The sequence below is a fragment of the Patella vulgata genome, chromosome 6, assembly GCF_932274485.2.
Source record: "Patella vulgata chromosome 6, xgPatVulg1.2, whole genome shotgun sequence".
Lineage (NCBI taxonomy): Eukaryota > Metazoa > Mollusca > Gastropoda > Patellidae > Patella > Patella vulgata.
This window is the reverse complement of record NC_065884.2, coordinates 43,962,430-44,094,852: the sequence shown is the minus strand read 5'-3', so window position 1 is coordinate 44,094,852 and position 132,423 is coordinate 43,962,430. Positions and strand designations below refer to the sequence as shown.

General features: G+C 36.5%; 4 protein-coding genes and 3 long non-coding RNA genes across 7 annotated transcripts; 5 read left to right on the top strand and 2 right to left on the bottom strand.

Annotated features, from left to right (window-relative positions):
- The first annotated feature begins 20,111 nt into the window (after positions 1-20,111).
- On the top strand, positions 20,112-44,221 carry LOC126824750 (uncharacterized). The gene is made up of 9 exons (XM_050554106.2): positions 20,112-20,305; positions 23,072-23,217; positions 27,890-28,050; positions 32,579-32,752; positions 36,123-36,284; positions 38,426-38,615; positions 41,939-42,030; positions 42,150-42,260; positions 42,737-44,221. Exons 2-9 carry the CDS (start codon positions 23,085-23,087, stop codon positions 42,941-42,943), a joined length of 1,230 nt encoding a protein of 409 aa, XP_050410063.1. The 5' UTR covers positions 20,112-20,305; positions 23,072-23,084; the 3' UTR covers positions 42,944-44,221.
- A 2,021-nt stretch (positions 44,222-46,242) lies between these two features.
- LOC126824753 (ADP-ribosylation factor 6) lies at positions 46,243-55,880 on the bottom strand. The gene is made up of 5 exons (XM_050554110.2): positions 55,527-55,880; positions 53,727-53,826; positions 53,182-53,285; positions 49,958-50,156; positions 46,243-49,377 (listed from the first exon to the last, which is right to left on the bottom strand). Exons 2-5 carry the CDS (start codon positions 53,806-53,808, stop codon positions 49,235-49,237), a joined length of 528 nt encoding a protein of 175 aa, XP_050410067.1. The 5' UTR covers positions 53,809-53,826; positions 55,527-55,880; the 3' UTR covers positions 46,243-49,234.
- A 5,575-nt stretch (positions 55,881-61,455) lies between these two features.
- LOC126824749 (differentially expressed in FDCP 8 homolog A) lies at positions 61,456-86,138 on the top strand. Its single transcript, XM_056101644.1, has 12 exons — positions 61,456-61,494; positions 63,191-63,669; positions 64,339-64,448; positions 68,361-68,510; positions 73,944-74,088; positions 75,592-75,656; positions 77,343-77,442; positions 80,395-80,522; positions 81,756-81,869; positions 83,813-84,034; positions 84,817-84,926; positions 85,263-86,138. Exons 2-12 carry the CDS (start codon positions 63,207-63,209, stop codon positions 85,327-85,329), a joined length of 1,674 nt encoding a protein of 557 aa, XP_055957619.1. The 5' UTR covers positions 61,456-61,494; positions 63,191-63,206; the 3' UTR covers positions 85,330-86,138.
- Positions 86,139-90,627: 4,489 nt separating this feature from the next.
- Positions 90,628-95,598, bottom strand: LOC126818553 (uncharacterized). The gene is made up of 3 exons (XR_007679277.2): positions 95,444-95,598; positions 95,016-95,072; positions 90,628-90,772 (listed from the first exon to the last, which is right to left on the bottom strand). It is a non-coding gene; the product is annotated as an uncharacterized LOC126818553 (long non-coding RNA).
- Positions 90,764-94,145, top strand: LOC126818548 (uncharacterized). Its single transcript, XR_007679271.2, has 3 exons — positions 90,764-90,940; positions 91,485-91,606; positions 92,246-94,145. It is a non-coding gene; the product is annotated as an uncharacterized LOC126818548 (long non-coding RNA).
- Positions 95,599-111,028: 15,430 nt separating the features above from the next.
- LOC126824348 (chymotrypsin-like serine proteinase) lies at positions 111,029-115,895 on the top strand. Its single transcript, XM_056101742.1, has 6 exons — positions 111,029-111,033; positions 112,764-112,931; positions 113,526-113,616; positions 113,923-114,094; positions 114,367-114,515; positions 115,757-115,895. The coding sequence occupies exons 1-6, from the start codon at positions 111,029-111,031 to the stop codon at positions 115,892-115,894; spliced, it is 723 nt and encodes a 240-aa protein (XP_055957717.1). The 3' UTR covers position 115,895.
- Positions 115,896-123,241: 7,346 nt separating this feature from the next.
- On the top strand, positions 123,242-125,173 carry LOC130013232 (uncharacterized). Its single transcript, XR_008788604.1, has 3 exons — positions 123,242-123,407; positions 123,682-123,830; positions 125,043-125,173. It is a non-coding gene; the product is annotated as an uncharacterized LOC130013232 (long non-coding RNA).
- Positions 125,174-132,423: the final 7,250 nt, after the last annotated feature.

The window sequence follows — 132,423 nt, the reverse complement described above, 5'->3', positions numbered from 1 at the left end:
CCTCATAGCACACTGTATGGCGTATGCCCGTCTTCATTAGCCCAGCATAGGAGCAGAACAGTAGGACGTTAAACCCCATTTCATTTCATTTCCCTCACACCGCCGGAAGTAGATATAGCTTCGTTGTTAGCGCAAACGGTTTGGGACATGCGCAAGTAACCAGAAGCAAACACACACCGGGGGTCAATTCAAACTATCACACCGGAAATCACCTACGAAAGTTATTGTTTTGGACTATCGTTGAAAAATATCGAGGTGGGTCAACCCCCTTCAATGTTTATCGGGTTCTTGTGACATGTCAAACTCATTGTTGTTGTAAAGATTAGGATCATCGGAAACAAAATTTATGACATGGAAGCAATGAGATGAGAATTACCAGTCTGATCCCACATCCCGTTTGTATGGGCTGATCCGGAATACACTTTTTTTTTTTTTAAAGCAACGAGTTGGATTATTATTTTAGCTTTCACCTTTTGATTTTTGACATGAAGTATTAAATTTATGGATTTCAAATAACTTTAATGGTGCCTTTATTTGTGATGACCCGCTTACCTGCTTTATATATTTGGCATTTACTGTCTTTTATACCTTTTCAGCAAGATAACTAATTAATAAATACACGGTCTTCGATGCGCGGTTTCGTATTATTCCTACAAAGTTGAGAGTTAAGGAATGAGTATGTGTGATCAGAACAAATTAGTGCTTAATAAGGCATATTCAACCTTGGGTGATTCTATTTCGGGTTTATTTGTCTTCAAATCTGGTATATTTATGGGATTTTATGGGTAGTTGTTGTCCTCCGCCATACTGAAGCAATTTAAATAATAAATAAGTACCATCCCAATATTATCAAACTAAAATTATAATGATCGTCAAAAATAGCAGCATGCCAGCACATTCTGCAACGAATCTGTGCTGATTTGGAGAAATGAAATGGGGTTTAGCATCCCACTTTTATGCGCAGACTGAGCTAATGAAGACGGAGGAGAAAGCAATGAATTTGAAATAAGAAAAATAACTTTTATGAGAAGAGTATTTTTTACACATTAAACATCTTTTTATGAGCTTAGATAAGTTTTTAGTTTGTTCTATAACTTGATCGTTATCGACCTGATGGTGGTCCCATTAAGATTTGATGACATTTAGCTTAGTTAATAAACTGGAGATCCTGCGTTGGCCGAGAATATTCCTCGAGATTTTCCAGCGTGTTTTCCCCTTAGCGGTGCCACATTGGCGTGCACGTAACAGGACCATTCATTCCGGGTCAAATATCCTTCATAGCACACTATATGACGTATGTCTCGTCTTCATTAACCCCTGTGCTGATAGTGGTATTTCGGGACCACACGACCATATTTGCGGGGAACTGGTTCACAATTGTCTAGCGAGAATGTTATACATTGTCAGCTACTTAAACGTTATGTATAATGCTGCAAATAGAACGGTAGTGAGGCAGTGGCAACATTCTCCATTTGACAAGAATCTAAAATTATTTTGTGGCCCCCCTTCCCTCTCCTTAAAACATTTTGCTGGTTACAAATGCCTGATCTGTTCTGCGCTCGGTGCAAGCTTTGTATTTGGAATCTTTCTTACTGATGATATTGTGTTGATCATTCTAGTAGCCTAAACTAGATCTGAAAACAAATCTATCAACCCCGTCAAAAGACGATTCTACGTGGAAATTTCAACCAGATTGGCGTGAACTTGCCGTAAAGTGGGTATAGTAACCAATGGCTTCACGCATTAAAAAGTTTTTTCGTCCATCTTATGTGAACTTTAAGTTATTTGCAGCTTTTTATGCTTTCAAAAATACCTTACAAATCATACCTTCACTGTTAATACCTCAATTTTTTTTTATATTTTTTTACTTTGATTGATTATTATTCAGTCTTTATACGAAGCTCTAGTTTGATCGTATTTTAATAAGGTCTGGGGCCTTAGATTACCCCTTGTTGCTAAAGTTTTTCATGCGACGTGTCTGCACAAGGGTTAACTCTGTCGGTGCAGAACATTAAGGCGTTAAACCTTATTTTAAGGCATTTTATTCCAATCAGTTTTACCTATTAATACAAACATAGTCTTTTCTCTTCTCTGTTCTTTAAAATTGTATGTGCGTTTTATTTGTATTTTACATTAGTCTGGGTACCACACCACAGTCCCACGACTTACCTATAAAGCTTAAAGTTGCATAGTTATTCAAACAATAATTGGGGATTGAAATCTGTCATACAGAACCAGGCAAACGCATTGATTGCTATAAACAATATATCACACCCGACCTCAAATTGAACATATTCGGGCCCCAAGTTCAGAAAGCATTCTCAGACTTTAAGTTAAGACTTTACCTAACATTCAATCACTGTTTATGAGAAATATCAAAGATCCAGAAACACAAAACTTTGCACACGGTTTCTTATTGATGTATTTGATACATTAAAATAACAAAAGTTTTATAAAGGGCTATATTTTAGTTAAAATAAGGCGAACAATTTTGAGTAAATTCTTAACTTAAGTCTGAGAATGCTTTGTGAACTCGGGGCGGGTAAGCTCTTTATAGGGGCGCCGAAACTCCGGAGCTATGGACGCAAATGCCCCCCCCCCCGCCCCTGCCCCCAAAAGCAGGAGGTAATTGCTGACTGTCCTTTAAAGTGTTTTTCGTACACCAGCAGTGAGATTGACTGTCCTGTTGAGCCTCGTGGGTTTTCTCAAGAAAATTATTGAAATAAAACTAAACCATATGTTAGTCCCGAAATGGCCTACTTTGTGTTAATCGAGTGGACGTTAAACCCCATTTCTCTCTCTCCCTCTCTTTCTTTCTCGCTTCAACTCTTCGCCGATTTTAATAATTGATATGTGTTCGAGCATTGATTGCTTAGGTAAGGGGGGGGGGATATCCCATCTCGTGCTCGTATCCGGTTATAGTGAGTGGAGCCCAAAGGTGTTCATACATACAGGGCCCTTATTCACGAAAACTTAAACTAAGATACAATCGAAATTTTAAGAAATACTGCAATTCGATTGGCTGACCAGTAAAATTAATTTGCATATATCCAATGAAGTTGCAGTATTTCTTTAAAATTTCGGTTGTAACTTAGTTTAAGTTTTCGTGAATAAGGGCCCAGGTCGAGCCGCATGAGTTTTGTTCTCTGAGCTAGCTGTCCATGATGTGTGGAGTTGGTCTCCGTGCTTTAAACCGAAAGTAGAAGTGACTCAGTTTCGTTTGCCCAAAAACTATTATTGAAATTTCTATCGGATTTTGTGGATTCTTACGAAGCAAGATACCATCCTCTCGTCGACTGGCGGAAGAGAGGGCTAAAATGAAGTCTAAGGCAGCTTTAGCCCCGGGTCAGAAGACACTGACAGCTATTTTGTCGGGGAACAACGAAGCTGAAACTGAAAGTGTCCCTTAAACTTCAAGTCTTCTAAGCGAGCCGAGTGATGTTGTAGGAGCCTGCTACTAGAAGACGTCAGATTTCATGCTTCTGCATCCGATTTTCAAAACGATTCTACATAGCCCCTGGCTATTTAATGCGTCCTATATATTTCTATGGATACCGTAGTCAACGAATATTACCAAGATGTATCTTGGTTTGTATACTTATGATGGCAAAACCCCCAAAATATGATCTCCATGTTTTATTAACATCATCATACGCGGAATTTGCTTTAAAGTTTAAAAAACTGTCTCAATTAAAATTTTACCCCCCCCCCCTCCAATAATTATTTCCACTTTAAAATAAAAAGGCGTGCCAATCTCAAATGGATAAGTATTATACACACTATAATTTCAAACTAAATATTTGTATAGATCGTTCAGTGGATAAGTGTCTGGTTTATTCAAACATGTTCATTCTACCCCAATTGTATTTTTTATTACAGTATCTACATGTATATTAAAGAGGTTTTGGTCAGTGGTTTAAAAAGATAGTTTTCAATTTGACTACAGATACATTTATAATCAGGCATGTTAAAAACAGATTATCGCTTTAACGTTTTATCTGTTAATTTTAGTGAATTTCAAGAGATTTAATACAAGCTGGTGAAAAATAGCTGAGTCCAAAGTCAATGCTCAAAATTTCAGTAATTTTAAATAGCTTTTATCTTCCTGGTGATATTTAATCATTTTTGTACAGTATTTCGATCTAAATACTCAAATGTATGTGGGCTCGAGTCTATTATGTGCATTATGCTTCGTTCTATTTTTAAGTATATGTGTCAACATATTAATTACAATTAAACGGAAATGACCTCTGTAATTTTGCTCAAAATTTGTCATATCCCCGTCGGATTAAATATGTGTTAAAGGAAAGATTTTCAAAAACAAATTTTAACGCATTAACAAGTACGAGCGTTTTTGAATCATGAATTAACTATCACCCGAATGTTAATACTCCTACCCAATATGGATAAAATTTTAAAATATAATTTATACATTATATATATAAATTATATTTTAAAATATAGATCTGATTTTAATCAGATTACGTATAGCGAAGCCAAAATGAGGTCACAAGAGCTTGTACTCCTACACAATATGGATAAAATTTTAAAATATAATTTATATATATATATTTAAAAAATTTACCCCCCCCCTCCAATAATTATATATATATGTATTATATGTATAAATTATATTTTAAAATTTTATCCATATTGGGTAGGAGTGGTCGTATATTGTCGTCGCCACCACCCGTTTGTCGGCCCGGCATCCACAATTGCTTGTGGACGCTCTAGAGGCTAAAGTTAATATCCAATTGACTGTAAATTTATACACAGTGTTTAAGGTCATGAGACCAAGAAGCCTATTGATTTTCAGCGATTTCCGATAATTACTGTCAGAGTTATGTCCCTTGATCACTTCAAAAAACGATATCCGATAATTACTGCCAGAGTTATGACCCTTGATCACTTAATATCCGATGGACTTTAAATTTATACACAGTGTTTAAGGTCATGAGTTATAGCCCTTGATCACTTTTTATAGCCCATATTTTCATGTGGACGTATATTGTCGTCGCCCCTGTCCGTCCGTCCGTCCACAATTGTTTGTGAACAGTCTACAGGTCACAATTTTTATCTGATTTTAATGAAACTTGAAATATAGGTTTATCACCCTACGATCTCGATTCCTTTCGATATTGGCATGTATCGGACTGTACCTTATGGCCCCCGATTGTACGAAAAATCACGTTTTTAGCTTGTGAACACTGTAGTCGTAGAGGTCACAATTCTTATCCGATTTGCTTCAACCTTGAATGTATGCTTATAACCCAAAGATCTCGGTTCCTTTCGATATTCATGCATATCGGAACGTAACTTCCAGAATTATGGCCCCTGATTGAACGAAAAATTGCGTTTTTAGCTTGTGGACCCTATAGAGGTCATAATTTTTATCCGATTTAAAAAACCGTATTATTATATCACCGTTACATATCAGGACGGTTTAGCTGCTGTGGGTGTATGTTTCGTTGCCTGGCAACCTATATTTTATACTTTTGATCACCACTACTGCGTGAAGATCTGATCGGTTGTAGTGGAAGGTCGAATCAACGGTCATACGGGCGGCTTTTGACCCTATGACGTCAGACATTTGATTAACCAATCAACGTTGATGGTTCTAGTGCGTTTACCCACAGTTCTGTGTACCTCACGCCAAAAACTCACGGTAGCATCATCGCTTGACAAAGGATACCACTCCGAAATGTACATCGCGATATAATCGAGGAACGACCCGTCTATATTATATATAAGTTCTTTTTTCTTTTCGTATATTCTTATGTAATTTTATTTTTATATTTGTAAGAAGATTTTAATTGGAAGATTGGAATTAAAACAATATACTATACTGTATAATCAATAAACCCCAAAGTTCAAACGATCTACCTTTGTTTCATACTTGTTTTATATTTTTAGTTACATTTCATCACGTTATCAGTCATATTGTGAAATCAGTACACGCTTGAGCACAAGCTTGATTCGAAAGTTATTTAATAGTTATTCCATTCATTTGCTCACATATCTCGAACATCTAACTTCTTCGCCTTGCTCACATACATTTTGTCTCACATTCTCTGTTTCATACAACACATACCACAGTTTCCTACTTGTTTTATATTTTTAGTTGCATTACGTCACGTTATCAGTAAAATTGTGAAATCAGTACACGCTCGAGCACAAGCTTGATTCGAAAGTTGTTTAATAGTTATTCAATTCATTTGCTCACATATCTCGAAGATCTAACTTTGCTCATACACTTTTTGTCTCACATTCTCTCTGTTTCATACAACACATACCACGGTGAACAAACACATTGGCTAAATACTGCAAAACAGTCTATATAAATATATATTTTATCCCCCCCCCCTCTTTTTTCCGACCTCTACTGTTTCTCATCTTAACAGTGTCCTTATCTTGTCCCATTTGCACACCGTCCACACAAACAGCCCCCCCCCCCTTACCCCCACCACCACTCTTGGAACATGGATAGGTCCCGCACCAGACGTCCTCTCCTTCCGACGCCCACTCCAATGGAATGGCCACAGCTCCGGAACAGATTCCAACCACCACCTGGTTTTCACCAACCACCACCACCACCTGGATTTCACCAACCACCACCTGGGTTCCGCTACCAGCGCCAACCAAGTTGACAACCAAACCAGCGCCAACCACCTCCAGCTAGATCAACCAGTTCGCCCCGGATTGTGTCTGGCTCACCTACTTCCTCGGGATCTATATCGCCACTGAACGCGCTTGTCAACTGTCTGTCCCCTAGATCGCCCATCATTCCTAACCCTAGAATCACCACCAAATCTTCCACCAGATGTAGACGTTCACTCAACCTATCCCTAAAGAGACCCCACAGCTACAAATGTAAAGACGAGAAGGATTTATGGTACCTACCGGCAGTCAAGCCAAAGACCCTGGTTATTCGATCCTCAAACCTGGCTAGGATTGTATCCTTCCTCGGGGACTGGGAGATCCATAGCTATTCTGGAGCCAAGATCAGCCACATCAAACAGATCCTCCAGAACTACATGGGACCTGCACCAGAAGAATTGGTGATACATGTCGGGCTCAACAACAGGGAGGAAAGTGGACCAAGGATACACGAGCAGATGCTAGATCTACTCAAAGTGACCAGAGCAGCTTTCCCAACAATAAAGCTCTTCACCACACAGACCCCCACTTCTTCTTTCACCAAACGCCACCACAATACCAAACTTCAAGGGCAAAATTCAACTGAAAGGTAACGACGCCATCCACTGGAGCCCGGACACGGCCAAAGAGATCATCAACTGCTGGATGAGGAATTTAAACTAGGATTAGGGAAAAGGAATGAGAAGCTGTCTTTGAGCGACAGACTTCTCAGCCCCCTAGAAATGAACATTCTTGACAGAGGCCTTAAATTCATCCCAACCCCCACAATAACATCCATAGAACCCATCACCCAGGCAACCAATCGCTTCCAAAGGACCCTTTCGCTAACTTATTTTTTTTAGGAACAAACCCGGCAGAGGTAAAAAAAACTATTCACAGAAAAATCCACATGGAAACCACCTAAAAAGTCATCACCAACCATCTTAAAAACTTTCGACGAAATGAACACAGAAATATCATCCCTTCAACCACAATCACAGAAACAAAATGTCAATCGAGCAACAAAAACAGCATTAAACACCCTCAAAAAAAGACAAAAAAATAATAATCAAGAAAAGCGACAAAGGCTCGTGTTGTGTCATAATGAATCGCGCAGACTATATCTCTGAGGCAGAAAAACAATTAAATAATCATAAACATTACACTAAATTAGACCAACCCATCTTTAAGGACACTGCAACTTTAATAAACAACATCTTACATGAATTGCAAGACGAGGAATACATAACAGCAAAACAATATGATTATCTATCCGCTAAATCTGACTGTCGGCAACGACATCTCTATACGCTACCAAAAATACATAAAAATCCAGAAACGGAATGGTTTATACCTAATAAATTACCCAAGGGGCGCCCAATAATATCAGACTGTGGCAGCGGATCATACAACGTATCACAATACATAGACCATTTCTTATTGCCCCTAACATGCCAACACCAATCCTACCTTAAAGACACTAACGATTTCATTCATAAAATCAAACAGTTAGGAGTACCTGAGCACACCATTTTAATATTCCTTGACGTACAGAGCATGTATACGAACATCGATAATACCACAGGAGTTGAAGCAGCTATGAAAGCATTTCTTAGGAACCCGCAAGCATCCAGACCGGACGAAGAAATCCTCAAATTACTCGACATTTGTCTGAGGAGGAATGACTTCGCTTTCAACGACTAAGTATACCTCCAGTCTTCCGGAACTGCGATGGGAAAACGATTTGCCCCGAGTTATGCAAATCTCTTCATGACGGTCAGTGGGAAAGGGAAGTTCTGCCGCTCTGTCCATTAAAACCAGATTTCTATGGGCTAGGACCCAAAATGCACTTCGGGAAAGAATTAACGGTCACCGGTCAGACATAGTCTCAATTCACTTCAACCAACCAAATCATGACATTTCTGATCTCATTGTCACACCAATTGTTCTGATGTGTAATAATATCAATTATTATATATTCATATTTGCCGCGTATGTTAATGCGCATGCTTGATTAGTAATAAAGAAGTTAAATGGCCGCCATTGTTGAGTCATACCACGACATGGTGTCAGAAGTAAAAGTCAAAATAGTCAGAGCATTAGATTGGTGAACGAATAAAATGGCCAAATTTAATCCACCAGAAGCTTTCAGGTTTGATCGCCCGTCAGAATGGCTCGAGTGGAGGGAGCGATTTTCTCGATATCGCCTTGCAACGAAACTTCACGACGAAGATGGAAATGTGCAGGTTAGCGCAATGATTTATGCTATGGGTCCCGAGGCGGAGCACGTGGTTAAAAGTTTTACATTTAGAAATGACGATGAAAAGAAAGATTACGATGTTGTACTGCAGAAATTTAATGATCATTTTATTCCAAAGAGAAATGTAATATTTGAAAGGTCAAAATTTCACCAATGTGTCCAAAATGCGGAAGAAACGGTTGAAGCGTTTGTTCGTAAACTTTATGATTTGGCTGAGCATTGTGATTTTGGTGCCACTAAAGACGAATGCATACGTGACAGAATTGTAATAGGCGTATTAGATAAGACTGTTTCACAGAAACTGCAAATGACCCACAATTTAACGCTAGAATCTGCTATCAGTTTAGCAAGGCACAGTGAACTAATTAAAAGTCAAAATAATTCCAAAAGTGAAGAGAGTACCGGTAGTAGTGGTAGTATGAATAATTTTCGTACCATGAAACGAGAAATAGATGCAATAGCACGAAGGTCCGAGACTCACGGAGCATATCATCGACGTTCAGATGACAATTTTAGAGGTAGAGGAAGATTCAGAGGGGGACATCATTATCATAGTAACAATAATTCAAGGCAATTTCAGAATCCAAGACAGCGATATTATTATCATAATTATAATCCAAACAGGTATAGAGAATACCGGGAAAATAGAAGAAATTGTACACGTTGTAGTCGTAAACACTGGTTAGATGAATATTGTCCAGCTAGTTATTCCAAGTGTAGGAAATGTCATCAAGTAGGCCATTTTGCAGTGTGCTGTAAGACAAAATCTATAAGGGAGATAACCCGGACAGTGAAAGACAAACCAAACTGTAGTACCCTCCCTTTAATCAGTAATGTAGATTCCCATGAAGCAACCCGCAGTTGTTCCCCTTTAGTGATTCCTGATAAAAATCAAACCGAGTTTTTTCTTGGTTCATTGACATCCACAGATTGTTTGCAAGATTCAGAGCCGGCGTGGAATATTTCATTGAGAGTTGAAAACACCTTACTTCAGTTTAAAATTGATTCTGGAGCCGATGCGACTGTAATATCTGAATTAACATTTAATAAGTTGCGTTCACGTCCTATTTTATACAAGTCTGATGTTAAGTTTGGAAGTCCAGGTGGAAGGTTAGATTGCCTAGGATATTTTATAACAAACCTTGTTCACAACCACAAAACTGTTAACATTATGATTTACGTTGTTAGAGGTAATTTTGTTCAGAATCTGCTTAGCCGCACAGCAGCAGTTTGGATGGGACTTATACGTAGAAACGATAGCAGTTGTAAGGTTGACAGTGTTGAAATTGATACTGAACTTTTTGCAGATATAGGTCTCTTAAAAGGGGATCCAGTAAAAATAATACTGAAAGATGATGTCGTTCCATATTCTGTACATGCAGCTAGACGAATACCAATTCCGTTATTACCTAAAGTTGAATTAGAATTAAAAAGAATGATTGATCAAGATATCATCGAAAAGGTCACAGAGCCTTCCGACTGGTGTGCCCCAGTGGTTCCGGTATTAAAACAAAATGGTCGTGTTCGATTATGTGTCGATTTACGTCAATTGAATAAAGGCGTTAAACGCGAAAGATATGTTTTACCCGCATTAGAAGATATTTTACATAAAATGTCAGGAAGTCAATACTTTTCACGTCTAGATGCATCCAGCGGATTTTATCAGATACCACTTGATACAGAGAGCTCCAAATTAACCACATTTATTACACCTAATGGACGATACAGATTTAAACGGCTACCATTTGGAATTACCAGTGCACCAGAAATATTTATGAGAAAAATGTCTGAACTATTGACAGGTTTGGACGGAGTAGCAGTGTACATGGACGATATATTTATATTTGGAGTAACGCTTGAAGAACATGATCGCAATCTTTCAGCCGTCATAGAACGTATTAAAGAGTCAGGACTTAAACTAAACAAAAATAAATGTACCCTACGTCAAACCTCAATTGATTTGTTAGGTCATGTTGTCACCTCAGGTGGCATTAGCCCACATCCAGATAAAGTACAAGCTATCCAGGAATTACGAGTACCTAAAACAGTTACAGAATTGAAACGTGTCTTGGGCATGATTAATTATTTAGGTCGATATTTACCGAACTTGTCTGATGTATTACAACCTCTTAACAAACTTTTAAAGAAAGATATTGTTTGGACTTGGGGTTCATCTCAAGAAAACTCTTTTAAAACAGTCAAAGAATTGATAAGTAGCGCTCCTGTATTGTCATTATTTGATGTTAGTAAACCTACAATGATAAGTGCAGATGCTAGTCAGTATGGAATTGGAGGTGTCTTAATGCAGCAGCATAATTCTGATTGGAAGCCAGTTGCCTACTGTTCTCGTACTTTGACAGATGCTGAGAAACGATATGCCCAAACTGAGAAAGAGTGCCTAGCTTCGGTATGGTCGAGCGAGAAATTTTCCAGATATATTTGCGGACTTGATTCGTATAAATTATTAACTGATCATAAGCCTTTGGTGCCTCTTACTAACCGTAAAGACATTGATCAGGTTCCTATTAGATGTCAACGTTTATTGATGAGATTAATGCGTTTTAATCCAACAGCTGAGTTCGTTCCAGGGAAAACATTGTTGGTGGCGGATACTTTAAGTCGTAGTCCCTTAAATAATGCAGAAGACAGCAGTAAAGAACAGGAAATTCGCATGTTTGTTGATTTGATAACTTATTCGTGGCCGACATCAGATAAATTACTTATTAAGATTCGCAGAATGACCGAGGAAGATCCTACGTTAAAGAGTGTTCTTTATTACGTTCAACAGGGATGGCCTGAATACATTAGAGACGTTCAAGAAAACGTTAAACCCTATTTTACTGTTCGAGAACGACTGAGCAGTGTTAATCGCGTACTCACTTATGGTAACAGAGTTATTATTCCGTCACAACTAAGAGATGATATTTTAAACCGCATCCATGAAGGACATTTAGGTGTCACAAAATGCCGAGAACGCGCACGTTTGTCCGTGTGGTGGCCGAAGATTTCGACAGAAATTCGTAATAAAGTGTCTTCATGTTTATATTGCTTAAAACAACGACCTACACAAAACAAAGAACCTTTGATTCCAAGTACATTACCTGATCGACCTTGGCAAAGAATAGCTTCAGATCTTTGTACATTTAAGAATAAACAATATTTAATAATAATTGATTATTTTTCGAGATACCTAGAAATCATCTATATGCCGACAACTACAAGTCGTTGCTTAATATCCAAGTTTCAAGATGTGATCGCAAGATTTGGTATCCCAGAACAGTTAATTTCGGACAATGGTCCACAATATGTGTCGCATGAGTTCAACAGCTTTTGTAATCGTTATGGTATAGAACACATTACGACCAGTCCACATTATCCACAGGCAAATGGGGAAGCCGAGAGAGCGGTCCAAACAGCTAAGACCATTCTTAACCAGCCCGATCCACACATCGCTCTCCTGAATTATCGAGCAACCCCAATAGAAGCTACTAAATGCAGTCCAGCTCAACTACTAATGGGACGTCAATTACGTACAACGTTACCTACTTTACCAACAAATTTAGAACCTCAATGGCCTGATTTAGAAAGGGTGAGAGGGAAAGATGAATTGTATAAAAACAAGTCAGAATCTAACTTTAATCGGTTTCATGGAGTTAAAGAGTCTTTATTAAACTTGACAATGATAAAAAATGGCTAATCCCAGGAATAATTGTACATAAAGCTACAGAACCCAGATCATACATTGTAAAGACAAAGCGTGGAATTTATCGTCGCAATAGGCGTCACCTTCGTCTTATTGGAGATCATCACGATGACTTTAATATACCCATGGATGATGACGACGATGATTGTTTAGACATGGATATGCCAGTTGAGAATATAATGCGTCCAAATCTGCCAGTTGATAACAACTATATCCCCGAACTACCACAACCACTTAGAACTCGATATGGTCGTATTATACGGAAACCTTTCAGATACAGATAAACTGTACACTTATTAAAACAGTTAAATTATGCTTAAAAGTATTGAGCTGTATTTTCATTTTATTTAAGACTTTAGTTTGAAACATACTATGATTGTATGTATTGACTTACTTTATTTTAAAAGGGGGGAAATGTTCTGATGTGTAATAATATCAATTATTATATATTCATATTTGCCGCGTATGTTAATGCGCATGCTTGATTAGTAATAAAGAAGTTAAATGGCCGCCATTGTTGAGTCATACCACGACACCAATAGAACAGGCTAAGAGCGATTTTGAAACTACAGAAGAAATTAAAACGTTTAGGCTAACAAGAGAAAAATTCTGGATTGACAAATTGAAAACAACAGCCCCCCTAGGTTTGAATATTCATACGGCTAGCGCAATAGCCCCTTTTGTAATTCCATTTAGCGTAACAGCAGGAAGTGCATCCAAAATCATCAGAAAAAACTATACTGATCTCCAAGAAAATCACTCGAAAATTTTCACACAGAAACTGATAATTGCATATTCTAAAAATAAAAATCTGAACGACATCCTAGTGCACAGTAAATTAGATTAAATAAGACCAGTCTCCATCCTCACCCAAAACAAACCATAATATCAAATCCTATCCCTAACCGTTAGTAAATAAAATCAACTAGATATGAGAATCCATAGCCCTAACCCGGTGATGTGGAACAAACACGATTTTTTAGAAAATCCAATCCGTAGTAGGAAACACACTAATGTGGCTCTCTTCCGAGAGCCTCAAATTTATTTTCTTTTTTCTTCAGAAACATTAATACCAGAATACCAGAAGCACTATCCAAGGAAGACCATAGCGCCACCAACACCAGTAACAGTGAAATCGCCTTTGTATATAAATCTAATGTATTGTATGTATTTTTAATAAAACAAGCCAACAGTGAGGCTGATGACCCCCGCCGAAATAGGAAAATAATTAGAGAGTTATTGTGTTCCAAAGTCTCAGCAAATCAAATTGCTTATCGCTCTGCTTAATCTGAGCAGAAAATGCTCATTATCGATCTTAGTCAAGGTATTACTGTAATGAAACTATACACCAAGTTTCATCACTCTCACTTAATTAGAACTAAAGTTATAGTGTCCCAAAGCATCAACCAATCAAATTGTTTATCTCTGCTTACCCTAAGCGGAACGGACAGACAAACAGACAGACGGACGAACCCATTTTAATAGTTCCCTGCTTTCTTCGAAAGGCGGGGGACAATAAGCATGAACATTTACTCAATTCGAAGATCAACCAATCAAATTGTTTATCTCTGCTTACCATAAGCGGAACGGACAGACAGACAAACAGACAGACGGACGAACCCATTTTAATAGTTCCCTGCTTTCTTCGAAAGGCGGGGGACAATCAAAGTAGGAGAGTTATTGTTTTCCAAAGTCTCGACCAATCAAATTGCGTATCGCTCTGCTTACCCTGAGCAGAAAATGCTCATTATCAAACTTAGTCAAGGTATTACTGTAATGAAACTATACACCAAGTTTCATCAATCTCACTTAATTAGAACTAAAGTTATCGTGTCCCAAAGCATCAACCAATCAAATTGCTTATCTCTGCTTACCCTAAGCTGAAAATGCTCATCTTCGAACTCCATCAAGGCATTGACCTAATCAACACATACACCAAGTTTGAACATTCTAGCTCAATTAGGAAGAGAGTTATCGTGCCCCAAAGTATCAACCAATCAAATTGCTTATCTCTGCTTACCCTAAGCGGAAAATGCTCATCTTCGAACTCAATCAAGGCATTGACCTAATAAACACATACACCAAGTTTGAACATTCTAGCTCAATTAAAAGTTATCGTGTCCCAAAGCATCAACCAATCAAATTGCTTATCTCTGCTTACCCTAAGCGGAAAATGCTCATCTTCGAACTCCATCAAGGCATTGACCTAATCAACACATACACCAAGTTTGAACATTCTAGCCCAATTAGGAAGAGAGTTATCGTGTCCCAAAGCATCAACCAATCAAATTGTTTATCTCTGCTTACCCTAAGCGGAAAATGCTCATCTTCGAACTCCATCAAGGCATTGACCTAATAAACACATACACCAAGTTTGAACATTCTAGCTCAATTAGGAAGAGAGTTATTGTGTCCCAAAAAGTGTGACGGACAGACAGACGGACAGACAGACGGACAGACAGAATGGGACGTCAATTACGTACAACGTTACCTACTTTACCAACAAATTTAGAACCTCAATGGCCTGATTTAGAAAGGGTGAGAGGGAAAGATGAATTGTATAAAAACAAGTCAGAATCTAACTTTAATCGGTTTCATGGAGTTAAAGAGTTATCCGAATTAAAACCTGATGATAAAGTCTTTATTAAACTTGACAATGATAAAAAATGGCTAATCCCAGGAATAATTGTACATAAAGCTACAGAACCCAGATCATACATTGTAAAGACAAAGCGTGGAATTTATCGTCGCAATAGGCGTCACCTTCGTCTTATTGGAGATCATCACGATGACTTTAATATACCCATGGATGATGACGACGATGATTGTTTAGACATGGATATGCCAGTTGAGAATATAATGCGTCCAAATCTGCCAGTTGATAACAACTATATCCCCGAACTACCACAACCACTTAGAACTCGATATGGTCGTATTATACGGAAACCTTTCAGATACAGATAAACTGTACACTTATTAAAACAGTTAAATTATGCTTAAAAGTATTGAGCTGTATTTTCATTTTATTTAAGACTTTAGTTTGAAACATACTATGATTGTATGTATTGACTTACTTAATTTTAAAAGGGGGGAAATGTTCTGATGTGTAATAATATCAATTATTATATATTCATATTTGCCGCGTATGTTAATGCGCATGCTTGATTAGTAATAAAGAAGTTAAATGGCCGCCATTGTTGAGTCATACCACGACACCAATAGAACAGGCTAAGAGCGATTTTGAAACTACAGAAGAAATTAAAACGTTTAGGCTAACAAGAGAAAAATTCTGGATTGACAAATTGAAAACAACAGCCCCCCTAGGTTTGAATATTCATACGGCTAGCGCAATAGCCCCTTTTGTAATTCCATTTAGCGTAACAGCAGGAAGTGCATCCAAAATCATCAGAAAAAACTATACTGATCTCCAAGAAAATCACTCGAAAATTTTCACACAGAAACTTATAATTGCATATTCTAAAAATAAAAATCTGAACGACATCCTAGTGCACAGTAAATTAGATTAAATAAGACCAGTCTCCATCCTCACCCAAAACAAACCATAATATCAAATCCTATCCCTAACCGTTAGTAAATAAAATCAACTAGATATGAGAATCCATAGCCCTAACCCGGTGATGTGGAACAAACACGATTTTTTAGAAAATCCAATCCGTAGTAGGAAACACACTAATGTGGCTCTCTTCCGAGAGCCTCAAATTTATTTTCTTTTTTCTTCAGAAACATTAATACCAGAATACCAGAAGCACTATCCAAGGAAGACCATAGCGCCACCAACACCAGTAACAGTGAAATCGCCTTTGTATATAAATCTAATGTATTGTATGTATTTTTAATAAAACAAGCCAACAGTGAGGCTGATGTCCCCCGCCGAAATAGGAAAATAATTAGAGAGTTATTGTATTCCAAAGTCTCAGCAAATCAAATTGCTTATCGCTCTGCTTAATCTGAGCAGAAAATGCTCATTATCGATCTTAGTCAAGGTATTACTGTAATGAAACTATACACCAAGTTTCATCACTCTCACTTAATTAGAACTAAAGTTATAGTGTCCCAAAGCATCAACCAATCAAATTGTTTATCTCTGCTTACCCTAAGCGGAACGGACAGACAAACAGACAGACGGACGAACCCATTTTAATAGTTCCCTGCTTTCTTCGAAAGGCGGGGGACAATAAGCATGAACATTTACTCAATTCGAAGATCAACCAATCAAATTGTTTATCTCTGCTTACCATAAGCGGAACGGACAGACAGACAAACAGACAGACGGACGAACCCATTTTAATAGTTCCCTGCTTTCTTCGAAAGGCGGGGGACAATCAAAGTAGGAGAGTTATTGTTTTCCAAAGTCTCGACCAATCAAATTGCGTATCGCTCTGCTTACCCTGAGCAGAAAATGCTCATTATCAAACTTAGTCAAGGTATTACTGTAATGAAACTATACACCAAGTTTCATCAATCTCACTTAATTAGAACTAAAGTTATCGTGTCCCAAAGCATCAACCAATCAAATTGCTTATCTCTGCTTACCCTAAGCGGAAAATGCTCATCTTCGAACTCCATCAAGGCATTGACCTAATAAACACATACACCAAGTTTGAACATTCTAGCTCAATTAGGAAGAGAGTTATTGTGTCCCAAAAAGTGTGACGGACAGACAGACGGACAGACAGAAGGACAGACAGACAGACAGACAGACAGACGGACGAACCCATTTTAATAGTCCCCTGCTTTCTTCGAAAGGCGGGGGACATACACCAAGTTTGAACATTCTAGCTCAATTAGGAAGAGAGTTATTGTGTCCCAAAAAGTGTGACGGACAGACAGACGGACAGACAGAAGGACAGACAGACAGACAGACAGACAGACGGACGAACCCATTTTAATAGTCCCCTGCTTTCTTCGAAAGGCGGGGGACAACTAGGAAATATCACGAACTAATTTGTCATCATCCTAGGTCAGTGCTTATGTGGAGACTTAACCTCTCCCCCAAATTCTTAAACCTAACCGACAATCTCGCCAACAATCACGTGCCCTAACCCTATTTATATCTCAGCAACCTTGACGATAATTGGGCTGGCCTTAACAAATAGATTTAGTAAAGACAATTAAAACAAAATCTTGAACTATAAAAAACGAAACGATCTAGGATCTGTGTTTTAATCAGATTGCACTATACGGTGACAGCTACCCCCTCATCAACGGACCTGATAAATACTATTTTAGGGTTTTACATATAGCTTGATAAAACTATTTTTTTACGACTTAAAGATACCTCCCCGCGTCAAACTCGACACAAACTAGGTCATTTCGGGACTAACATATGGTTCAATTTTATTTCGGAAATTCGGTAATCATTCGGCCATCTCACCCCGCAGATCATGGTATATTTGGACTAAAAACATATTCAAACTAATTTATCTTTCAAACGTTTGCTTCAAAACTTTTTAAATTGGAAAAAAATACTACCTCATGCCGTCGAAATATATTTTAAGCAGAATTGTTTGTCATGTAACTTGGGTGAGGGGGAGCCCATTTACAGATTGTATTTGTCATTACTTTAGTTGTCCATTCACCATACATATATCCAACGTAAATTCTTGGATTATCCTCGTTTTCCGTCGAGTTTGTTGTGCCTTTAAACCCCTGATCACTGTTCCCACAATGGTTAGCTCCCTGAGTCAAGCTGGCACACAATAAATGAAAATGAAATGAAATGGGGTTTAACGTCCTACTGTCCTGCTCCTAACCTGGGCTAATAAAGACGGGCATACGCCATACAGTGTGCTATGAGGGAAATTTTGCCCGGGCAGCGGCGCTACGGCCTACTCTTATATCGAATTCCAACTGCCAAGGGATCTTTTACGTGCACGCCAATGTGTACACGGGACCTCGGTTTATCGTCCCATCCGAACGACTAGACAGCTGTCCTTGTCAGGCCCTCCGTCCTGCATCACTGACAAGGGGAAACCACGCCGGAAAATCTGGATGAACTTTCTCGGCCAATGCAGGGATCGAACACCCGACCTCCAGGCTAGCGAGCCAGTGTCTTACCCACTTAGCCACGTGATCCCCCTGACACGCAATAAACCGTCGGGTTGCCAGTATTTTTAAAGTAAGACTGGACATCTCTACTTTCCATATATACCAAATTTGCCGTACCTTTATTGGAAATAACTACCCTATAAATAAGTTAGGTCTATTTGATAAGGCCGGCCAACTTTCAGGTTTGGTCAAAGGTCACGAGATGTAAACAGGGCTAGCGCTAATCCCAACTCCAACCCTAACCCTGGACCTATCTCTCTTACCTTGACTCTAACCTACAATCTGGACTACAATCACGTCTCCTAAATTTCCATCTCAGCGACCTTGACGAAAATTGAGCATGCTTTAAAGGGACAATAACACTCTTGCTGGCTTGACAGCTCCAGAAAATAAATAATAGCCTTATTCTAAGTATTAGATGTTTAAGTGTCCTACCTGTTGTGTAAATTATCCATTACATCCTATTTTACCTGTCCAGAGGGTTCGAAAATATTTTAAAATCCAAGTCACATTTGAAACGGTTTACGTTAGGCTTTTCAAATCATCTAGTTGAATTTATCCAATTATTTAAATTAGGTGTGTTAAGATGAAATTTGTATGATTCCCCTTTTTCTGATACTAAGAAATTTACCTACCCTTGATTTGTTGATGTTGCTTTCTTTAATGTTAAATATTAAATTTGGCTACATTTTAGCATCGATTATTAAAGATACATTCCCACGAAAGTATTTATATAGGGCTAAAGGCTCAATACCACTCTTGTTGTAACTGAATAATATGTCCCAATCTTTATTCTGGTCAACAAATTGTACTATTTTACAATATTCCAATTAATTGATGATAATTGAAATCGGTTGATAATTGTGGTCTGTAGCCGTGCCACATGAAATGTGTGGTAACCTGATATCTCGGAAACCGCTAACCGGAAGTCGTCGAAATTTTGCCTACTCTGAGATATTATTAATTTTATTATAATCTGCAAGTTCCATTGAAATCGGTTTGTAATTGCGGTGTGTAGCCGTGCCACATGAAATGTTTGGTAACCTGATATCTCTGAAACTGCTGACCGGAAGTGGTCGAAATTTTGGCTACTCTGAGATATTATTAATGTTATCATATTCTGTAAGTTTCATGGATATCGGTTCATAATTGCGGTCTGTAGCCGTGCCACATGAAATGTGTGGTAACCCCCATATCTCGGAAACCGCCAACCGGAAGTGGCCGAAAGTTTTGCTACTAAGAGATGTTATCAATGTTATCATAATCTGTAAGTTTCATTAAAATCTGGTAACAATTGCGGTCTGTAGTCGTAAGGCTATTTTGAAATTCTTGCTTATAACCACATGTGGCAAATAGCCACTGCCGAAACGGTTCACCGGTGTAAGTTTCATGGTGGGCCGTTTGGAAGCCAAGACCTGATTTGATATTTCTGCGTACCTTGAAGACTATGGTATATACTCAACTTGACAACAACATTCACGGACATTCACAACCACAGGATTAGCCTACACAACCGTAAAGTGGGATTGCAGAACTAAGAACTATGATTTATTATTGCATTCTCATTTTTATGCAGGGTCCAATTCATTAGAGTAAATCGGAGTTAACTGGCCCGTAAAACCAATTCAAAGTCAGAGGTAAACCGCATTAAAGATTTAATTAAAGCAAATGTTTTTCTATTCACAATCACACTCAGACTCACGGTCAATTAATTATTAAAAATGCGAACAGATAGAATTGCCATTAACCTAGACCTTTCTATGCTTAAAGATACGGTCGGTGCATGCCCCATCCATACGCATAAATAAAGAAAATCTCCAAATTGATAATTAATTATTCCAACTTTGGCATTATGCCTAGGCTACTCATTAGCCTCATTAGGCATTTTCATCGACAAGCGTTAATCATTAGCCTACTAAATAATAATAAAATATTCAGTCATGTTGTAGGCCTATTTAATAAATACTACTACTACTATGAATACCATACTTCATAGTATGTTATTATATTCATTTTATTAATTTAATGAAAGAGAACATGCATTGGGTGGTGCCATTATTTTCCGGGTGGGAGGCCACTGTCTTATGTGAACTAAATCATAGAAATAATTTTAATCTTAACATCAATCAGAAGGGGGGGGGGGGGTGTTTTGTGTGCATGGCTGAATGGTTAGCTGTATCATAACTTACATAAGGTGTGTCATCATTGAGTCAACTGGCTTAGTTTCGATTCGCCGGGTAATGTAAATGTGTGACAATGAGTATGGTCGTCTGTTGCCTATCCAAGTGGGTTTTCTCCGGGTCCTCTGGTTTCCTCCCACTGCTAAAGACCCCTACACGCATGTGAATTATTTAAATAAAATTGCACCATATGTTTGATCCGAAATGACCTAGTTTGTGTCCAGTGGTGGTTAAACCCCATTTCTCTCTCTCCCTCCAAATATTATATATATCACCAAATCACACAGTTTGTACTGGGAAGGTATTTTTAAGTCCTACAAAAATAGTTCTATCAGTTCTCTCTCTCTCTCTCTCTCTCTCTCAATCAGAAAGAGGGATTGACACATGGAGTTGAGATATGGCTAATATAAATATGAAATTTTTCAAGTCTGTCCAATCTAATTAAAACACAGATCCTATTTCGTTTTGTTTTTTATAGGTCAAAATTTTGTTTTATCTGTTTTACTACACTAAGATCTGGAACAGTTGTTATATTACCAGCGTTTTGGTTGATGTGAGGGATAAACCAATGAAACTGTCTGTTACGGTGTCTTCTTGGCGTGCCATGCACAGAACTGTGGGTAAACCACTAGAAATGCCAAGGCTGATTGATTAATCAATGTCTGACGTCATAGACTCAAAAGCCAATTGTACGACCCCTGACACGACCTGCGAGACTACAGCTTGTCAGATCTTCATGTAGTGTAGGCCATCGAAAGTATAAAAAACGAAACGAAATATATATCTGTATTTTAATCAGATTGAAGTCTGTCAGTGCCGCCACTGTTCAGATAGCCTACGCTATCATTGTCATTATGCTGTTGTCTAGTAGTACTAGTATTCTAGTTACCAACCGTACATATTTTTCACTTCAGTAGGCTACCGTTACTACCTCAGTTTTTTTACTGGATTCTTGTCTTACTTTGGAATTATTCAGGATAAATCAGCCAGCCTACTAAGTACTAATCTGACATATACGGTATCTTATTGCCAACTAAATGCCAGGATTAATGTCAAGACTAAGACTATTTGATTAGTTACCAGTATTTTTTTGCCAAGCGTTGAATTGTTAGACCCCTTATCCAGAAGTAAAAGAACTTCAGAATAGTCAGTGGCGAATCTATATAGTGCATATGACAAGCACTGGAATTGCACCCAACTCTTAAACATTTCACACCCATTTTTATACGTCCACATTTTCATGTGGATGTATATTGTCGTTGCCCCTGTCCGTCCGGACGTCTATCCATTTACATTTTGTTTGTGGCCACTCGTCACAATTATCTGATTTAAATATATAAGCTTATTTATTATTGTACATTTTCCCCAGAACTATTCCTAAGATCTTTAGATCTTGCAAAGTTTTTATACGCCCACATTTTCATGTGGACGTATATTGTCGTCGCCCCTGTCTGTCCGTCCACAATTTGTTGTGGACACTCTACAGGTCACAATTCTTATCCGATTTTGACGAAACTTGAAATATAGGTTTATCTCTAAAAGATCTTGGTTGATTTCGATATTGGCATGTATCGGATCGAAACTTCATGGATTATGGCCCCTGATTGTATGAAAAATCACGTTTTTAGCTTGTGGACCCTATAGAGGTCACAATTTTAATCCTATTTTGATGAAACCTGAAATGTAAGTTTATAACCCAAAGATCTCGGTTCCTTTCGATATTCGCGCATATCGGACCGTAACTTCCAGAATTATGGTCCTTGATTGTACGAAAAATCATGTTTTTAGCTTGTGGACCCTATAGAGGTCATAATTTTTATCCGATTTAAAAAAATGTTTTAGTATATCACCGTTCGAATTTCATGAAAATCAGCCCAAAACTGAAAGATGAAATGGCCACCCCTCGTTCTCAAATAGCGTAAAAATATGGTATGTCAAGGTTGTGGACCCTCTAGACGTCACAATTCTTATCCGATTTTGTTGAAACTTGAAATATAAGTTTATAACCCAAAGATCTCGGTTCCTCTCGATATTTGCGCATATCGGACCGTAACTTCTTGAATTATGGCCCCTGATTGTACGCAAAATCGCGTACCGGTAGCTGCTTTGGGGGCATATTTCCATGCTTTGTATGACTATCTTCTGCTTATATAAATCAAAACAATAACAACAGGATAATTATTAAATTAGTAAAACGTCAATGGATTATTTTATCCTTTTCAGATAATAAAAGAAGATGGGGTGTGCCAGTAGTAGTGTAGCAACTGATAGTGCCAATGTTAAAGTCTTCCACAGACAAAAAGTTAGCATTAGAGTAGGAAATGCTGTGAAACTGCTGAAATCAGAGCCTATTCTCATATTTGTATTCGGTAAGATGACAAGAATGCAGTAATTTAAACACTTCCTGTGTCTGGGAACTCATTGTAATTTAAACCGTATGTAGCAGAAAGCCAAAACCAAGTTGAACCCAGCGAAGTTAGTGGTCGATACTTTTCTTCAGAAATAGCAAATATTTTTGGATTGTTAATCTCTAGCAAGCTACAATATTATGAAAGTTTAGTCTATAAATTATAAATTATAAAAGGTAACAGTATATCCGTCCAAAGATGGTTCAGTTCCATTCAGTAACAAAATATGCTTTAATTATTGAATTTACAATTTGATGTTCCTCACAGTCACAGCCACACTTTTAGATTTAAATGTTACTGAATTCACATAAACTTAAGTTATACTAAATTTTATGCGCCCACATTGAAACTTTTGTTAACTCCGAATTATCACCCATGAACAATTTGAAAAGCTTGTTGACTCTTTATAGGCTAAAGTTATCATCCAAATGATTTGAAATTGGTATACAGTGTTTCTGAAACCAATTCAGATAACTCAAACAGATACAAAACATTTTAGCATTGGGAAAAACTAAAAGCCAATCAAATTTGTTAATTATTGTAGTAGATAAAGTGCAGGCCACGAAATTTCACGCAAACGATACTAATCGGTTATGTGCGGTCGCGCCAGCTCAAAAACATGCGACTGATTTCCTGGTTATGTAAATTGAAATATCGGTTACGTTAAAAAATTTATTCACATTTGATAAATTTTTATATAGGATGACTTTGTGACACAGGTCTAAATTACTAGTATTATTATAGCTTTAGTTTTAAATTAAGAGTCAGTACAAACTTCAATTCATTCATTCATTCATTCTTGGCATTTCATTTCTACATCTTACCGTACTCTGACAGATCAGGTACTTTGACTTCATGTGTATTTTGACATGTATTGACCCCCCCCCCCCATTCCAAATTCTTTAAATGATTAGTTATGCCATAAATATTTGAAAGCATACCTTTGGATTTTCAAATACAAAAAGAGTAAAAGAGTTTGACTATTTAACATGTCAGCTATATTTCCAAAGCATTTACTACACATGTTCCTTTCACTATAGGCATAGTCATGCTGTACAGTGGTACCAATGACCCGTATGTATGTCGTCAACTTTGACCCTCACCGGCATATGGCATCGCTGGAGTGATAATATGTAAAAGATTTTACTGTCCTGTCTATTTTGATATTATTTCATCACATCAAACTATTCTGTTTCCTTTTGAGACTTTGTTTATAGAGTGCAGCTAGGTTAATAAATATTACTTGTCAATATTACTATGAGTGAGGCTGTATCTACTTTCTGATCAATTACAACAGGTTAATTATTACTTGTTAATAAGAAGTCAATCAGCTAGCTTACTAAGTTACTTAAAATATAGGGATTTAGTGAAGTGGAACAAATTTTTCAAATGTTAATGTTGACACCGTGGGATTAAAGTCTTAAACACTTCTTAACCTCAAAATATCATATTTTAATAATAATAAAAGAATATAAATTAGTCAAGTTATTTCATTTAAAAAATGTATTCATTGCAAGTGGAGATGAATGGTAGCACCATATAAATCTGGATAAAACATGAAAATAGTGCAACCATTCTATGTAACCAATTGGATACGCAAGGGGCATCTGGCATAACCAAAGAAAATGGTTACGCAGAGCATAAACCCGCAACTATTTTTCTTGTTACGCCGAAATTTAAAATTTCATGGCCTGAAAGTGTTGTTACTCTTGATCAGTTTTTAGCATCTTGTTGATTAACATGTCCTACAATACTATTATGGTACATGTACATAGAACGGTATTTATGTTCCCATAACACATAATTCTGTTGCCAGAGAAAATAACCATTTGTCACAAATGGGCTAAACAATTTGCAAAATGAATGAGCTTACATTTTCCCGGAACTATTCCTAAGATCTTTAGATCTTGCAAAGTTTTTATACGCCCACATTTTCATGTGGACGTATATTGTCGTCGCCCCTGTCCGTCCGTCCACAATTTGTTGTGGACACTCTACAGGTCACAATTCTTATCCGATTTTGACGAAACTTGAAATATAGGTTTATCTCTAAAAGATCTTGGTTGCTTTCGATATTGGCATGTATCGGATCGAAACTTCATGGATTATGGCCCCTGATTGTATGAAAAATAACGTTTTTAGCTTGTGGACCCTATAGAGGTCACAATTTTAATCCTATTTTGATGAAACCTGAAATGTAAGTTTATAACCCAAAGATCTCGGTTCCTTTCGATATTCGCGCATATCGGACCGTAACTTCCAGAATTATGGTCCTTGATTGTACGAAAAATCATGTTTTTAGCTTGTGGACCCTATAGAGTTCATAATTTTTATCCGATTTAAAAAAACGTTTTAGTATATCACTGTTCGAATTTCATGAAAATCAGCCCAAAACTGAAAGATGAAATGGCCACCCCTCGTTCTCAAATAGCGTAAAAATATGGTATGTCAAGGTTGTGGACCCTCTAGACGTCACAATTCTTATCCGATTTTGTTGAAACTTGAAATATAAGTTTATAACCCAAAGATCTCGATTCCTCTCGATATTTGCGCATATCGGACCGTAACTTCCTGAATTATGGCCCCTGATTGTACGCAAAATCGCGTTTTTAGCTTGTGGACCCTATAGTAGTCATATTTTTTATGCGATTTAAAAAAACATTTGAATATATCACTGTTGCAACCTAAGGATGGTTGAGTTCGAATTTCGTAAAAATAGGACCAAAACTGACAGACAAAATGGTCGCCCCTCGTACTCAAATAGCGTAAAAATATGATATAAAATTATCAAGGTTGTGGACTTTCTAGAGGTCACAATTTTCTTCTGATTTTGATGAAACTTGAAATGTAAGTTTATAATATAACCCAAAGATCTCTGTTCCTCTCGATATTCGCGCATATCGGACCGTAACTTCCTTAATTATGGCCCCTGATTGTACGAAAAATCGCTTTTTGTTTAGCTTGTTCTCTATCCATCTCTTGCAAAATGTGGGCGTATCCTGCCTGGCAGCCGCTGGTTTTTTTTTTTTTAGTAGTAACGCTGTTGATATTGGATTTGGCGGCACAGAAATTTACCATTTGGTTCATTCTGTTCAAGATACATTAGCTAAATCTGCCTATTGCAAGTCTTTCTTTGGGTTTCAGATGTTATAGAAATTATTAATTAGACCTTTATTTACACGACAAGCTCAAAATCAACTCTGTAGACTCTCAGATGGCTTGGATACAACTTGGATTTAAACAGTTGTCCATTTAATAATTAATTCAATAAATGGATGACCAAGCTAACGTTTACCGTTAGTCACTGACGTCACTACCGGACCCTGCTGATGAAAGGCCTGCCAATTGAGGGTTCTGTAGCCATTGAGAATGTTACTTGATTATAGAGAATATGTGGGTTGAGTTATCGTCTGTTATTTCTATTCCAAACTTCCAACAGTGACAACTCCGTTCAGAATAAAGTAATTGGACTGAAATTTTCAATATTTTCTTTTTTTATCATCTAAGAATGCATATGGCCAACTCATTACACTCATAACTAGTGTATCTTTAAAGGTCACATAAGATGGACGACATTACTTTTCTGTACATATAGCCAATAGATGAATGGTTACTATATCCACTTTATGGCAAGTTTACACCAATCTGATTAAAATTAATTCGGCTATCTTTACCCAAAGTCGCAAAAAGAGATCTCCTGTAAAAACGACTTTGCCAATTATCGAAAACACTCTTAATCCCCTCAGACGCCAGTGATGTCACAGTGACCAAATGCATACTCGGAATGTTTATTCCTTAATTACATCGTTTAACTTCTTTATAATAAAGGTATTTTACAATTACATTGACAGTTTAATCACTCACCAAACGGCATCAGGAACTTCACGTATTGATATTCATGTCCATGAATCCCATGCAATTTTTCGTGCCAAAATTTAACCTCAGTTACTACGCCCGTAGTAATGCATGGAACCGTACATGGTAATAAGATCCCCGGCGTTGATTGGCTGAGAAATGAGGGCAATCTATTATGTCTTTGGAAAATTGAATATTCGCTGTGAATTCCAAATGGAGTTACGATAAAAGTTGTTCTTTGTGTATAGAAATGGTTATTATATTTTAATCAGATTGGTTGGAACTTGCCGTAAAATTTAAACTGGATATAGTAACCATTCGCTATAAGTATATGCAATTAAAATTTTTCACCTTATGTGGTCTTTAAAGATTTGACAAAAAAACTAGCCAAAAGTATAAATCTGTAATCTGCTTTTAACCTATATACAATATTTCATGAGCGAGGGTTTAATGTCTTACTTTTCTGCACCTACCAGGTGAGGCTAATGAAGACAGCCATACCCCATACAGTGTGCTATGAGGAAATTTTGCCCGGGCAGCAATTTAATTCAAACACATGCATGGGACCGGCATCACTGACAAGGGGGAACCACGGCGGAAAATCCTGAGAAACTTTCACTGCCAACTCAAGGATCAAACCCTGGGTCTCCATGTTACCGCGCCATCACCTTACATACTGGCTACCTTTGTGAGTGAATAAGACTTATTGATACTAAGAGACCTAGCATACCTGATGATGTTTTCAAACATGTCATATATAAAATGAATTTATTTTTAGGTGGTCCTGGATCAAAGAAAGGTAGACTTACTAATGATTTAGCCCAAACATTTGGGCTAAAGCTGATAAATGTTAGTGAAATAATCATTGAAGAATTGTCTAAAAAGATTGAAGATCCAGAAATCTTAAGTCTTCGAGCTAAAGTTCAAGCACAAATAAAGGTTTGTATAAATTTTCAGCATATTTGATGAAACTTGAAATGTATGTCTATAGTCCAAAGATCACCGTTCCACCATAATGAAGGTTGAGTTTGAATTTTGTAAAAATCTGACTGAAACTGCAGGACAGAATGGCCGCTCCCTGTATGCAAATAGTGTAAAAGTATGTAATTCCAAGGTTCTGGACCTCGAGAAGTAGAAGTCACAATTTTTATCCGATTTTGATAAAATTTGAAATGTATGTTTATAATCCAAAGATCTTGGTACCTTTCGATATCGGACTGTAACTTCCTGAATTATGGCTCCTGATTGTATGAAAAATCATGTTTTAGCTTGTTGACCCTCTAGGTCACGATTTTTATCCGATTTTAAAAAACATTTAAATGACGGATGAGTTCGAATTTTGAATTGAAACTGATTGACAAAATGGCCGCTCCTTGTATGCAAATATTGGAAAAGTATGTAATATCAAGGTTGTGGATCCTCTAGAAGTCACAATTTTTATCAGATTTTGATGAAATTTAAAATATATGTTTCACTATTTGCCCATATCAGACTGAACTTCCTGGATTATGGCCCCTGATTGTATGAAAAATCAAGTTTTTTTGTTTTTTATAGCTTGTTCTCTATCCATCTCGTGCAAAATGTGGGCGTATCTTGCCTGGCAACGACTGGTTATTTTCTAATTTGATGAATTTGTTTTGTAACCCCTTTTTTATATGCCCATATTTTCATGTTTTTAGCTTGTGGACACTCTAGAGATCACAGTTTTTTTTCCAATTTTGATGAAACTTAAGATATATGTTTATATCCCAAAGATCTCGCTCTGTTCCTTTCAATATTTGTGCATATCAGACTGTAATTGCATGGATAATAGCCTCTGATTGTACGAAAAATCATGTTTTAGGTCACAATTTTTATCCGATTTTAAAAACTGTTTATATATCATCGATAACATGTAATAACAAGGTTGTAGACCCTCTAGAGGTCACAGTTTTGATCTGGTTTTTATGAAACTTGAATTTATGTTTATATCACAATGATCTCGGTTCCTTTCGATAATCGCGCATATCGGAACATAACTTCCTGGATCATGGCCCCTGATTATACATCAATGAAGGTTTACAACCCAAAGTTCTAGGTTCTTTTCGATTTTCGCGAATATTAGACTGTTAACTTACTAGATTATGGCCCCTGGTTGTACAAAAAAATCATGTTTTTTAGCATGTGGATCTGCTAGAAGTCACAATTTTTATCCGATTTTAAAAAACGTTTAAATATATCACTCAAACATAATGAAGGCTGAGTTTGAACTTCGTAAAAATCAGACCAAAACTGCCGGACAAAATTTCCACTCCTTATACACAAATTGTGTAAAAGTATGTAATAGGAAGGTTGTTGACCCCCAAGGTCACAATTTTTGTCCGATTTTGATGAAATTTAAAATATATCCCAAAGATCTCAGTCCCTTTTTGGTATTCTCACATTTCAGACCATAACTTTCTGTATTATGACCCCTGATTGTATGGAAAATGGCTTGTACTTTTCCATCTCTTGCAAAATGTGGGTGTAAAAAACTATCTTGCCTGGCAACAGCTGGCTATCCAATTTTGATGAAACTTGAAATATAGGTTTATATCCCAAAGATCTCAGTTCCTCAGACCATAACTTTCTGAATTATGGCTCCACGATTGTACAGAAAATAGCTTGTACTCTATCCATTTCTTGCAAAATGTGGGCGTATCTTGCCTGGCAACCGCTGGTTATCCAATTTTGACAAAACTTGAAATATAGGTTATATCCCAAAGATATTGGCATGTATCGAACTATAAATCACATATTGAGCTTGTGGACACAATTTTTATCCTGTTTTGATGAAACTTGAAATGTATATTTATAATTATAACCCAAAGATCTTGATTTTTTTTGGTTTTCGGTGATTATGGCCCCTAGTCCGGTGGCTGAAGGGGGGGAATCGCCACCCGAGCTGTGAATTTATGAGACCAAGTTTTTCTAGATCAGTTTTTTGCGTAGATCCCTAATCTGGGTGGTGATCAGGCGTTTGAGGGGGCGTTTTCGAGATATAGGGGGTCAAATGTCTACAATGGGGGGGGGGGGGGAGATGTCATTATGTTGACGTAATATATTAGTAAAACATAAATTTCTAAGACTGCCCATCTATAAATAAGTGTTTATGGTGCCCCTGGACAACTGTTTTGATTTGTGGGGAGGTGGGGTGGGGATAGAAGGTGTGTGTGTGTGTTGGGGCGGGTCATTATGTCATAATATATTAATAAAACATAAATTTCTAGGACTGCCCATCTTTAAATAAGTGTTTATGATGCCCCTGGACAACTGTTTTGAATAGTGGGGAGGTGGGGTGGGGGTAGCAGGTGTGCGTGTATGGATGGGGGGGGGGTACAATTGGTGGGAAGTGAGTTCACGTTGATGATTTTCTTAGAGCTTGGTAAAAACATTACTTTTTAATTCCACTGCACATCTCTAAATATGTGTATACGATTACCATTGTATGGGGGAGGGTAAATGTATTTTGGGGGACAGAAACCACTTGGTTCAAAATTGACCTGAAAAGTGTTTTCTCGAGTTTTCGTTCAGTGCCAATATGGTCATTCAAAATATTAAATTATAATGGTACTTTTCGAGAGATCTGGAAATGTACATGAAAAACACATGTTTAGATATTAGTTTATTCTTATAATATGTGCGGGATAGATATCTTCTTGATGGCTGGTCAACAGCCTGCGTATATCCTTTGGATATGCTTCAGATACCCATTCACATTGTAAATCATCATTCCAGCCTTGTATCGCAGAGTCATCTTGTTCGATCATTAATTTTGCAACCTGTCTCCATATTGCTGCAACATAATTATTGCGTTTAATGTGCAGCAAAAGACTACTCGGGCAAGATGGTAATAAAAAAAGAAAGTTTTGTTATATTTCATCACAATTAAAATTTCTCCAGAAGATACTTCTTCCAGTGTCATCTACTGATGTAAGTCGGTTTTCGCCGTACAAGGTACATGTACACACAATTTTTTCTAAACCAGCAATTACGTCATCAAAAGCATCATTTGTCTATCCCAGCTCTTTAAAAAATGTTAGAAAGTTGGGATTATCTTGAAAAAGAAAAACAGATAGTCATTACCACTGAAAGCATGTAGGCCGAGATATTCTCGACACTTTCAATACTAATCTTGATTGGATCAAAAAATATCAAGATTAGTATTGAAAGTGTCGAGAATATCCTAGAACTGACAACCACCCACGAGGACACCAAAATATCTTACCTATTCCTCTTCGCATTGCAAATTAATGGAGGCGCTGAAACAAATTGTATTTTGCGTTCTTGCTCGGGCGAAATAGACATCCCAATCATTCTCTTCGCAAATGATGATTCAAATGTACAAATTTTGATCGATAATGAGACGGGCAAAGGTAGAAAATATCGCGAAAGACGACTTACATCACTAGATGACGCTAGAAAAAAGATTTTCTGGGTGAAAAATAACAGATCTTTCTTCATTATCACCTTGCCATATACGTGGTCTTTTGCTGCATGACTGGAATGAAGATTTACAATGTGAATTGGTTTCTGAAGCATATCCAAAGGATATGCGAGCTGTTGGCCAGCAACCAAGAAATTATTTATCTCGCTCATATGAACTTTTGATTTTGAATCTTCTGATGAAGACAAAGAATAAACTAACAACTAAACATATCTCTGAGTTAATGTGTTTTTGATTTACATTTCTAGATCTCTTGAAAAGTACCATTATAATTTGATATTTTGAATGAAAACGCTAACGAGATACCACTTTGGTCTCAATTATGAACGAAATGATTTCTGTTCACAAAAATACATGTTGCCACCCGCCACCACCCGCACCGCCCCCCCACCCACACGGCGGGCACCCACCCTGACGTCCACCCCCATACAATAGGAATCTTATAAAACATATTTAGGGATGTTTTATCAAGCTCTTAGAAAATCATCATTTAAATCAACGTGAACTCATTTCCCCGCCAATTTTATACCCACCCCACCTTTCCACATGTGCACACCTGCTACCCCCACCCCACCTCCCCATAAATCAAAACAGTTGTCCAGGGACATCATAAACACTTATTTATAGATGGGCAGTTCTAGAAATTTATGTTTTTTTATATATATTATGTCAACATAATGACATTCCCCCCCCACCCCCCATTGTAGACATTTGACCCCCTATATCTCGAAAACGCCCCCTTAAACACCTGATCACCACCCAGATTTGGAATCTACGCAAAAAACTGGTCTAGAAAAACTTGGTCTCATAAATTCACAGCTCGGGTGGCGATTCCCCCCCTTCAGCCACCGGACTACCCAGATTGTACGAAGAATCATGTTTTTATCCAGTTAAACTGCAGTGAATATTTAATTCATTGCTTTTGACCATCATACGTCACATTTGTCTCTCATGCAATATCAACACATATTTATTTATATATTTATTTACTCTTACTTGTAGGAAGATCCTCTGGCAGTGAAATTAATCTGGGTGACAAGAGAAATTTCAAAACATATCGATGAAAATCCAAAAGGTGGCTATATAATAGATCTTATGCCTAATCTCAAATCTCTAGTAAATAGTGCTGGATTTGTTAAAGAATGTTCGAATGAAATGAAACTGTTTGAACAAAAGGTGAGTAGGACTACTGTAGGAGCATGCTTGTAGTCTATAAGTTTCAGTTCACATGCAGACTTAAACTTACATTCAGTTGTGAGGGTATAAATACCGTATTTTTCAGTGTATTAGACACACTTTTTTATCAAATATTATTATTTATAGAACTGGTAGTGGTAAGGTTGCAACGATACAGAAAGAAAATAGCGTGATATATCTCACGATATTGGTAAAATAAATTATCACGATATCATGGATTATCGTCTTGAGTAAATTATCGCGATAATTAGAATTATTGTGCTTCAAAAATTCATTATCGTGATAATTACTGATATAAAATTGACATAACTTGAGGTGTATAAATGGATTAATGTATCTAGTGTATCCATTTGGTATTTAGCAATGTATGTGAGATGCACTGATGAAGTGAGACGTATATACATGTATATATGCTGGGGTAAGATTATTCCTGTAGATATCGTCACCTCAGATCATTCTATTCTGATCAGCTGGAATGCTCGGAATACCCAATAAACATTCATTAACTCAATATCTTGTCGGATGTCCTTTTTAAACTAAAATATCCCCATATGAGTGACAGAAGAAATGCTCTTTTTCGTGTCAGCAGCAGTGTGTTTTCACAGTCTGCCGAACTGTCATCAGAAATATTCTGATTGACATTAACAGATTTAAGCTTGGAAGCCAATTTCTTCAAAGAATAAAAGAAATATTTTCCAGACGATTTTTCAATTTAAAATATCAATGTAATTTTCAACGGACTTGGTAATCAACAATAAACCACCTCTTCGTTACTATGGCGACGTATATTGTCAAATGTAGTTTAACTATATCATTCCGAGGTGGGGTATCCTTACCGTTATAATATCAGTCATAATTATAAATATTGTGGATGCTTTCTTTGAGGGTGTAAGGGACCAGACTATATCAAAGCGTAGCCAACATGTGTATGATAACAATTAATATTATTCAGTGAAACGTACTTGATGTATGAGACTAATATGGGTCAGTTGGTCCTTTGCGTTAAAAACGGCTGTCTCAAAGTCTGTTGTGGAATTTGGAAAATGGAATAGATCTAGTATCGACACCTGTTACAATTTGATTTTTTCATTTCTTCTTCATTTTTGGAGTATTTTGAACGGATTTGTGATCAATTGTGATCAAAAATGAAAATATCGCGATATTTTTTAGAATTATTGCAATATATCGTGATAAAGCAATATTTGAGATTGATTTCAAACGATAATTTTATCGCCTGAACTAATTATAGCGATATATCGCTATCCCTGGGGTATCACGGGAACCCTAAGAAGGGGTGTGCCTAATACATAGTATTAAGCAAATCTTTTCCCTGTGTCAACATCGAAATTAATGTCGACAATTTTCATTCGATAAAGATTGAGGTCATTTCAGCTACAGCTATATTATTATGCATACCGATAGCCATAAACAACAATGCTAACACCATGGGCAGATAGCGGTTCAGTGTTAATTGCGTTTAAAATATCTGCAATATTTCTGTATTCCACTGTAATTGATGACGTATATTTCTATTGGCCATTACCGGCAATCCAAACAGTGTCTCGTTCAATGGTCTTGTCAGTCAAAGGTGGGGCTTACAACAAAAAAGCATTTTCATTGACTTGTAGAAAGGTAACGTCCACTGACCACACGCTTAGTATAGCGTAGGCCATTTGCAATCTCCCAAACAGAGTTGTCTTCCCTTGCAGTCCACACTCGCAGGATAGCAAGACGTGTATGGAGAATGGGTCATTGTTATTGTCTTTTACAGTGGTAATGGGCGGGATTACAGTTAAACGTCTGTCATTAACATTCTCAACCAATTCTTTCTGAATTTGTAGATCACATGTGGCACTCCATCTATATATATAATTCGCTCCTTTACTTGGTTTCATGTCACTAAGTTTCCCCTTCATAGCCCTCCAATGTCTTATGTTCACCTCACCCATACTAAATTCACGACTCGTGGCCCTATTACTGTGCGCTTCAGTGTAACTAATCACCCTCAACTTTTCCTAAGCAGCATAATCTTATAGCTTTTCTGAATAAATAATTTTTAAGAATTGGGGTGTTTTCGTTGAGCAAAACTGTGTTATGATTTTATCATATAACTGTTTTAAGTTACCGAAAGTTAATTACCTACCAGTGAGTTAGTCACCGTATACTTTATAAAGTTGTTCGTAGTTAACAAAATCATTGTTTCTTTGATTGGTATTAAAAATGCCTCTGTATTATGTTACTGATAGATCTAAATGGCTACAATCTAGGTATTGTCATGACGTGTAGTGGGCAGGGCAATGGACGCTATTGTTTGATTGTCATTTGTTTGCATAGCTTGAAGTCTGTCTGTCCGTCACACTTTTTGGGACACATTATCTCTCTTTCTAGAATGTTCAAACTTGGTATAGGTGTTTATTAGGTCAATGCCTTGATGGAGGTCCAAGATGAGCATTTTGTGCTTAGGGTAAGCAGAGATAAGCAATTTGATTGGTTGATGCTTTGGGACACGATAACTTTAGTTCTAATTAAGTGAGAGTGATGAAACTTGGTGTATAGTTTAATTACATCAATACCTGATCAGGGTAAGCAGAGCGATAAGCAGTTTGATTGGTCGAGACTTTGGAACACAATAACTCTCCTAATTGAGGTAGAATTTTCAAGCTTGGTGTAGGCGTTCATTAGGTGAATGCCTGGATGGAGTTCGATGATGAACATGTCTGCTTACGGTAAGCAGAGATAAGTAATCTGAATGGTTGATGCTTTGGGGCACGGTAACTTTGGTTTACATGAAGTGAGAGTGATGGAACTCTGAATATAGATTCATTATATCATTACCTTGATTAAGTACGATGGTGAGAATTTTCTGCTTAGGCTATGGAGCGATAAGCAATTTGATTGGTCGAGACTTTGTCACATAATAACTCTGCTTTTAATTGAGGTAGAGTGTTTAAACTTGATGTTCATTAGGTGAATATCTTGACTGAGTTCAATGATTAACATTTCGAGCTGAAGCTAAGCAGAGCTAACCAAGTTCATTGGTCGATGCTTTGGGACAAGATAATCTTGATTCTATCTAATAGAGAGTGATGAAACTTAATGTATAGTTTGATTGCTTGATACTTTTGAAAAAAATAAATGTGCGATTAATTAATATGTGTTATCTATTTATTTTGGGATTTCGGCTGTTGACATCAGTCTCACTGTTGGCTTGTTTTTTATAATTTTCTGGGGCGGGGGGGTTTGGGGGGGGGGGGGTCACTTTACAAGAACTGGTCCAGTTGACATGGAATGACTCTGCTGTGTTTGTTCAATTTCTTTTAACTTTTAAGACATATTTCAATAATTTCAGTATCCAATATCTTTTGGTATTAATTTTGCTGTACCACTGGATAAGGTGGTAAAGAAGAAAGAACCAGAATGTGCTAAACCAGTGAAACCAGCTAAAGACAGTAAAAAGGAAAAAGATGGTGCAAATGTAAAGAGTGATGAAGCAGATTCATTCCGGACAAAGGTAAGTACACAGCGGTCACAGCTGTATTGATTAGTTGATTTAACGAAAATCACTGGGGGAGCTTACACCTAGATTTAAATGTGATCATATAGGCTTCAAAAAAAGTAGGGGATATTGAAATGCAAATACCTATGCAGGTTGTCATATGATAAATAGTCATGGACACTTGACATGCTTTGAGAGTATGTTCACAGCTGAAGAACTTATCGCCCCAACAGAACCACTGAGCTGCACATGCGACACGCAATATCGTCATACATGTGGGAGGGGTTCATTGTCAAATTTGACACTTCAAGGAAGGGTTGATGAAAACTGTCGCTTGCTGGTTTATCCTATCCTTGTTTGCTTTCCTATCAGTTCTTGCATAAGATTTACTGTTTAGCCTATCTTTGCTTTAGTGTGTTACATATAATTTGATCGTGAGGAGTGGGTCAGATTGCCCCAAATCGTGATTGGACGGTTGATTAGGAGTATGGTACGACAAATTGCTGAATGTCTGAGGATTGGTGGAGCAATTACTCATTATTAAGACAAAAAACAAAAACGTCCATTTTCATTCACTTTTGACAGTTTATCTCTTTCGAGTGAAATGGGGCCGTCAGATAAGCCGCCCATATAAACTGTTTATGTTCATGTTTAGGCAATTGGCCTGTTATTAACATACACTGGTTACCTCTAATAAAAACAGCAGTGCATTTCCGCAGTTTTGTATTGTTTCTGAATATCCCCTACTTTTTTTTGAAGAGGATATATTGTCTGCTATTGATCTATTTTTATTTTTTATTCATGAAACAATATTTTATTCAGGATATCTGAATGGGATTAGGGAACAGGCTTAGCCTATGTAAAACCCCCCTCCCTAGATAATATACATACAATATTAAAACAAAGGAAGTTAAAATGGCAAACACATACATAAATATATGTAAATACATATGATGAGACAGATGGCAATGTACAATATATATTATATGGCTCTTGATCACATAGAAAGATCTTGTGGAGGTTAAAGAAATTATCCAATTGACTTTGAATTCTTACACAATGTTTGTACTGATAAGATAAAGATGCCTATTAATTTTCAATGATTTCCGATAATTATTGTTTGAGCTATTGTGCTTTATCTTTCCTTCTTTTTAACCATATAGCCACAAGTTACAATGGATAATCGCTCTTTTCTCTGTGTATACTTTCGTGTTTCATTTCCTGGATTGTGAACAGCAATACTTCAAATAAAGCATAAAAAATTCAGATCGTGAAGTATTTGTTATTTTAGAATATAGAACTATATATCAATTGGGGGGTTGGATGGCTGAATGGTTAGCGTGCGCACGCTGTATCATAAAGTCTGTCATTGAGTCGACTGGCGTGGTTTCGAATCCCCGGTTGTACGTGGCAAGGAGTAGGGTCGCCTGTCCAACCTCGTGGGTTTTCTCCGGGTCCTCCGGTTTCCTCCCACTGCTAAAGACCCCTACGCGCGAGCGAATTATGTAAATAAAATTAAACCATATGTTAGTCCCGAAATGACCTAGTCTGTGTCGCGTGGACGTTAAACCCCATTTCTCTCTCTCTCTCATATATCAATTATATTAAGTTATTTATCAAATTGTTGAAATGTTTTACTCTTAAAACTTAAAGATACATTATGTACGATTTCCATAAAGAGCTAGCCATTCTTGCTACATAATAGTTTGAAAATAGATAATGTAAAATGAATAATTTGAAAATTTCATTCAAATTACTCTATTGCGAGTGAAGATATTAGCCTTTGAAGGTTTGACAAGACCTGTGCATTAATTGGCTGAACCGTTCAAATCTACTTAATATCGGAATTATGCGATGGCATCAAGAGTTGATTATGGTGTTGTCATGTTAATAAATACCTAATTATAATTTTATATAACATTTCAAGCCTAAAAAAAAACTTGCAGTAGGCAGATTTAGCTCTTGAATAATGTATGCTTAAAAGTAGAGCTGGCACCTTTCAACAATTTGATGAAACCTCTTGTATCCAACTCTGAGAGAAATACTGATGTTTTTTGCTAACACTCATTTCATACCTAATTTATAGGATAACTGTGGTGGTGGGTGTATATGTGGGGCTACAAGTATCTGTTAATGTTTTCTTTTTTATTTCACAGAGGAGAGCTGCTTTATTTGACAAGAATGTGAGACCATTTCTAGATTACTTTCAGAGGTCTGAACGTCTACTCACAGTTGATACCTCATCAGGTGTGGTTGATTTGATATGGGGAAAAGTTTGTGAAGTTTTTTCTGATCTTCAATTACAAAATTTGCAAAATATCGAAACTGTGATAATATTCTGCTACAGTAAGTCTTTCTATTAACAACATAAATGTCATATTTTAAATGGGCCTACAAAAAATGATTCAGGCAATTCCGTGAGAAATGGACAAAACAAAGAAATTTTTTAGTTGATTTTGGTTTTTAAATTTGCTATTTTCAGTAGAGGATGTATTCAATGCTGACAAATTTAAAAATCCACATTGAAATGTGACTGTGTTATTATCACCCTGGTCTGTCAAACAGTCCTTTGCAATATCTTGTGAACCATCTACAAGGCTATGTTACAGTCATTGTTTTCCACATTTGGCTGGTGAGCTGCTAAAGCTTTCCTTAATTTGCACATGTAAAAAATTTGCTCTGCTACTATAAAAGCTCTCCCAGTTTTGACAGGGTGAGGGTGGCGAACTGGTGGGACACTGAGATCTGAATGTCCCCTTTTCCATGAGAGCTCTGTCATCTAAAAAAGACAGTGCCTCAGGGCCGAATGTGGTTAAGTTCTCCATGCTAAAAAAAACCTGCCAGAAACTGCTTCCAAAGTAGTACTTGACCTTTTTAAACTGGCTTGGCTGAAAAGGTGGGAAAAGATCCTAAATAGGCAGAGTCTTACCGTCCGAAAAGTCTCACTTCTATGGTATGTAAAACTTTCAAAACCCTGGTGAACGATACTACCTAGAGAGTAACCAGCTGCTAGACGAGAACCAGTGCGGTTTCCGCCGAGGTTGCTCTACTTAAGATCATATTGCCAGACTTCATCATGTCTTTGTTGATAAGTCAAAAGCTTTCAACCTTGTCTGGACAGAAGGACTTGTTTTTGGTGGGTGTACATGGTAACATGTATAACTGGATCAAGAGTTTTGTTTTAGACAGACAAATAAGGGTTACAATTGGTAAATACCTCAGTAAAGAGACCGGATTGGTTAACGGAACTCCCCAGGGTTCAGTTATAAATCCCGCTCTGTTCAGTATCATGGTGAACGACAGAAAAGAATATCTTGGCAAAGATATTTCTCTTGCTACGTTTGCGGATGATAGTACCCTATGGTCAAAGGGTAACCGTTATTTGCAGGTTCAGAAACGTACGCAAGGAGCCTTGAACAGATTCACCATGTGGGCCAATGATTGTGACTTCCTGATTTCGGCTCCCAAAACTAGGCATGTTAGTGGGCAAAGACACTGAGGTTACCCAGATGTCTCTGCAGCTCAGTGGTCAGAAAATAGAATTCAAAGACGAAACCAAGTTCCTTGATAGGAAAGTGATACATGAAGACCACATATTTAGTACGTAGTAACACGCACTCAACACATTCTGAACCTAATGAGGAAGACTATGGGGCATGAATGGGAAGCGAACAGGGTTATCCCCATGATGTACTAGATTATGGTTGCATGGCTCTCGTAAATTAGACACCATGCAATACAAAGCAATTTGTATTGCTACAAGATTTATCAGAGTCGAAATGGTCAGAGACCTCGATCTCAATAAGCTCATCATTAGTAGTATAGAAGATATGATAAGGGCCTCATAGATTGCCAAACATGTGCTCTGTGTACACATCGAAAATGTACGAGATCAAAGAATCTGTAGTTTGGATATCCAGCCACTCTACTGTCTTCTAATACCTGGAGCTTTCTCCTTTGGATGAATTTCCCCCTGGACACTTCCCTGCAAAAGAAATTGTGTCTTTACCTAAAGCTGGATCAAGCCTATTTTTGTGACTTCTTTTGGCAAGTTTCTTAGGAAACACTTGTCTATGATATCACCCTAGGCTAGGCTTGTGTGGATGCAAAGGCCCAGGAACAAAAGAACGTGACGTGGTGAGGGATTTTGTGAATAAAGAGAGTTATCCATCTTTTGACTACTATCTTAATTATTTGGCTTTTTACTACATTTCATGGAAACCGTTATTTATATAATATGTTTTGAGATTTCAAGTAGCACATAGCTTGGATTGTTTCCCTTATTGTTACTGTTTGTTTGTTTTCAATTTGGGGGAAGCCCCACCCCCCGGATTCATTCAATTACATTTGTTGTTTATTGTTTAAAGTGTTTGTATATATTCTATGTATAATGTGTGTCTTGTCCATGGGTTTGTCTACTGTAATTGTTTATGTGTGATGCAGTCCTCTACCCTTAATGATTAAGAGGCAAGTAATTCCTTTAATTCATAAGCATGGTCTTCATTAGGCCTATGTAGTATATGCACAATTACCATATTGCGTATAATTTTTGAGATCCAGAAAAAATATTTTCTTAGAAACTACAGAATACAGTAAAATATTTATCCTTCTTATCATCACTGATTATATATATTAAAATGCAGAACAAAGTTTAGCTTCAAGATCAATATTATCTGTCCTTATTGACTGTAATTAATTCTGCATGGCCATGAAGAGTGGTTGATTAATTTGAAATAAAATGTTCTATGGGAGAAGTTTTGCACGGACAGCGGTGCTGCGGCCTACTCTTATATTGAATTCTAACTGCCAAGGGATCTTTCACGTGCACGCCATCCAAACCAGTCCCTCTGTCCAGTACCACTGTTAAGGGGGTACCCACACCTTAAAGTTTCTCGGCCAAAGCAGGGAATCTTTAACCACTCACAAGGTTGTACAGGTGACCCTACTCCTTGTCAGGTACAAGCTGGGAGTCAAAACCTCACCACTTGACTTTATGACAGACCGTATGATCTAAGGTGCATGTGATAGACCTAGCTACTAACCCTGTTGATCATGCCATGATGTCATTGTCATGGGGGAGAGGGGAGATTTGCCTTCTATTAATTGACTCAATTCTTCCCTTCAAAGTTTTGTTGAAGAGCAGCAAGCCACAGTCTTCTTTGTTCAGTTGTCCTGTTGAGTTTCCCTGGTGTATAATTACTATAAAAGTATAATGGTTCAAATTCAACAATTTCTATTCATTAGTTCTGGTATCTACGTATAGAGTTATTGCCCTTGATTGTCATATAATAATTTTATTAAGTACGGAAAATTATGATTATGCTTTTTATTTACTTATAAAGACCTGACAAACCTTTTGAACTGCTCGGACGAGTGATGCTTGCACAGTATGAACATTTTGCTATTTTTATGTTTACCTAAAGGACCACAATGCATCAACTTTTATGGACTGCTCAGCGGATCTTAGCTTATGTTTTGTTCCCTAGTAACATGTCTTAGAAGTAGAAGTTGTGGAATTTGTTGGCAATACTTTTAGACAACTTTGCTGTTGGTGAGCATATTAGGGGGCTTGCTAAGTGCCTGTCTATGTTTGTACATTTGTCGAGTTAGTTAATAATTAATTTAAATATTTACATGAATTTAGTCTCTGTATTTTGATGGTTTTACAGAAGAACAAGATTTAAATATGATTAATATTGGCAGCTATAGCATGGAAAAAATAGTATTGAAAGATCATCTACAGGATTCGCAAGACCCAGTTGTAAGTTGATACTATATATCTTTTCTTGGTACTGAAATAAATAAATGCACCAAAACCTGTGAAATTTACCTTCAACAAAAGTTGGATTTTCTTTGATTAACTTTTTTTAATTTTTATAGGAAAAGGTGTTAAAAACATTATGTAAAGTTATTGACAATAGTAATCCTACAATGAAGGCCTATGTTGTTGATGTTGCTGATACTTGTTTAGTAGATAAAATTAGTATTGATGTAAGTCATGTTTCCTTTATTTATGAAAGGATTTTTATAGTAATTTAATGTATGAAAATAACAGAGAACACCCTAAGCACTCACATTATGTCTGGTTGCATATCATTGTATAGTTTATAGTGGATCATCCAAACCAAGATTACTGTATGTCATACATTTTGTAGCTCTCCATGGGCTCTTTCAGAAATCCTACATTTGGCATTGGTTCTGTCAAAGTATCGCGGCAAGCAACGGAATACATCTCTGACAAAAATTAAAACACCCATGACTTCACTGAGAATAAAGTAATTTGAATAAACTATTTTTGAACTATTATAAAAAGAATGACCAGCTCTTTATCTATAAATTATATAATGCATCTTTAACAAATATTTTTATGAAACTGAAAAAGTTTTTTTTGTATAATTTTGGTTAGTAGGTTTTAGTTTAGACATTATGATTAACAAAAGTTTGATCATGCTTTTTTTCTTCAACAGTTTGCAAAGAAAACAATTGTGTTTGTTGATAATGAGAGTGCTAAATTGGAGAAATATGTAAATGCTACACAAAAGACTTCACCGTGTGCTCTGTCATTTAAAGCGGTGTCATCTACAGAGAATGAAGTGTGTTTATTTCCAACTGATGTCAAAACAGATTTAGCAAAGAAAATTGCTTTGTTTATGGCAGAGTGTAGAGAACTGTAAATAAAATGATTATGGAATATTATAGCCATATTTAATGCATAATTCAACTCTTCATTACTGGTAAAAAAAAAAAAAGCTAGGATGTTTGTGTTGCTTTTTTTGCAAAACAAGGTGTAACTTTCAGATTTTGTGTAGAAGTGAACAGCTTTCTTTAAAAATGAATGCTAATTTTACAATATTTAATTATTTTTGTTGTTGAAATTCTTCAAAATTATCTACATTATGATAGGTATGTTGTACAAATTTTGTTGTTCTATACTTCCACAATGTGATCGTACATTGCCATCACCATTGTCCATTTGTAATTTCTTGGAAAAACTCAGCAAACTACATTTATCATCCAATCTTTTCAAACTGTATACAGTATGTTGTTTCCATCCGTGACATGTAGTATACCAGTAGTGAAATTTTAGAGACCACTGATCAGGCCTTAGTTATCGCCCTTGATCACTTTGTAGAATTTTGAAATTTATCTATTGATTGTCACTAATACTGGACAGATTTGTAGAAGGAATTTCATCTTGGTGGGATTGTTCATTTTGGTTTAAAGAGCAACACTATCATTATCAACTATCTTACATTTTTTGAAGAAGGTTGCAATGATTAAAGAATTTTAATGTGTAGTTGTATCAGTGTACTCTTTTACAGGTGGTTGATTGAGGCTTTTTGTCATCTTATTAAAAATACCAGTACAGGGCTGAATATTTAATTGGTTTTTGACAAATTTTTAGGAATACAATTGGTGTAAATAGTTTTCATAAAAACTTTTCCAGAGTTCCTGTGCTTGAATTAGAGGATTTCTGATAAATGTATATTACTAGTCTACACTCATTATACATGATTGATTTCTTGTCCAGTTTTCATAAAATATTCAGGAATACCTAATCAGTAACTCAGAGTTACTGATCAATTTTCATGAAAGTTTGACCACAATCATTATAAAGTACAGACTCCTAACAGCACTTTGTGGACTATAATATTTGCTGTATATTTCATGCAATTTTTCTTAATGTATAATGATGTATGATAGACTGTGTAAATACTGTTTCTAAATGTTAATTTATTTTATAACATAAAAATACCAAAGAGATTAAAGGAGGGATGTTCTTGTTGTAATCATTACTTGTTGTTATTATTATATACTTGTTGTTTACTTTGCTCAAGTTTACTTGTTAATAATTTTATATTGTTAAATAGATTATTGTTTGTATTTTCATATTTTAATTGAAGGCAATAAGTAATAATTTCAGTATTATAGTAATAAATATTAAGCAGCAATGTTTTGTTTTGTTTCATAAAGTGTAATAATCACCCAAGAAAAAAACCCACCCATATACATCAATGCAGTTGATGCTGAATAATAAGACCCCGTTTCATTTCGCTGCTTAAGACCCCAAAAGGATGCTTCTACTGATAGCACTGTAAACAATATTATTAGTAATTGGGACTCGCCATGATACGAAAGATAAAAAATTTTCAACTCTGTGTTGGTTGCGAGAAATCAGCTTTGTACCACAATATTATTCAACATACCCATAGAAACACTATAATCTCATGTTGTGGGGTGTGAAAACCCTGCACTTTGGGTTATAGGTGTAATATCTAATTCCCTCTAAAATAGATGTACCAGTCCATTTACTTTTAATATAATGTTGTAGCCCAATTCCAACATACATGTCTACAGGCACCAACTTTTGGGGCCTAATGCAGCACACAATTTGTTTGGCATTGGGTATTTTAGAGTGTAACTGGTCATAGTTAACTTTCACATGGTACCTCCACTGTTTGATCTAGCCCCAAATTTTGGGACCTCTCCTGGGTATCTAGCGGGGCCTTACGCAGGGGAATATTTGTCAGGCTGTGCCTATTCTATATCAGATGTCCCTTTTATTTCATCTGGTACCGATATCCAACAAATTTTGAGCTCTAAGGACTACACACCTATCAGTCCATAATTCACAAAATGAAAATCAGTTTGGATCAAAGGCTACCTCATTGATTTGCTAATGGGAATAGTCTGGAGGCTCAGTGCGGGGGGTGTCCATCAAATGGGCACAAAACCAGACCCAACTTTTCTAGAGTAAAATTTTGCGTAGAATACGATGCCGAGTGGTAATCAGTCTGCCGTTGGGGCGTTTTCGAGATATTCAGGGTCAAAGGTCAAATGGGTTCATTTGCACTGAAAGTGAATGCGCGGTCATTCTTGTATCATGAAAATAAGCTGAAAATGATCGAAAGTAATCACACTTTCAAAAAAAATTTAAACTTGCTAAATTCACCTTTGTTTTTTGTGACCCCAGAGGTCAAAAGGTCACATTTTCCATTTTAGCACTAGGAAGATTGAAAGTAATAAATGTCGGCGTAAAATATAAAAACTAAAGCGAAACCTGTTCTAATTAATAACAGGAACATTTAAAATTTATCTTTAGGTGGTTTTAGCACCAAACTTTTACTTTGAAACGTCGAAATGATCTTGCATAACAGAACCAAAACGCTTCGGAGCCTGTTTCAAAAATATGTAAAACTGTTAAATCAAAATCTCTCTGAATTAGTTTTACAACGAATGCTATACATAATGATACTAGTTGTCTGAAAAAAACAATTAAATAGTTCTTTGGCTGGACTCCAGTCTGCAGGCCGCGTGACAAAGCCTGCCAAAATTTTCCCCGCTAAAATTTACCAATACGACATATATATCCTGTGAACTAGAATGTACAATGCATTCGTCGGTTTTATCTGCGTCCATGTTCCGGCGAGATGCGTGTTTTCCCATCACAGATTAACGTCGGTTTTCCTAGACTGGGATTCTCGGAAATCCACGCGGCCTGCAGGCTGGAGTCCAACACTGAAACTATTTTACGTTGACATTTTATTGCTTTAAATCTTCCTAGTGCAAAAACGGTAAATTTCACCTTTAGACCTCCAGGGTCACTACGACTAAAGGTGAATTTAGCAAGTTTACATATTTATTGAAAGTGTGATTACTTTCGATCATTTTCAGCTTCTTTTCATAATACAAGAATGACTGCGCATTCACTTTCAGTGCAAATGAACTCATTTGACCTTTGGCCCCGAATATCTTGAAAACACCCCAACGGCGGACTGATTACCACTCAGCATCGTATTCTACGCAAAATTTTACTCTAGAAAAGTTGGGTCTGGTTTTGTGCCCATTTGATGGAACCCCCCCCCCCCCCCCACGCTGAGCCTCCGGTCTAGAAGCCGGACCTGATTTTCAACAAGTCTATCGTTAAAGGCTTGGTTCTTGTATTAGGATGTTAAGCAAATTAACTCGAATATGTATAATAATATATTTACTAGTTGTAATATAATACATTTTACACAGAAATGTGCTTATTGATCTAAAAGACAAAATGTATTTAATAGCAATTTGCAAAATAAATGACAAATTAAGGGTCCTTGGGCTTATTTCGTACTTTTGAGTATGACGATTGACTCTACTTGTCTTTTATTCTTGCATGATGTGCTTTTCATTATTCAACAAGTATGGCCATACTATGTACCAGGAACCAAAACATAATGCAGTGATTAACAATTAAAACTATGCAGGTCATTGAACAGATCCAACGTATAAGATGGTCATCTTGACATTGATAATGGTAGAGAAAGTTAAGCTTTAGGTATTTTTTTATTTGTGATGCCATCGCCACCATTTGGAATTGTGACGCCTGATCAAAAATCTGATGCACAGTTGTACCAAGAACAATCCTGCCAAGTAACATTACGATCAGATTCGAATTGACAATGTCATCGGTGCCATCTTAAACATGTGACGACATATAGGAAATCTAACTTAATGCATATTAGTTCAAGGAACATTCATACTAAGTTTTCTGTCTTTCCAACATGAATTGAGGTCTTTTTCAATTAAAACTCATGATGTCATCCCAGTCATATGGGAATTGTGACATACGAAAAAAAAAAAAAAAAAAAATTAAAGCATAATTGTCAAAAGAAGTAGTTTCATGTTGATCGCAAGCGAATTGCCAGAGCCTCAGGCTTTTTTTGAACAGTGTTACCTTAAAAACAAAAAGATTACCAAGTGTATGGAACCTGTTACCGTGTTACGGGTTCAAAAATCAATATGACTATCTACAGTAGTTAGAATTATATTTTTGTACAAGATATTGACTTAATCGGTACAATGACATACAATACTTTAATAAAAATTTGCTCTGCCATGTTAATGTTAAATAATTTTCAGTATAATATACAATACACACATATAAACTATTATTTACCTCATTAAACAATATAAAATCTTAACAGAATATTAAACATACTTGTATAAAAAGGACATATATATATATATATATATAAATATATATAAAGACAAGACATTATGTACACAAACAATTCACATTTTCGGCTGCATTTGATGGAAAATTCTAATAATTGTGTTCTACATAATCATATGAAATATTCTAACTGGGTAGTACTTTTTCTTAGAGACTGACCTAATCCAACAAACCAAGTAGTAGTAAAACTAACACATCTACTTTGCAGTTATTGATATTTAATAAAATCTCTGTATTAATAAATCCAAATAGCCATGGGTTAAAACTGCTCACAAAGTTCTGTATGGATAGGGGTGGTAGCATTACTTTGGGCATGGTTTTGTCTCTAATTAGGTCAAGTCCAGGTTGGCATAAACTGATAATGTGAGATTCGGTTTTATAATTAGCTATTGCATCAAACTGGATCCTCCCATTCCCAGTTCATTAATACATTTTAAGAATATTTAATTGAACAAATTTTGTACATTTTTCTTTAATAAATACAACTTGTCAATGTACATGTAATTACATGCTAGACTGTCTACAGTCCTTTAATATCAATGATTCGTTTTATTTTAATTTCTCACATATATATGATTTTGTTTTCAAGGACATTTTAAGGACAAATTCTAAAGTGCACTGGAAGTGTCACGCCTTGGAAATGTAACTTTTTTTTTAATATTTGAGAACAATAATAGATAATGTTCCCAATTTTTTTATTGAATCCCACCTTAAATTACCTCTGACAAATTTATCCAGACTTTAAATCGATATTTTTGAGAATAATGTCCACTAGGCAAAAGAATTACAAGCACAATGAAAACAGCTTAGAATCGTACTGGAGGATTTGTGTTAAATAGGTCCAATTTGTCAACAAATGGACTGTGTGTATTTTCTGTAGGGGGATCGAAAGGTGATATTTGGCATATTTTACGAAATTCACTTTGTTTGCTTCTTCACAATCAGAATTTTCTGGCACATCTTTTCATCCAGTTGTAGTATATTTAAACCAATAAAAAGGGGTGTTATTGTTTCGAAATTCTGTAATGTTAAAAGTGAAAATGTATTTCCTTGCACAAATTAACCTGGATACTTATCAAAGCATTACCGAAAATAGCCAATTTTGTTTTATGGTGAATTCTGTATCTATCGACCTTATTACTTAAGCGCATAAGCAAATAAGTGTTATTTAGATAGTGTTTATGAAGGTCAGATAAATCTTGTTTACATAGTGTTTTAGAAGGTCTGATAAATATTATTTAGATAGTGTTTTAGAAGGTTTGATAAATGTTATTTAGATAGTGTTTTTAAAGTTCTGATAAGTATTTAAATAGTGTTTTAGAAAAAAAGAAAGATATAAGTTAATCTAGCGACATCAATGTCAGTGGATACAAATCAATTAAATTTCACATTATTATTTAAAATAATGTCTACTTCGACAGGCCAACCTACAATTTGCATTAATCAAACATTTTGAACAGAATATTTTTCTTTATCTATTTTCTAAAATACGTAACTTTAGATGAAAAATTTGCTAAAAATGGCCTTTTGGGTAAAATTGTGTTTTAAAACCTAATATCTATTTCAACTGGTATTTGTCGCAGAACTGATAGTTTAGTTACCATTCTTCCCTTTCTATGTGATATACTAAATAGAATATTAATCATTGAAAATTTTAATTAATCAAGACAAACACTATGAATTAATGAAGATATACAGATATGCTATCTTTATACAAATGTATATTTCTATTTGCACTAAGTTCATCCATCATAAACTTCATATACTCAAATTTGAACAAAATGGATAAACTCAACAAAATGGATAAATTTAACAAAGAGAAAAAAGGTTTACAATCTCTTATAAAACTAAGTGATATTCCTATTTGAATTAAAAATAAAAAAGGTCTGTATGAATATTATTTTTTTTTTCCAGTCTTTCCACAAAGTGCACCATGCAATCCCTTAAAAAACAAATGCTATCAAGACACAGGTCAAGATTTATGGTTCGATGTTAACCAGGCAAGACCCTCATGAAGTCCATCTCCAGTGGTAGCACAAGCTGGTTGAACATACCAATTTCTATCCCTTATCCTTGTTAATCCTAACTTCTCTGTTACTTCATGTGGCTTCATGGCTACAATATAGAAATTCATATTATATAAGCACTAAATCTCGGTTATTACTTAGTCGTAATTTACTCAATACACCCCTGCAAACCATTTGATTTCTACTACAGACACATTGTACTGTACAAATGTAAAATGGTTGTACAGATGTAAAATTTCACAGAATTTAATAACAGTAAATAAGTGGTAATAATAAGCTGACAACTACTTGGCTTAAGGTTATAGCTCTGGATTAGATCATTTATAATATCTCTTAAATAACCTGGACCTAAAATGCAGTACAATCATCTTAAAGTCTGTGGCTATTGTTTATATCTGGTCAAATAATCATTTCTTAAACAGCGTTGGACTTGGAGCCCCTTTTTAGATCATATTTTCATAGAGTAAAGTACATTCGTAATATTTATATTGGTGATTATATTTATTTAAAAAATCATGTTTTACTAGATAACTCAATCTAACTACTAACCGCTATTCAACTATGTCAATGCAAAGCAGGAATAATGTGACTGACATAGGGGACCAAATGTTTTTACATAATTATAGTTATAGAAATAAGAGAGTGTACAAAAACATAGTATACATTACCATCAGGCAAATCTTGTTTATTTGCAAAAACTAGTATTATGGCATCTCTCATTTCTCTATCATTGATAATACGATGTAGTTCTTGCCTTGCCTCATCAATACGATCTCGATCAGCTGTATCACATACAAATATTAATCCTTGGGTTCCAGTAAAATAATGTCGCCATAATGGCCTAATTTTATCCTGTCCTCCCACATCCTATAGTAAAAATGAATTGAGATTTATAGTAATTATACATGTACATGTATTAAAATGTTCTTCTCCCCGAACCTTTAATTTTGTCCCTAGTAATCAACCAGTTGGACTTGCCTCATCATTGGTTTATCATCTAGTGTTATATAATATATTATCCCTTTATTACACCTTTCACATAATTAGTTATTCTTGTCTATTTTTATACATGTGTAGTACATCATGTATATTGATTTATTTTTGTCTACTTTTATACATGTGTAGTATATTGATTTACTGGTAAACAATATTATATTCACAGGATATTGAAACAAGCACATGGCTTATATAAATTGGCTTCCACAAAACAAGATGACTAGTCATCAACATCCCGAGCCCTTGCACATGTTTGGGCGGTATAAGGAAAAACAACGTCTTTATGTTACTGGTAATCAATATAATGAAATTAAATGGGGTTTAACGTCCTACTGTTTTGCTCCGAACTGGGCTAATGAAGACGGGCATACACCATACAGTGTGCTATGAGGGAAATTTTGCCTGGACAGCGACACTACGGCCTACTCTTATATCGAATTCCAACTGTCAAGGGATCTTTTACGTGCACGCCAATGTGTACACAGGACCTCGTTTTTTTCGTTTCATCCGAATGACTAGACAGCTGTCCTTGTCAGGCCCTTCGTCCTGCATCACTGACAAGGGGAAACCACGTCGGAAAATCTGGATGAACTCTCGGCCAATGCAGGGATTGAACACCCAACCTCCAGCGTCTTACCCACTTAGCCACCGTGACACCCGGTAATCAATATAACAAGCCAATAGTGAGATTGATGTACCCCGCCGAAATCCCGAAATAAATAGTGACACATATTAATTAATTGCACTTAGACTAAGCAGCAAATTCTCATCATCAAACTTAGTCAAGGTAATGATATAATGAATCTATACTCCAGAGTTTCATAGCTCTCACTTAATTATAATAACCAAAGCTATCATGCCCAAAAGCATCAACCAATTAAATTACTTATCTCTGCTTGCCATAAACAGACAATGTTCATCAAGGCATTCACCTAATGAACGCCTATACCAAAAACTAAGTCAAATTTGTTTCAATAGAAACACAAAAAATATAAACCCAAGAAATTCCTGAATAGCAAAACACACAACTACATGTATTGTAATAGCCTAATAGGTTGATGTGTGCACAAAGTTTCATAAAGATATCTTGAGCGGTTTATGAGATATGCTCCGAAACTACTGTAATAGACTGATATGTTTACAAAGTTTCATAAAGATACTCGTATCTTGAATGGTTTACGAGATATGCTCCGGAAACAAAATTTTTGCCTCACAAACTAAGTCAAATTTGTTTCCAAGGAAACACAAAAAATATAAACCCAAGAAATTTCTAAATAGCAAAAGACACAACTACATGTATTGTAATAGCCTAATAGGTTGATGTGTGCACAAAGTTTCATAAAGATATCTTGAGCGGTTTATGAGATATGCAACGAAACTACTGTAATAGACTGATATGTTTACAAAGTTCCATAAAGATACTCGTATCTTGAATGGTTTACGAGATATGCTCCGGAAACAAAATTTTGCATCAAAAACTAAGTCAAATTTGTTTCCAAGGAAACACAAAAAATATAAACCCAAGAAATTTCTAAATAGCAAAAGACACAACTACATGTATTGTAATAGCCTAATAGGTTGATGTGTGCACAAAGTTTCATAAAGATATCTTGAGCGGATTATGAGATATGCTCCGAAACGAAATTGGGACAAAGGACGGACAGACAGATGGACGCCATTTCAATATCCCTCCCTAACTTCATTTGGCGCGGGATAATAAATGATATAATAAATGACATGTCCATGTATATTATAGGTCAACATACTGTACATGTACATGTACGTAAAGTGCTGAATTACATATGGTATCTATATAATAAGATTACAGAAAGAATATAATCAAGTGTTAGCTAACATCAGATCAAGAAAGGGTTGATACTTGACTGATTAAATTCCTTTTACTTCAGCAAATCCATGGAATATATGTCTGCATAATAGAGGTTTAAGTTTACGTTGGATTATTTGATCATTCCTTTCACCTTACATGTAGTTCTTTTGTTTTGTTTTTTATAGTGTATTAGCCCTTACATATCAATAGTTGGTTTCATCCAGTTTTATCAATTTTAATTAGTATATTGTTATAATGTTAGGTTGATTGTTGTTACAAATTATGTACTGTCTCTATTATCATTCATCACTACAGTACTACTCATATCCTTGTACTTAAAAAGTTCATATCAACCACTACCTAGTGGTCATACTTATCATTTAAGTTCCGTTCGAATTAATTCCTTTCATCTTTTATTGAAGATTATACATGTACATACACATACCCTTTTGAGTTTTTGATGATTGATCCTTATGTACCTCCCATTTCATTGTATTAACTAGCTTGATGACATTGACAGAATAAACTTACTCTTCTAAATGTTGCCCAAATAATGTATAGCTGTTTTTCATAAGTACATGAATGTGTTATACTATAGTGTAGTTTATTAACTCAAGTTAAAGTTTACTATAATTTCTTTATTTATTAAAGTTATCAAAGTCAAAGGGCCATAATTCAGTAAAAGATAATTTTAGCCTCAATATGCTTTTTAATCTTATGAACATATTATATATATTAATACAGTATGAAACACTGTATAAAATTGAAGTCAATAGGACAATCACTTTCCCCCTGAACTTTTGGCTTAATACAACTAAGACTGTTTTGATTCTTTGTGTTATTTGCACATTCACAATTCAATCAAACCAGTCTACCAATGCCTGTACGGTATAAAACGAAACGCTACCATTCCATACCAAATGAACAAAAGATAAGGACGAAACTGAATGAACAGTTTATCTGCAAAATATAAAATACTTTCAAACTTCTGTCAAAATGTAAGTTATCATCCAATTGCTCAATAATATTAGTAAGCAAAATTGAAATTATCTGTTAAGTTAAACTTACCCACACACTGAATTTGACATTTTTATATGTTACTGTTTCAACATTAAATCCTACTGTTGGTATGGTGGTAACTGGTTGACCTAACTTCAATTTGTATAAAACAGCTTAAATATAGTTAAGTATACCATAAATAACATGTAAATTCTGGACAGTAGTTGGCTTTGAAATTAAACTGTACACCAAATTCCATCACTCCCCATCAAACTGCATAAAATGTTCATTATCAACGGCAGCCCTGCCACTAAGCTAATGGACATCTACACCAAACTTGAACATTCTAATGCACATCAGGTCAATTGGATAATAACTTTCTACTCTAGAGTGTCCACAAGATATATCAAATGGATCAACGGCAACCAGGAATTTCAAGACAATCGAATGGTATAACAGAAACTATAGCCTTTACAGCGGTCACAAGCAATTGTGAACAACAGACCGATGGACAGAGTAATAAGTAAGCTTTATTTAACTTATACGACTACGTTTCAGTGTAGGTGTATGTATAAACATAAACCATTTTTTTTCAGATGTATTTTAAAGGATACTAGTTTTTCCAGCAGCATCTAAACCCAACATGAGAATCCTCATCTCTTTGTTACCAAAAATCTTTGATAACATCTTCCCCATTTTGTCTTATGTGCTATCCTGAAAAAAATATATAGATAGAATTCAATGGTCATTGAGTTCTGTTTTTATTCTATAACTACACTGTACTATCTAGATTATCAAAAAAAGAAATCATCACCAAAAACGTAAAAATTCATTATAGCTAGGTTCCGCCCTTTTTTCTTTCCTTTTTACAAAAATTGTGGTTGCCTAGTGGTGACGCATTACCGTTTGACGTAATTCTGAAAGTGACGTCATTCTGGACAAAAGTACAGTAGTATATTTTCAAGCCATTGGATACAACCATAGGTTATTTAATGGCTGTATTCAATGATATTTGCATATAGTTATAGAATAAATGTTTTTAGTTGTTATTAATTCAGTCCCACTAATGTACACATTACTACACAACATAAATTTTTAAAAGATCAGCTGATAAATTGGTGGTCTGTAGCATTGATTAGTACTAGTAGCATGCTCACAAGAAACTGTGGATGATGGACCACCAGATGGAAGTATATGTAACAGCAATATGACCAGATTTCCATATGACAATATAAAGAGGTATACTATATGTACATGTATGTACTATAATTTAAGCGTAAGCTTATATAAATATAAATTTAAAAAAGGGATTGTTAAAATTTGTTAGCACATGTCAGCTTGCCAATTCTTTGAAATATCAACTGTCGTATGAAATACATGTAGCCATGAGGCATGACAGTAGATACATATACATAAGCTTACACATATTCGTAGAGATAGTTTTAATCTACTTAAAGTACTTTTAATTTTTTTGTTAAATAATTGTGTACTTCACATTGCAGGGTCTAATGTTTGACAGTGATTTATTCCATGGTTTTCACAATATAGCAAAGAGTGTGTCCTGGGACACAGGGTTTATTTATATGTTAATTATTTAGTCTTATTCTTTAGTATTGTAATATTTTGATTGCTTTGCAGAAGATTCTCGTCGTCAATAAAAAATTCTATAATTATTAGTATTAATGATACGATAGGCATGTATGTACGTATGTATCTAGTGTCTTTAAAACAACTATCTATTAGTATTTAATCCATTTCCGCCATCCAGCTATGGGCACAAATCATCACTTTTAGACATATTTTCTACATCAAAACTTAAGGAATGTGGGACTTGAAATATCGCACAGGAAAATAAACTCCGCCCATTTTCCATACATGGTAAAAGAGATGTGGGTCTGCATGTGTCGACGCTTATAAATGCATACATATACATGTAGTATGAAAGTTTATATGGCCGATCATGTCGGTGAAAAAGTCCGCTTGATTAATTTAATGGATAATTTTTGCAGTAATATTAGTTAGGCACATGACATAGTCTACAATGTATGAGAAAGTTGCGTCGCTACATTGGGCTGGGTAATGTTTTAAAGATTAGTCAACTTCATAACTGGTATGCTATTAACAAAATGAGTTTGATGTGTGAAACTAAAGGGCTCCAATCTCAACTAAAAACAAATAGATGTACTTAATACATACTGAGTAGTGTATCCTGTACTATTGCCAGGCATTGGACAGGATTGGTTGGGTAAATCGTACGACCGCCCTTTCATAGAATGGAATGTGTCACTATTGGCAGATCTATCGCAATTAAACTTGCAAAATAACTAAATTTTATTACTTGGGTCACCTATTCTAAAGATTAGGCCGATAGTTTTGAAACACCCTGTTTACTGACATCACAACTTTGAACTTACCTTCGCCTTCTTTCTACTAAAAAGTCTTCACGCTTAATAACAATGTCAATATATGACTTGGGCTTTAATCTGCCGGCCTCGTGTAACTTTTTTATGCTCAGAAAATGATATCAGCTATTGAAATATATACTTCCTTATAACAGAATCACAAAGACAGGACTACAAATCAAATTCATTCTTAAAAAAGAATGTTTATGAATATTATTCACCTAAAAGACGTTACTAAATAAGAATGGCGGCCACGATTTTGTGCTTCCGCTTTAACAGTGCGAAATAGTTCTATGCACTATATAATATAATTTATTTCTTTTTTGTTTTGTTACATATTAGTTTCATCTGCAAGTGAACAGATATGTCGGTCAATACTGTCCCGGGTCCATGCTTGTTAATATAAAAGAAAACAGCGCGTTACTTTTATAATTATTTCCTCCTTCCCGAGCGTAGGGATATAAGAAAATGTTTCTTTTTGCCTTAATATTGAAGAGTAGGACAAGGAATGCAACTCCGACAAGTCAATTAGGTTTCAGGCCACATTATTTATATATAATCAGTATAATTCTATGACGGGTTTTACCAAAGCAAGTAGCTTAATTTGGAGAGGAATAAAGTAAAATATCGATTGATATTCAATTAAACGACAAATAAAATTATGGATCTAATTAATTTTTCTACATTGCTTAAATTATATCATGTGAATGAATGAATGAATGAATTAATGAAATGGAATGGAGTTTTATGGCACATTATAATATCATGTAGTCTAGTCCTAGTAGGGCCCATGGGTTCCATGGACTTACCCATGAACCGTATTTCCATGATTAAACCATCTGTATTTACCCAAAACAGCCAGTACAGCAGTAGATCCTATGACAATAAGAGTTGTCTTTCTTGCTTTTTTTATTCATTAATTGAAGATTTTTGATTTAAAGGTATTAAAAAAGAGTAGGGTTTAAGGAATATTTAACATATGCCTACGTATTCAAAAGAGACCCCGCCCCCTTTCTAAAAATAACACAACCTAAAACAGCACATAAAAAATACAGTTTGTTTTGACTAAATCTGATGTAGACCTTATTATGTGGTAGGCTAAATATCAATCTAATTTCTTTTTTGTAAGGGCTCTGGCGCAATTTAGTTGACTATTGGCGATGGATTTTGATGAGTGATATACATGTATTAAGCTGTCAGTATGTAATTTTAAAATACCATTTTATACACCCACAATTGTGGACACTCTACAGGTCACAATTTTTATTTGATTTTGAAGAAACTTAAAAATAGGTTTCTATCTCACAAAGATCTCAGTTCTTTTCGATATTGGCATATATTGGACCATAACTTCATGGATTATGGCCCCTGGTTGTACAAAAAAATCACGTTTTAGCTTGTGGACACTCTAGAGGTCACATTTATCTGTTCGAATTTCGTGAAAATCGGACCAAAACTGCCGGACCAAATGGCCACCCTTCGTACGCAAATAGTGTAAATGTATGGTATAGGTTGTGGACCCTCTAGAGGTTATACATGTTTGTAATGTAACCCAAAGATCTTGGTTCCTTTCAATACTTGTACATTACGGATCTCAACTTCCTGAATCATGGCTCTTGATTGTAAAAATCGCATTTTTAGCTTGTGGTCCCTAGAGGTCACAATTTTTATCCGACTGAAAAAAAACTTTGAATATATCACCGTCACACCCAAATGACGGCTGAGTTCGAATTTCGTGAAAATGGTACCAAAACTGCCGGACAAAATGGCCGACCCTCGTGTGCAAATAGTGTAAATATATGGTATATCAAGGTTGTGAACCCCCTAGAAGTCACAGTTTTGATCCGATGTTGATGAAACTTGAAATACACGTAACTGACTGAAGCGACGAGTGAAAACAGCCACGGCCGTATTCCTACTCATTAATAATAATTCCTTCGAAGACCAAAAATTGTTGTGGTGAGACTGCGAGAGGATATCTGACAATTCATAAAAAGAATTGACTGCCACTAGATAAGAGAACACGAAAGAAAAATAGAAAAGTCCGTGCATTGCCATGTTTTTATAAGGTATAGAATGAATAAAAACAAGGGAATGTACGGACTATTTCTATTTTTCTCGTGTTCTCTTATCTAATGACATTCAATTACTTTATTGAATTGTCAGATATCCTCTTACAGTCCCATATAACAACTTTTGGTCTTCGAAGGAATTCTTAGTGAGCAGAAATTCGGCCGTATATCTCACTCGTCACTTCAGTCAGTTATATTATACTATAGAGGGATAACTCATGTTTTCCTTTGGCGTTCGTCACTTCCGATTCATGACACCTGCAATGTATTCATTGACGTCAATGTCTGTATTACTCATCTATCGTAGCAATTATGATCTCTGTGTTAAAATTATATTTGGAACGTGTTTAACCAGTTCTATCACATGTGATAATGACTGACACCAATATTGTCCTTTACTGGCACCCGTCTTAGCTTGCCATTGAAAGGGGTAGATATCTTAAGATACCACTCCAGGTTCGCTTCTGTAAAAAATGCAATGCAAGCAAAATTGAATCTGAACAACATTTTCTTATGGAATGCCAAAAATATGAAGATTTAAGAAAACAATATTTATATCAAACTCTTGACAATACTGGTCTAACCTTTTCATTTGAAAATCTATTCGACCCACCGAGTATTATCGCCACAGGTGTCGCAGCCTTTGTCTACTTCTCTTTTCTTTGGAGAGACATCTGAACTGTTAAATATGCATGGTATTTTATTTTCTTTTATGTGCGCACGCTTTGTTCTGTATTTTAATATATTATGTACCCATATGTGGGTCTATCTGTCGAGTTATGTGATTTAATACCTTGTACGTTTTGTTGCATATGCAGGTTTCATACTGTTTATTTATGAGTGCTTTGAATTTATGTCCGTCCATATTTTTGTATCCGTCCAATTTTTTGCACCTGTATTTCATATTTTGTATATTGTATGGTGTCCTCGACAAGGGAGGTTCCGATGCACCTGTACTTAATATTTCGTATATTGTATGTTGTCCTCAAGGGAGGTTCCGATGCAATACTGTGTGTCTTGTGTTATAATTGTCATATTGTTATAATTTTATGTACATGTTTATATTGTATGCTGTCCTAAATGGATGTTTCGATGCAATAAAATCTTATCTTATCTTATCTTATCACTATCCATTTTCCACTTCCAGATTAAAACACATTTAAAAATTTACCAAACAAATGACATTTAGTAATTGGGACATACTCAAATAACAAACTATTCATGGAATAACAATTAATCCATGGTAACGGTTATTCCATAAATATAGCGCGTTTCTTGAAAGTCATGTGTAATCATAATGTAATATCGACTTTCCACTGTGTGTTCACACCTGATTTATTTTAGAGTAACGCCCCTTACTTACTCTCTTGAGTTCATATTTTGTAAACACAGAACGAGAAGCCAAGGCTAGAAAAGTATCCGATTTTGGAATGTAAATCACAATACCGGTACGGTAATTAATTAAAAAAAAAAGGACCCACAAACTTCTATCCAGTCTCTCGTCTGGGTCACGCTATTTTGCTTTAGTTTATGAATCCACAATTTATATACATTTTATACTTAAAACTCCTGATTGAACAATGGTCGATGGATTAATAATACTAATACTATTAATAGTTATTAGTTCAGCTCTGAACGTCAACGTAGGTCTCATTACACTCGCCCTGTACCGTACGTTCAGTAACTGCCCTATTGAGAGAGAGAGAGAGAGAGAGAAATGGGGTTTAACGTCCACTCGACACAAACTAGGTCATTTCGGGACTAACATGGTTTAATTTTTTATTTCAATAATTCGCTTGCAGAGGAGGAAACTGGAGAAAACCCACGAAGTTGGACAGGCGACCCTACTCCTTGTCACGTACAACTGGGGATTCAAAACCACACCAATTGACTCACTGTCCTATTGAAGCCTTGTCGAAAAATCTAATCGCTTCCCAGTCAATTTTACTGGGAAACTTTTTACTGCTAAACGGTCGCGTATGAACGCCTGAACAATATAAATGAACTTAGTGAGAAAATAAGACCTTGCTTTACCTCGCTAGAACCAGTATAAACGACACAACATGCTGTTAAAAAATACGTCCCTGTCTTCTTACCACCTTAGCGGACTTCATTGAAAGGGTAACACACAAATTTACGAACTCGGCCACATAAGATGAAACGAAATGTAATGAGACCTACGTTTAGAGCTGAACTACTCTGAACGTAGGTCTCATTTCACACGCCTGTACCTTCAGGAGCCGTCCTATTGAATCCTTGTCGAAAAACGAATCGGCCCCCAGTCAATTTTACTCATTACACTCGCCCTGTACGTTCAACCGTCCTATTGAATCGAATACCTGACAACTCATCCTAAGGTACAACTCATCCCTATATAAGACAACTCATCTCACATTAGAAGACAACTCATCCCAAGATAAAAGACAACTCATCCAAACTCGAAAGTAGGTAGTATGTGTTCCACAGGTAGAAAATGTAGAGCCAATTAAAACCCCATTTCATTGAAGTGCTTCATGATGAAATAATAACCCGCCATTGTTTCCAACGGGTTGATATTTGTCTTGTTTGTCATATTTTTTGTATGTGAAACTCCACAGTGTTTTTACCACTTTGCCTATTAAATTAACATCGTTCCAGGACCCCATCGTTCTATGATTTATTTGTGGGAGTGCGTTAAGCTGATCTGACGCGTCCGATTTGTTGATATCTTCGACTTTGCTGCGGGTAAGGCCTCAATGGTACTGTCAGAGAAATAGTTGTCTGCAAGTCTACAAAACAGTACAATTGTATTATGACAAATATAACTAGCACTTATATTTGTTGGGATGACTTGTCTCATATCTCGACCCATGTTTTAAAGTTGGGATGAGTTGTCTTCTAACATGGGATGAGTTGTCTTATATTGGGATGACATAGGGCAAATCTTCTCTTTTCAATCGAAGTGGTCGACAAACATTTTCACGCCTAGAACAGAAGATGTGCATAGACTACCATTATCTACAGAACCAGAATAAGAAACTGATTCGTAAGACTTACCAAAGGCAAATTTGGAATTACCATGACTATGACCACTGACCCCATACAACTAAATAATTTCTTTAAGAGATTTGACTGGGATGGGTTTTTCGCCCCAAAACTTGAGCCCAAACTTGCTAGTTGAAAACGTTTTGAATACATTGATTAAAGCTGTAAACAATTTCGTTAGACACAAATTTGTAACAATTCGAACAGGTGATACTCCATGGATGAATGGGTACACCATAAAAATAATTAGGAAAAGAAATTGTATTGATAAAAAGGCAAAATACTTTCCCACCCACTGGCAATGTTTTCATAAGAACAGGAATTTTGTCATTTCAGAAATTCGAAAAGCAAAGCTGGACTATTATCACAAAATAGATAGCGACATTAGTTCAAATTGTTTTCAAGAGAAACACTGGTGGAATCTTGCCAAGCAATTTGGTATAAAAAATGGAAACTAAAAAAGGGAATTACCACCCCTACTTGATTTTGATAATAAAATCAAATACGGAGATAAGACAAGGCAAATATCTTAAACTCCTTTTTTATTAAATAGACAATGCCGGACAATATTGATGATATAGTCTCTACCATTACCTTCAATGATTTTGCAATTGAAGAACCAATGTACACATCTAATCTTGTCTTCGATATTCTAAATTCACTGTCCACAAATAAAGCTAGTGGCCCTGATCTTATTAATAACAAAATATTAAAATCTTTTTCACATAGCCTGGCAGTTCCATTAAGTAAAATTTTCACTCTTTGTCATCAAATACAACTTTTCCCAACAGATGGAAAATGGCAAATATTGTTGTGATATTTAAGAAGGGAGATCCACAATGATTGTTGTAACTATTGACCTATATCCTTGCTTAGTACTTTAGGTAAGGTTTTCGAGAAGTGTATTTATAAGTTTATTCATAACTTTGTTCTCACTCATGATATATTAACCGATTTTCAGTTTGGATTTAGACCCAATGACTCCAAAGTCTACCAACTTTTAGATATTTATGATGAAATTTCCAAGACCCTTAAGCAAGGTACTGAAGTCAAAGTTATATTTTTTGACATCAGCAAGACGTTTGATCGTGTGTGGCATAAAGGTCTACTACATAAACTAAATGCCATTGGCATAAAGGGTAAAATACTTTCACTCATCAAAAACTATTTACAAAATCGAAAACAGGCTGTTGTGTTTAAAGGTGAATATTCCAAGTTAAAAACCGTATTTTCAGAAGTTCCCCAGGGCTCTGTCATGGGACGCCTCCTTTTCTTGATCTATATCAACGATGTAATAAATGATATCAACTCTATCCATGAAATTCTCCCGAAAACATATGCTAACTAATGTTAAACTGAATTTCAATGGGGCTGAACTTAAACATCTCGGAATAATATTTCATAGAAGCTGTAAATGGTCTTCCCATGTCAATTATGTTATTGCCAAAGCCAGTAAGATGATTGAATGCTTTCACAGTTTCAAATACAGAATCTCGCGTAAATTTACAAAAGTTTTATTCTGCCAATATTTGATTACACTGACGTGTGGAATAACTGTAGTCAAGACTCTGCCGCTAAACTTGAAAAACTACACTTGGACGCATTACATACTATTACAGGCCTTGTTAGAGGCACTTCACACAAACAATTTGTCTTATTCAATGAAATGTCCAAAAATCAAACCCACGGATATTTAAATATCCTTGTACCCTGAAAAGTTACTGATCTAAATCTTTATCTGGTACATAATCAAACCCAATATAGCAAAAAATCATGCTAAAATTTTGTTACACAAAAACTCCTTTTTTCTGTCGGTAATTGATGAATAGAATATTTTGCCTGAAGGAATTAAAGATGCCCAAAATATTTCTACCTTTAAGCGAGAGCTATATAATATAATCAGTCAGTTTAAAATCCCAAAGTATTACTATTTTGACAACGTCAGTACCAAGTAATCCATTGCAGGATTCGTAACAACAAAAGTAATTTAAACTTCCATAAATTCCTTATGAATGAATATCAATGATAACCCAAAGTGCTCATGTGTCCATCAAATAGAGAATCCCGAACATTATTTTCTCTACTGTAATAATACTAATAATTATTCCGATATCTGCAATACAACTATTAATACACTGCCATATGACCAACAAACGGTCTATCTATCTTAAAGGTAACAATGATCTTGGTGATGTTGTAAACGAAAATATATTCTAGATAGTTCGTCATTATTTAAAACTTAACAAAACGTTTTGACACATAGAAAATTATCTTTGCGATTGACTGGAATATAAATAATTAACAATAAGTCTTTAACATAATGAAATCCTTGAAATTTCACACAAATTTTGCATGTACATGTAGCTCCATGTGTGAAAGACGAGATGTGCGGTGGGGTACATCATTAGATTGTACATTATTAGATTGTTAAGCTTACTTTTGTTATAGTAGACACACATTTTGGCAATATTTTAGTCTCAGAATGAATGGTGTCCCTTAAAACTCCTTTTAATTAACTTTATAATGAGGGGCATATATGTAAAGATTTTCTACCTTATTTCTGTGGTTATATTATTACAGGTTGTGTGAATGGAAAATGGAATCAGAACGGAAAATGGATAATAAATATCATAGAATTGAAACTAAAACAGCCGTTGTTAAAATGACTGGAGCTGTTCTTACAGAAGCATCACAGTTTGAATCGGATGATGAGAGCCAGTCAAATGAAGCTAGTAGGCTACTTAATGGTGCTGTTAATTCAAAAATGCCCACTAATTCTTGGCAAATTACCTCAGACAAACAACCACATAACAAATTGAAACAGCCATCAAATATTGGAAAGAATATTTCACCTGTTAATAAAAGTGACAGAGATTTGAATTCACTTTCTTCTCCATCTAGTAGATTGTATGATGTTAGTGCTAGTCCTGAAAAACAGTTGAATCGTTTCAATCCTTTTGATAGAGATTTAAATATTGATGATGAATATTTTGACGATTTCAAAGATAATTACTTTCTAACTCCAGATCAAGAAGATTTAATAAATAACACAAGATCAGGTAATACCTATCATTTTATTACTGGTTAATAGAAAATACTGAGGATCCAGTATATGAATCGTAAAATACTGTCAAACTACAGACACTGTTATTTATTAGAGATTGAAAGGTTTCGGTGTATTTTATAAAAGCAGTTAGCCACGGTGGCTAAGTTGGTAAGATGCTGGCTCGCTAGCCTGGAGGTCGTTTGTTCAATCCCTGCATTGGCCGAGAGAGTCTATCGTGATTTTCCGATGGGGTTTCCCCTTGTCAGTGGTGCAGAACGGAGGATTTGACAAGGACAGCTGTCTAGTCGTTCGGATGGTACGAAAAACTGAGGCCCCGTGTATACATTGGTGTACACGTAAAAGATACCTTGGCAGTTGGAATTCGATATAAGCTTTCTGCAATTTATATACATGTAGCATTGAGCTTAGTCAGAATTTCAACTTTTTGTAAACTTAGCGATTATGGTTTTCTATTTTTTTATTGAACATTTTACATGTATGAAAGAGGTGCATCACCTATTTTGAGACTGTTTTAATAAGTTGAACACCAATTTGGTTTGAATGATTTCTGGATGTTGCACCCAGAATTACTTCTCTTGATTTATATACTGAATGAGAGGAACATGTACATTGTATACTTGATCGATAAACTAATTGATTATTCAACCCCTTTTCTCGGTAGAATCGTTTTGCAGTAATGAATTTACGCCAACTGAAGATGGTAATTCAGATAGTGAGGAAATTACTTTTGCTGATCTTGGACTTGCAGAAGACCATTTCTCACATCCCGAGGTAAAGGATTAATTTTTATACGCCTATATTGAATTGTAGGTCAGATATGTTGCCTAATATTTCTTGTGAATTCTCTACAGACCATATTTATCATCCAATATGTCAGACGAAGAATTCCAGCAATTTCTAATAATACATATAACTTCCAGGGTTATTGTCCCTCACTACTTTGTAGAATCATGTGAATAACAATTTTTTTTACATATACTATTCAAAAAAAGTAGGGGATATTTGATTTTGGGGGCATAATACTAAAATATGCAAATGACTACGAAAAAAGTCACTATAGAACCTAACAGAAGAAACATTTCCAGTTACATGTGACGCCCAAACGCACCAATAGCTACCGCATGGAATGCAGGTGATGCTTGGGATCATCATGGGGGTCCAACCCAAGATTTGCACGACTCTGACTTTGAATGTTACAGTCATTGTGGCATTGAATTCCAGGGTGGAAACATCAGTTTAATTGTTTTAGTGACCAGAAAACAAATTTTGATATGCGTCGGCTTACCCAAAATGAAAGGTTACGTGCCCTTGGCATGCTACAGATCGGCACAACACAGGCGGTTGTGGCGCGGACGATGAATGTTTCTCAGTCTGTCATAAGCAGGCTATGGTCCAGATACCGTGATACACAATCTGTACAGGACAGACCACGCTCAGGTCGACCAAGGGCGACAACTCAAGCCCAGGATCGATTACCTTGGCCTTGAGAAATCGTGTCATCACAGCAAATCAGATCAGCGCTCGTCTTCAAACAGACACTGGTGTGAGAGTGAGTGGCCAGACGATTCGGAATCGACTGCATAGGGGTCACCTTCGCGCCCGACGTCCTCGCGTGATCCCTTGTTTGAGAGATCATCACATTCAGGCAAGACGTCGTTGGTGCAGGGATCGTCAACACTGGGATAATCGACGCTGGAGCAATGTGATGTTTTCAGATGAGTCAAGGTTCACTGTTGATTTTTTGGACAGACGTAGGAGGGTGTGGCGTCGTCGAAACGAGCGCTTCCAAGACGTTAACGTCATCAGACATGATCGATTGGGGGGTGGTTCTGTTATGGTGTGGGGTGGCATCACTGTTGCTGGAAGAACGGCTTTACATGTTGTTGCAGGGCGTGTTACAAGGCAGTACTACCGGGACAACATCTTGGCAGTCCATGTTGTGCCGTTCGCACGATGTCATGGCCGCCGTTTCATCTTCCAGGATGACAACGCAAGATGTCACAGGGCCAGGATCGTTACAGGTTACCTCCAACAACAGAACATCACCACATTACCTTGGCCAGCACTGAGTCCCGACCTCTCCCCCATCGAGCATGTCTGGGACATGCTTGGACAGAGGTTACGTCAACGTCAACAACGTCCTGCCAATGTCCAAGAACTTGCTGCTGCGTTGCAACAGGAATGGGACAATCTGGACCAAAATGACCTTAGACGTCTCATTAGGAGTATGCCACGTCGGATCAATGCTTGTTTGGCAAACAGAGGAGGATTTACCCGTTACTGACTTGGTTGTGATGCTGTGGTAACTTTGCTGTTTGACCCCGGGTATCATTTTACCCTTATAATGGTCAGTCTGTGCCTTACTTAGTCTAACGATCATTTGGAATAAATCGATGAATGTGAACTTCATTTCATTTTGTCATTTGTTTCTTCGTCAGTTTCATTAGGTGACTTTAATAACACTTAAAAATCAAATATCCCCTACTTTTTTTGAATAGTATATATTGTTAAGATCAGTGAAATGATGAATCCTATCAAATTTCAACAGTTTCCATTTACCTGTAGAATCTTTTGAATGCTCTAGCATCAGACGTTATCATCTGATCAGACTGAAATTTATATTCATTGTTAAGTTTATTAGAGAACTGAGTTATTGACTGTATCTTCTTATTTATAAAAACTATTTTATAATATTTAAAGCTGAACTCCGATTACAAAACTACAGAAATAATCAAATAAAAAAAATTAACACCCTAAACAATCGCCATACTTGTTTTCAAGTTGTAGAACAATCATGGCGATTGTACGGCGTACAAAAACAAAGGCAGGCCACGCCCACATCCAGTCCACGCCTTGTCAACCACACTGTCCACATCTGGCTAGCAATATTTCAACTACCAATTACCTACTGACTGATTGACGTTTTTTCACTAACAGTTTACTGAAAGTATTATTAATTGCTACACAATTATTATATCTGATCAGGTACATATCCAAACAATAAAAAAATCTACCAACACCAACCAATTCTATGTTGTTGACATAACATCAAGGGACATAACTACATCCATGTACTTCGCAAGATGGTGAATATTTTAAAGTGAAAACATACTTCTTTGATGGAGAGAACAACAGTTTTATTGCTGCTTTGGATCCATTTTGGAACGATAATACTAGACTTTGTAATACTAGAAAATATTTGGTGTTTCCACGCTGTTGTACAAAACATTGCAAGAAATAGGAAAAAAATTGTTGGTGTTGGTAGATTTGTTATTGTTGGGGTAAGGCAGTTTTTCTCATATTTTTAGAGCAAAAGTACACCGTGGTTTACGTATTTCCTCTGATTAGTAAAATAATATGTACCTGATCAGACATAATAATTATGTAGCAATAATATTTTCAGTAAACTGATAGTGAAAAAATGTCAATCAGTCAGCTGAAATATTGCTAGCCGGATGTGGACAGTGTGGTTGACAAGGCATGAACTGGGTGTGCGCATGGCCTGCCTTTGTATTTGTACGCCGTACAATCGCCATGATTGTTCTACAACTTAAAAACAAATATGGTGATTAATTAAAGCGTTAATTTTTTTAATTTAATTATTTCTGTAGTTTTGTAATCAGAGTTCAGCTTTAACAATCTTTGTCATTAATAGTCATCTAACAACAGTTTAGAGTAATCTCGCCGAAGTGCCACCATTGGAAACAGGAGTCAATCTTTAAAATCTATCTCCTTTTACAATTCTTATCCGATTTTCATCATCTTTATATTTTGGGAAACCATTCACAATTTGCAACCTATCTCTTAGATCAGAATTTTGATATTTGACCTAGATTTATTTAAAGCGACATCATAAAATTCAATTTTCTAATGATAGTACAAAACTTTGAAATTCGGTCAAATTTTGATGTCAAAGGATTAAGTGGGACATATGGAGCTAAATTTGAAAGTTTTATCAAAACTGATTTGCAAAAAAGGCTCTGGGCAACTTTTAGGAAACAGAAATTTTGCCCGGGTGAAAAAACGGAAGTCAATCTTTAAAAACTATCTTGTCCAACAAATTCTTATCCGACTTTGAGTATCTTATATTTTGGGAAACCATTCACAATTTGCAATCGATCACTGAAATTAGAATTTTAATATCTAAATATTTTTCAGTTAGTAAGACGCTGGTTTAGGTCAAATATCAAAATTATAATCTCACCAATATATCACTGTTACCAAATGATGCTGGAGTTCGAATTTCGTGAAAATTAGACCGAAACTGCTTGACAAAATGTCGCTCCTTGTACGCAAATAGTGTAAAAGGTTGTGGATCCTCAAGAGGTCACAATTTTTATCCGATTTTTATCCGATTGGTTTCCAAAAATATGACGATATTGAAAATTGGATAAGAATTGTAGGACGAGAGATAGATTTTAAAGACTGACTTCCGTTTTCAAAATGGTGACACTTCCTGTGAATTTTAACTTAGAGAGATTACTCTAAAAAGTTAAATATCAGACCTCATTTTCAAAATTGAGATAATCAGAATTAAAATTAGGTCATATGCATGCGTGGTAGAGACCACATTCGATCTTTTCAATTAGAATTTTGATTTTTGAAGTGATGTCATGAATTGGAATTTTGAAAAAAATGCTTGGACTCTTCAATATTTATAATTCTTATGACATTTTTTTACAGGGGCACTTTGGTCTAAGTAGTCAAGAAGAACTCGAGCTGGCAATCAGTGCTTGCAAACACTTGATCAAAGCAGTTCAACCTAATTCTGATAAATACAAAAATTTAGTGAAAAAGCTTATACAGTTAAGATTAAAGAAACAAGAGTTGAAGGTAATATTGTAAGTCATAATGTGAAAAAATGAAACCTGGCCATTAACTGTCTATAAATAGTTTCATTTGTAAAATGCATCATTAGTTATTAAAATTGGTAAGGACTTTCAATAACCGTGCATGTTGTGTAAATATTTTCAAATAAATTCAACAGCATATTATTACTTTTATGGGAAACTATGATTATCAAAGAACCGTAAGTGCCTCTAATGTTTTATTGTTTGGCAGAGCCTTTTAATAACCATTTGTTTCATATTACTATTTTCTTACATGATTTAAGTTAAACATACATTATGCAAGAGCTAAATCTGATTATTGCAAGTCTTTATTTAGGCTTCAGATGTCATAGAAATTATAAATTAGATCTTTATTTACACAACAAGCACAAAATCAACTCTGTAGACCCACAGATGGCTTGGATTCAGCTTGGATTTAAACGGGATTTCGTTGACTAATTTAATTTTTAATGCTGTCGTGAGCGGAGATTAACCATTACGTTGACGTCATACTCCTGGATCGAGGCTAAATGATAGAGTGTACGAAGCGAGGCCACTGTTGAGCGATGCCTTAACAAATGACATCTAAACTATTTAAAGTGCAATAAACTAAACACAAATAATGACAAATTATACAATTCCTGGAGACCGTGTGATGACTAATACAGACGGACAGGTCTTCTGTCTTAATAATATCAATAAAAATATTTTTATTTCCCCAATAGGCACGACGCCACTGGTGTATACCTATAGATTTATCATAATTGTATTATAATATTATGTCCTATATTCACTTGATTTAATGCATGCCCAAAATACAAGTAAGAATGAAAATTTACCCTCTCACTCATTTTGTCCAGTTGTTATAAAAATCCAAAAAGGTAAAACACAAATTCGGATATGATGACAGCAGACAAAAGACAGCAGAGATTATGTAGGTGGAGTTAGTGCCTGTCAATCAAACGATCGGCCATACTAAGAAGCGGTGAAGATGGAATTCAATCCCATTTTTAGTCAAAAATTACACTGGTGATAACTATGTTCAGAATAAAGTAGTTTGACAGAAATTTTTAATATATTCTTTATTCATCATCTATTTTTGAACTGTTATAGCAAGAATGGCTAACTCCTTATAAAAATCTCCCATAATGTACCTTTAACCTATTTCAGATAAATTCATCAACTTTTTTTTATATCAAATATGCAAAAATACTTACATGTAAAATATAATAAAGATAATAACCGTTAACCAAAATATTGGTCCGAGTGGTCTTTATTTAATAATAAGTAAATAACAATATGTTGAGTATTTTATTTTAATTTGGTAAGAGTGGTCATCTGTCCCGGAACATGTCTTGATACCGAGTAGTCTTCTAAATAAATAAATAGATAACAATATGTTGAGTAGTCTTTTATTTTAATTTTGTGTGAGTGGTCTTCTGTCTTGGACTGTGTCTTGGTCCTAGTGGTCCTCTAATCTTGGTTTCGAGTGGTCTTCAGTTGGTCCGACTGGTCGGTCTTAGTCCGAGTTGTCTTTGTTCAGAGTTGTCTCATTACTGACTGAGTGAGTATGACACTGGCTCTCTAACTAGGGTATTCCTGGTGTCCCTTTCTCAGTGGCACAGGATGGAAAATTAGAGAGAGAGAGAGAAATAGGGTTTACCGTCCGCTCGACACAAACTTTGTCATTTCAGGACTAACATGCTATTAATTATATTTCAATAATTTGCTTGTGCGTAGAGGTCTTTAGCAGTGGGAGGAAACCGGAGGACCCGGAGAAAACCCACAAGGTTGGACAGGCGACCTTTCTCCTTGTCACGTACAACCAGGGATTCGAAACCTGGAAAATCAGAAAGTGTTGAGTCCTTCGAATGGATGGAAAAACATGGGTACTCCTTGGTGTACACGTAAAAGAAACTTTGACAATCAGAATTGATCAAGAGTAGACGGAAGCTCTGCTATGTAGGCAAAATTTCACTAATAGGGTACTGCATGGCAAATGCCTGTCTTCATTAGCTGGTGATGGTGCAATATAGCCTGGTTGGTACTGACGTGCCATTAAAATTAAACACCATTTCATTTCATTTCAAGCAGGACATTCAACTCCATTTTATTTCTTATTTGAACATCAAAGGCAATATAACATTGATAAAGCCTTTGAAAATTCTTCACCGTAGTAGTAGAAAACAGATGCTGAGAGTTAGACCTTGGAGAAGAAAGAAAAGATGAAAGTTTTCTGTGGATTACACAATAATCATCCTTGTCAACTTAAGTTACATGATGGGAAATTGTAGAAATATTCTTGAAACCATTACAAGAAGAAATGAATTTATGTAGAACACATAGAAGAAATGATTCTGAAAGAAAACATTTTGCCTTTGCAAACATTCTGAAAATGTCCACCAGTAACAGTGAACCTTCCATCTTGGAAATGTAAAACTTGGAACACCCAGACTATAATATGTTATAATCTGATTGTTTTGCTATTTGAACAGATTATATCTTTTTCAAGGAAAGGAACTCCATAGTTTATTACAGCATTTATTAAAATGAAATGAATGGGGTTTAACTTTCTGCTGTGACTGGACTGATGAAGACAGGCATACGTCATACAGTGTACTATGAGGGAAATTTTGCCCTTTAAGAGGTGCACCTGTCTACTCTTATGTCAAATTCCAACTGCCAATTTGTACACAGGATCTCATTTTTCCGTCCCAATCAAACGATCAGACAGCTGTCTGTTGGGTCCTCTGTAATGCACCACTGACAAAGGGGAACCACGCCACAAAATGCTGATAGACATTTCTTCACATGACAAGCCTTAATTAATTTTTCTTAGACCATCGGATGGCTGAGGTATTAAATGGATTCAACCTTTTGCACCATAGATTCAGTTAATGTTAAATTGGACGATCAAGACTTTGTTTATTATCGTAGCAATGGTACTTGACAATCAAGACTATTTAGTCTAAATCTTTTTAATATAATCATTTTTTTTGATATATTTTTAAACTATTATAGTAAGAAAGGCCAGCTCTTTATCTAATAATTAGGAACCGCGGCGGCTCAGTGATTAAAACATTGGCTTAAAGATACATTATGGGAGATTTGATAACGAGTTGGCAGTTCTCACTATAATAGTTAAACACTAGATAACGTAAAGGCAATTTGTTGAAAATTTCATTCAAATTGATCCACTATGAACCAAGAACTAAGCGGTTGAAATTTCCGGCTAGCCTTGATCATCATTACTAAAGTCAGTACGATAAACAGCATAGTCTCGATTATCCATTTAATCGTTAAATCGTGAAGGAAAGTTATGCTGTAAATTGGTTCATAATCCACTAATGATCACAGGCTAGCGATGCCATCTAGAGTTGATTATGGTCTGGATAGGTTAATTAATGTCTAGTTAATAGTTTAGATAACATTTCAGGCCTAAAGAAAGACCTGCAATAGGCAGATTTAGCTCTTGCATAATGCAACCTGGATATCCTGTGTTCCCCCTTGAAATTCGGATTAGACAAAAAAATCAATATCCTGTGTACACATCAGCGTGCACGTAAATGATCCCTTGGCAGTTATAATTTGATATAAGATTAAGAGTCTGGACAAAATTTCTCTCATAGCACACTGTATGTTGTATGCCCGTCTTCGTTAGCCCAATCGGGACAAAACAGTAGGACGTTAAACTCCATTTCATTTCATTTCTTTATCTAATTCTTATATACTATTCAAAAAAAGTAGGGGATATTTGATTTTGGGGGCATAATACTAAAATATGCAAATGACTATGAAAAAAGTCACTATAGAACCTAACAGAAGAAACATTTCCAGTTACATGTGACGCCCAAACGCACCAATAGCTACCGCATGGAATGCAGGTGATGCTTGGGATCATCATGGCGGTCCAACCCAAGATTTGCACGACTCTGACTTTGAATGTTACAGTCATTGTGGCATTGAATTCCAGGGTGGAAACATCAGTTTAATTGTTTTAGTGACCAGAAAACAAATTTTGATATGCGTCGGCTTACCCAAAATGAAAGGTTACGTGCCCTTGGCATGCTACAGATCGGCACAACACAGGCGGTTGTGGCGCGGACGATGAATGTTTCTCAGTCTGTCATAAGCAGGCTATGGTCCAGATACCGTGATACACAATCTGTACAGGACAGACCACGCTCAGGTCGACCAAGGGCGACAACTCAAGCCCAGGATCGATTTATCCGTACCTTGGCCTTGAGAAATCGTGTCATCACAGCAAATCAGATCAGCGCTCGTCTTCGTACAGACACTGGTGTGAGAGTGAGTGGCCAGACGATTCGGAATCGACTGCATAGGGGTCACCTTCGCGCCCGACGTCCTCGCGTGATCCCTTGTTTGAGAGATCATCACATTCAGGCAAGACGTCGTTGGTGTAGGGATCGTCAACACTGGGATAATCGACGCTGGAGCAATGTGATGTTTTCAGATGAGTCAAGGTTCACTGTTGATTTTTTGGACAGACGTAGGAGGGTGTGGCGTCGTCGAAACGAGCGCTTCCAAGACGTTAACGTCATCAGACATGATCGATTTGGGGGTGGTTCTGTTATGGTGTGGGGAGGCATCACTGTTGCTGGAAGAACGGCTTTACATGTTGTTGCAGGGCGTGTTACAGGCCATTACTACCGGGACAACATCTTGGCAGTCCATGTTGTGCCGTTCGCACGACGTCATGGCCGCCGTTTCATCTTCCAGGATGACAACGCAAGATGTCACAGGGCCAGGATCGTTACAGGTTACCTCCAACAACAGAACATCACCACATTACCTTGGCCAGCACTGAGTCCCGACCTCTCCCCCATCGAGCATGTCTGGGACATGCTTGGACAGAGGTTACGTCAACGTCAACAACGTCCTGCCAATATCCAAGAACTTGCTGCTGCGTTGCAACAGGAATGGGACAATCTGGACCAAAATGACCTTAGACGTCTCATTAGGAGTATGCCACGTCGGATCAATGCTTGTTTGGCAAACAGAGGAGGATTTACCCGTTACTGACTTGGTTGTGATGCTGTGGTAACTTTGCTGTTTGACCCCGGGTATCATTTTACCCTTATAATGGTCAGTCTGTGCCTTACTTAGTCTAACGATCATTTGGAATAAATCGATGAATGTGAACTTCATTTCATTTTGTCATTGTTTCTTCGTCAGTTTCATTAGGTGACTTTAATAACACTTAAAAATCAAATATCCCCTACTTTTTTTGAATAGTATATAATGCATCTTTTAAACTGGATCTGTTCATAGCCAGCAGAGACAACTTTACTGAAAATGGGTGTATATTAGGGTCTGACATGCCCCGGGTCCATGTTTAAAATATTAAGTCTAATTTATGTGTTGGTATTTCTTCAGTACTTTGTATCTAAGATCAAATCATTGTTTATATTATAAGGAAGGTCCAGATAATATAGATCCTGAGATTAAAGCTGTTACAGGACACAGATTTAAAGAAAAACAAAGCAGTAGTTCGAAATATTATTGTGAGAAATGTAATGGTGTTATATGGGGTATGATACAACAGTGGTATAGATGTTTAGGTATGTATATACATTTATAATATATGTAATGTCTGTTTGTTTGTACGATAACACATCTAATGGATTATAATTACCATGTGACTGCATTAAATCAAGTATTATCCATTCATACCTACACTAAATAGGTATATTAACACTTACACTTATAATGTTTTAAACCTAGTTGATTACTGTTTAATGCTTTTAATACTTACACTTAAAAATGTTTTAAACTCAGTTGACATTAATACTTACACTTATAATGTTTTAAACTCAGTTGATTACTGTTTAATACATAAATACTTACACATATAATGTTTTAAATCCTGTTGATTACTATCAAAAAGTTAATTGTTTTGAATTAATGGCATTTTGCCTCATTTCTAAAAAATTGAATAGTTCTATTAAATCAGTACCAGTAACCCCTTTTTTTTAACATTACTGACCTAATTTCTAGTTTTGACCCTATAGAACCCATTGATCTCTACTTGACACCTTTGATCATATTCATATGGTCTATTTCCACAAAAATGTAAAAAGTACAAATAAGGGGAAAAAAATGGTTTACTCAATATGTGATGTAAAATTTTCGCAACCATTAAAAAAAAACAATATTGTACATCAGCATGGAAGTACCTTTTTCCGAAAAATATTTTTACAAGGTTATTATTCAAAATAAAATCAGTATATATATATAAAATTATGTTGTCAAAATGTCCATTCCGTTATGTGGTAAAACTAATCATTCTCAACTTTGAACTTGAAAATCTGCTTTTAAAATTGAAAAGCCAGTAAAAATTACAGTGCTTTTCAATTAGCCATCCAGTAGAGTCGAATAAAATGTCCTATCGTTAATACTTTGTTAGCGAGTTAACCATACGTCCCATTATCATGTTTGTCACTAGGCGTCGCTATTAAATCAAAGATAGGGTTATGGTCAAACAGGAAAATCCTACATAATAGTATAGAAAGAAACATTTCATAGAATGGAAAATCCAAACAATTAAGTTGATCACACATGGTTGTCGCACAAATTGTATGTCTCTTCTGTTGGTCTGTTCCAAGACATAAAACACTGACTGATGGAGAGGTTTTCACTCAGAAAACCAGGGAATGAGGTGGTCAAAGCACTGTTAATATCATGCATGTTTATACAATGTGAAAGAGTGCAGGCAGTCAAAGTATGTCTTTTCTGTTATAAATAATGATAACAGAAAAGACTTCTTTTATCAAGATAGACAAAGCAAAAGATACTTTGTTAAATGGTATTCAAACATTTATTTAGACAACTGGAGTGAAATTAATGACTTTGAATTTTTGTCTTTTCCGTTATGTCTTTACTTTTAATCTTTGCTTCAGTGTACTCTTTAACTGAGTTGTTATTAGGATTCTTGGGACAAAATATTGTATAGTGTTATGAAAATGATCATTCGGAGGATATTTATTGATAATCAGCTGTTGAGACAATCTATTCTATAATAGAAATAGATCAACCTATTACTAACAACCTATTTTTCTGTTTAGACTGTGGTTATTCTTGTCATGTCAAATGCTTAAACCAAATTACAAGAACCTGTGCTAAATTAAAAGTAAGTACCAGTAATGGAAATTGTCAAAGGATCATAAATCATTGTAAATAAGTTCAAAATTGAACAAAATGTAGAATCCTTATTCTCAGTAATCAAAATTTGATACTTTTCATAGATCTAGGTTTCATTAAAAAAAAAAGAACAGCGAAGGTATATTGTCGTCCATCCGTCTGTTCACATTTTATTTGTGGACACTCTACAGATCAAACTTTTTATCCAATTTTAACGAAACTTGAAATATAGGTGTATCTCCCAAAGATCTTGGTTCCTTTTGAAATTGGCATGTATTGGACTGGAACTTCATGGATTATGACATCTGATTGTACGAAAAATAACGTTTTCAGCTTGTGGACATGTTTATAACCCAAAGATCTTAGTTTCTTTTGATTGTTGCCCAGATTTTTTGAAAAATCACAGTTTTAGCTAGTGAGCCCCCTAAAAGTCACAATTTGTATTCAATTTTAGAAAACATTTAAATATATCACTGTTACAAATCAATAAAGGTTGAGTTCGAATTTTGTAAAAATCTGACCAAAACTGCCGGACAAAATGGCCGCACCTTGTATCAAAATAGTGTAAAGGTATGTAATTCCAAGGTTGTGGGCCTCTAGAAGTCACAATTTTTATCTGATTTTGATGAAACTTGAAATGTATGTTTATAATCCAAAGATCTTGGTTCCTTTCGATATCGAACTGTAACTTTCTGGATTATGGCCCCTGATAGAGGTCACAATTTTTATCCGAGTTTAAAAAACATTTAACTGTATCATCTTTACACCCTAGTGACGGTTGAGTTTGAATTTCGTGAAAATCGAATTGAAACCAGTATGTAATAATACCAAGGTTGTGGACCATCTAGAAGTCACTATTTTTTTATCAGATTTTGATGAAACTTAAAATATATGTTTATGTCTGGAAGGTCTGAGTCCCTTTCTCTATTTGCGCATATCAGACCGTAACTTCCTGGATTATGACCCCTGATTGTACGAAAAGTTGCGTTTTTAGCTTCTGGACCTTCCAGAGTTTACAATTTTTATCTGATTTTAAAAACCGTTTAAATATTTCACCGTTACACCATAATGAAGGTTGAATTCGAATTTCGGAAAGATCGAAACGAAACTGCCCAATGAAATGGTCACAATTATTATCTGATTTTGATAAACTTAAAATATGAATATATCCCGAAGATCTGAGTCCCTTTCGATCTTTGTGCATTTCCGACCACAACTTCCTGGATTATGCCCCCTGACTGTACAAATAATCACATTTTTTATTTAGCTTGTTCTCTATCCATTTCTTGCCAAATGTGGGCGTATCTTGCCTGGCAACCGCTGGTTTGGTGATGCTGTATCCAAAGCAACATACAATTATAGGTGGGCTGAAATTCGACCATGTATCTGTTATCGCTTGTTACTTCAGTCAGTTATATAGAAGGATAACTCGTTTTCCATTTCTTGGGTCACTTCCGTTTCTTCAAATCTTCATTACACATCTTTTGTAGCAATGACCTCTGTTAAAATTGTATTTGGAATGTGTTCAACCAGTTCAATCACATATGAGATAATGGCAGACACCAATATTATGCTTTAGTGTGTCACCATTTATATTTAATTAAGAAAAAACACAAAAAAACGCCTAATGTACTTAATGTAGAATGGCATTTGAGATAATATTTATCATTGACAGGTAGAAGAAAATCCCACCTATTGGTTATCTATTTGCCCACAGAAAAGTTTAGCATCTCAGAATTACAGATGTTTTGAGTGTCGACAGCAAGTTTCCTATAGTATGTATAAAATCTAATTGATCATTTATACAGGCCTTGAAATGTTTAAAAAAAGCTAGCTTTTTTCATACCTGTCGCTTCAGTAAATAACCTGTCACTCTTAATTATCAAACTCAAAGAATAATCACATCACACATATCCATACATGTAGGTACACACATACGTGGTTAGGTCTTTGACGTACATTGCTCTATATAAATCTCGTAATATGAAACCTTTTTATTTCTTTGACATCGGAATGCCTAAAAGTTCTTGAAAGTGGGCGAATCTGCTTCTCGGCGATTCGAAGATTCATACAATTCTATCATCTGTATCCACGTGATTTCCGCAAAGTATCATGGTACCACACTTCCGTACTAAATCGAATACTTCACTGTTGAGTTGTAGAATTCAGATTTAAAAATATCCGTAATAAATTGAATATCAAAACACAAATCACACCTGTGCATGGCACCGTATTTACATGTACCGCGTGCGAAGGACAGATAACGCCACCTGGAATTCCCTTCTCACATATCCAGACTATTTTTACGCTACAAATTATATTTATATATGAAATATTTTTCTGACCTGATTTTTTGATTTTCTCAAATTGTCTTATAAATTATTCATAGCCTTTATTTATGGAAATTGTTTAAAACTTTTTAAATGATTAAATACACCAAGCAACGAGCCGTGTGCATTTCCATTCCAACCACTACTATATTTACTTTGGTGTCGTTGCGGTAGAATTATTTCAGGTGACTTGGGGGTGCGTTTTAATTTATTTAGATATAATACTCCATAATGCTATAAACTAGTGTCAAGCAGATCAAAACAAGCGTAGATGGTGTGAAATTCATTGATATCAAATTGTCTACTTCCAAACTGTGTGAGTAACTGTCGCCTACGACAGAGCGAAATGTAATTGTAAACAGTGCAAATGGCGGCTTTTCGCGGTATTTCCGTGCTTATTTCTTGCATTTAGAAATGAATAATTAAATGTACGTGACAAGGACGTGAGTATCGTGGTCAATTTACTGAACATCAAGTAAAATCATTTAGAAACGAATAATTAAATGTACGTGACGTGGACGTGAGTATTGTGGTCAATTTACTTAACATCAAGTAAAATTTAGTCCACCTGTCACAAGCGACATGTAGTTTTATTTGCTACCTGTCAGACGAAAAAATCGCGACAAGTAGACAGGCAAACATTTCGAGCCATGAATTTATATCTTATGAGTAATGTGCAATTGAAATTGTTATCTCACCTGTAGGTAAATCTGTCCATCCCAAAACTTATTGTGAGCACTCTACAGAGTATACAGACTACATTTCATTTATGAGCCAATCTTTTAAAAATTTATATATGTTGTCAACATTAGTGGGATGCAGACATCTAATTATAACAATTTCCATTCATTACATCTAGAGTTATGGCCCTTTTTTGCTTTGTAGAATCTAATATTCTTGTGACAAAAGTGATCATCCAATTGCTTGAGATAGATGTGCATTGTTCCACTTAATGAAATGAAGAAGCCAATTGAATTTCAACAATTTCCATTGATTGCTTCAAGAGTTATGAGTTATGACCCTTTTAAAATAAAAATTATAAAATTGGATTCTCAAATTGTATTACTGAAACAAGGCAGTCAATCAAATTTCAACAATTTAAATGTGATACTTCTATAGTTATGACCCCTCCTGACTTTTTAAATTGTTGTAAATTGATTGCTTGATATCTTTGAAAAAAATAAATGTGCGATTAATTAATATTGGTCATCTATTTATTTTGGGATTTCGGCGGGGGACATCAGCCTCACTGTTGGCTTGTTGTTAAACTTACAGTTACAACAATCACTGATAATTACATAATGCCAAGGGGCACTATGAAGATTGTTCAGTAAAATGATTTTGCTTTTTATTTTTAAATATTCCACAAACTTGAAATATAGGTTTATATCCCAAATATCTTGGCTTCTTTCGATATTGGCATGTGTCGGACTGTAACTTCATGGATTGTGGCCACCTGATCGTAAGAAAAATCATGTTTTTAGCTTGTGGACACTGTAGAGGTCACAATTTTTATCCGATTTTGATAAAACTTAAAATGTATGTTTATTACCCAAAGCTCTCAGTTCCTTTCGATATTCGCACACATTGGACCATAACTTCTTGGATTATGGCCCCTGACTGTACGAAAAATCACGTTTTAGCTTGTGGATCCTCTAGAGGCCACAATTTTTATCCAATTTAAAAAGCCCAAAACTGCCGGATAAAAAACGTTTAAATGTATCACCGTTACACCCTAATGACGGTTGAGTTCGAATTTCATTAAAATCTGACCGAAACTGCCTGACAAAATGGCCGCTCCTTGTAAGCAAATAGTGCAAAAGTGTGTAATACCAAGCTTGTGGACCCTCTAAAAGTCACAATTTTTATCCGATTTTGATGAAACTTAAAAAAAATCTTTATATTTTCACACATTTAGACATTTCTCCTAAACAATTTTCAACCAAATTTGTTATGTATATTGCAATGGAGTTCATATATCCATAGCGGTGGATCCATTTTCCCATTTACTTTTTTTTTCTGCCGGAATTCAGAGAAAACAGTGGGTATGAACTGAGAAGGAGTCTGTGTATGGTATGCTCCAGGGCCCCTAAAGACCTTTAATGTTCTCACATAGTTTGGGAGTCTTTTTCAGTTTTGAATTTAAATCTGCAAAAACAGGCAAATGTCGACATTGCTCATAGACAGAGAGAATTTATTAATGAATTTAAAGCCAAGGGGACAATTGTTAGTCATTGTTGAATCATTACACACCTGTGTAATTAAATGTGTTTAGGTGTCGGCAGTGTCCTTTTACTGTACAATTGTTGTGAGTCGCTTCATTTCTCTACTTTCATGAGCTCAACTAATTTTTTTTTTATATACTTTGATTAATGTTTTGTTTTATTTTAAACCTAGGAACTGGCAGTAATGTACCAAGGTTATGTGATTATAGTGGACAGAGTTATTGTGAATATTGTCACTGGAATGATACTATGGTTATTCCTGCTAGAGTGTTACATAACTGGGATTTTGAACCTAAAAAGGTAGCTAATTGCCTTTAGCTCATTGGGCCGATAAGGTTAAGAGTATTACCGTATATATCGGTTGTGTGTCGTTGTTTTAAATTATCGACTTCAACTAAACTGCTTGCTTGATATTGTTGTCAAATTTGGTAGGTATGATCCACTTTTTGAATTGAACACAATAAGAGGCATTTACTGTTGACTTTCTTGATTATAGCTAACCATCTGTTAAAACATGATGGTAACACAGCATGTATTGTTCTAAACATTCTTATCTGTTTATGCAAATGTATCAAAGCTATCTTCAGGTCTGAGTTTTTGTTGGAATGTTATGAAACTTCTTCTTTGATTGGCATTTAGTAATTGAACCTATTAACACAAAGTACAATTTTATGGATACACAATTACTGAGTTCAAGCAAATGATAAAGACATGGGTAACTTCGCTTAGTATTAAACTGAGCAATTGTGTACCATAAAATTGTACCTTGTGTTGTTATGCAACTTCATTATTTTCTTTAGTATGTCTATTTGTAATATAATCATGTTTTTGATAACAGTTCCTTTACTTATCTTTCCGTATGTCCATACACATGAAATTTGATTGGTTGAGACCTTGGGACACAATAAATCTTCGTCAATTTGAGGAAGAATGTTTAAACTTTGTGCAGGTGAATGTCTTGACAAAGTACTATTATGAACATTTTCAGCTTAGCCTAAGCAGCTATAAGCAGTTTGATTGATCAAAACTTGGGGATGCAATAAGTCTACTTCTAATTGAGGTAGAATGTTCAATTTGATGTAGATTTTATATTCGAGGCATAGCTGCTGTGTGGGCATACTTCCACACCTTGCGTGGATATCTTTAAATTTGGTGTGAAGCATTGGAATCAGAGAGGATAACGCTGTAGATTTTCAATATTCTAGGTCTTTCTGTTCCAGAGATATAGAGATCAAATTTCTTGAATGCATGAAGGATCCTTAATGGTTATCCATTTGGATAATCTGCAGTCTATGGCAACCTTTTTTTTTTTAGACAAAGCTGCTATGTGGGTGTAATTCCATGGCTTGTTTGGTTTTATTTTGACCTTCTAATATTGAGTAATTCAACAAGATAGGATACCTTTTTATCTTGTAGTTGTACGAATTCATATTCTAAGCGAAATGTTCAATGCACACATTATTAACACAGGTTGTTAAGGCCCCTGTGCCGCTTATATTGTGAATATATATTTATGCTGTGTTTTATCAACAGGTATCTAGAGCATCTAAACAGTTTCTACGTCTGATGTATACTAGAGCGGTGATAAGAATAAATGATATTAATCCCATGTTGTTTAATTTCGTAGATGAATTAAATGAAATAAAAGTAAGTAAATTTTCACTTGAGTTTTGAATTGAGTTGTTATTTGAAATATACAACTGGAGAGGGTTTATATAGTTCTGTAACTTGACTAATCCATTATTAGATATAGTGCAACACTTATGTGATCTGTGTTCACTAATGCATAACCATTATTCAGTACAAAATTTATATGGTTTGTTTACTAATACATAACCATTATTCAATACAAAACTATAACATATACCTGGTAGTCATATATGTTTAAACACCAGCTATCTTGCCATTACTCGGGCTGAAATACAAATGATGTCCATTTTAAGAACTACGCATACTGAAATAAGGCTGATGTGTTTGTTGAGTAAAATAAAGCATGCTCCTGCATTTAAAGCGAGGAACCACCCAAAGAATTGGATGATTCATTCTGACTCATGATCAGTACAAAAACCTAGGACCAAATATGTAGTACTCACCAGGGCTCAAAATTTGCTAATCTGTATCTAAGGCCATTTTTTGAAAAATGGCTGTAGACAGCAAATCCTTGAGATTATCGACGGCCATTTTTTTAAAAATCTGTTGAAAACTTAAATAAACTTCAATAATGATATGCAGTTGAATCAGCTCTTACCAAGTTTGGGTTCAAATAAATAAAAAAATATTTTGTGAATTGTTGTATTCCGACAGACTTGGAAAAGAAGAAGGGCTCATCTGTTCATTTTATTCTGCATGTTATAAAGAGACAAAAAGCACGAGTTTTTGGCTGCAAGTGCCCTCAAATGCCTGTTGTTCAATCCATTTCAGTTTATTGAATAAAATATTGTTTAGATTAAATGACATTGAAATTTTCATGACATACGACATTTGATTTTTTAATGACACGCGCCCTAAAACGTCCGCTAATTATGCTATGCTATTCAGGGATTCCGCGCATATTCTCTTCCTCCGCGTGTGATGATTTCCAAGAAGTCAATGCGCAATCCATTTACCGTATATTTGTCAATACTCTTTTGCCGCGGAAGTCCTGGCTCCGTCTTGTAGGCCTTCTCCGCTTGACATAGCCTATAGATGACGTTAAAACACAAATTCACATTTCAAAACTTTTTTTTGTTAGAAATTGTCTCTCCACGATGCCAAGTGACCTCGTCTGTCGTCTGCTAAACTGCTAAATAGGCTATAGCGCATGACTCGCGCACTATCATGTATAGATAACAAAACTACTTCCACTATATTCCAATCGAAATGTTTGCCAACATTTCTAAATATTTTTAGCTTGTGTATTTCTTTATTTGAAAACATAGCCCCCATTCAAAATATATTCATAAAACCTAGAAAATGCCATCAAAATAGAATCTTTTCTCTGACATTCGTGCTTGTCAAAATTTTCACGTTTCAATCTCGTAATTTCTCGCGTCTCAAGAGATCTCTACTTTGGGTTACCAATCATACAATTTCTGCTTTGATAATTTGTTCTATTTTTAGTAACGTCATTGGTAGAAACAGAACACGAACATTTGTGCTTTATAAAAGACAATTATCGTGGGAGGTATTGAGCTAGCCAAGTTTTACGAAAAAAATGCATCTCACACAATATGAAATTGACTTCCGATATGAATCCTATCGATGGCAATTTAAGGTATTTCTACGGCCAATGGCGGTCGTATTTTATTGATATTTTTCCGAAATTTACAACAGCATGTTTTCGACAGCAATGGCCTCGATGGGTTTCGTGAATTTTGAGCCCTGCTCACCACTTACATTATTGGGCTAGTTGTTACTTCAAATTTGTACTATTTGTTCACAGATTAAATAACCTCTCACCAAATACTGGTAGGGTAAGGCCAATAAATGACCAATACTAAAGTATATTAGTTTCATTTCTAACACACCTCTTTAGATTGCGAACTGTACAGTGTATAGACAGTTATATTATTATTAAAAAGTATATGCATTTTTATATTGAATACTTTTAGAAGCTAAGAGAAGAGTTGTTGATAATGAAGAAGTATATTTTGATATGTCCTCAAGCCATGGAGCTAAAACTTTTGAGGGAATTGAGCAGTCGTCAACATTTCGTAGAAAGTAGTGACATTTACAGTATGAAAGATTTAATGGAAGTACAAAGTGATGCTTTATTATCAGAAATAGCCCATGTTCACTCTACTTGGGCTCAACACATTAAAACTGATTGTGAGGTAAGATGTTTAAAATGAAGGATTATTACTTTTAGTCTGTTTAGCCTGGACTTACTATATTGTACCCTATTCAGTTGTCTGTTAGCTTTTTACATTTTCATCTTCTCCTTTTAGTTGTGAATTCAGTCAGTATTGAACATTATGATTTTCTAACTGTTTTTCTGTTGTACAATGTGAAGATTTGCTGCTGGTATATGCCCATATTTTCATGTGGATATATTATGTCTTTGCCACAGTGTGTCTATGCATCTATTTGTGCAGACATCTGTTGAACAGATTCTGTTCACATTTGTTTGTGGACACTCTACTGGTCACAATTTTTAAAATTTTTATCTCATTTTGATGGAACCTAAAATGTATGTTTATATTCCAAAGATCACAGATGAATTTGACTTTCCCTACTCAACAGGCCTTCCATAGACAAATGACTGGTTTTTATAAGCCATACTCACCTCCTTACCTTGCATGTCCACATAGATAATTGACTGGAATGTTGAATTAAACTGCCATTGTCTTCAAAGAAATCATCTTATCACGCAAAACAAATGTCATTATGTTTTTATCCAAATCAAAGAGATTTTTCAGGCTTTGTTACAAAATATCCAGCTGCTACAACACATGAATAGCTACTGGTGGGCATATGTTTGATTGTTAGGCAACCTATTTTTAACTTCTAAGTTACTGCCCTTTAATGTACATATACTATTGTAGGATTAATGCCCTTTTTAATTAACCCCAAATCAAAAGCTTGAATATTTCAACTGATAAATTTTTTATTCCAGCGTTGTCAAGGAAGAGGTTTTGTTTGTGAATTGTGCAAAGACAGTGATGTATTATTTCCGTTTGATAACATCGCGGTTGTTTGCTCTCAGTGTTCTAATGTTTTACACAGGTACAATTTTTTTTATTTCTGAAAGCCTTGTTAACAAAGGATGAACCCATTCGATATTCAGCATTCAGCAACCTTCCATTCTGGAATACATCCCTGGCTTGTTTAAATTAGTGAAACGTAAAGATCTATTAAATGTCTGTGAAGTTATGGCTCTTTTCACTGTGTGGAATCTTGTGAATGCAACACAATTTAGTCTTTGAATTTGATCCAATTGAAATTTATATGCTTTATTCAGATTAGTACAATGAAGAATCAAGCCTTCAACAATTACTTCTAGAATTATGACCCTTGTTCACAGAAGTTTTAATAATTATAAATCTTAAATCTATATTACAGACACTGTTTTGCCCAAGAGGGAAAATGTCCAAGATGCAAAAGAAGAGAAAGAAGAAAGGATGATTGAATATTGTTATTGTTTTCTTTATAATTGCTTATTTACTTTAAAACTTGAATTAACTGTTATTGTTATTGTTTTCTATATAATTGCTTATTTACTTTAAAACTTGAATTAACTTTTAAGATATATTTATTTTATATGAATCATTTTAACATAACCTTACTTTTTAAATTATAATCTTATTTTAAAACTACCAGGCTTGTACTGAAAGTGGTATTTAGTTATTTCTATTTGATTATAATACAGATTTCGAATTTTAGAATTTAGAGATAAATGGTGGGACTAATTTTATTTCTATTCTTTTTATCATTATTGTACATAGATAAGCCTCCTAAAAATATCAATAATCCTGTTACTGGTCGTATTCATTACTGTTAAGGGTATTACTTAAAACCGAATTTGTTTTAGATACATAGCTGCATAATCTAGAACAGGGCTGTATATAGGATTTTAAAAGTGGGGGTGCAGCAGAGTGGTGGGGCGCCAAATTAATCCCCAGTTTACCCATTGGAATGTGGGTGCCCTTAAAAAAAGACAGACTGATCAGTGCCTTAAGAGCATCACTGTGTGATCATAATCAAGTGTATTATTTTATGATTGAAAGTTTATCAAATTACATGGGTTGAGAAACTTTAACAAATAAAATATCCCAATTGACCAACAAGATGAAGTTTGAAATAGTTGTTATGCCGTATGGGTGGTTTACTCAAAATATGTCATTTAATAGCCTATTTATAAGGAATAATATTAATATTTAAGAGAATAAGATTTTTTTACGTGAAAACATGTTATCTTGAATAAATAGTTCAAAATTTCGTTTTACTTGTCTTTACTACACTAGGATCTTGAAGAGTTGTTATAGAATAGTCCAATCCCTAAAGTAGCTAAGTCTCTAACTCGACATTGAAAACACGAATTATTTGTCAATTTAAATCAACATTGATGTTGTGATCTTACCTGGAAAAGATGGGCTTCTGATATCCAATATTTAAGACAAAATAAACATTTTACCATTGGTACACGAATCAGCACCATTTGTAACAAGGAGATCATGGTAGCTAAGTGGGTAAGACGCTGGCTCGCTAGCCTGGAGGTCGGATGTTCGATCCCTGCATTGGCGGAGAAAGTTCATCCAGATTTTCCGGCGTGGTTTCCCCTTGTCAGTGATGCAGGACGGAGGGCCTGACAAGGACAGCTGTCTAGTCATTCGGATAGGATGAAAAACCGAGGTCCCGTGTACACATTGGCGTCCATGTAAAAGATCCCTTGGCAGTTTGAATTCGATATAAAAGTAGGCCGTAGCGCCGCTGCCCGGGCAAAATTTCCCTCATATCACAAACCCCATTTCATTTCATTTGTAACAAGGGACTGAAAGAACGAGGCTAGCCATATTCCACAAGTCCACTTGGCAAACCTCAGCAGATTCCAATACCCTACATCTAGCCTCGGCTGTATGATGAAGTCCGCCATTGGAACTACTTTCAAGTTCCCGGATTACCAACGGCGTTGCCCATGACCAAGCCTTTGAAGAATGTTTTATCATACAAATATTTCAAAGTCTGAAGCTGTTTTTCTTTCAAGTTTATCCGATTTTCTTCAAACATAGGCAACTTTACACTAAAAATTTTACAAACGCTTCAAACAATGCAATTTTGATAACAACTTTTTAAAAGCGGCAAGTTTTCCTAATTATATATCACTTACCGAGTGCCATAAGTCATGTCAAACGGTGACGTCATATTCTTATCTGGAGAGCATGCGCAATAAAAACTATCTGTGTAGATTGGAATAACTAGACGCTAGAGATTGTCATTCAATTGAGACTTCTCCGGTATTTCGCCGAACATAACTCAGTAAAAACAGAAACGATTGAATGTAAGTCCATTTATATACATTCATGTTACATTATTATATGCGTTGTGACCAATTTGTGTCAATTTCGAGGTTCCAAATATTAGCCATTTAGCTCCTTTAATGTAAATCTGTTGGCTTTTCAGGTAGAAATCTGGAACAAGCTTTATTTTGTAGATTTTGATGTTTGATAACAAAAAACAATGTTGACATTTTTTCTGAGTAGGTCTACATAGTATGGGACGCCATTATTTGAAAGATAGCCATTTTGCGGTAATATTCCAACTTATATTTTGTTTTCAACTTATTTATAATGTTATGGATATATCAATAATTGATTTTCCACCGTATTAGTATTTACAAGGGTCATGACTATATTTCAGATTGTTTTTCATCACTTCATGAACATATTTCCAAGATGGTGGCCATTTTTGGTGGGAAAAATCGGACAATGTGAAGATTTTGATTAAGTAGTGGTGTTTGGTGTCAATATACATGTTTTGGGGGTCGCAGATTCCATTTCTGACATTTGTAACCTTGCAAATGATAACATGTTCACATACTTAGCATATTGCCAAGATGGCGGCCATATTTGGCGGAAAAATGGAGCGATGTGCAGATTTTGATTAAGAAGTAGTGTTTGGTGTCAATATATGTTTACGGGGGCGCAGATTCCCTTTCTGAAATTTACAATCATGTAAAATGATCTCATGTTCACATATTTAGCAAATTTCCAACATTGCTGCCACTTGTGTAGGAAAAATCGGATGATGTACTGATTTTGATAAATAGTGTTTTTAGTGTCAATATATATGTTTTCGTGGCGAAGATTCGATTTCTGCCATATACAACTGTGTAAAATGATCGTATATTCATCAATTTAGCATATTTCCAAGATGGCTGAACATTTTCTAAACATGAGCTCCATGGAAAATGCATCACTTATTTTTTCGTATAACAAAATGATCCTGTAAACATATCTTATTTATTTTGCTTCTTATTGTGAACAATATTCAAATGGGAACACATCAATAACAACACATTTGTACACTTATGGATGTTTAATCTGTAATCAACGGTACAAAGTCAGAGGGATCAAAACCAAAAGTACGACACAGATGTCAGTAGCGCGGGTGTCCTCCACAGGCTCTTATGCACGCTGTGCAGCGACATCGCATGGAATTTACCAATGTTTGAACGATACAGACGGCGTCCAATCTTATCCCAGACATGTTCTATCGGCCAGTCCAAGACATTGATTTCGTTAGCAGCCAGGTAGTCCATACTAAAACGGGCGGTATGCGGACGTGCATTATCCTGTTGGAAGTGCTGAAGTTGTGGGTGCGCTCGAAACATCGGAACAACAATTGGTTGCAAGACATCATCACGGTAGGCTACAGCATCAACGCGACCCCTGCAAATGTGTAGGGCGGTCCGGTGATGAAATGTGAAGCCTCCCCACACCATTACACTTCCCCCACCCCATCGATTCGTTTCGAAGACGCAGTAGTCTGCAAGACGTTCCCCAAGACGTCTCCACACACGTTGACGGCCATCAGCGTGATAAAGATGAAAGCGACTCTCATCACTGAAGAGCACACTTTGCCAGTCTACTCTTCTCCATGTCTGGTGTCCTTGAGCCCATATCAAACGCCGCTGACGGTGATGATCCCTGAGGATAGCTCCAACATAAGGTCGTCATGCACGGAGTCCTACTTCACTTAGACGACGTCTTACGGTGTTGGCACTTACTGGTCCTTGTTTTCCGACGACTGCTGCACCTGTTCGAATCGCTGGTTGGAATCTGTCACGCAGATGAGTGACCCGGATGTAGCTGTCTTGAGCCTGGGTTGTAACGCGTTGTGGACCAGGACGTTGACGGTCACGTGTTGATCCAGTAACTCGAACACGTTCCACCAACCTTAAAATAGTGGACTGATGACAATTGAAGTGTCTGGCAATAGCACATGTAGACATGCCAGCCCGGACATTCCCATGGCTTCATTCCGTTGATTTTCAGTATGTCTCGGCATCTCTAGCTCGATTCCTTCACACGTCCAACAACAAATTACGACAGATTGACGTTTCACAGTTCATGTACTGCACATTAAAATGAAATGAAATGAAATGAAATGAAATGGGATTTAACGTCTTACTGTTCTGCTCCTATACTGGGCTACTGAAGACGGGCATACGCCATACAATGTGCTATGAGGGAAATTTTGCCCGGGCAGCGGCACTATAATTGCCTACTCTTATATCGAATTCCAACTGCCAAGGGATCTTTTACGTGCATTCCAATCTATTTTTCGTATCATCTGAAGGACTAGACAGCTGTCCTTGCCAGGCCCTCCGTTCTGCACCACTGACAAGGGGAAACCCCGTCGGAAAATCCCGATGAACTGTCTCGGCCAATGCAGGGATCGAACACCCGACCTCCAGGCTAGCGAGCCACCTAGCCACCGTGGCTCCCGTACTGCACATTAATTTGAAAACATGCTTTTAAAGGGCTCACACACAATGCTGCACGTGAATATTGGGTTTTTCATGTGCATCTCGTGCAATTTTTTTTGTGCACACTGGCCGATATTTTTTGCGTTTGGGAGCATTGTGTGAAACAATAGTTCATAGTATTGCATAATACAAAACCACCTAGTAATAAAATATTTGGGGAATAAAATGATGCGTTTTGTTTGGCGCTCAGTATATAATAAATTATTTACTTGTCGTTGTTATTTACAGATTTCTGAGTCCAATTCTGCTATGTATTATATATATAGTCTATTAGCTTGCAGCACATTCCTGAAGGCCGGCACCGAGTCGTACCATTTGGTATATTATCCAACGATGAAAATTCCTCATCCGAGATGCCCACTGAGCTGATATCGATTTTCCTGGCATGGTGGCAAAGGGAGCATAACGGCAGTGTGGGACTTGCGCAAATAAGCGTGGCAAGAAATTGACACACGTCCATCATGCTCCTGTCAAAACCACACCAAGCGCTTACTACGCCTAGTGCACTCCAGTCAAGATCTTACTATACGTTGATGGCCAGGCTTTTATGGAAGGGTATCGCTGCCAATATTAAATGCTCTGCGACAATGTCGTTTCCATTGATTATATGTAAAAAGTACAATGTACAAAGTCCTAATACCGATATTGATAAAGTCAAAATACATCTAAGGCAAGAGTTAAATGTAAAACGTCAAATGTTAAAGGAGCTAAATCGCTAACATTTGGGACCTAGAAATTGACAAAAGTGGGTCGCAACGCATATAATACTGTAATATGAATGTATATAAACTGATTTACATTCAATGGTTTCCGTTTTTACTCCAATTTCAAATCAGTTATGTTCGGCGAAATAAGCCAGCAGTCTCAATCGAGTGCAAATTTCTAGCGCCTGGTTATTCCAGTCTACATACGCCGTTCGATTTGATCATAGAACTAGAATACTAACGGGAACGCCCACCGTGTGACGTCACTACCTTATGTGACGGCGGGCCTCTGACGCTGATATCGGGCACAGCTTACTTCCGGTTTCTGCTCGCACTAACAAAATGCCTGGCGCGAATTGTGTTTTGTTCGGATGTTCCGCCTGCAATAAAAGAAATCGGGGTTGATCATTATATCGCTTACCCAAAAACAACATAGAGTGGAGAGAGAATCATTACGTATCATACAGTCTACCAGATCAGACCCGATAAATGACAAGACCTTGACAATATGTTCAAGACACGTTGAGCCGGATTATTTCGTTGAAAAAGTAAGTGAAAACTCAAATCAAAAGAAATTAATTATGTAGATTCTAGTTGGCAGTCCACCCTGACAACCTACAATGAAGTTAAGTTAAACCCATACTAGCTGAATGTCTGTATTTTCATGTTTGCCCGTTAGATTTTACCCTTTCTCTCATCAAAGTTGTATGCATATAGGTTTGTTTACATTAGTGCCGTAGCTAGGCCTAGTCTACTTGCAATTTGTTATGAAATTGACGAATACTACACCCGATGAGTGTGTGACAGCATGACGATTCTCTCTCAACAATCTTCTTTTACTTTAATTTTATGAATTACTAATTATTATTTTTTTTTAAAGGTCAAAGTTTTAACTGAGCAGCTCCATAAAAATTAAAATTGTATATTTATTTATGACTGACCTTGACCTGTCAAATCCTTTTACTTTTAAATTCCGAAATAATCTTGTTCCCGGTATGAATAATCAACAAGCATGGAAAAAAAATTAATTATATCTGAACCTTTTGTTTTGTATGTAGGAACCTTTTTATTTTGATTTTATGAATATTTCAGATGTTTACAAAAATTCTGGGTCCACATATCGAAGATTAAAAGAAGGGTTAGGGAGACTATCAACCTTAATTCTTCTACAGAAAAGCGTAACAACAAAGAAATTGAATCCAAGGAAGTCACCGGTAACTTAAATTTCTGTTAACTTAATTATGAATATGAACATTCGATGTTTCCTTATAAAAGATCAGTATATGAACATTTAATTCATCAATATTAAACAGACATTATGCAAGAGCTAAATCTGTCAATTGCAGGTCTTTCTTTAGGCCTGGAATGTTATCTAAATTATTAATTAGACATTAATTAACTTATCCAGACCATAATCAACGCTCGATGGCATCGCTAGCCTGTGATATATACTGAATTAGAGCCCAGTCTGCTACTTCTGATTAAATCAAAAAATCGATAATCGAGACCATGGGTTTTTTTTATCGTACCGACTATAGTAATGCTGATCGAGGCTAGGCCCAAAATTTAATCATTAAATACTTGGTTCAGGGTGGATGAATTTGACTGAAATTTTCAGCAAATTCCCTTTACATTATCTATTTTTTAACTATTATAATGAGAACTGCTAGCTCTTTCTGTAATCTCCCATAATTTTATTTATAAATACTTGTATGAATATCCGATTCTTCTTTATATTTACTTTTGTAATTTTTTCGATTTTATTCAGAAACCGAGAAAATTATGAATACATGTATCAGAATCCAATTCTTCTTGTTTTAATTGAATTTTATGAATTTGTCTATTTTATTCAGAGTCCAAGGAAAACCGAGGAAACTCAATGTTTACATATGAACGAAGTAACCTTTCAGATGTTGCAGAAATCATTTTTATGTCAAATGTCTGCTTTGTGGCTATGTCAGTCTTCAAGTGATTATATCTATCTGTTTAAAACTGAAGATAAAAGTGTAACATACCATTTAACCATTGACAAGGACTTGAATTGTGAAGTACAATATAATAATTTTTGTTTCCTGTTCAAATTAAAGTTACATCTATAGATTTACTTATAAGAACTGTTGAGAATATGAAGATATGTGGGGGCATAACATCAAAACATTTACAGTCTTATTCTCAATGTCAGACTACAACTGTAAGATATATCAGACAGGTTGATATTTTCATGAACACAAATAAGTCAACATAGAAATTACGAAAGCTGTGTACTTGCTTCTGTATGTAATAGTTTTGTTGAGGACACTCAAAAAGAAATTTGTTTAAGTTGTCGACAGATTAACAGAGATTTACAGAGAAAGTAAATAGTAATAATAATAGTTTATTTCACATATATGGCTACATAGCACATTGCATATTCAGATTTTGATTGACAATATATAATTCAAAGAATCAATATTTACATACTTGTAAATGTAATTTACAATTCAAAAATAGCTTAGCAATAATATATAGTTGCCATATAAACGAGCAAACAGTGATATAATATAATCATGTGGTATGAATTTGATTAAAATGTAGATTTCACTCCATTTTGATTTATTTCTTCCAACTAACTCGACTCCACATAGATTTGAGGTCAAATGAGAAGTTATAGAGTTAAACTGTGATCAGTGATGTCAGGTATTTTATTTACAGCACTTTGCTGCAAGCATTTCACACAATGAAAGTAACAAAAACACAGATTATACAGATAATTTCATACAACAAAATAGAAAGTGTATAATTAAACTAAACATTTCCTGGCTCTATTGGAATTAATATCAATATTGGAAGTATAAAAATATAAATGTGATTGAATCTAGGATTAAATCTAGAACTTAATCAGCAGTGTTCTACAGATTTTGTATTTCTTGTTATTACTGTATTGTAGTTAATAAGTAATGAAAAGAAAACAAGGCCCCAAGTTCACAAAGCATTCTCAGTCTTAAGTTAAGGTTTTACTCAAAATTGTTTGTCTTATTTTAACTCAAATATAGCACTTTACTAACTATTGTTGTTTTAATGTAAATATATCAATAAGAAACTGTGCAAAGTTTTGTGTTTCTGGATCAAAGATATTTCTCAAAAACAGTGATTGAAGGTTGAGCAAATTCTTAAGTCTGGGAATGCTTTGTGAACTTGGGGCCAGGTTGATAATAGTAAACAAAATATATCGAGACGCAATGAAATAGCACCTCTGAGATGACGTGGCATAACTTTGCACCTTCCACAAAACCTAGCTTTTTAAAAGCTGCATTATATACCCCACGTGTGTACCAGAAAAATCAACATACTGATTCTGTTGGGTTTAATTTTTTTGATTGAGAATTGTTCGGGGTGCGTTTACGCAATCTTCAAAACATTCTCACATGTTATCATCGTAATATGATGTTGTTACATCCTTAATTGCAAGATTAAAGCAAATCTTTAAAACAAAATTGAGCTGAAAAGTACTAAGTAGGGCGTTAAACCTGGATTCATTTCAAACAAGATTTACATTCATCCATTTATAAAAGTGATGTATTATTTTTATTGCATCTCAGTATAAAATATTAACAATGATAACAAAATTTATATAAATTTTATACAGGTGCACAACTTGTAATGTGTGAGCTTTATAAATGTATTAAATTATTCTTAAATATACATTATGTAAGATTTTGATAAAGAGCTAGCCATTCTTGCTATAATAGTTCGAAGATAAAAAATGTAAAATGACTAATTTGAAAATTTCATTCAAATTACTCTATTGCGAGCGAAGATATTAGCCTTTGAAGGCTATTTTAGAATATTTCAATTAATTGATGATACAAATTTCATCTTAACACACCTTATATAAACAATTCAACATAATGCTTTGAAACGTCTAACGTAAACCTTTTCAAATGAAACTTCGATTTAAAAATATTTTCGAACCCTCTGGACAAGTAAAATAGGATGTAATGGATAATTTACACAACAGGTGGGACACTTAAACATCTAGTACTTAGATAGAGATATTATTTATTTTCTGGAGCTTTCAAGCCAGCAAGAGTGTTATTGTCCCTTTAAAGTAAATATTATACAAAATAAAAGAAACTGTTCCAAAGCAATTTGGGATCACGTGGCTAAGTGGGTAAGACGCTGGCTCGCTAGCCTGGAGGTCGGGTGTTCGATCCCTGCATTGGCCGAGATTTTCCGGCGTGGTTCCCCCTTTTCAGTGATGCAGTACTGAGGGCCTGACAAGGACAGCTGTCTAATCCTTCGGATGATACGAAAACCCGAGGTCACCTGTATACATTGGAATGCACGTAAAAGATCCCGTGGCAGTTGGAATTCGATATAAGAATAGGTGATAGAGCCGCTGCCCGGGCAAAATTTCCCTTAAATCACACCTTATGGCGTATGCCCGTCTTCATTAGCCCAGCATAGGAGCAGAACAGTAGGACGTTAAACCCCATTTCATTTCATTTCCAAAGCAATTTGATCGTTTGAGAAGAAAAAAAATATATAGACATGGTCGAGACTATAATGAGTTTCATAACTTGCCCATTTGCTACGAACACTATGTGACTATATGCATGTATGTTGTATATGTAGAAAACTTACGGATGCTACTGGAACGACAGGTTGAGATGTCTCAAACAAATCTTTAGCAAAGAAAAGCTGTAGTAAAGAATACACATTTTTTTTTTTATAAACAATATTTTTATTCAAGATGTCTGAATGGGATTGGGGAACAGGCTTAGCCTATGTAAAACCCCTTGTTATAAACAAGAAAAGGGCACTGGGAAACCAGCCAAAACTGGCACGGACATGCCAAAGGCTAACAACAATATACACAAAACAATAAATAAAAAAAATAAAATGTGAATGTCATCATAATTTATTAATAATAATTTTATAATATGTAGTAGAAAATGATACACAAACGTGTGTTCGGATAATTTAATGTCCGAAAATAAATGGTTTATACTCCCGATGGTATGTTATATAACTAATTTAAAAAAAACTCATTAAAATTATGAATAACTTACATCTATTACACCGTCAAGTTCTTGAAATTCCAGGACGTCTAACGCTTCTGCCATGTTGACATACGGCCGGAAGTTACTTGTGCCTTATTGACTTCGCGCATGCGATGTACAACATAATTATGTCATCACCGTTATACGTCACCGAGTGGGCGTTCCCGTTAGTGTTCTAGTTCTATGATTTGATGCAATGTGTCTAGCCTCGTCCCTCGAGTCTCTTTTTACAACTGGGGCTGAAGCCACTGATCTCTATAAGTAGAGATCAGTGGCTGAAGCGCATTATGGTACACGATTCGTGTACCAATGGTAAAATGTTTATTTTGTCTTAAATATCGGATATCAAAAGCCCATCTTATTCCGGTAAGATCACAACATCAAGGTTGATTTAATTTGACAAATAAATCGTGTTTTCAATGTTGAAGATTTTGGATGATATTGAGTTAGAGACTTAGCTACTTTAAGTGTTAAATGACAAATGTTTTGTGAGAAAATGCTTTTTTTGACGTGTCTACATTTTACATTTCTCTCATACATTTTACATTTGCGCTCTGAAACATCCCATTTGTCATTCACGCTTTCTACATAGCAACTTTCGCACAGCATCAACTTGCATATGCATATGTAGGATATCACGTGACTTATTAACATATACGGAAACCTGGCACACTATAAGCCAGAACAAGGATATTCACGACACTATAACAGGAAATCAGCCTAGCACACAATAAAAATTTACTCACCTTGACACCTTGGATGGCACTTTATGATGATTACGGGGGGGGGGGGGGCTGTGCAATGTCCAAATACGAAATTTCAGGTATAATGTTACATATTAGTGAAAATCACATTCATTTCTGTTTGTAAATATGTAAATAGTTTTCTGGTACAAAAGTATTTTCATAATTTAAATAAAATAAATATCACACTACATGTATTAAAGGGGTATTCAAGTAAAAATACTGGTCTAAATACGAAATTCCAGATATCATGTTAAGTATAACTGATTGCTCTTTTCAAATATGCAAATAATTTTCTGGCACAAAGAACAGAAGATAATCTATTTTGCGCTTCTTATAATTTCTGAAGAAAACGCTATATTAAAAGTTAAATAATCAATTTGGGTGCAATATAGTGATGACGATATCGCTGAAAGTGTGATATTTTCCAAGATAATATGCAAATAAAATGAAATGGGGTGTTAAAACGTCTTGCTTCTCTGCGCCAACTGGGTTAAGGAAGACGGAAATACGCCAAGCAGAGTGCTTTGTGGGAATTAATGCTCGGACAGCGGCGCTACGACCTACTCCATATATCGATTTCCAACTTTGATGGTTCTTTTACGTACATGCCAATGTGTATACGCGACCTCGTTTTTGGGTCCTATTCAGGGGCGGATTGGGGCCGGGAACCGGCCCGGGCTCCCGGATGAAATTCGGAATCCCCATTGCAGGATTCCGAATTCCGGCTCACACCCAGCACACCCGGGCCAGAAAGTCTATTATACCAGCCCATTCCAGACTCCAGTGATGGCGTGGCGGCCCGTTAAAGCCACCGACCACATACAACATGATCATCATCGCTCTATGACCGGTCCAATACCCCCCCCCCCCTCAGTATAATGTTCAGCGGAAAAGTTTTTTTTTTAGACGAATTGGACAATATTATTTTTTTTCATTTTTTGTCCGACCGATGGCCCAATCCGCCCCTGGTCCTATTATTAGACATTGCTCCGTGAAAGACTCTCCATTCTACACTACTCACACGGGGAAACCGCACCGCGCTAAGAAACTGGGAAATTTTCTCTGGCAACACCGAGATTGAATCCTTGATCTCCTTGTTGTTAGCCAGTGCCACATGGCTCCCAAATATGCCATTGGCGAGCAGACATTAAAGGTGCATTAAGTGAGAGCTATTTCAGGTCTTTCTATATAAATATTATATAAATTATTATTATTCACATGAAAAGCCCATATACAACTGTCTAGACTAACGGATGGCTAAGATATTGTGTGGATTAGACAATTATATTCGTTAAATATTCGTTAAACGTTAATATTGACGTCAATCATGCAAACTGTCAATTGAAGGGTGGAAATCGAGACTTCGTTTATTTTCTCCGTAGTATACTTTTTAATCGAAACTATTTAGGCTGTTTCTTGTCAATTTGACTGAAATTTTCAATATATTCATTTTACCTTATCTATTTTTAAACTTATATAGCAAGAACGGTAAACACTTTATCAAAATCTTGCATTTGCAGCATTATTGCCAAATAAATTCGAGTTTATGAACCAAGGGAAGTTACTCCATTTTGTGAATCCAACCGAAATAGTTCCAAACCTGAAGATCTGAACATGAATAGTTAGCAACAATAGGAACTAAATGACCTACGAGTAAAGGAAAATAATCATCAAGTTTCATTTAGTTCTGTTCGCTAAAAACATTCCCGTTGGCAATATTTTTTTTTTTTTTTTCGTCTTCATAAATTCATTTAGAGTAATAAATAAAACAAAGACAAACTAATTGATTCTGAATATTATGGAAATATTAATCCGGATTTCGAATCTGATCTGGAAGCCATCAGTGCCGGATTAAACTTGCATGGGGCCCTTGGCTAGTAGAAAATTTCACTAGGGCCCTTGCATCAACAGTGAAAACGGGAATATTCTGGTCATTGTCCGTCACACACACACAATTGCAATTTGTATGTCATTGTGGTTGATAGATAGATTTATTCGGCACAACATATTAAATCAAATCATAGAACTAATTTGGTTGCACCATTAACATTGGGACTCCTGGCTGCAGCCTGGTCAGCCCCTTTGGGCCTGCTGGAAATGAATTGAATGTTGGGTCTCTCAAAGTATTAGCCCGCGTCTTTTTCTTCAGAAATTTGTGCCAAACTCCGAATCTTTTTGGCCCAGTTACTACTCATCCACCCCGATTGGAAAAACATAATTTGACATATTTTTTTTCAAAATAACTAAAATTCATCATCGTATCCCCTGAAAATGTAATGGCCTGAATTCGAGGAGAAAAATGATCATCTATGAGTAAGTGCAGGAATAGTGAATGAAACTAGTTTTCTCGTAATATCACGTTTTCTTCATCGCGATGGTGGGGACGAAAAGAAACCAGTTGATCAGAGAGCCCAGAGCTACCGCAGTCTGCCCCTGGAAATTTAATTTTTTAATGCGAAGCGAAATGTGGAATTGCGATTATAAATGGTTGTAAACTGCAAACTTTTCCAAATCTAAACCGAAATCAGAGACAATTGGATACCAGTCACAATCAGTAGGCCTAATTGAGCGCGATTGGTTTTTAGTGTCACTGGGTCTATTTGAAACAAGGGAAGGACAGCAGGCAAAGAGGGCACAATATTTGTCACTTTTCGGAAGGGATGGCCCATAGTCAAACACACCCCCATACCCTGGTAGGAAATCGCATCGGATTCGAGCATTATCAACCATGTCCGGTTTCTTTTGTTTTTGCATTTATGAGGACAGGATAGGCGTACTCGCCCAACAGGCCTCTGGTTTTGATGTTTAATTACAAAAACAACAATGTTGATATTTTTTCTGAGTGGGTCTTCATATATAGTATGGGACGCCAGTATTTTCTATTTTCAACTTATTTATAATGTTATCGACACATTAAATGTGATTTGGCGCTGTATTAATATTGGCAGGGATTATGACTATATTTCACATTTTCTTCCATTACGCCATGAAGATATTTCCAAGATGGCGGCTATTTTGACGGGAAAATGGACCAACGTGCTGATTTTATTAAGTAGCCAAGTTTGATGTCAATATGTTTTCGAGGGAGCAGATTCCATTTCTGTTATGTACACTGTGTAAAATTATCATATGTTCACCTATTAAGCATATTTTCAAGATGGCTACCATGTTTGGTCGGAAAATGGGACGATGTGCTGATTTTAATTAAGTAGTCAGGATTTGCGTCAATGTATATGTTTTCGGAAGCGTAGATTTGATTCTGCCATTTACAACTGCGTAAAATAATTTAGCATATAATTTCCGAGATGGCGGGCATTTGTGGCGGAACGTTTTCTAAATACATTATTGAAAAATGTTCTTATTGTTATTAACAAGTTTCTGAATCCAAGTCTGCCATTTATTAGCTCGTGTCATACCTCATCCGAAATAGCCTATTTGCTCGGTCGGCCGCATTGTAGTTGTTGGACTGATTTTATGGCTTGGTGGTGCCATAAAGACTTATAGTTTAGTTGTAAGCCCTTCGCCTCGTGTAAAAATGGATTTCTTGAAATTATGTTGTCTGTCAGTTATAGACACAAAACTACCGATGATTTCGGGCCGGAAATCAACATCAGCCCAGTACTCAACCCGGATGATGAATGAAATGAAATGAAATGGGGTTTAACGTCCTACTGTTCTGCTCCTATACCTGGCTAATGAAGACGGGCATACGCCATTCAGTGTGCTATGAGGGAAATTTTGCCCAGGCAGCGGCACTATCGCATACTCTTATATCGAATTCCAACTGCCAAGGGATCTTTTACGTGCATTCCAATGTTAACATGGGACCTCGGTTTTTCGTCTCATCCGAAGGACTAGACAGCTGTCATTGTCAGGCCCTCCGTCCTGCATCACTGACGGAAAATCAAGATGAACTTTTTCGGCCAATGCAGGGATCGAACACCCGACCTCCAAGCTAGCGAGACATCGTCTTAACCACCTAGCCACCGTGGCTCCCAAGTACTCAACTACTCAACTCGGATGAGGAACTTTTGACATGGGTACATGGGTACGGCCGATACCGGCTTTCGCGATCTTGTTACCAGCTAATCCATGCAGAATTAGATTCATAAACACTAGCGGTTGCCATGGAAGATACGTCCACATTTTGCAAGAGATGGTTAGAGAACAAGCTAAAAAAAAAAAAAACAAAAAAAAAACGCGATTTTTCTTACAATCAGGCGTCACAATTCAATAAATTATGGTCTGAAATAATGTGCGAATATCGAAAGGAACTGAGATCTTTGGGATATAAACATACATTTTAAGTTTCATCAAAATAGGACAAAAATTGTGATGCCTAGAGGGTCCACAACCTTCGTATTACATACTTTAACACTATTTGCGTACAAGGAGCGGCCATTTTGTCGGACAGTTTCGTTTCGATCTTTCCGAAATTCGAATTCAACCTTCATTACGGTGTAACGGTGATATATTTAAACGGTTTTAAAATCGGATAAAAATTGTGACCACTAGAGGGTCCAGAAGCTAAAAATGTGATTTTCCGGCGTGGTTTTCTCTTGTCAATGGTGCAGGACGGAGTGTTTGGAAAAGACAATTGTGTAATAATTAGGATGGGACGAAAAACCGAGATCCCGTGTACACATTGGCGTTCACATGAAAGAACCCTTGGCAGTTGAAATTCGGTATAAGAGTAGGCCATAGCGCCGCTGTCCGGGCAAAATTTCCCTCATGGCACACTATAAGGTACACTGTCTTTATTAGCCCAGTCGGAGCAGAACAGTAGGACGTTAAACCTCATTTCGATTCAGTTCACATTCTTAAGTTTTGACAACCTAAACTTTTAACGATCGCCATAGTGAACTTGCATGACGATGAACGGACGAACGATCGCGATACCAGACAATGCGTATGAATAACGCAAGGGCGAAGCTAGCAACGCTAGAATCTATGATAAACGTGATTATTTCAGGGCCGGTGGAAGCAATTTTTGATTGGGGGGGACCATTCTAGGACTTTAGGCAAGGGTCCCGGGGCCGCCTAGGCCCCAGAAGCTCCCGGGATCTAGATCGTCAGAAGCTCCCGGGATCTAGATCGTCAGAAACATTTTCTGAACGATTTCCGGCTTATAAAATTACTCAGTAAATGAAGTGAAATTTTATTCCTTTTCTAAATCCATGACCATGCAAACCCAGTCGTTGGTGGTTTCCTGAACTTGACAAATATATGCATAATAATACCAAGGTTGTGGACACTCTAGAGGTCACAATTTATATATGATTTTGATGAAACTGTATGTTTATAACCGAAAGATCTCGGTTTGTTTCGATATTGGTACATATATGATCTTCACTTCCTATATATACATTTTTAGCTTGTGGACCCTTTAGAGCTCACAGTTTTTAAAATTGTAAAAAAAACCGTTCAAATACATCACCGTTACACTATAATTACGGTTGAGTGCAAATTTTGTGAAAATCGGACCGAAACTGTCCGACAAAATCTCCTCTTCACTTAAAAGCATGTAATAGCCAGGGTGTGGACCACCCAGAGGTTCGAATTTTCATCCAATCTGATATATCCCAAAGGTCTGGTTTCCTTTCGAGATTGGCGCGTATTGGACCGTAACTGTCTGGATTATGACCCCTGATTGTACGAAATATCACGATTTTAGCTTGTGTCGATCCGCTAGAAATCACCATTTTTATTTTATCTTATTTTCAAACCCGTTCAAATATACCACCGTTACATAATAATTGTGGTCGAGCCCAAATTTCGTGAAAATCTGACCGAAACTTTCAGTCAAATGGCCGCCCCCTTTACGCAAATAGTACAAAAGCATGTTATGCCCAATTTGTTGACCATCTAGAGGTCACACTTTTTATCCAATTTAAATGAAACTTAAACCGAGTATCACTAGATCTTGGATGGGTTCAATTTTAGTGTGCATTGGTCCCCTGCCTTTTACGCAAAATGTGAAATATGAATGAAGTTTGTGGACCTTCCAGAGGCGACAACTTTTGTCCGATTCAAATTGACGCTAGAGATTGCTATTTAATTGAGTCTTCTGGCTTATTTCGACGAATATAACTGATTTGAAATTAGAGTAAAAACAAAAACGATTGAATGTAAATCAGTTTATATATTATATTATTATATCCGTTGCGACGCATTTGTGTCAATTTCTAGGTCCTAAATATTAGCCATTTAGCTCTTTTAAACTATGTGTTAAGGATCAAAAGTTCTTGGGTGCGTTCGACTTTTGTGTGCATAAGACCTTACATTGTAGAGCTATAGCCCCTGCTTTTTATGTAAAATTAATGTGAAATATGCATGAATTTTGTAGGCCCTCCAGAGGGGCTTCAATTGTTGTCCCATTCTGACGAAACTTAACAAATATGTTAAGGATCAAAAGATCTTGAATGAGAGGATGATGTTACCTTTTCCCCATACATTTCTTGCAAAATGTGGGCGTATCTTGCATGGCAACCGCTTGTTTCAACTGGTCATAACTGATAGCAATGAATTATTTGATGGATAAGGGACACACGGAAAGAGAGTGGGACAAACTATATCCCTTCGTTTTTTTAAATCTGTCATAGATACAATGGGAGTGAGATGGGGTTGAAATAAAGATCGACTGTTCAGTTAACTAATCGTGACCCTCGCAACTGGGGGTCTCTCAACCCAGGGATCAGTATAGAGCATAGCAGGATTTTCTTCTGAAAGTCTACGTACAGGAGTCTCACTTCTATGTTAAAATCAGGTCTCGTATCTAACCGCATAATTACTTGCGAGCAATAACCTGGAGAAAGGAGTACTTGCTTGCGGCCAAATTATTTGGGTGTGGGGGAGAAGCCCCCTCTAGCCCCCCCCCCCCCACTACGCCGGGCCTGTATTGTATTGTGGGCTTATTATACTATTTGATTTGTCATGGCCATTCAAAATACTGTATTTAGAGATAAAAATAGGTTTACAGGATGGAACCGATGAATTAAATTTACTCGATGAAACGTGGGTTAAAAGAACTTGCATTTCATACTGAATGTCAAACAAAACAACATATAAGATGTTTTAAGATACGATTTTACTCCTACGGTTAAGGTCAATTTAATTAGATTTTATGAATCCGACATAGTATAATATTTTTTGTTTCGTCTAGTAGCTAAAAAAATACATTGATATTGTTAATATAGCTACAGTGCATTTACCTGCCGTTTTCCTTTTAAGGCTACAAAGGAGGTTTTGTACAATGCAGAACCAGTTCTTTTAAAGATATTAAAAATCGACAAAAAATACACTTACGAGACGGATAACTCAATAAATATTGTTGGTGTCATCCTTAAGCCCTTTGTACACATGGTTGAAGATAATACAATATTGACAGTAAACATTGATATGTTTTTATTACGGATGATGAACATTGATCCATGACTGTGCTCATGATAACTGATCAGTATGTGGGTTTGTTTGTTTCTTCATTCGGGGTATGTCTCCAACACGGCTACATCGATCTTCAAACTTACGTTTGACAGGCCTATTAACCAGTTATGCACCTGGCATTTTGGTTGACATACACGTATTTCTTTTTTTAAAAAAAAAAAAGTTGTCGGTCTAGTTATTACACGCCTTGACCGATTCGAACAAACTTTGACTAGTGCATCGATCGGACATAGTACCTCAACTTTTATCATGACGACTATCCCGCAATTTTGATTCTATCGTATCCACCAAACTTCAATATGTTTGTCTACTGAAATGGCTTAAAACCGTGTAGGAAATCGATTTTTATACTCCTACATGTAAATGTGGTCGTCTATTGCCGTCGCCTTCGTCCGTACGCCCATCCATACGTCTTTCCGTCGGCCACAATTTCTTGTAAACACTCTACAGACTACACTGATTATTAAAATTTGATCTTTTTGAAATTTATGGGCTATATATGTTCTTTATACCCCGTCAGACCTGGGTAGCGTCTTTACTGTGCTGCTACGGCAACGGAAATGGTCTCAGAGCGCGTCAACATCGCCATAAGCGTGGTAAAAGCGTGGTGGAAGCGTCAGATATCGTGCTGTGGTCTCCATGGTTGCCAATGATCGTCGAGTCACGGCGTTTGTTATGAGCATGTTCAAAGTAAACGAGAAGGTTATGCGATCTGGCCTGGAAAACTGTGAGAACGCGACTTTGTAATTTTTGGGACATTTTCTCGCGTTGTGTTTACGTTTGCCGGCGACCTTGTGTATTTTCTGGTCGCCGTATGGTCGCAGTAGCGCAGTAAGGACGCATAGGCGTATGAGCCAGAGGGACGCGGGGGGGGGGGGGGGGCATCTGCCCCGCTAACTTTCGGGCAATCTGACTTTTCGGGCAGACGGGTAAAGTGTAAAAGTGGCTCTATAAAGTGCCCGAAATCTAATAAAACACTAATGTTTACTTTTCTTTTAATTGAATACCACCAATTTGTACTGAATTGACTATAGATTAAAACATTTTGTCTGGAAGCACTTTACTTTGTGCGACATTTTTCGGGAATCGATTATTATTTGCGAATGCAGCTGCAACAGTAGGAGTGGATGGTTGGAATTCAGGTCGGCATAGAGTGGGATGTCGGTTACAAAACCATTAGAGAACTTTAGAGTTACTTAACTCACGGGCTAGAGAAGCAGAAAAACGCATTTTCGGTGGTTAAATTTTCAAAATTTTCTCCGGGAGGGCGAGGACCCATACCCCGAGACGATTGATTGGTTGTTGGGGGGTTCAGGTCAGCCACGGTAGGCTATATTGGACCACATTGAAGTTGCTGCATTCACAGACTGAAATAGAAGGAAAACGCGTTTGCAGCAGTTAAATTTTAAAAAATTGCTCCTTACGGTCCCGTCTCCGTGGACTGTAAACTACAGGGTAAGTTTCGGGCATTCCTGATTCTGCGCCCCTAACTGCCATATAGCCCCTACGCCTATGTAAGGACGCCATCTCTGTCTGACGAGGGCACTACATTAGTAAGACAAAGAAGACTATTGACTTCCGTTAATTACTTCTACAGTTATGACCCTTGTTTCACTTTATAGCATCTTGTGAACGCTCGAACGACAAAAGTTATCATCCGATCTGTATGAAATATATATGCAATACTTAAAATAGTTAAACCAAAAACCAAAAGTTCTGTAACTTACTTCTAGAGTTCAGGCCCTCGTTTCAGCTTGTAGAACCATGCGAACGCTTACCTGACGTATTATTATGTTTTTAGTGACAAATCCGAAATTATCTATTACTAAGGTGGGTTTTTTTTTTAAATTTATTTATTATTTATTTATTTTTTTTTTTTTGGGGGGGGGGGGTGTATCAAAACTGCTGTTATTGGCCCGTTTGCAAGTATTTGTTCCTTGGTTTAAGAATGTTCCTTGTGCCATCTCCACAGAAGCCAATTTTTTCTCGCCGTGATCGTGACCATCGGGGCCCCTGGACAGGTGCCCCAGCTGTTTTTGCCTCTCATGGGCCTTGAAGCCACCGTCAGCCATCTTATAATTAAAAAAAACAAAATAGTGGTCAGTTACAGTTACACAATAAAACGCAAATTTCTTTACAAAAAGTTGTAGCACTCCTCGTCTACGTTATTCTTATAAAGTTTGGTTCGAAACAATTGAATACCAGTAAATGTCGTAGCTAAATTGGCACCATGCACGACACCCCTTCCTGTACTTGTTTTATAGGTAATAATCTATATTGACATAGGATTCATCTACTAGAAATCATTAAATCATCTCCAACTCTTTCTTATTTTAAATCAAGACCCATCTTTTTGAGAAATGTTATCAGGAATAATCAAATTAATTTAACTGTATGCGCTGTGAGCATGCCTCTGTGCATGGAGTACTAGCGCTATATAAATGTACATATTATTATTATCGTTAGGCCCATATCACGGAATTCGATTTTTTAGAAACTTATCCACTAATTTTCAGTGTCATTTAATCTGGCACTGATTGTGACACTAGCATACACATCATTATATAAATTTACCGAAATTTGCTTTACTCGTAATTCTTTTCGATCATGCGTTCGTGCCCCTAATAAGCCCAAGTACCCGAGATAGCCATGATGAAATTGCATCGTAAAAATATGACATAATATATACAACTCTCTTATAACCTTAAAGTAGCCAAGTCTCTAACTCAATATCATCCAAAATCTTCGACATTCAAAACGCGAATTATTTGCCAATTTAAAACAACATTGATGTTGTGATCTTACCGGGAAAAGATGGGCTTCTGATATCCAATATTTAAGACAAAATAAACACTTTACCATTGGTACACCATTGTTTATAACCCACAGTTCTCGGTTCCTTTCGATATTCACGCATATCGGACCCTAACTTCCTGAATTATGGCCCCTGCACAGAGTAAAACTACACAGAGTGGCGACTCGCATTACGGCCCATAGTCACACAGCGTCGCGCAATGTAATAAACACACACTGACAGTTCGCTCAACGACGTTACGATATCTATTTCGATGAACTAAATCTCTTTAATTTCGTTGTTTTATAGTATTTTCGGTAACAAAACTACCGAGAATTATCACATACAATCTTACGTTAGTTGTGTGTGTTTTTCGGGAATTTATAAAACATGATTCATATTTTTAAAACATGCATAGATAAAGCGTGGTACAGCCTGGAATGAAGTGAGAGACGGCATTTGTGACGGTTTATGAATTGGTCTATAAGGCCGTAAATTATTGTTGATTTTAAAAAGTTTTTATTAACTTTAAAACTAATCCACCAAATACTTGTTGTTTTGATTCCCAGATTTGAAATGTAATTTCCATACACCTTAAAATGGACCATTTGAAAATGTCAAAGTGACACGCCCTTTTTTGGATAAGGCCTATTTTACTCAACATCAACATGATTTACCTGCGTCTTCTAGAGCTTATTACTGTGTGATTTTCTTATTTATGTTATGTTAATAAAGTAAGCTTTCATTAAAATATAAAAAAATAATTTAAGAATATTAAAATCGAATTTCAAATAGGCATATAACGTTTTCCAATAAACAGATTTGAGCCGTTGGTCCTTTTCCAAGATAAAATACCTTTGGCCCGAACGTTGACTCACTGTGTGCTTTTATGATTATATTAATACGTTTATTAGACCTATGACTATGACATGTCATGGATTCAAGTGGCGTGGTTTCGATTCCCCGCTTGTACGCGACAGGTGTAAGGTCGCCTGTCCAACCTCGTGGGTTTTCTCCGGGTCCTCCAGTCTCCTCTCACTCAGTCACTGCTAAAAAAAAAGACCCACCAATTGAATTATTGAAATAAAACTGAACCATGTTAGTCCCGAAATTACCTTGATTTGATTTAGATTAGACAAGTTAGAGCGAGAGGCCATATTATCATAAGTAGATCTACTTCTAGGCCAACAGTACTCAGTACTCTACATTGGAATATATCATAATATGCAATATAATGCCAATTAATCAATCAAATATGAAAACACCTTTCACCAAATATGTACTCTTACAAAAAAATTTTTTTGATGATACATACTGCTATTATCATTATCTATAGTATTATAGTATTTTCTTCTGTTCAACTGCGAAGGCTAGCCTGGAGGTCGGGTGTTCGATCCCTGCATTGGCCGAGAAAGTTCATCCAGATTTTCCGGCGTGGTTCTCCCTTGTCAGTGATGCAGGACGGAGGGGCTGACAAGGAAAGCTGTCTAGTCGTTCGGATGGGACGAAAAACCGAGGTCCCGTGTGCACGTAAAAGATCCCATGGCAGTTGGAATTCGATATAAGAGTAGGCCGTAGTGCCGCTGTCCGGGCAAAATTTCCCTCATAGCACACTGTATGGCGTATGCCCGTCTTCATTAGCCCAGGTTAGGAGCAGAACAGTAGGACGTTAAACTCCATTTCATTTCATTTCATTTCAACTGCGAAGCGTCTTCTTTAGCCGACATATTTCGTGACATTACAGACAAAACCCAAGATGCAGTGCGCGACCTACTTTGTATGCAAATGAAGCAGTCGCCACTCTGTGTATTTTTACTCTGTGGCCCCTGATTGTACGAAAAATCGCGTTTTTAACTTGTGGACCCCATAGAGGTCACACTTTTTAACCGATTTAAAAAATCGTTTAAATATATCACCGTTACACACTAAGGATGGTTGAGTTCGAATTTCGTAAAAATCGACCGAAACTGACGGCGAAATGGCGCCCCTCGTTCGTAATTGTACGAAAAATCGCGTTTTTAACTTGTGGATCCCATAGAGGTCACACTTTTTAACCGATTTAAAAAAATCGTTTAAATATATCACCGTTACACACTAAGGATGGTTGAGTTCGAATTTCGTAAAAATCGACCGAAACTGACGGCGAAATGGCGCCCCTCGTTCGTAAATAGTGTCCCAATATTGTGTATCAGGGTCCCTTTTGATATTTGCACATTTAAGGCCATAGCTGGCTGGATTATTGCCCCTGATTGTACAATAAATGACGTTTGTTTTTAGCTTGTTTTCGGTCCATCTCTTGCAAAATGTGGGCGTATCCTGCCTGACAGCCGCTGGTTTGATAGTTAATATATCTTCAATATGAGTAGATTAAGAATCCGATGATGCCACCCTGACACGATATCCAAGTTTCGGAGACCATGGAAGAAAATAGTAATGTAAAAACGTCTGTACCAAAGGACTGAATGAGAATTAATCATGAATTACCTCGAGGACACTCCTTGTATTCTAATAAGAACAAATTCTTCACAGCCAGACACAATCCACCATCAGACAATAGTGAGTATAGAGCAAATGTTTTTATAAGCTTACATCTGATGTAAAAGTGCTGTTTTTGGCTATTTTGATTGTCTTAAAAACTATCTAAGACTCGACAGTAAAGTCAAAATGTACGAAAAATCTGAAAGCATTGGAGTGAAAAGTACCATTTGACTAAATACATGTGAATAAAATTATGCAATATACACCGCGCCGTGTGTACAATGACCACAAGGGCGATTCATTGGCAGTTTCCCGAGCTTTTATATGAAACGTAAGAGTTTTTGCAGTTTACTAAAAGATACAGCGTCATTCGTATAGAAGCTACGGAGTGCGAATTATCAAGCATAGATTATGCTCCACTATGATACCCATCTGTGCAACCTTCTTAACTAGAAAACGGAGCGGAATTACGCCAGTGAAAATATTTGACAGCGTGATACAAAACCCCTCCTAATACCTGCCAAAGCCCCCCCCCCCCCCCCCCGCCGTTGAATGATACAGACGAAAGTGAAGAATTGGACTGCTCTACTGATTGCAAGTATTCCAGTGATTCAAACGAGGATGAGTAAGAGATATATGCCTTTAAAATTTTGGTTAACTCTGTCAGTTGACAATTGCATTTGAAAATAATATGATATTATCAAAAGTAGATTCAACTTTATATCTTGCTGCGCTGGTTATCAAAATGCACAACAAACCCCGGAAACACTTCAGGTAAATTAATTACTTCAAGGGCGTATCTTTGAAACATGCGGACCCTATTATAGTCAAAAATACCAAGGGTTAAAAGTAGTACATGTATAGCCTAACACACTACCTCGTAGGTTAAACTCAAAACAAAAGTTGATTAATAAACAAAGTTTCAATCTCGGAAATCTCAAATGTGGTCAATATGGGGAGCAAATGCCAGATTTGTATAGACGAAGGATACGCCCTGTTCTCATTTTATAAATATGGATACCAAAAATAAAATTTACTGTCGTAGTCAGGATGAAGTGTATAACTTTCTCATTCCATTACAAATCTTTGTACACATCCGGATCCCATCTCCATTCCCACACCCGCCACCCTTGTGGGAATGAAATGATGCCAAAGCCTTATCACTTTGAGGAAAATACGAACAGACCCGTAACAATACTGGTAACCTCTCGACGTTGGATCTAGTTATTCCTCCCTCCCCTCTCCGCGCCTCCACCCGAAAAAACCTTGCCCCACCTGCCCCTCCCCCCAGCCCAGACAAAACGATCGGCTATGCCATTGTACAAAATAGTAAATGGATGTAATGCAGGGGCTTAAGATGGGCGGGTGTAGGGATATGCTCAGAATTTTAATTTATACGCACACGGAGATATACTTAGCCCCAACAATCCCTACCATCTCATCTTATATCAATAATTCAGAAAAGAATGTAAAAGACACAACTATATAAAACCTTAGTAGCTTTTGCAGCATATTATGATAAAATACTGTGGAATACCATAATGCTTCCGAACAATCAAATAAACACATTATAAATGACGGTGGCTGTCGAAATCAGTGAGATAAATCGCATAACTGGACAATCGCCAGAACACAATGGTTATAAGATCGTAGTAATTATCTCCGGAAGGTTTCGGTAGACTAATGTAAGTTTTCTCTGGTAGCTTATCGGATGTGGATTTTCTTCTCTCGCCCAGACTGAGCGTCGAAAATTTAGGTTGTAAATTGGATAATTTGAAAAACAACTTCATACCTTCATCTTTATTCACTCTCATCTGCATTACATTTGTCCAGTCAATTGGGCCCCCTTCTTCGAAAACTCTTACTCGCAAAAAACCAAGTTGTTAGGAAATGGGCTAACGTTCCAGGATATCTTGAGTTTTGACATAAACAATGGAATATGGCTCCCGCCGTACCATTCCTATCAACGTAGAGACAGCTGCGTGGGAAGCATTATCTCACTAGTTCTATCAACAGCCCTTTCCATAATACTGTGAACCGCACCACCCTCATTTTGGCCATGAATGATTTCAAAACAATGTAGGTTATCTGGCCATGGCTAGGTTTAAAAAAAAATGTAGGGTTAGCTTTATAATGAGGTTTGAACACTGAACAAAGTTTTAGAGCATTGTTGGCCAGATAGAATTTTTGTTCTGGCTTGAACACCAATCGGCAAATAAGGACACGTTTTGGACACCACGTATATCGGGCTTAAGCAGGAAATTATGAACATTGGACGCTATTTCATTTGCTCCCCTAGCGGGTATGCCTTCATACCATAAATAACAGTGAACTGGTTTGCTTTTAAAACGCGTCGCTTGTAGAAGACTTCACAGTTTTTGGTTTTAGGTAGATAAATTACATATTGCAGATCGAAAGAGGCAAGAATATGGTTTGGGTCATTATCAAACTTAATTTGTTTTTTTATTTGTCTTGGTGCATCTTTTTCGGCAACATTTATTATATATCTTGCTCTCAGCCGGTTCATCCCATCCTCTCCACCTGAGCTATATCATTCACAAATAAGACATAAATCTTTTCTTTCTTTTTGGGCGAATAAATTTAATTCCATCCGTTTGAAGACTTTGTATAGGTTGCAAATGAAATTTTCACCTCGGCGTGTTTCCCATTTGAACATTTCAAACATTTTACCTACTGTACGCTCCGGAGATAGATACTGGTACTCCAACGACGATCTTCTGTAAAGGAATTACGTACGTAGAAATCTGTCAGTGTGTTGCCTACAAACATTTCGAATTTCGTTATCCCTTTCTTGTAATACCTGTTGTCTTCCCGCCATTTTCTCTGGTTCTATTATCCCTTCATTCGAAAGCTTTCCTAGAGCTATCCTGATTTATTTTTTAATTGCGACTTGAACTCGTCCTCCAACGCCATCAGGTAAGTAACATTAAAGAGGTTATTTTCCTGCGACTAGCCTTGTGCTGCAGAAACAGTATGATGTGTTATACAATTTCGGGTGTCTTCAAGTGTAGAAATATCATAATACGCTTGAATGATACATATTATTTCTTCTTTCCTCAGACACAGACTTACAATTAAGAAAGATTTTTATTTCTTTTCTCCTTTATTTCAGCCCTCTTTAGGTTTTGTGGGTTAGTGTGCTCAGTTTTCTTCATCATTCACTTCTCTAGGTCATTCCCATATTTGCCAGTCTTTCATTACTGTATTTCCAAATCTTACAATCGGATTTGACAATTTGGTCGAATTTAAATATTGATAAATTATACAGTTTCCCATTAAAATCTCGTCATTAGAAGGTATTTATATTACGTCCACCCGGGTTATCTTTCGTGTTCACAAAAAAAGTCCCAAAACAATGTCGATATATGACTCATGAGAAAAGCACAGACAGTTCTACTTCTGTGCACTCTAACAGTTTCAGGAGTTCTTGGTAATACCATCTTGCAATTTCCCATCAAAGTTAACGATGATTTCCTTGCAAGGCGTGTACATTTATAATATATTTATCATTTCATAAAAACTTCAATTTTGCTGTCATAAATAAAAAAGAGGAGACAACTTGAAAGATAAAACTTGCATATATAGCTAGAAATTTAACTTTAATCTCTATCCAATATTGGCAGTGGACTCAAACATCATTGAAGATGAAACTTTTGTTGTGCCTAGTTGCTTTAGCTGGTAAGGTTTTAAATTATGAAAAGTATTCCTTCGTGAGAAAAATACAATTGTTATGACATTAAAATTATATTAGAATACTAGTACACCTGAAAAATAATCTGTATTAAAAATAATTCCTAAAAGAAGTTTAACACCAGTTTTCTATTTTCTCTAAAGGTCTTGTTGCCAGTGAACCATCACATAGAATCGTTGGAGGAAGTGATGCATATGCTGGACAATTCCCGTGGCAAGTTTCTCTCCAGAGAAGTTCTGGTTTCACTTGGTCTCACATCTGTGGTGGAAGTTTGATTGCTAACAACCGTGTTTTAACTGCTGCTCATTGTGTTACTGCTACCAGGTACCATTATAATCATATTCAGTAAATGGGCTGCATAAATATAGATTAGAAGCTAAAAACGCGATCTTTCGTAGAATCAGGGGCCATAATCCAGGAAGTTACAGTCCGCTATGCATAATCCAGGAAGTTGCGGTCCGATATGCACGAATATCCATAGAAATCGAGATCTTTGGGGGTATATTGTTACCTCTGGAGAAAGCACAACCAAGGGCCACAATCCAGGAATTTGGGCGAATATGGAAAGTAACAGAGATCTTTGAGTTGCAAACATACATTTTAACTTTTATTAAAGTTACGGTCCGGTATATGCCAGTATCGACAGGAACCGATATATTTGGGGGACAATCCTATATTTCAGTTTCGTCAAAACCGGATAAAAATTGTGACTTGTAGAGTATCTACAAAGTGTCAACAAACAAATTGTCAACGACAATATACGCTCACATGAAAATGTGGGCGTACAAACATTAGATACGAGATGATCCCTGCTTCTAAAATATTTGGTTGAATCATTTTCCACTTTGATTATTTTGCACACCCCAAATGCTCACATTATTGCACTGAATTATATAATCTGTTTTTATTTTTGCCTAGTCCTGGATCCTACAGGGTTGTTCTTGGTAACCACAGACTGAATAATGTTGATGGTACAGAACAGACTATCTATATCAGCTCTATTGTAAATGTAAGTGGTCTGTAACATTCGGAATACAATTCACAAATAGATAAAAAAATATATATGAATTCAGTTCCGACCATATAATTTTTATTTTGAATCATTATTCCCGTTACTGCGATTATTGATATTAATATATCTTTAATATAGAACAATTGAGAGGCGGGTCCTCTAAACTTCTATCTGTTCTCCGATCCAGTTTCTGAAAATAAATATTGTTTCAAAAAAATATAAATAGCACAATCTCCTAGTATACCCTTCTAGCTTCATCTTCAATACAATAAATATAGTGGTTGATATTATCCGTTCTTTCAGCATCCAAACTACAATGGTAATGCTGCTGGATATCCCAATGATATTTCCGTTATGAGACTTTCATCTAATGCCAACACCGGAAGTTCAGCTGTAAGCACCATTGGTTTGGCTCCTTCTGGATCAAGTTTTGCTGGGCAGACATGTACCATCAGCGGCTGGGGTAGAACATCCGGTAAGCTGTACAATATTTAAAGTTGTGCCAATCGTCGCTTTTTAACAGCATTGTAATACAGTAGTAATGTTCAAATAAATATAGCAATTGGTATCTAATCCGGACAAATTAATGAAAATTACCAAATTGTTTGTTAACAGTGAAATACAATTCCAATAAGATTCTAAACTTCTTTTAAGGAAAACAGGGTTCTGATTTTAAAACAGTATTATTATAATATATTATGTTCTCTTGCTCATTGCTGAAATACTATCTTTGCTTTCTTTTCATAGGTTCTAGCAGTTTGCCCAACATCTTACAATATACAGAGATGGGCAAGATTTCCAATTCAGATTGTTCTAGTAGATGGTCTGGTATCAGCGGGGCTACCATTAACAGTGAGCATATCTGTGTCTATCAATCAGGAAGATCAGCCTGCAATGTAAGTTAAATATACAGTTCGTAAATATGCGAAAGCCATCTAAATTATGTTAAATCAAAGCTAACCCCTATGCAGTCTAACCAGTTAGCCATAGTACCTTATTCAGATGTAAATACTTAAATACTTCCTTTTAAGTCAAGGTGTTGTTGTGGGGGGGGGGGGGTAGTGGTTTAACGCGTGTACGTGAAACCATAAGGTATGTCATTGAGTCAAGTGGTGTGGTTTCGATTCCACAATGGTACGTGACAGGGAGTAGTGTCGCCTGTCCAACATCGTGGGTTTTTCCGGGTTCTTCCGTTTCCAATCTGATTAAAATACAGATCTATATTTCGTTTCGTATTTTTATACTTTCGATGGCCTACAGTACATGAAGACCATGACCGGTTGTAGTAAAAGGGCGCGACCCTATGACGTCAGACATTGACGTTTCTACTGGTTTACCCACGGGTCCGTGCATCGCACCCCAAGATGTCGCCGTAACAGATGGTTTCATTGGCTAATCCCTCACGTCATTCAGAACGCAGGTTATATAACAACTCTTCCAGATCCTACTGTAATACAGACAAATAAAACGAAACTTTGAAGTATAAAAAACGAAATGAAATAGGATATGTGCTTCCCCCCACTGCTAAAGACCCCTACGCGCAAGCGAATTTTTGAAATAAAATTGAGCTAGTTTGCGTCGAGTGGACGTTAAACCCCATTTCCCTTTCTTTCTCTCCCCAATTAAGTCAAGGGTTCGTTGACATCTTACACTTAGTAGCATTATTTTCTACACCAAATATCTGACTATTGTATTTTTTCCCTCACAATTTCTTATAGGAGGAATCTGTAGTACCTGGTTGATAAGGCTGTCTTATCTCGAAGCCAAGGCTGCCTTGGTGGCGGAACCATCTAATGCGTTCGCTTTAGATCGTATGGTCTATCATTGAGTCAAGTGGCGTGGTTTCGATTTCCAACGTGAATGTGACAAGGAGTAGGATCGTCTGTGCAATATCGTGGGGTTTCACCGGGTCACCCTATTTCCTCCCACTGCTAAAGATCCCGATGCACAAGCCAATTCTTGAAATAAAATTGAACCACAAGTTAGTCCCGAAATGACCGAGTTTTTGTTCAGTGGACGTTTTAAACCCCATTCCTTTCTATCTCCACATATGCTACATCGGAACCACGACCACAAGCCAGATGTGACCAGCAACCGCCATACAATGTATGATAAACTATTTTTCCTTTTTATACAGGGAGATAGTGGTGGACCTATGATATGTAATGGTATGTTAGCTGGTGTTACATCATGGGGTATTTCAGGTTGTGGTGGAAATTATCCCAGTGTTTATACTCGAGTATCCCAGTTTGTTAGTTGGATTAATTCCATCTAGTTTTTTCTCTATGGTTGTAGTTATGTAATAAATTCAGTTGTACGACCATTTCGTCGTTAATTTCGTCTTCCCAGAATGTCAAACTAAACCTAATAGTTTTCTTTCACACATTCCAAATGACAATTAATTATAATCTATGTGGGTTATTTGGTTATCTGAATGTTGTTTTGTTCATTGAATTGGGTCGTTACCTAAGTTTGGTTGACAGTACTATTAGAGGGTGGGGGGATAGTGGTTTAACCGTACGCGTTAAAAAACCGGGTCAGTGAGTCAAGTAGCGTTGTTTCAATCCCCGCTTGAATGTGGCAAGAAGTATGATCGCTTGTCCAACCCGGTTTCCTCCCTCTGCTAAAGGCCCCTAAGCGGAAGCGAATTATTGAAATATAATCGAACCATTTCAGTCACAAAATGACCTAGTTTGTGTCGAGTGGCGAGTGGACGTCACCCCTTCCCCTCTCTTTCCAATTAGATTAATTAGGTGTCTGCTAATTAACTATTTCAATGGCGCCATAGTCTTACAATCCAACTATGAACTCCGATGCTAGAAAACTGGACACCCTTCATTCGCCCATTCATTCTCAGATTCCATATAAGGGTGTTATTTCTGCAGGTGCAATATGTAAAAGAGCTGCTCCCGCCACAAATTAACAGACATAGTTTCGCCAGCGAGGAGAGATTTAGGGTTGGGTTCCCCACTTACTTCCGGCTCGAGGTTTGAATTAGAGACATAGTACATAGAACTACGCCAGACCAGACATCATGTAGATTTAGCAGTAAGCGTTCGGCTCTTGTCAGCCTGTAAGAGTGGTCTGTTGTAGCACCATGGGTCTTTTGTCAGACGTGGAAAGCGGGCCCTTAATTCCAATCGTCAAGTCCTATGTTGTATGGGCATTGGTTCCAACAACATGTCTCCACCCCAACTCATATTCGTGTTCATACATTAGATTTAGTTTTGACGAGAAGTGATCAACTATCTGTTAGGGCCTACTGAAGTGACAACAGGTGATAAACTCATTTCCGACCATTTCCCGGTGTGCTTTAACCTCAATATCTTAAAACCCAAAGTACAATCGAGAGATATCAAATATAGGAAATATAAATATTTGTGTATTGATCAGTTTGAAGACAACATACTTAATCCGAACCTATATCTAATCTATGCTCTGCAATCAGTCGATGAAATTGCTTTACTTCGGGTACATAATGACATCATGCCATCGACTCCCAGAAATGAGTTATCCTTATACTGTTGGACTTGTCAGCAGCGTTTGATACTGTCGATCACAGCATTCTCTTGAAACGTCTGTCGTCACGTTTTGAAATTGTAGATAGTGCTCTTGAACTGCTTAGGTCTTAATTAACAGGGCGTGTGTCTCAGTCAGTGGTAGCTCGTCCATGTAACTACTCTTGAGTAAGGAGTTATAGGACCCATACTGTTTAGCTTGTACACTTCCGCTTTGGGCGATCTAGTAAGGAAACATGGTGTGTAATTCCATCTCTACGCTGACGACACACAGTTATATCATTTAAACCGTCAACTGGTGCAACTGTTACCAAGGCCCGGGTCGAATTATGTATAGGAGAAATTCATACATGGATGTCGGCTAACCTTTTGAAACTGAACGCTGATAAAACCGAGTATTTGTTTTTGGGATCCGATAATCTGCTATCAAAACTTAATGATTCCTTTAATAAAGAAAATTAGAATAGCTGAATATAATGTGTCCCCTTCTCTTTCTGCTCGCAATATAGGTGTAGTATTTGATTTTAAGATGTCCATGGAACAACAAATCAATAATATTTGTAAATCATGTTATTCCCATATCAGAAACATTAGTCGTATACGTAAAGATATTTCCGAGGAAGCTACGAAGATTTTAATTCATTCAGTGGTCACTTCTAGACTTGATAACTGTATTTCTCGTTTAATTGGCCTTCCCAGTAGATTGATAGATAACCTTCAAAAGGTGGAGAATAGTGCTGCCAGACCAAATTACTCCGGTTTTATACCATTTACACTGACTCCCTATTCGTTTAAGAATCCATTTTGAAATACTTTTATTAACTTATAAATGTCTTAATCACATGGCACCTTCTTATTTGAGCAGCCTATTAGAATTATATATTCCAAATCGTACTTTGCGGCCATCCTAACCTCTTAGTTAAAAGACCTGTTCGACTTGTGAACGATCGTTTGCCTTCCAGGGTCCTTACTTGTGGAACAGCTTACCCCTGCGTGTCCGTAATTCACCGTCCTTGTCTATATTTAAAACAAGTCTCAAAACGCATATTTTTATCGAAGCATTTCAATAATTTTATTGCATATACACCAAACGATGTTAAAATATAATTAGAGTAAAAACAGAAACGATTGAATGTAAATCAGTTTATATACATTCATATTACATTATTATATGCATTTCGACCCATTTCTGCCAATTTCTTGGTTCCAAATATTAGAGACTTAGCCCCTTTAACGTCCTACTTATAACTTTTGCTAATACAGTGTGCTTTGAGGGAAAATTTTGCCTGACAGCAGCGGTACAGCCTACTCTTATTTCGAATTTCAAGAGTCAATATGGGGACCTCCCATGCGAACAACTAGACACTGTCCTTATCGGGCCCTCCATCTTGCACCACTGACGTGAAAAAAAAAACGAACAGGGATATCCCGAGGAACTTTCTCTGCCAACAATAGCCGCAACTGAGGACCTTCTGTTTAGCAAGCCAACATCTTACTCGCTGATTCACAGTGGCTCCCCCACAGGGGAAAAAGCTAAATAACTAACATAACTCCATGCACATATTGGACATGGTTTACTGAGTCACCATGGCTCACCCACAGAAGAAAAGCTAAATAACTATTTATCTTATATTCTTTATCTTTCTTGAGTTTTATTAATTATCTTACTTTTATTTTAATAATTTTATATATTCTACACACTTGTCTATATGGTGATGTTTTAAGAGGTTTTTTTAAATGTACGTGCCTTTCTGTATATCCTTTTTGTATTTTGTATTTCCATTTTTGCTTTAATATCTATATTGTAAAGCGCACTGGAGTACAGTACTGTGGAAATGAAATGAAATGGGGTTTAACGTCCTACTGTTTTGCTCCGAACTGGGCTAATGAAGACGGGCATACGCCATACAGTGTGCTATGAGGGTAATTTTGCCCGGACAGCGGCACTACGGCCTACTGTTATATCGAATTCCAACTGTCAAGGGATCTTTTACGTGCACGCCAATGTGTACACGGGACCTCGGTTTTCCGTCTCATCCGAATGACTAGACAGCTGTCCTTGTCAGGCCCTCCGTCCTGCATCACTGACAAGGGGGAACCACGCCGGAAAATCTGGATGAACTTTCTCGGCCAATGCAGGGATCGAACACCCGACCTCCAGTACTGTGGAAGTGGCGCTATATAAATGCATAATAATAATAATATGTATAATTCGTGCACTCTCTTCTTAATACATATCTTAATAGCCTTGTGACCGCCTAGTATTTTCAACTGTCCTCTTTGCTTCATTTTTACGTTGTGTTTTTTCTTCTTACTATCTCAGTAGGTAATACGTTATCTTCTCATTAGTTAAGACAGTTGTCTTACCAGGAATAACAATGCAACAGTTCCGTTCTACATTTTATATAATGCACTGATTGCAAGCATAATAGATTATATTAGCATACTTAAAATTAACACCTTTCTCTCAACCCCAACTCCTTTAAAAATCTAACCAGTATGATTAGACTCAGGAAACGACTATATCATATGGTCGTCTAAAGAACCAAGGCGATGCCTACCCTATCTGAGAATTCAGAAGCAGTCTCTAGGAACTCAGATGGCATCTGTCCAGAACCCAATGATATCTCAATCTTAAATGGCTGGTTTGGGCTTTTTAACAGATTTGCTTACGTGATGACTTAAGATTCTTCAAATAATGAATTTGATTGCATGGTTATAATGTATTATTTAATTAGTAAAATTCCAATCACGTGTTTAACTTGATATTCTGATTCCCACGGAACCAGCTATGTTTACCAAATTATAACTCTTTTTATGTTTAAATCCGTCACTCATTATTTGAGTGCATTAGATTTCAATACAATGCGTGTATGTGAACCCAATAATTAGTTAAAGACACAATATGGTTGCAAAGACCATAGTACTACACTGTTTCTAACCAGTACTGTTATATGTAAAACTGTATAATGGTTCTTGAATTGTAGATTTTATAAAGATATATAAACAAAGATCAGAACATTACGTATTATTCAGTAACTGAAAACACAACGTGAAGTCAAATATCCAAGGCCAATTGGAACAGTGTTGCGCCCCCACCCCCGTCCTGTGTCATATAAAGTTTCTTGATGAATAACATGTCACCTACTGAAGTATGAAACTGTCTAATATTTTGTCCTGTTTTAACAAGCTTTGGATGAGTTTTGGAGACTAAATTTAGTGTCATCGATCCAAAATGTTGACCAAAATGTCAACTCTGTAAATGTAAAATGACAATTCGGTATGATAGTACGTGGATTTAAAGGACATGTTATCCTTATATATAACGGACTGGAGTAGAGAGCGATAACAGATGCACGGTAGCTATTCTTCAGGTCATTGATAATTCCTATAGATATAGACATACCATTAATATTTTTTTCTTAAAGGCTACGACTGTCTCGCCATTTTAATTGTAACACGGCGAACTAGTCCAGAGCGTAAACAGTTTAGGCCTGTTTACTGATGAATATTGTGCTACTATAGAAACATATCATTTTATTTTTTATTATTACAAAGTTATGTGAATTATAATTCTACAGGCTGCATCACGTAGATTACAAATAGTATATCTGCGTGAGACTATATGGACGCCATCTTTATTCCTTTGCCATGAACAACAAACATGATTGCAAATTTGCAGCCTATCCATATTGAAATTAAGACCCGATTTGCACACTTCAAGCCCCTGTGTAATTTTCGTTTTCGTTGGTGTGGTTTCACAGAGAATTTTTAGTATGCCGGATGGGTATATAATCTTTGTACCTATTTCAAATTTTGGGTGAAATGGTAGGGGCCATAACCCACGAAGTTGGAGTCCTAGGTCCACCAAAATCTACCTAATCCCAGATCCCCAACTACTTAACATATGTGTGGCTTTGAACGATTTGCGTATGTGGGTGGGTTCGTTACAATTTCTACACACAAACTGGACTATTGTAAACTGACATACGCTATGATTAGTATGAAGTGTGGTATATGGATAATTTCGCCCTGACAGTGACCTCTTATTACGATTTCCAACTGTCATGGATCTGTAACGTGTTGTCTTTGGTATACACGGGACCTAGGCCTTCTGCCCCATCCCATTACTATTCTTACCGTTGTAAGAAAGATAAGCAGAACACCTGATACCACTTGTTTGAGCAGTTCTTATAGTTAACCAAATTTGCATAGTAAATTTCCAGGTGAACTTCCCTAGGTCATTCTCTTATTTGCCAGTCTTTCATCACTGTATTTCCAAATCTTACAATCGAATTTGACAATTTGGTCGAATGTGAATAGTGATAAATTATACAGTTTCCAATGTGCAGATAAATTGCGGTGTTCATAACCTTCGTCATTAGAATTTATTTATATTACGTCCTCCCGATTATCTTTCGTGTTCACAAAAAAAGTCCTGAAACAATGTCGATATGACTCATGAGAAAAGCACAGACAGTTCTACTTCGGTGCACTCTTACAGTTTCAGAAGTTCTTGGTAATACCATCTTGCAATTTCCCATCAAAGTTAACGATGATTTCCTTGCAAGGCGTGTACATTTATAATATATTTATCATTTCATAAAAACTTCAATTTTACTGTCATAAATAAAAAAGAGGAGACAACTTGAAAGATAAAACTTGCATATATAGCTAGAAATTTAACTTTAATCTCTATCCAATATTGGCAGTCGACTGAAACATCATCGAAGATGAAACTTTTGTTGTGCCTAGTTGCTTTAGCTGGTAAGTTTTTAAATTATGAAAAGTATTCCTTCGCGAGAAAAATACGATTGTTATGCCATTAAAATTATATTAGAATACTAGTACACCTGAAAAAATCTGTATTAAAAATGATCCCTAAAAGAAGTTTAACACCAGTTTTCTATTTTCTCTAAAGGTCTTGTTGCCAGTGAACCATCACAAAGAATCGTTGGGGGAAGTGATGCATATGCTGGACAATTCCCGTGGCAAGTTTCTCTCCAGAGAAGTTCTGGTTTCACTTGGTCTCACATCTGTGGTGGAAGTTTGATTGCTAACAACCGTGTTTTAACTGCTGCTCACTGTGTTACTGCTACCAGGTTTAAACCATTATAATCATATTCAGTAAATGGGCTGCATAAATATAGATTAGAAGCTAAAAACGCGATCTTTCGTAGAATCAGGGGCCATAATCCAGGAAGTTACAGTCCGTTATGCATAATCCAGGAAGTTGCGGTCCGATATGCACGAATATCCAAAGAAATCGAGATCTTTGGGGGTTTATTGTGACCTCTGGAGAGAGCACAAACAAGGGCCACAATCCAGGAAGTTGGGCGAATATGGAAAGTAACAGAGATCTTTGAGTTGCAAACATACATTTTAACTTTTATTAAAGTTACGGTCCGGTATATGCCAGTATCGACAGGAACCGATATATTTGGGGGACAATCCTATATTTCAAGTTTCGTCAAAACCGGATAAAAGTTGTGACTTGTAGAGTATCTACAAAGTGTCCACAAACAAATTGTCAACGACAATATACGCTCACATGAAAATGTGGGCGTACAAAAATTAGATACGAGATGATCCCTGCTTCTAAAATATTTGGTTGAATCATTTTCCACTTTGATTATTTTGCACACCACAAATGATCACATTATTGCACTGAATTATATAATCTGTTTTTATTTTGCCTAGTCCTGGATCCTACAGGGTTGTTCTTGGTAACCACAGACTGAATAATGTTGATGGTACAGAACAGACTATCTATATCAGCTCTATTGTAAATGTAAGTGGTCTGTAACATTCGGAATACAATTCACAAATAGATAAAAAAAATATATATGAATTCAGTTCCGACCATATAATTTTTATTTTGAATCATTATTCCCGTTACTGCGATTATTGATATTAATATATCTTTAATATAGAACAATTGAGAGGCGGGTCCTCTAAACTTCTATCTGTTCTCCGATCCAGTTTCTGAAAATAAATATTGTTTCAAAAAAATATAAATAGCACAATCTCCTAGTATACCCTTCTAGCTTCATCTTCAATACAAGAAATATAGTGGTTGATATTATCCGTTCTTTCAGCATCCAAACTACAATGGTAATGCTGCTGGATATCCCAATGATATTTCTGTTATGAGACTTTCATCTAATGCCAACACCGGAAGTTCAGCTGTAAGCACCATTGGTTTGGCTCCTTCTGGATCAAGTTTTAATGGGCAGACATGTACCATCAGCGGCTGGGGTAGAACATCCGGTAAGCTGTACAATGTTTAAAGTTGTGCCATTCGTCGCTTTTTAACAGCATTGTAATACAGTAGTAATGTTCAAATAAATATAGCAATTGGTATCTAATCCGGGCAAATTAATGAAAATTACCAAATTGTTTGTTAACAGTGAAATACAATTCCAATAAGATTCTAAACTTCTTTTAAGGAAACCAGGGTTCTGATTTTAAAACAGTATTATTATAATATATAATATGTTCTCTTGTTCATTGCTGAAATACTATCTTTTCTTTCTTTTCATAGGTTCTAGCAGTTTGCCCAACATCTTACAATATACAGAGATGGGCAAGATTTCCAATTCGGATTGTTCTAGTAGATGGTCTGGTATCAGCGGGGCTACCATTAACAGTGAGCATATCTGTGTCTATCAATCAGGAAGATCAGCCTGCAATGTAAGTTAAATATACAGTTCGTAAATATGCGAAAGCCATCTAAATTATGTTAAATCAAAGCTAACCCCTATGCAGTCTAACCAGTTAGCCATAGTACCTTATTCAGATGTAAATACTTAAATACTTCCTTTTAAGTCAAGGTGGGGGGGGGGGGGGGTAGTGGTTTAACGCGTGTACGTGAAACCATAAGGTATGTCATTGAGTCAAGTGGTGTGGTTTCGATTCCACAATGGTACGTGACAGGGAGTAGTGTCGCCTGTCCAACATCGTGGGTTTTTCCGGGTTCTTCCGTTTCCAATCTGATTAAAATACAGATCTATATTTCGTTTCGTATCTTTATACTTTCGATGGCCTACAGTACATGAAGATCATGACCGGTTGTAGTAAAAGGGCGCGACCCTATGACGTCAGACATTGATTATTCAATCAGCGTTGACGTTTCTACTGGTTTACCCACAGGTCCTTGCATCGCACTCCAAGAAGTCGCCGTAACAGATGGTTTCATTGGCTAATCCCTCACGTCATTCAGAACGCAGGTTATACATGTATAACAACTCTTTCAGATCCTACTGTAATACAGACAAATAAAACGAAACTTTGAAGTATAAAAAACGAAATGAAATAGGATATGTGCTTCGACCTACTGCTAAAGACCCCTAAAGCGAATTTTTGAAATAAAATTGAGCTAGTTTGCGTCGAGTGGACGTTAAACCCCATTTCCCTTTCTTTCTCTCCCCATTTAAGTCAAGGGTTCGTTGACATCTTACACTTAGTAGCATTATTTTCTACACCAAATATCTGACTAGTACCTGGTTGATAAGGCTGTCTTATCTCGAAGCCAAGGCTGCCTGGGTGGCGGAACCATCTAATGCGTTCGCTTTAGATCGTATGGTCTATCATTGAGTCAAGTGGCGTGGTTTCGATTTCCAACGTGAATGTGACAAGGAGTAGGGTCGTCTGTGCAATATCGTGGGGTTTCACCGGGTCACTCTATTTCCTCCCACTGCTAAAGATCCCGATGCACAAGCCAATTCTTGAAAAAAAATTGAATCACAAGTTAGTCCCGAAATCACCGAGTTTGTGTTGAGTGGACGTTTTAAACCCCATTCCTTTCTATCTCCACATATGCTACATCGGAACCACGACCACAAGCCAGATGTGACCAGCAACCGCCATACAATGTATGATAAACTATTTTTCCTTTTTATACAGGGAGATAGTGGTGGACCTATGATATGTAATGGTATGTTAGCTGGTGTTACATCATGGGGAATTTCAGGTTGTGGTGGAAATTATCCCAGTGTTTATACTCGAGTATCCCAGTTTGTTAGTTGGATTAATTCCATCTAGTTTATTCTAGAACTGTAAGATAAAATTCTCTATGGTTGTACTTATGTAATAAATTCAGTTGTACGACCATTTCGTCGTTAATTTCGTCTTCCCAGAATGCCAAACCAAACCTAATAGTTTTCTTTCACACATTCCAAATGACAATTAATTATAATCTATGTGGGTTATTTGGTTATTTGAATGTTGTTTTGTTCATTGAATTGGGTCGTTACCTACATTTCGGTTGAAAGTACTATTAGAGGGTGGCGTGGGGATAGTGGTTTAACCGTGCGCGTTAAATAACCGGGTCATTGAGTCAAGTAGCGTTGTTTCGATCCCTGCAAGAAGTATGATCGCTTGTCCAACCCGGTTTCCTCCCTCTGCTAAAAGACCCCTAAGCGGAAGCGAATTATTGGAATATAATCGAACCATGTCAGTCACGAAATGACCTAGTTTGTGTCGAGTGGCGAGTGGACGTCACCCCTTCCCCCCTCTCCTTCCAATTAGATTAATTAGGTGTCTGCTAATTAACTATTTCAATGGCGCCATAGTCTTACAATCCAACTATGAAATCCGATGCTAGAAAACTGGACACCCTTCATTCGCCCATTCATTCTCAGATTCCATATAAGGGTGATATTTCTGCAGGTGCAATATGTAAAAGAGCTGCTCCCGCCACAAATTAACAGACATAGTTCCCCACTTACTTCCGGCTCAAGGTTTGAATTAGAGACATAGTACATAGAACTACGCCAGACCAGACATCATGTAGATTTAGCAGTAAGCGGTCGGCTCTTGTCAGCCTGTAAGAGTGGTCTGTTGTAGCACCATGGGTCTTTTGTCAGACGTGGAAAGCGGGCCCTTAATTCCAATCGTCACGCCCTACGTTGTATGGGCATTCGTTCCAACAACATGTCTCCACCCCAACTCATATTAGTGTTTATACATTAGATTTAGTTTTGACGAGAAGTGATCAACTATCTGTTACTGAAGTGACAACAGATGATAAACTCATTTCCGACCATTTCCCTGTGTGCTTTAACCCCAATATCTTAAAACTATGGAAGCCTATAATTTCTACTTTTATTAAGAAATAATACACAGCGATAATAGCGCCCCTCGTTTTTTCCTAATTTCTACTTTTCGACTTGCATTTTGGCTTGTATACCGTCTTGTCGACTTTCGATTTAGTAAGTAAGAAGGCGCCAACACGCATACCAAGCCATAATGCAACTCGAAAAGCAGAAATTAGGAAATAAACACACGCGGTATTAGCGACCTATCATTTTGGCTTGCTGTCGTAGTGTTGACTTTTCGAGTTTCGCCTCGGAAGTGGTTGTAGGCCTAATCTCAATTTGCCAGGTCGCATTTTAATACATGCAATTCGCGTTAACAAAATAGTTTGTATAAAGTGTGGTATTAAAGGCGATATTAGCGATCTATGATTTTGGCTTGCTGTTGTGCTGTCGACTTTTTGCCTCGGAAGTTGATGTAGTCTCTACTTTCAAGGTCACATTAGAATACGCGCATTAATAATTGAATTTCATTTACTGTGGCTTCATACCGCATATAAAATATACAGGTTTTCCTGATTGTATATTATTATTTTATTTCAAATTATATTATCACCGTTTGTAGAAAAAGGAAGAACGAGTCGAATAGTAACGTTTCAGTACCGCCGCCAAAATTCTCTAATGATTGTAATTAGTCTTACAAATAAAATTGAAATTTCTATGAGGATTCAGATTCTGGATCATTACGGTACCTGCAATTAAGAATAGGCCTATTGTACATGCAAAACGTTAAACAAAGGGAAATCCTTGGATGAGACTGGTGTGTAGAGACTGAATATATATCGTTCAGTAGATGTGGAAATAACTAAAGACAACAAAAATAAATTCTGATCTTAGTGGATCACATCAAAATTGTGTTAATGTATTTTGTGGAGAGAGAGAGAGAGAGAGAGAGAGAGAGAGAGATGGGGTTTAAAGTCAACTCGACACAAACTAGGTCATTTGGGGACTAACACATGGTTCAATTTTATTTCAATCATTCGCTTGCGCGTAGGGGTCTTTAGCAGTGGAAGGAAACCGGAGGACCCAGAGAAAACCCACGAGGTTGGACAGGCGACCCGAAAGAGAGAGAGAGAGAGAGAGAGCGGGGGGTGGGGGTTAACGACCACTCCACACAAACTAAGTGTTATTCAGAGACTAGCATGGTGCAATTTTATTTTTAAAATTGGCGAGGAGAGAGAGAGAAAGAGAAATGAAGTGAAATGGAATTGAGTTTTAACGTCCTACTGTTCTGCTCGGTACTGGGTTAATGAAGTACAGTGTGCTATAAGGGAAATTTTATCCGGACAGCGCCAATACGGCCAACTCTTATATCGAATCACAACTGTCAAGGGATCTTTTACGTGCACGCCAATGTGTACAAGGAACCTCGGTTTTTCGTCCCACCCGAACAACTAGACAGTTCGTCTTGCCCCCCCCCCCCGTCCTGCATCACTGACAAGGGGGGAACCACGTCGGAAAATCTGGATGAACTTTCTCGGCCAATACAGGGATCGAACACCCGACCTCCAGGATAGCGAGCCAGCTTAGCCACCGTGACCCCTGAGAGTGAAAGAGAGAGAGAGAGGGTTGGGTTTTAACATCCACTTGACGCAAACTAAATCATTTCAATAATTCGTTCGCACGTAGGGGTCTTTAGCAGTGGGTAGAAACTGGGGTGCCCGGAGAAAACCCACAAGGTTGGACAAGCGACCCTACTCCCTTGTCATGTTGTAGCGGGGAATCGAAACCACACAACTTGAATCAATGACCAGTAGGACGTTAAACCCCATTTCATTTCATTTCATTTTTGAATCAATGACAGACCTTGTGAATTCACGCGCACGTGTTAAACCACTAGACCACCCAACCCCCATGTAAGACGGATTTTGTAAGTTGTTGTATATTGTATATATCGGTACGGGGAATTTGTTTTATAATAGGTGTTTTTTTATCAGACATTTTTGGCAGATAAAATATTCCAGTTAGCGGGAAAAAAATATGAACAATTTTTTTGTATAAAAATTATTATCCATTTTGACGGAAAAAATGAGCCCTGATAGCGCGTATTCAAATGCGACCTGGAAAATTGAGACTCCAACAACTTCCAAGGCGAAAGTTGAAAAGTCGACAGTACGACAGCAAGCCAAAATGATTGGTCGCTAATAGCGTGTATGTTATTTCCCATTTTTTACTTTTCGAGTTGCATTTTGGCTTGGTATGCGTGTTGGTGCCTTCTTAGTGACATCAATAAATACAAAAATATGACTAAGTCGAAAGTCGACAAGACGGTATACAAGCCAAAATGCAAGTCGAAAATTTGAAATTAGGAAAAAACGAGGGGCGCTATTATCGCGGTGTGATATTTCTTAATTTCCTATTTTCGAGTTGATTTTGGCTTGTATAGCGTGTTGTCGCCTCACATTTTGTCGTAACTTCTTCTTTTCGACTTTCGCGTTCTGAAGAGGCGAAAAAAAAGAAATTAGGAATGGTAGTTATAGGCTTCCATAGTTATCTTCTCATTAGTTAACACAGTTGTCTTACCAGGAATAACAATGCAACAGTTCAGTTCTCCATTTTATATAATGCACTGAGTTACGTAGATTACAAGCATAATTGATTATATTAGCATACTTAAAATTAACACCTTTCTCTCAACCCCAACTCCTTTAAAAGTCTAACCAGTATGACTAGACTCAGGGAACGACTATATCATATGATCGTCTAAAGTACCAAGGCGATGCCTACCCTATCTGAAAATTCAAAAGTAGTCTCTAGGAACTCAGATGACACCTGTCCGGAACTCAATGATATCTCAATCTTAAATGGCTGGTTTGGGCTTTTTAACGGATTTGCTTACGTGATGACTTAAGATTCTTCAAATAATGAATTTGATTGGATAGTTATAATGTATGATTCAATTAGTAAAATTCCAATCACGTGTTAAACTTGATATTCTGATTCCCATGGAACCAGCTATGTTTACCAAATTATAAATCTTTTTATGTTTAAATCCGTCACTCATTATTTGAGTGCATTAGATTTCAATACAATGCGTTTATGTGAACCCAATAATTAGTTAAAGACACAATATGGTTGCAAAGACCATAGTATTACACTGTTTCTAACCTGTACTGTTATATGTAAAACTGTATAATGGTTTTTGAATTGTGGATTTTTATAAAGATATATAAACAAAGATCAGAACATTACGGATTATTCAGTAACTGAAAACACACCGTGAAGTCATGTATCCAAGGTCATTTGGAACAGCGTTGCGCCCCCCACCCTCTTTGTCACCGTAGTGCCATACATAGTTCCTTGATGAATAACATGTCACCTACTGAAGTATGAAACTGTCTAATATTCTGTCCTGTTTTAACACGTTTTGGATGAGTTTTGGAGACTAAATTTAGTGTCATCGATCCAAAATGGTGACCAAAATGTCAACTCTGTAAATGTAAAATGACAATTCGGTATGATAGTACGTGGATTTAAAGGACATGTTATCCTTATATATAACGGACTGGAGTAGAGAGCGATAACAGATGCACAGTAGCTATTCTTCAGCTCATTGATAATTCCTATAAATATAGACATACCATTAATATTTTTTTTCTTAAAGGCTACGAATGTCTCCGCCATTTTAATTGTAACACGGCGAACTAGTCCAGAGCGTAAACAATTTAGGCCTACAGCTTTTACAGTAATACGTACTTGGCCTGTTTACTGATGAATATTGTGCTACTATAGAAACATATCATTTTATTTTTGTCCCCCGCCTTTCGAAGAAAGCAGGGGACTATTAAAATGGGTTCGTCCGTCTGTCTGTCCGTCTGTCTGTCCGTCACACTTTTTGGGACACAATAACTCTCTTCCTAATTGAGCTAGAATGTTCAAACTTGGTGTATGTGTTTATTAGGTCAATGCCTTGATGGAGTTCGAAGATGAGCATTTTCCGCTTAGGGTAAGCAGAGATAAGCAATTTGATTGGTTGATGCTTTGGGACACGATAACTCTCTTCCTAATTGGGCTAGAATGTTCAAACTTGGTGTATGTGTTGATTAGGTCAATGCCTTGATGGAGTTCGAAGATGAGCATTTTCCGCTTAGGGTAAGCAGAGATAAGCAATTTGATTGATTGATGCTTTGGGACACGATAACTTTTAATTGAGCTAGAATGTTCAAACTTGGTGTATGTGTTTATTAGGTCAATGCCTTGATGGAGTTCGAAGATGAGCATTTTCCGCTTAGGGTAAGCAGAGATAATCAATTTGATTGGTTGATACTTTGGGGCACGATAACTCTCTTCCTAATTGAGCTAGAATGTTCAAACTTGGTGTATGTGTTGATTAGGTCAATGCCTTGATGGAGTTCGAAGATGAGCATTTTCCGCTTAGGGTAAGCAGAGATAAGCAATTTGATTGGTTGATGCTTTGGGACACGATAACTTTAGTTCTAATTAAGTGAGATTGATGAAACTTGGTGTATAGTTTCATTTCAGTAATACCTTGACTAAGTTTGATAATGAGCATTTTCTGCTCAGGGTAAGCAGAGCGATACGCAATTTGATTGGTCGAGACTTTGGAAAAAAATAACTCTCCTACTTTGATTGTCCCCCGCCTTTCGAAGAAAGCAGGGAACTATTAAAATGGGTTCGTCCGTCTGTCTGTTTGTCTGTCTGTCCGTTCCGCTTATGGTAAGCAGAAAAAACAAATTGAAAAAGAAACTATTATAAATTAATTAAATATGTAGTATGCAATAATGAATTGACATTTAATGACAGAAAGAAAACAGTGAACTTTGCACAACTTGCAGCAAGATGGAAAATAGACCCGTTGATACAACCAAACTCTAGATCTGTAGGCATAGAGCATGTTTTCCCCTTAATATGCTATAATTATTCCATCAAAAACATTGTATGCTTAGACTATAAGTAAAGATATACTGTTTGATTGTTCAATACTTTGTAAAAGATAATTTGTGATAAATTTATATGTGTCCTCTAATTATTTTCCTATTTCGGCGGGGGACATCAGCCTCACTGTTGGCTTGTTTATTATTACAAAGTTATGTGAATTATAATTCTATAGGCTACATCACGTAGATTACAAATAGTATATCTGCGTGAGACTATATGGACGCCATCTTTTTTCCTTTGCCATGAACAACAAAAATGATTGCAAATTTGTAGCCTATCCATGTTGAAATTAAAACCCGATTTGCACACATCAAGCCCCTATGTAATTTTCATTTTCGTTGGTGTGGTTTCACAGAGAAATTTATTATGCCGGATGGGTATAGCCCGGCCTCTGAAATCAACAGCTGAATCTTTGTACCTATTTCACATTTTGGGTAAAATGGTAGGGGCCATAACCCACAAAGTTGGAGTCCTAGGTCCACCAAAATCTACCTAATCCCAGATCCCCAACTACTTAACATATGTGTGACTTTGAACGATTTGCGTATGTTGGTGGGTTCGTTACAATTTCTACACACAAACTGGACTATTGTAAACTGACATACGCTATGATTAGTATGAAGTGTGGTATATGGATAATTTCGCCCTGACAGTGGTGACCTCTTATTACGATTTCCAACTGTCAGGGATCTGTAACGTGTTGTCTTTGGTATACACGGGACCTAGGCCTTCTGCCCCATCCCATTACTATTCTTACCGTTGTAAGAAAGACAGGCAGAACACCTTATTCCACTTGTTTGAGCAGTTCTTATAGTTAACCAAATTTGTATAGTAAATTTTCAGGTGTACTTCCCTAGGTCATTCTCTTATTTGCCAGTCTTTCATCACTGTATTTCCAAATCTTACAATCGGATTTGACAATTTGGTCGAATGTGAATAGTGATAAATTATACAGTTTCCAATGAAAATCTCTGATTCGTCAAAAATGCAGATAAATTGCGGTGTTCATAACCTTCGTCATTAGAATTTATTGTCCCCCGCCTTTCGAAGAAAGCAGGGGACTATTAAAATGGGTTCGTCCGTCTGTCTGTCTGTCTGTCTGTCTGTCTGTCCGTCTGTCTGTCCGTCACACTTTTTGGGACACAATAACTCTCTTCCTAATTGAGCTAGAATGTTCAAACTTGGTGTATGTGTTTATTAGGTCAATGCCTTGATGGAGTTCGAAGATGAGCATTTTCCGCTTAGGGTAAGCAGAGATAAGCAATTTGATTGGTTGATGCTTTGGGACACGA

Bases quoted from the DNA above. Each gene is read 5' to 3' on its own strand.
- LOC126824750 (XM_050554106.2), top strand. From the start codon at position 23,085: ATGGGGTGTGCCAGTAGTAGTGTAGCAACTGATAGTGCCAATGTTAAA. The intron at 23,218-27,889 runs GTAAGATGACAA...ATTTATTTTTAG, and splicing joins TATTCTCATATTTGTATTCG to GTGGTCCTGGATCAAAGAAA. The intron at 42,261-42,736 runs GTAAGTCATGTT...TTTCTTCAACAG, and splicing joins TAGATAAAATTAGTATTGAT to TTTGCAAAGAAAACAATTGT.
- LOC126824753 (XM_050554110.2), bottom strand. From the start codon at position 53,808: ATGGGGAAGATGTTATCAAAGATTTTTGGTAACAAAGAGATGAGGATT. The intron at 50,157-53,181 runs GTAAGTTTAACT...TTTTTACTATAG, and splicing joins ATGTCAAATTCAGTGTGTGG to GATGTGGGAGGACAGGATAA. The intron at 49,378-49,957 runs GTAATGTATACT...TCTATATTGTAG, and splicing joins TAAACAAGATTTGCCTGATG to CCATGAAGCCACATGAAGTA.
- LOC126824749 (XM_056101644.1), top strand. From the start codon at position 63,207: ATGGAATCAGAACGGAAAATGGATAATAAATATCATAGAATTGAAACT. The intron at 77,443-80,394 runs GTATGTATAAAA...TTTTAAACCTAG, and splicing joins TCGACAGCAAGTTTCCTATA to GAACTGGCAGTAATGTACCA. The intron at 84,035-84,816 runs GTAAGATGTTTA...TTTTTATTCCAG, and splicing joins ACATTAAAACTGATTGTGAG to CGTTGTCAAGGAAGAGGTTT.
- LOC126824348 (XM_056101742.1), top strand. The intron at 112,932-113,525 runs GTACCATTATAA...ATTTTTGCCTAG, and splicing joins CATTGTGTTACTGCTACCAG to TCCTGGATCCTACAGGGTTG. The intron at 114,516-115,756 runs GTAAGTTAAATA...CTTTTTATACAG, and splicing joins CAGGAAGATCAGCCTGCAAT to GGAGATAGTGGTGGACCTAT.